Source organism: Strongylocentrotus purpuratus, unplaced genomic scaffold, assembly GCF_000002235.5.
Source record: "Strongylocentrotus purpuratus isolate Spur 01 unplaced genomic scaffold, Spur_5.0 spur5_scaffold_2, whole genome shotgun sequence".
NCBI lineage: Eukaryota > Metazoa > Echinodermata > Echinoidea > Camarodonta > Strongylocentrotidae > Strongylocentrotus > Strongylocentrotus purpuratus.
The window spans coordinates 4,806,624-4,950,802 of record NW_022145605.1 but is presented as its reverse complement, the minus strand read 5'-3'; the positions used below and the strand labels follow the sequence as shown (position 1 = coordinate 4,950,802).

General features: G+C 38.4%; 7 protein-coding genes and 1 long non-coding RNA gene across 10 annotated transcripts in view; 4 read left to right on the top strand and 4 right to left on the bottom strand.

The window, feature by feature from the left end:
* Positions 1-22,229: 22,229 nt before the first annotated feature.
* LOC105446014 lies at positions 22,230-23,102 on the bottom strand. The gene has a single exon (XM_030992531.1). The coding sequence runs from the start codon at positions 23,100-23,102 to the stop codon at positions 22,230-22,232; it is 873 nt and encodes a 290-aa protein (XP_030848391.1).
* Positions 23,103-26,491: 3,389 nt separating this feature from the next.
* Positions 26,492-27,928, top strand: LOC593919 (probable peptide chain release factor C12orf65 homolog, mitochondrial). The gene is made up of 2 exons (XM_011664175.2): positions 26,492-27,133; positions 27,602-27,928. Exons 1-2 carry the CDS (start codon positions 26,579-26,581, stop codon positions 27,857-27,859), a joined length of 813 nt encoding a protein of 270 aa, XP_011662477.1. The 5' UTR covers positions 26,492-26,578; the 3' UTR covers positions 27,860-27,928.
* Positions 27,929-30,641: 2,713 nt separating this feature from the next.
* On the bottom strand, positions 30,642-34,355 carry LOC105438053. The gene is made up of 4 exons (XR_004065162.1): positions 34,149-34,355; positions 32,686-32,955; positions 32,021-32,089; positions 30,642-31,714 (listed from the first exon to the last, which is right to left on the bottom strand). It is a non-coding gene; the product is annotated as an uncharacterized LOC105438053 (long non-coding RNA).
* Positions 34,356-38,813: 4,458 nt separating this feature from the next.
* On the bottom strand, positions 38,814-49,996 carry LOC115918817. 2 transcript variants are annotated; one of them, XM_030991478.1, is made up of 5 exons: positions 49,944-49,996; positions 44,047-44,473; positions 42,772-42,807; positions 40,763-40,924; positions 38,814-39,832 (listed from the first exon to the last, which is right to left on the bottom strand). In XM_030991478.1, exons 1-5 carry the CDS (start codon positions 49,944-49,946, stop codon positions 39,765-39,767), a joined length of 696 nt encoding a protein of 231 aa, XP_030847338.1. In that variant the 5' UTR covers positions 49,947-49,996; the 3' UTR covers positions 38,814-39,764. The 2 variants fall into 2 exon arrangements, with proteins under 2 accessions (XP_030847338.1, XP_030847339.1); XM_030991479.1 differs by lacking the exon at positions 42,772-42,807.
* A 1,961-nt stretch (positions 49,997-51,957) lies between these two features.
* LOC115918137 (nudix hydrolase 8-like) lies at positions 51,958-63,096 on the top strand. Its single transcript, XM_030991477.1, has 7 exons — positions 51,958-52,076; positions 54,123-54,295; positions 54,549-54,640; positions 55,628-55,733; positions 56,292-56,396; positions 57,154-57,356; positions 58,688-63,096. The coding sequence occupies exons 2-7, from the start codon at positions 54,169-54,171 to the stop codon at positions 58,928-58,930; spliced, it is 876 nt and encodes a 291-aa protein (XP_030847337.1). The 5' UTR covers positions 51,958-52,076; positions 54,123-54,168; the 3' UTR covers positions 58,931-63,096.
* A 7,185-nt stretch (positions 63,097-70,281) lies between these two features.
* LOC585597 (xanthine dehydrogenase-like) lies at positions 70,282-105,544 on the top strand. 2 transcript variants are annotated; one of them, XM_030991475.1, is made up of 31 exons: positions 70,282-70,407; positions 77,537-77,594; positions 80,412-80,508; positions 81,352-81,460; positions 81,937-82,125; positions 82,811-82,876; positions 83,137-83,205; positions 83,560-83,701; positions 84,228-84,472; positions 85,026-85,122; positions 86,041-86,150; positions 87,268-87,452; positions 87,805-87,970; positions 88,367-88,462; positions 89,274-89,391; positions 89,847-89,898; positions 90,690-90,807; positions 91,581-91,703; positions 92,697-92,924; positions 94,291-94,421; positions 94,786-94,960; positions 95,853-96,044; positions 96,937-97,085; positions 97,800-97,884; positions 98,863-98,958; positions 99,659-99,787; positions 100,704-100,778; positions 101,167-101,219; positions 102,255-102,435; positions 103,420-103,611; positions 104,590-105,544. In XM_030991475.1, exons 1-31 carry the CDS (start codon positions 70,369-70,371, stop codon positions 104,758-104,760), a joined length of 3,936 nt encoding a protein of 1,311 aa, XP_030847335.1. In that variant the 5' UTR covers positions 70,282-70,368; the 3' UTR covers positions 104,761-105,544. The 2 variants fall into 2 exon arrangements, with proteins under 2 accessions (XP_030847335.1, XP_030847336.1); XM_030991476.1 differs by lacking the exons at positions 70,282-70,407; positions 77,537-77,594; positions 80,412-80,508; positions 81,352-81,460; positions 81,937-82,125 and adding an exon at positions 82,156-82,231.
* Positions 105,545-109,358: 3,814 nt separating this feature from the next.
* LOC100893633 lies at positions 109,359-111,567 on the top strand. Its single transcript, XM_003728110.3, has 2 exons — positions 109,359-109,486; positions 110,453-111,567. The coding sequence occupies exon 2, from the start codon at positions 110,523-110,525 to the stop codon at positions 111,447-111,449; it is 927 nt and encodes a 308-aa protein (XP_003728158.1). The 5' UTR covers positions 109,359-109,486; positions 110,453-110,522; the 3' UTR covers positions 111,450-111,567.
* Positions 111,568-141,010: 29,443 nt separating this feature from the next.
* The window catches only part of LOC115926610, a 3,481-nt gene continuing 312 nt past the window's right edge, over positions 141,011-144,179 (bottom strand). The window contains exons 2-5 of the mRNA XM_030991474.1: positions 143,816-143,937; positions 143,170-143,440; positions 142,019-142,263; positions 141,011-141,582 (exon numbers count right to left, since the gene is read on the bottom strand). Coding sequence (XP_030847334.1) covers positions 143,181-143,440; positions 143,816-143,937 — 382 coding nt within the window. The 3' untranslated portion in view covers positions 141,011-141,582; positions 142,019-142,263; positions 143,170-143,180. The remainder of the gene's footprint in view (positions 141,583-142,018; positions 142,264-143,169; positions 143,441-143,815; positions 143,938-144,179) is intronic.

The window sequence follows — 144,179 nt, the reverse complement described above, 5'->3', positions numbered from 1 at the left end:
TCAATATGCTATCGTTAGTGTGCCCTTTAATTTTCGATCAGATGCCGGGATCATGCTCATATTTCACTTACAAAGTGGGATTTGATAATTCCATTTTCCGTTTACGTGTAATCTCTATGGGAAATATTTTGGTACATCGGTAACGCACTTGACTTCCGACCTCGAGGTCCCTGGTTCGAGTCCGGGCGTCTCCAACAATTTTTTTCTACACTTTTTTTTTCTTTTTGACCTTTCACTGTACCTTTTCCTTTGCTTATTAAAACACGTAGAATCACAAATAATGTTATAAACAACCATGTTTACTTTATTATTCCCCTATTATCACTTGATCCATTACTTTTTGAGTGTAGTCCCTATGGGAGATGACTTTTTCTCAAATCTGGATTCTACATTCCTGTCTTTTGCGAGCAATATCGCCGTTATTTCCGTTTGGTTTTTGTTGATTTTGGAGTATGTTGTAGCTGAGACTATATGCTATCTAAATGTTCCCTCATTTTTTTTCAATCAGATGTCATCATGGTCTGTTGATGATCATCATCAACATCATCATGATCATCATCATCATCATCAACATCGTCATCACCATTACTATCAAGATCATCATCATCATGATCATCATGATGATCATCATTGTTTACATGTCTATATAACTTCTCCCTTTCTCAATATAGTAAGTATTATAATCTATCATAAGACTTGAAGACAGACCACCTTAATCGTCCTCGTGACGATTTAAATTCTAGTTTATTTTTATTTCTTCCGTACACTTTTTTTGTGTATACGTTTACTCGAAATCGACTTGGTCAAATTCCTTCAAATTTCTGATAGTCATTAGGCCCTATAATATCAAGTTCCCGAAACCTTTTTCAAGTTCATGGGGTCATCGTGACGTCATCCAGGCGCCATTTTGTAAAAATCAAGTCATTATCATATCTCGATAACGAGTCTTCAAAAATAAACCATATTTGGTATACATCAACTTCAGGTCAAAGTTCAACTAAAAATGTCAACAAAATTTGCGCGCGCACCTCGACGCGCACGTACGCGCGCATTAAAATTTTAAAATGCTCAAATTCGTTCCAAATTTTTTTTGCACACGTTTCAGGCAATTGTAAGCATTTTCAAGATTTTGCGCGAGAGCACTTTTTTGCGCGCGTTTCCGCGCGTAAGTGCGCGTACTGACATTTTACAACATGGAAACGCCAAATTTTCTCTATCATATCAACCACATTTTTCCAAGCATTTTGATACCTTGTTCACCTTTTTCTGACCAGTGATAACGCAATGAGCGTCCGTCAAAGTTTACAGCACACGCGGATCTGCATTATCCCTATCCACATTACATGTGCAAAAACAAGCCTATACAAAATTCATTTTAACTCTTCAGAATGGATAGATACCCCCAATTTTTTTCATATTTAGATAGATCATGAGTCGGAGATATGATTTCATGTCTCATTTGACCCTCAATTAACTCATGACGTCATCATAATGGCCTCCGAACTTAAAATTTCAATTTGCATATTATGACGTTAGCAGATTTTTGGAAAATTGATTGTATCTCTGTAAATGTTGATCAATTTTCTTTCAAATTTTGATATGTTTTAGCTGAGAATATTTTCTACGAATGTATTTCACACGATATTTCATTTGAACAATGGCATCATGGCGTATTTTTGCGATTAAAGGAGGCATGTCAATTTTTCACATTTTGCGTGTATTCTCTATGGGACATGACTTTTTCTCAAAACTGGTTTCTACATTCTTGTCTTTCGCGAGCAATATCTCCGTCGTTTTATCTTCGTTTACGCTGAGCTTTGAGTATGTTGTAGCTGAGTCAATATGCTATCGTAAGTGTGCCCTTTAATTTTCGATCAGATGCCGGGATCATGCTCATATTTCACTTACAAAGTGGGATTTGATAATTCCATTTTCCGTTTACGTGTAATCTCTATGGGAAATATTTTGGTACATCGGTAACGCACTTGACTTCCGACCTCGAAGTCCCTGGTTCGAGTCCGGGCGTCTCCAACAATTTTTTTCTTCACTTTTTTTTTTTTTTTGACCTTTCACTGTACCTTTTCCTTTGCTTATTAAAACACGTAGAATCACAAATAATGTTATAAACAACCATGTTTACTTTATTATTCCCCTATTATCACTTGATCCATTACTTTTTGAGTGTAGTCCCTATGGGAGATGACTTTTTCTCAAATCTGGATTCTACATTCCTGTCTTTTGCGAGCAATATCGCCGTTATTTCCGTTTGGTTTTTGTTGATTTTGGAGTATGTTGTAGCTGAGACTATATGCTATCTAAATGTTCCCTCATTTTTTTCAATCAGATGTCATCATGGTCTGTTGATGATCATCATCAACATCATCATGATGATCATCATCATCATCAACATCGTCATCACCATTACTATCAGGATCATCATCATCATGATCATCATGATGATCATCATTGTTTACATGTCTATATAACTTCTCCCTTTCTCAATATAGTAAGTATTATAATCTATCATAAGACTTGAAGACAGACCACCTTAATCGTCCTCGTGACGATTTAAATTCTAGTAATTTAATTGGAATTGTACAAAAACTCGATTTTTTTAAATTTCTTCCGTACACTTTTTTGTGTATACATTTACTCGAAATCGACTCGGTCAATTTCCTTTAAATTTCTGTTAGTCATTAGGCCTTATAATATCAAGTTCCCGAAACCTTTTTCAAGTTCATGGGGTCATCGTGACGTCATACAGGCGCCATTTTGTCAAAATCAGGTCATTATCATATCTCGATAACGAATCGTCAAAAATCAACCATATTTGGTATACATCAACTTCAGGTCAAAGGTCAACGAAAAATGTCAACAAATTCTGCGCGCGCACCTCGACGCGCGCGTTCGCGCGCATCAAAATTTTAAAATGCTCAAATTCGTCCCAAATTCTGTTTGCACACGTTTCAGGGCATTTTAAGCATTTCATAAAAATCGCGCAAAACACGCATTTTTGCGCGTTTTCGTTCGTAGCGGCCAAACGAAAAATAATTCCCTGACCCGAATTTTTGACAGGATATTTCTTTCCTTTTTCCGAACAATTTGATACCATGTTTATTTTTTCATGACCATTATTGACGGAATTAGCGTCCGTTTAAAATACACGTCCGTACGCGCGAGATCTTGTAATACATAGCATATATGGGCAAAAACATGCCTATACAAAATCCATTATAGCTCTTTAGGAAGTCCACAGAACCCCCAAATTGTTCTCCTATTTGGATAGAATATGAATCGGAGATATGATTTTATGTCTCATTTGACCCTCAATAAACTCATGACGTCATCATAATGGCCTCCGAACTCAAAATTTCAATTTGCATATTATGACGTCACCAGATTTTTGGAAAATTAATTGTATCTCTGTAAATATTGATCAATTTTCTTTCAGATTTCGATATGTTGTACCTGAGAATATTTTCTACAAATGAAGTGGTCACGATATTTCATTTTGACAATGGCATCATGGCGTATTTTTGCGATTAAAGGAGGCATGTCAATTGTTTACATTTTGCGTGTATTCTCTATGGGACATGACTTTTTCTCAAAACTGGATTCTACATTCTCGTCTTTCGCGAGCAAAATCTCCGTCGTTTTATCTTTGTTTACGCTGAGCTTTGAGTATGTTGTAGCTGAGACAATAAGCTATCACAAGTGTGCCCTTTATTTTTCGATCAGATGCCGGGATCATGCTCATATTTCAATTACAAAGTGGGATTTGAGAATTCCATTTTCCGTTTGCGCGCACGTTTGTGTTTGTAATGGTCGTTCGCAACCTAGAATCTCCCTTTTTTGTCTATCATAGTATTGCCCATTTTATTCCGAACAATTTGATACCATGTTTATCTCTTTATGACCATTAATAGCGAAATGAGCGTCCGTTCAAGGTAAATTCCGTTCGAACACTCAATTAACTCATGACGTATTTATGATGGCCTCCGTTCAAGGTAAATGTCCGTGCGTGCGAACTCTTGTAATACATAGCATATATGGGCAAAAACATGCCTATACAAAATCCATTGTAGCTCTTTAGGATGTAAGATGACCCCAATTTTTTTCTTCATATCTTGATAAAGTATGAGTCGGAAATATGATTTCAAGTCTCATTTGACCCTCAATTAACTCATGACGTCATCATAATGGCCTCCGAATTCAAAATTTCAATTTGCATATTATGACGTCATCATATTTTGGGAAAATTGATTGTATCTCTGTAAATATTGATCGATTTTCATCCAAATTTTGATATGTTTTAGCTAAGACAATTCTCTACAGATGCAGTATCCACGAATTTTCATTTTGATGAAAACATCATGGCTTTTTTTTGCGATTAAAGGAGGCATGTCAATTTTTCACATTTTGCGTGTATTCTCTATGGGACATGACTTTTTCTGAAAACTGGATTCTACATTTCCGTCTTTCACGAGCAATATCTCCGTCGTCTTAGCTTCGTTTTCGCTGAGCATCGAGTATGTTGTAGCTGAGACAATAAGCTATCACAAATGTGACATTTATTTCTCGATTAGATGCCGGGATCATGCTCATATTTCAGACCACCTTAATCGTCCTCGTGACGATTTAAATTCTAGTTTCTATTCATTACGATAAAACAACTGAATGAGGATATGTCTCATTATCTCGTAACGACATTCTTAAGAGTCTTGGTTGAAATAATCTAAATCAAAGTTCATACACAAGCATATTGGCAATATGGCGATAAGCAGTTTTGTTAACATAATATATCACAATAGAGAACATCATTACAAGATCATATTTTGATCAAATACAAACATACATGCATAATGTTAAAATAAAAGTTCGTCTTTATACCAGCAACCTAGCAACAACCTGACAGTATTTTATGATAAAATAAGTTCTCGATTAATAATATATCTCTCCTACATAACACCAGTACTGTGATAGCATACACACGTGCATAATATTATGCTATTAGAAAAAGTAGAGAAGATAATAATATATGTACTTACCAAATACGAAGCGAAAAGGGAACTGAAGACAACGCGCGAATTCGGGGGTCCAGCAGTATCTTGATCGCTCCATTGTCCCTATTCATACAATTAAATCTATTATCATGATTTCAAAGACTTTCACATACTTGGCGTTTAAACATGTTAATCGTTTCTAAGCTGTGAGACTGAACTCGTATATATTCATTCTTGGTCTATATCAATTAACGACACTCTTCTCATAATGTGCATCGTCACCAGTCTCGTCCATAGTTTGGAAGAACTATTCTATGGTTGTTAACCATCGGAGCATGTAGCCATGGTAATACAATTCGCTAACCATGTGACGACGAGAAGAGAAGATGGGTGAATTCCCTGTTCATAACTAAGCCAAAGTCAGAGCATCTATTGATAGACAACCAGCTATTGTGTATTGTGCAAGGTTGAAAAAGTAGAACGGGTGAATGTCGTTCATAATTATGAACATTGCATAATGAATGAATGGAAGCGCTTTAATACGTTCCTTAATAAAAAAAAAACACTTTAAATTCGAGCGAGCGTAGAGAGCGAGTTTTAGATGAAATTTGAGAAAAAATTGCTTTCAGCCGCTTTAAATTGGGGGCTCTGAGGCTCTGAGGAATCCATTGTTTTGGGGATGATGATGAATTATAAAAACATCTTTTCATAGCATTAACGGTTATTGTGTCTCTTAATGTTTTAATGTGAATGAGATTTGGCAATGTTAATGCTGTTGCCGTCGAACACACCTTCATTGGTTACCTTGCCATTCTGTGAAGTTCAAAGGTCATGGGGTTTAAGGTATAATAGGTTCAAATATGCTTCTTTTATAGCAGATGAGTAGATTAGCCTACCCAGGCGCGCCGGAAGCACTTTGGGATTGGGAGGTGGGGGGGGGGGGGGGGCAAACGTTACATTGGGCTCGCCTTTCAGAGGCAGTGGCGTAATGAGCAAAAGAGTTTGGGGGCAGAAAAATCTGTACCACCACTCTTACATATTAAATGCAGGCCCCGTGGCAGTGGAACGTTTTTAAAAGTAACGATCAGGAAGAGCATATATATTCGATGTCAGTGTCGTCAATCCCTGGCTGGGAGACGGTCACCTGTGAATGATGAACCTACCGGGCCCTGCCCCTTAAATTGTAGGTGAACGGAACGCCCAGTCAGATTTCTATTTTTTTTTAAAATTTGTATTGAATTGTAATTTAAATTTGTTTTTATTTGTATTGCTTAGTCGATGTTAGTGTTGTTAATTCCTGGCTGGAAGATGGTGATCAGTGAATGATGAACCTACCGGGCCCTGCCCCTTAAATTGTAGGTGAACGGCACCCCCAGTCAGATTTCTAATGCGTTTTAAATTTGTATTGCTTAGTCGATGTTAGTGTTGTTAATTCCTGGCTATTTTTAGGCTAGGAGATGGTGACCTGTGAATGATTAACCTACCGGGCCCTAGTGAAAGGCACGCCCACTCAGATTTATATTTTTTTAATTATTTGTATAGCTTAGTCGATGATAGTGTTGTTAATCACTGGCTGTAAATAAAGAACTTACCGGGCCCTGCCCCTTGAACTGTAGGTGAACGGCATGCCCAGTCAGATTTTTTTTTAAACAATTATTTGTATTGCTTAGTCGATGTAGCCTTTATGTTGTTAATTCCTGGCTGAGAAAATCTGTATTCCGTTAGATCACAGTGATACCAACGGAATACAGATTTCCTACAATATTTACTTGTACATTTAGGAAGATATTATGCGAGGGAGCGTAGCAACCGAGCAAAAAGTTTTTTCGCATTTGTATTAGTCTAAACGCTGCACTCTTAGGCCCTCCAGAGCCTAAACGTGTGTTAAAGTCTTTAGTCAGTATTTGCTATACATTTTTAGGGCACTTTTCAAATTTTCCGGTGGGGCGACGATCCCCCCTAAATCCCGCCCATACCCCCTAGGGAATAATTTGTTGGACATCAAATCTCTTTCACATACACTCTCTCTCAAGGATAATTTTATGGAACAAAGGGTTGTCTTGGGAATTACTAAATCTATCTTAACGGATGTGGTCTAGGGGCCCGCATTAGGAGCCCTGATGGGTTGCCAGGGCAGAGCTTCCCATTTTTTAAATTTTTTTTTTTTTTTTTTTTTTGGGGGGGGGGGGGTCCAGGGGTGGAACCCCCTCACGTTCTAGAGTTTAAAAAAAAAATGAAAATCAAGATGGCCGTCACGAACGATAGAAATGGTAATTTCTCCTTGAAATTCACACGACCTCTATCATTTCATTTTGTTGAAATAAAATTTATTTCAAATTCATAGTGCAAACTCAGTTGGCGGATCCAGGAATTTCTAACGGGGGGGGGGGGGGCACAAAATCGCATGGGGTGAAATATAATGTAAAACGGCGGAGCGACCAAGCAGGGGTGGGTCTGGGAAAACCACATTAGGCGCATTTTCAGGCACTTCCTGGAGTAATATGACGTTAAATTCCGCGCAAAGCGCAGAAGCTATGACGTTCATTTAATTATAAGAGAAAGAAGACGATTTCTTGTACCGTTCTCTACTCTTAATCCTTGTCTGAATTCAGTTTCCCCCTCCCGTGCGATGCGCAAAAGCTTTGACGTTTCATTAAATTATTGCTCTCAATCCTTGTCTAAAATCAGTTTCTCCCCTCCCGCGCGAAGCAGCTTTTACGTTTCATTAAATTATTAGAGAGAAAAGAGACGATTCGTTGCACCGTTCTCTACTCTTAATCTTCGTCTGAATTTAGTTTTTCCCCTCCCGTGAGGTTTCATTAAATTATTAGAGGAAGAAGACGATTTGTTGTACTGTTTTCGTTTCTTAATCCTTGTCTGTATTCAGTTTACCCCCTCCCGCCCGAAGCGTGGAAGCTTTGACGTTTCATTGTCTGAATTCTCAAAAAGGTTTCTTTGTCCGATAAAAAGTCACAGTTCGTAAGAAAAGAAAATTTGCCGGTGTGACCGCGTAGAATGTTACCCGCACCGATCGTCCGCCTATTAGAGATCGATCGAGAGCGGACGATCGGTGCGGATTTTATCCGCGCAGAATGTCCGTGTCGGACATTCCGTGCGCGCCTCAAATGTCCGACGGACAATCTGTGCGGAAGAGGTCTCGCACCAATAGTCCGCCTGCCGCACCGAATGTCCGTACTCTAGTCCACACGTATACATATTCAATACAAGTATAAATATATGAAACGACTGGATAACCCATATTCAGCTTTGCCAGCTAGCTAGGGATGACACTTCAGGTCTTCCCGGCGCGGATCAGGGGGGGGGGGGGGGAGGGCCTTGACCCCCAACCGCCAACAAAAAATGAAGAGAGAGAGAGGGAAAAGGTAAAGCGGAGAGTAAGGGAAAGGAAGAAGAGGAAGAAGAAAAGAAAAGGGGGGAACAAAGGAGATCGGGGGCGAAAGGCCTTCGCCAACCCCCCCCCCCCCCCCCTCAGCAAAAGAGAGAGAGAGAGAGAGAGAGAGAGAGAAGGAAGGAAAATAAGGGAAAGGGAAAGAAGAGACAAAGGGAAAGGAAGAAGAAGAAGAAAAAGGGGAAAGAAGAAGATCGGGGGGGGGGACGAAAGGGCTTTGCCTCCCAGGCTGTTGCCCCCCCCCCCCCCCAGGAAAAAGAAAGAGAGAAGGAAGAGAAGGGAAAGAAAAAAGGGAAAAGACGAGATAAAGGGAAGAAAAGAAAAGAAGGAAGATATCAGTTGCAGTTTACCCGCCAACAAGTTGGGGATTGGGGGGGGGGGGCAAATGGCCCTTGTCCCCCCCCCCCTTCTACAGCAAACTTAAAAGAGAGAGAAAAGAAGAGAAGGGGAAGGGGGAAAAAAAAGGTACGGAGATCAATTGTGATTTTTTCCCACCAACGCGGTGTGGATCGGGGGCGAAAGGCCTTCGCCTGCCCTCCCCTGGCCCCTCAGCAAACAAAAAGAGAGAGAGAGAGAGAAGGAAGGAAAAGAAGGGAAAGGGAAAGAAGAGAGAAGAGGAAAGGAAGAAGAAAAGAAAAAGGGGTCCGACAGGGCCTTGCCGCCCATGCTGTTGCCTCCCCCCCCCCCCCCCCGCAAAACAAGAGAGAAGGAAGGAAACAAACAAACAAAAGAAGAAAAGAAAAGAAGGGATATCAGTTGCAATTTTCCTGCAAACAAGATGTGGATCGCGGAGAAAGGCCTTTCCCTCTGCCCCCCCCCCCCCCTCCCCGACCACCCCCAACCCCACCCCCTCCCCGCCAAAAAAAAAAGAGAGGAAGAATGGAAAGGGAAAGAGGAGAGCCAAAATGGAACACAAAAGAGGAAGAAGAAAAGAAAAGGGTGAAAAGAGGCAGAGATCAGTTGCGATTAATCCCACTAACATCGTGTGGATCGGGGGGAGGGGGCGAAAGGCCCCTGCCTCCCTCAGCAAACTTAAATGAGAGAGAGAGAGAGAGCGAAGTAAGGGAAGGGAAAGGGGGGAGAGGAAGAAGAAAGGTAGGGGAGATCAGTTGCAATTTGTCCCGATTTGTACCCCTCCCCCCCCCCCCCCCCTCAGCAAAGAGAGAGAGAGAGAGAGAGAGAGAGAGAGAAGGAGAAGGGAGGTGAAAGGGAAAGAGGAGAGAAAGGAACAGAAAACAAAGAGGAAGAAAAGAAAAGGAATTAAGGAAGATCAGTTGCGATTTTCATTGGTTCTTCTATCATCATTGTACAACTATCATTGTACAAATGTATTTATAACATTTATTTATTCCTGTTTGATAACAAAAATATGAATATAAACTCACAACAGCAACAAAATTAAATGTAGAAGGAAACTATCTTGCTGGGAGCAAGAAGCGCAAAAATGATCATGCATTTGCATGTACATGTAAGTGTATCATTAATATCATTCATATTGTTTAATTACATCTTGTGAAATAGTATGCATTCAAGCTTTTGGGATTTTTTGTTGGTGTATTTGTATGAAAGAAAGCATTTTGAGCTTGTAATGCACATGTTGCAATTTCAGGTGCAACTTAGCGTTCAAATATGGGTTACGCACGGCCAGGCATTAGTGTAGGAAATCTTCAAATGTTAATCAGGTATATGACTAAATTACTTGTCTGTTGCCTAACGAAAAAAATTATATCTAGTCAGGCCTGAATTGAGTCGCAAAACAATCATTGTGTTAAAAGGAAAAAAACATATTTGATGACATTCGAAATTCCCAAATAACCAATACGATTGGAGAGCGAGTACTCGTTTTGTTTTTCTTCAAAAATTACTCAACTATAAATAGCTGGCCCGGATACTTGAGCCTCTCACAAAACGCAAGTATAGGCCTGATGTGTCGTCAGGGGCGTCGCTAGACCTTTTTCAGTGGGGGGAGGGGGGGGGTGGTATAGAGGCCAACGATTACCGACAAAACAAGCCACCAATTACCGACAAAATTAAATGTCCCAATATCTACAAATGTAACACTATAAACCCGAGGCCAAAGGCTAAATTGTTATGCGCAAATGGTCATTTTCGTCGACGACATAAATATACAAATTATTTCGTCAACTTAGTAAGCATCATAGCTATATATTTTAATGCAGGCGCGTAGGTAGGATCTTATTTAAGGGAGGGGCGGTATTGGGCAAGCGAATCACTTAAAGAGCACGCGAAACACTCACTAGGTGGGGTAGGGGTGGGTGAAAGGCCTCCCGCGCGAAGCGCGGCAGCTTAGACGTTTCATTAAATTATTATGAAAAGAAGACGATTTGTTGTACCGTTCTCGACTCTTAATCCTTGTCTGAATTCAGTTTCCCCGTCCCACGCGAAGCGCGGAAGCTTAGACGTTTCATTAAATTATTATAGAAAGAAGACGATTTGTTGTATACCGTTCTCTATACTCTTAACCCTAAGTGTCTGAATTCAGTTTTCCCCCTCTCGCGCGAAGCGCAGGAGCTTCGACGTTTCATTAAATTATTAGAAAAAGAAGACGATTCATTGTACCGACTCTAAATCATTGTGTGAATTTTCAAAAATGTTTCTTTGTCCGATAAAAAGTCACAGTTCGAAGGGGAAAAAATTGCTGGCCGACCGACATAAAAAAAATCCCACCGGCTTCAACCTCACACCCCCCCCCCCCCTTTAGCGACGCCCCTGAATGTAGGGTGGCCTGAGCGGGTAGGCGTGGTTCTAAACTTACAGAGACACTTCGATAAAGACACCCTTATTTCATGATTGCGTGTGTTGAACTGCCCTGGGCTTTACAACTTTAAACCTCCAGGGTTTATTTTGCATAAATAGGTATTTACATGTTCATTTATATAATAAAAGGAAATAATGAATATTCAAATATCATAGGTAGAAAATAAAGGATGACTAACAGAGGAATGACAACAAACAGATAGGAGAGGATGATCAAGCATAATGATGTGCACCAATCTATAAATGTGAATTACTAAGTAGCCTGTTCACACTACAGCTCTACAGTAACAAAGCATTTGTAGCCTTAATTTTAAGCAGTTGAAGAAATTAATAAAAGTAGGCCTACTTGAAGAAATCGTTAAATTGTAAGATATTCAGTTTATTTTTATTAAGTAAGACAAAGTACTAGGTGTTAAAATAACACACATTTAACACCTTTGGAAAAAATAATACCCCATGAACGTGAAAAACAAAACTTTTATTGTAATGCCTATAAACGGACATATTTAAAAACTGAAATGTGGCACCACCCAAAAAATATACTTCTTTAATTTGCACCTGTAAATAAATTCTTTGTTCCTCGTCTATGTCATCGCGGCGAAAAATTTCAGACTTTTCTTCTTTTGAGGTGCACATGCAGCCTCAGACAAATGTGCCAAAGAAGTTTTGTCTTCTTGTGTTCCTGGAAACAAAGTTTTGGGCAATATTTTTCAAGTCCAGTTTATCTGTACGAGATTTATATATGAGTAATATTAAGCTTTGGTTGAGCTTTCTTTGGGTCATTGTACTTATCAGATAAGTTTTGATCCCTTTCAAGACAGAGAATGTTCTCTCGCAAGTTGCCGTTGTAACCGGGATGGTAAGGTAAATGAGAAGAAGAATGTGTACCTCTGAGAATGATCTCTTATAGATTGGACTGTTGTTGAAAATCTCACAGATTGTTTTAATGTATTTGATAGGTTTCCTCTCATCGTTGTTGTTGTTGTTGGTAAATGTTTTGTGGCGTTCATTCATATTGAATATATACGCCATAAATATCTTCAAATTTATAAGAAAATCAGTTATAGTCTTTATTAGAAAAATGAGAATAAAGATTTGTAATGAAATAATTAATTAATAAGTAACGCAATTTATTGGGAGTCTCTGGATGGTTTTCAACTTCGTGTTTCTGCTTTGTTAAAGTTTAATCTGGTCAGCCCGGTTTCGATTGCATGGAACCTAGCTTTGCTCGATTTGAAACAGGCTCTCATCGTCATACACGTCTTGGAGGTTTGTTAGCTGCCGAGTTAATGCTACAAAGTCAATATCTCCGGCATACACTTCCCTCAACTCATCAGCATGAACAAAATATTGGGGAGGGGGGGGGGGGGGCTCATGATAACCGAGCCCGGCCGAAATATTGTGGGGGGGGGGGGGGGGCTCAATGATATCTGAGCCCCCCAATATATATTTTTTTGGGGGGGGGGCTGTGCCCCCCAAGCACCCCCGGTTCCTAAGCCTATGTACAGGTCAATGAAGTCTACTTTTTGAAACTTAAAGGGATTGGGTGACTTTGTCTCAGGTTCTGAAACAAAATCCTGGAATGATAGTTAGGGCTAGTTCTGATCGGAAAACGACCCAAATATCGGAGTATGGCTAGCTGCCCCAGGGCCTTGTCCTATATACGGATCAGGGAAAAAATACTTTAAAAATTTCGGGGGCTACTTGTATGACTTTCGGGGACTCTTTTTGGCATTTCGGGAGCTGATTCACCCCGAGCCCCCGTGTATTTTCCCCTGATACGGATAAGTGAGCGCCTTGATCGGTCCACTTCTAACTCGTGTTTTTAGCCCTTCTTTCTTTTCTTTTTCCTTTCCTTTCTTTTTCTTTCCTTTCCTTTTTTTTTTCAAAGAGGGGGGGGGGGGGGCGGGTCCGTCGCCCCCGTATGTCCGCGCCTGAGTGACACTCACATAAACTAACCTTATTTATTACCGAACAAAAATAAAGAAAGAGCCCCTCGACACCATAGGTCTAAGTAATCAGCCAGTTGCTACCCCCCCCCACCAAAATAAACTTTAAAAGTGAATTTTTTGTTCTAATTTGATGCCAGTGATTTACAGATGCTGCTGAAACGGTCTAATTTTCCGGGATTTTCCACACTTTTTAGTAAATTTTACTTTTTATGCGTTTGTGGGAGAATGACAAATTTCAAAATTTACAGTCAGGCAAGAAATGTGCTTATTTACTATTTAGAGGCCTACTACGGCGGGCTTGGGCCCCCCCCCCCCCCCCGCCAACACACACTTTTGAAAAAGCATATTAAAGAGAATTAGATAAAAAGAAATAGAAAAGAAAGTATGCTCATGTGACCGTAATTAAATGCCCATACCCCTGTGCTTCCGGGGGCTTTGCCCCCTGGACCCCACCTTGGGACCTAAGGCTGGCCCCTGGATGCTAATCTGACCTTAATTTTAAGGCCTAAAACCCCTGCGCTTCCGGGGACTCCGCCCCTTGGACCATACGCCAATTAGTGACCTGCCAGTGTTATGAATAAGGTATTAAAATATGCTCATCTGACCGTAATTAAATGCCCCTACCCCCTGAGCATCCGCCAATTTGTGCTACGCTCTACCTTATCTTAAATACTCTAGCCTCCCCCACTCACTTTCAACCCCATTTGTAATCACTTTTATTTCCCATTTAACTCCTTCATTAAACCTCGAAACGCCCCCAATACAAATACTTGGAGCTGGGCCTGTATCACGAGTATATACTAGTAGTGAGTAGGTTGATGTACGAAGCCACGTACAAAAGTATAATCGATTACAACAGTTGTGGGGCCGATATCACGAGTATGCCTTCATAAAATAAAGGTTTTAAAGAAAATATTCACATCTATTTTCAAAAGGACTGGCCCATTTGCTTTAAAAAATTGTAGAGTTATTATCATGTAATTTCTAGAAAAAATGTCAACCACATCATTTACAATGAGTCTAAATACATTGATTTGCCGAGTTGCTTCCTTTTATCAAATATACACGTAAAACAATGGGGGGACAAAATGTGCGGATAGCAAACCGCACGGATCCGTGCGAGTCACGGACGATCCGTGCGAGCAGAAAACCCGCATATTATGTCCGACGGACAAACGAAACTGGTAGGACAAACGGCGCGGTCACACCGGTCATTAAAAATAAAGCTGGTCGCATTACTAGTAAGGACAACTATAGACCTATAGCATTGGCTAGTGTCCTGTCCAAAGTGCTGGAAAAGATATTGCTTGGTAGGTTGGAGATGTATATTCTTACTAAAGATAACCAGTTCGGTTTTAAAGCCAAACATGGCACTGACATGTGTATATTTGCTCTGAAGGAAATTATTGCAAGTTATCGTAGCAGAAATTCTTCCTTGTTTCTTTGTTTTCTTGATGCTTCCAAAGCTTTTGATCGGGTAAATCATGAAAAGCTGTTTACGAAAATGGCTGATATTCCTAAGTACCTGATTAGGATACTCGTGTTTTGGTATACCCATCAAACAATGATGGCTAGATGGGGAAGTAGTGTGTGTGTGTCTGAACCATTCCATGTCAGTAATGGAGTTAGACAGGGAGGTATTCTTTCTCCCTTTCTCTTTAACCTGTACATGGATGGTCTATCCGACAATTTGAATGCTTGTAAAAAAGGCTGTGTAGTTGGCAGTATAGTAGTCAATCATTTTAATGTATGCAGATGACCTCGTTATTATTAGCCCGTCAACTGCTGGGTTGCAGAGTTTGCTCAAGATTTGTTCTGATTATGGATATGATGTCAAATATAATGCAAAAAAGAGTCATGTTATGATAATTAGATGTAAGGAACACCGTAGATTGGTATTCCCGGATTTTTATTTATGTGGAGTAAACTCAATGTATGTACAGAGGTCATGTATCTTGGTCATTTTTTTACTGAGGACCTTTGTGATGATAAAGATATTAGTCGACAGTGTCTTAAATTATATGCTCAAGGTAATATGCTCGTTAGGAAATTTCATATGTATTCTCCGGATGTGAAGGTGGCATTATTTAGGGCATACTGTATACACCTTTGTACACTGCGCATCTGTGGAGTAATTTTAAAAGAGCAGTTTGCACAGGCTTACTGTGGCCTATAATGATGCCATGAGAATGCTTCTTAGGGTACCTAGATACTTTAGTGCTAGTCAAATGTTTGCTGATTTGAATGTTCCAGTCTGTTCGGCTGTATTACGAAATCTCATGTATAAGTTCATCCGGAGAGTAGATGTCTCTGAGAATGGTATTGTAAAGGTATTAGTGAACCCCACGTATAGTTGCCTTAGGTACACATCGGGCCTCTGGAAATTTTGGCTTAATAGCCTGCTTACACCTCGGAATTGATCTTCAGTCTTGCATGATGTTACCAAGGATTATCCAGCCTCTTATGGTTGCAGTATATAGTCCTTAGTCCTTGTTGCTTGTTATAATACACTGTCGCTCATAAAGGTGGAATATTTTAGTTTTACCCCAATTTATGGAATTATTTTAAAAATCATTTAAAAATAATATATACAGATAACAGTATCCATTCTCAGATTTTATTGAATAATAATTTGCCAATGTGTGCTTTGCTGGACTGCTAAAGCATGTGTATGATACTATGCTTATTAACTAAGGGACCTACGCCCTCCGAAGTCATAAATGACAGTAATGAGGATTAATGCCCCACAAAACGGCACTAAAATAGCACATCGACACGGTTTTGATCCTGGGGTCTCACAGATACGAGGCCATTGTTTTGTCACTGAACCATGACTGTACGCAGCGGGGGCTAGGGTAGAGGGCAGTTTCCATAAATAAAATAAAAAACAGAAAATGCAATAAATTTTCAATAATTTTTTGCATGGTCCCCAACATAAACAAATCCTCTGTGGACGGCCATGCATTATGGCTCAAGGCATGGGCAAACAGAAGATTTTTTTATGTTGGGAACCGGGGTAAAATGCAATAAATTATTGAAAATTTATTGCATTTTCTGTTTTTTTTTTATTTATGTAAACTGCCCCCTACCCTAGCCCCCGCTGCGTACAGTCATAGTTTAGTGACAAAGCAATGGCCTCGTAACTGTGAGGCCCCAGGATCAACACCGTGTCGATGTGCTATATTAGTGCCCTTTTGTGGGGCATTATTCCTCATTACTGTCATTTATGACTTAAGGGCATAGGTCCCCTAGTTGATAAGCATAGTAGCATATAGTTGCTTTAGCAGTCACGCAAAACACACATTGGCAAATTATTATTCAATAAAATCTGAGAATGTATACTATTATCTAGATCTATTATTTTTAAATTATTTTTAAAATAATTCCATAAATTGGGATTTAAAAAAATATTTCACCTTTATGAGCGACAGTGTATCTAGTTATCTATTATTAGTATATTAATTGTTCTAGTTAGTGAGCAGAGATTGTTACAATTAAGTTACAACTTCACTTTGTTATACATATATTTATTCTAATATTGCAGTTACAGGTACAGCTTAGAGTTAGATTGCTATATAGGCCTTCTGTTATCAATTTTACAGATACAGGTTACATGTTACAGTTACATTATACGTAGTATAGTTTTAGTTTGTTATATTCTTTAGTATTTGTACAATTTGTTGTTATTATACTCATCATGTATACTCCGCTAAATTATCCATGTAACATATGTTTTATGGACCACTGCCTTGTGCAGCTGAGTCTGAAATAAAGTTCTGAATTGAAATTGAATTACTTGAAATTCGATGGTCTTACCCTAACTTTCGACCAATCACCACTTAGCTAAGCAGGCATTCCCATTTCCAGTGAGCTGAGCTGACTCACTGACACTAGGTATAGATCTCGGGACGGCCGACGGATGTTTAGAAAACTACATGGGGTATGGACTACGTTGCGTGTTAACTAGTAATCCCACATAATTCCTTTTTTAATTAAACTACTAAAAAGCAGTATCCCTCTAGACAATAAAACACTTAATAAATGATCACATCCAGACAAATTGCTTATGGTTAAAAACTGGTTCTATATTCTATAATTTCACATAAGAAACAATGATTACAGAATTATCAGAAACCTCTTCTGTCTATCTCAACAGTGACAGACAATTAAACTATCACTAGGCCCTTGGTAGTTACTATTAATAATCAAACATAGATAACTTCCAACAGCACATTAATGTAAAGGAGACTCAACTTAGGCACTATGGTATTAATGATTACCGCTTAATACAAGTCTCGAAATATCAGGAGTCCTGTTCAGTACAACTTAAGACAGTACTAAAACAAGTCAGTTAAATATCATGCACACTGCATGAATAATAACAGTCAAGAAAATACTACTCAAATCTAAGCTAGACAGCGTTTAGATTTACTTACATAGGCACGAAATATTGTGGTTCAAGAAACCACTAAACAAATCTCTACTTGTGTATGTGTACGGAATGCACAACACGAGAATACAACAATATATCAGTGGATCTAGACTATAGCAGATCTAGATCAGTAGACCAGGTATAGGCCTAGAACTAGTGCATGTAAAATATGTGTTAGTAAGCGTACGCACTCAACAACAGGCACTCAGTCAGTCAAAATAAGGCATCACAATGATAAACAATGCAAGGCATAAATCACAATATAATTAACGTTACGTGAGTCATTGGAGTTGAAATTCAGAGTAGATCTTCTTCAAGTTCTAGATAGATGTAGAAACTAGCTAGTCGAAAACAGTGGTCGATGAGCTGGTTGTCGATCGCGTAGAAAATGCAGACGATGATCGACGCTAGATGAACGATAACAATGATACATGAAGACGATGACTAGTCTACGTCTACGGTGATGAAGACAATGATGGTGCAGATGATGATGAAGACAACGATGATGAAGACAACGATGATGAAGACAACGATGATGAAGACAACGATGATGAAGACAACGATGATGAAGACAACGCTGGTGAAGGCGATGATGTCGATGATGATGATGAGACAGTCAATCGAATACAATAATGATGCAGTCGAGGTCAATAGATCAACTTGCGATGCAGGTCGAAGAATCAAAATGTCAAGACAATATATATCATATGAAGTCGATGATAAAAGGTTGTCAAACAATAATGCAGGTGAGAAAAGCTTTAGATCATATTAAATGTTCTATTCTCACTGCTGGTGAATTAAAGTGTCGTCAATGCTGAACATCGAGAGAGTCAAAATATATCTTGCAAAACGTACAAAATGTAAATAGGTGAGCACGTCCACCGGGAATGGTCCGGGGACGTAGCAGTTCAATCCTCGTTGGATACAATTTTCTAGGTACAAATATCAACACAATAACAGCATGTGTGTATACCAATATTAAAACAGCTCACTGATTCCCGCACAGGAAAATCAGAAGAGCGCCAATCAACTACAGCGCGATTGGTTCAAAACAAGCGCACATGTATGTTAATAAGGCACGTGATCTAAATACTTATGAATAAATACGCGTACATCTATGTTAATTCATCATGTGATGAAAATACTAATGAATAAACATCGTTATATAATAAATCGAGTTAAAACCAGTTCTGAGGACATGGCGTAATACCAAATCCTCGAACTCTCAATGACTTCTAAAGCGGCCATTTTGGATTAAAAACACAATATGTATACCAGTGAATTATAAATGAATGCACTGTAACATTTGTCGCTACATTAACCCCCCTACTAGACCCGAGCTTGCGTAAGCTCCGAGGGGCGAAAATACACACTTAAAAATATAAAGGAAACATATGTACAAAATACATTAATATACATGAAAATAACCACTATTTATGCGACACGTTCAATGTAGTGAACCTGAACGTACCTCTGCGGCCAGTGGACGTGGCGGCCTGAACGTGTGACACGCGCAGCAGGTTGCGATTTCACCAGAGCAGAAGCAGGCGTAGGAGCAGGTGCAGGAGCAGGCGCAGAGGTTGCGCGAAGTGCTGTGCGCAGAGGGGAGGAGACGGTAGGCTCTCCCTCTAGAGGCACGTCAGCCGCGGTAGTCCTAGCCGAAACGCTTTCCAAAAATGCGGGTTTCAGTCGATCAATGCTTACAGAAACATGCTTGCCCTTTTGCTCAATAACGAAAAACTTCGGGTTTCGTTTGAGAACCTTGAACGGACCCAAATACGGAGGCTGTAATGGCTTACGGACAGCATCGATACGCAAGAAAATATGCGTACAAGTATCGAGAGACCTATGTACAAAACTGGTCTGTGGTGACCTACGTGTCGCTGTAGGCGCTAAAACAGACATATGGTCCTTCAAGCGTTGGACGTAGTCCGCGGGGTCAACAGTATCGTGTCGCGTAGGCACTATCAGCTGGCCTGGAAGACGCAACGCCGTCCCGTAGACAAGTTCGGCAGCTGAAGCTCCTATGTCTTCCTTAATAGCTGCGCGGATACCCAACATGACCAGAGGAAGGTATTCTTGCCAACGGTTTGGCTCGGGTTGAGATTTGAGAGAGGCTTTAAGTTGCCGATGGAACCGTTCCACCATACCGTTGGCCTGCGGGTGGTAGGCCGTGGTGGCTATGGTCCGACAACCTAGCAAATTAGCTAATGCAGTGAAAAGCGCAGATTGAAACTGACGACCTCGATCATGCGTAATCGTGGCTGGAGCTCCAAAGCGAGCTACCCAGTTCTCCACTAGAGCTATGGCTACTGTCTCGGCAGTGGCATCCGCTATCGGGATCGCTTCGGGCCAACGGGTGAACCTGTCGATACAAGTCAGCAGATAAATGTGCCCTTTCGAGGGCGGTAGTGGCCCAACAAGATCAATATGAACGTGTGCAAAACGGGCATCGGGGTTGGCAAAAGTGCCAAGCGGTGAGTGCGTATGACGTTGGATCTTTGCGCGCTGACATGGGATGCAAGTACGCGCCCATGTACAAATGTCCTTGTTCATACCCCGCCACACAAAACGGGCTGCTATAAGCTTTTGCGAAGCTTTAATGCCCGGATGCGCGAGATTGTGCAGATTGTCAAACAACGATCGACGGTGCGCTACCGATACATACGGCCGCGGATGCCCTGTGGACATGTCGCACCAAATGTGCGCGTCCCCTTCCGGAAGGAGGACCTTCTCAAATTTGAGCGAGGTTGACGTGTCTGAGCGCAGAGCAGCGAGCTCAACGCCATCGACTTGGTCGGTCGCGACTACACGCAGGTTAATCGAGTTCGGTAATTGCACTGAGTCAATCTCGGTGCGAGAAAGTGCATCAGCTACCTGATTATCAACGCCTCGAATATGGCGTATGTCGGAGGTAAACTGTGACACGTAATCGAGTTGCCGCGCTTCCCTAGGGGAATGTCGATCGGGCGATGTCTTGAGTGCGAAGGTAAGAGGCTTGTGGTCTGTAAAAACAAAAAAATCACGCCCCTCTAAGAAGTATCGGAAATGGCGTATTCCGAGGTAAATGGCTAGCAGCTCTCGACCAAAGGTACTATACCTAGTCTCGGGAGGCTTGAGGCGGCGAGAAAAGAACGCAAGCGGTCGCCACTCCCCTTCATGGAGTTGCTGTAACACACCACCTACGGCGAGATCGGAAGCGTCTACCGCGAGGCTTGTAGGTAGCTCAACAGACGGGTATGTAAGCATCGTGACGTTCGCGAGGTCCTCTTTGACAGCCGCGAAAGCAGAGTCGCACACAGGGGACCAATCTAACGCCTTTCGAGAGCGCTTAGGTTGCTTGCGCAGCAAATCAGTCAAGGCGGCCAGCGAGGATGCGCACTTAGGCATAAATCGGCGGTAAAAATTAACCATGCCTAAGAACCGGCGCAGCTGGCGTAGCGAGGTAGGGCGCGGAAATTTGCGAATTACCGCGACCTTGTCATCCATCGGGGAGACGCCCTGGGCAGTCACATGGTGCCCTAGAAAGTCTAGTGCTTCGACTCCAAACTGGCATTTGTCAGGATGCACTACTACTCCATAATCACGGAGGCTTGTGAAGAGCTGGCGCAAATGAGTCTCGTGCTGTTCGGGATTCTCGCTGGCAACAAGAATATCATCAAGATACACGAATACAAATGGCAGGTCACGGACGACCCTATCAATAAACCTTTGAAAGGTTTGCGCCGCGTTGCGTAGTCCGAATGGCATGCGTCGGAAATGGAATAACCCAAAAGGGGTTGTCAGCGCGGTCTTCTTCACATCATCAGGGTGTACGGGGATCTGATGATATGCGCGCACTAAGTCAACTTTGGAAAATACGCACTTGTCTCGCAACTGTGCGGCAAAGTCGTGAAGGTGCGGAATGGGATAGCGATCCGGGACGGTCACGCGATTAAGAGCGCGGTAATCGCCACATGGTCGCCAACCGCCTGACTTCTTTGGCACCATGTGGAGCGGCGACGCCCATGAACTGTCTGAGGGCTCGACAATGCCCAAATCGAGTAACCGGCCAAACTCGTCTTTAGCGATCTTGTGTTTGTCCGGCGCTAAGCGTCGAGGTCGTGCCGAAACTGGTGGGCCGGTTGTGAGTATTCTATGTGTGACGTCATGTTTCAACGGACAGTTCTTAAACATGGGCCGAGTTACTTCCGTGAACTCGGCAAGTAAGCGTTTGTAGACAGAATCGGAGTCTACTTGCACTATTGTGAGATTCAGCTACGGTAAGTCGGAGGCGATGCCATGTACGGACAGACTAGTGGTGGCATCCCAAAGTCGGTTTGTGCGCAAATCCACCAGTAAGCCGTAATGCCTTAAAAAATCTGCGCCGAGGATAGGCTGCGAAACATCGGCCAATATGAATGACCACTTAAACGAACGCCGCAGCCCAATACACACTGTGAGCTCACGCTGCCCATATGTGCATATGCGCGTCTTGTTTGCAGCCTGCAAAACAAGTGGCATAAGGTGCCTCTTATCAGCGGTGTTGGCAGGAATTACGCTTACCGCGGCACCCGTATCGACCAAAAATCGTGTCCCAGAATCTCTATCTGTGACATAGAACAAGCGACCGTCACGAAGAGGGCCAGTGAGGCTTGTCGCGCCCACCTCCTGGCCTAGTTGTTTTCCGCCGGCTTGCTATATGTGCATGGTGGGCGGCACTGGTGAGCCTTCTCACCCCACTTCTCATGATACCAGCACAATTCTGAAGTGCTCGCTGATTTACTACCGGATGAGTCGCGCTTACGGTTACTGCTCATGCTGCGGCTTCGGCTTCGGCTCCGCATGCGACCGACAGTGGCAGTCAGCTCCTTCACCATTTTCGTGAGCTCAAGGACTTGGTGTTGAAGATCGGGGTTAGAGTTAGATACAGCTGCGACTGTGGCGCTGGGTGCTGAAATTCCAGTGACGGGAATTGACGCTTCTAGAATTTTATCGGCTAAATTGGCCAACTCAGAAAGCGGAAGCGCGTCGCTCGATGATGCCAGAATGAGGCGGACATTCTGTGGCAGGCGCTGCAGAAACAATTCCCGCAAAATCCCCTTCTCTAGCTGCTGCATGCCTAGCAGCTGCTGCATGCGCCTCAGAAGTTGACTAGGTTTTCGGTCGCCTAATTCCTCTTCATTCAATAACATCTGAACTCGGCGCTGTTCAGAGGAGGTCATTCGCGATATGAGCAGGGCACGCAGCTCAGTATAAGGCTTGATCGGGGGTGGACTAATCAATATGTCGCGGATCTCGAGCGCAACATCCGACGGCAATGTCGCTATAATATAGGCGTATTTGGTCTGCTCGCTGGTTATGCCTCTAGTCTCAAACTGAGCAGAGGCTTGGGCAAACCATACCTCCGGGTCTCCCCTCCAAAAAGGGGGGAGCTTAATGCTGACTGCGCCGACGCCTTGGGTGGCCTGTACGCTAGCCCCGGCCGTGGCTCCCGCCTGCTCATGCTCCGGCGGAGGGCCCTCCTCGGCAGTATTTGGTGCGGGCATGACGACGCGCCACGTCCACTGTTCACAAATCTAAATTCAGTGTATCAGTAAGAAATGTGATTACCTAATGGTAAAAAAAAAAATATTAATAAGCAAAGGTAATCTAACTAAATGTTTCTTATCTCAGGGGGATCACGTCGGGGTCACCAATTTTGAAAACTACATGGGGTATGGACTACGTTGCGTGTTAACTAGTAATCCCACATAATTCCTTTTTTAATTAAACTACTAAAAAGCAGTATCCCTCTAGACAATAAAACACTTAATAAATGATCACATCCAGACAAATTGCTTATGGTTAAAAACTGGTTCTATATTCTATAATTTCACATAAGAAACAATGATTACAGAATTATCAGAAACCTCTTCTGTCTATCTCAACAGTGACAGACAATTAAACTATCACTAGGCCCTTGGTAGTTACTATTAATAATCAAACATAGATAACTTCCAACAGCACATTAATGTAAAGGAGACTCAACTTAGGCACTATGGTATTAATGATTACCGCTTAATACAAGTCTCGAAATATCAGGAGTCCTGTTCAGTACAACTTAAGACAGTACTAAAACAAGTCAGTTAAATATCATGCACACTGCATGAATAATAACAGTCAAGAAAATACTACTCAAATCTAAGCTAGACTGTAGACAGCGTTTAGATTTACTTACATAGGCACGAAATATTGTGGTTCAAGAAACCACTAAACAAATCTCTACTTGTGTATGTGTACGGAATGCACAACACGAGAATACAACAATATATCAGTGGATCTAGACTATAGCAGATCTAGATCAGTAGACCAGGTATATATAGGCCTAGAACTAGTGCATGTAAAATATGTGTTAGTAAGCGTACGCACTCAACAACAGGCACTCAGTCAGTCAAAATAAGGCATCACAATGATAAACAATGCAAGGCATAAATCACAATATAATTAACGTTACGTGAGTCATTGGAGTTGAAATTCAGAGTAGATCTTCTTCAAGTTCTAGATAGATGTAGAAACTAGCTAGTCGAAAACAGTGGTCGATGAGCTGGTTGTCGATCGCGTAGAAAATGCAGACGATGATCGACGCTAGATGAACGATAACAATGATACATGAAGACGATGACTAGTCTACGTCTACGGTGATGAAGACAATGATGGTGCAGATGATGATGAAGACAACGATGATGAAGACAACGATGATGAAGACAACGATGATGAAGACAACGATGATGAAGACAACGATGATGAAGACAACGCTGGTGAAGGCGATGATGTCGATGATGATGATGAGACAGTCAATCGAATACAATAATGATGCAGTCGAGGTCAATAGATCAACTTGCGATGCAGGTCGAAGAATCAAAATGTCAAGACAATATATATCATATGAAGTCGATGATAAAAGGTTGTCAAACAATAATGCAGGTGAGAAAAGCTTTAGATCATATTAAATGTTCTATTCTCACTGCTGGTGAATTAAAGTGTCGTCAATGCTGAACATCGAGAGAGTCAAAATATATCTTGCAAAACGTACAAATGTAAATAGGTGAGCACGTCCACCGGGATGGTCCGGGGACGTAGCAGTTCAATCCTCGTTGGATACAATTTTCTAGGTACAAATATCAACACAATAACAGCATGTGTGTATACCAATATTAAAACAGCTCACTGATTCCCGCACAGGAAAATCAGAAGAGCGCCAATCAACTACAGCGCGATTGGTTCAAAACAAGCGCACATGTATGTTAATAAGGCACGTGATCTAAATACTTATGAATAAATACGCGTACATCTATGTTAATTCATCATGTGATGAAAATACTAATGAATAAACATCGTTATATAATAAATCGAGTTAAAACCAGTTCTGAGGACATGGCGTAATACCAAATCCTCGAACTCTCAATGACTTCTAAAGCGGCCATTTTGGATTAAAAACACAATATGTATACCAGTGAATTATAAATGAATGCACTGTAACATTTGTCGCTACAGATGCAATCAAAACGAAAATCTCCTAAACAAAGCTCAATGTGACGCTCACAGATTTACATCAACGGTCCAAAGGTAAGCTAAAATCATCTCTATTGATTATAGGTCCTTAGAGTATCCTTAAGTCGTCTGGTGTTAGTGATTTTCAAATATCTTTTTGTCGGATACGGTGCTTGGTCCCACCTCTTCATATTTGTGTCACCGGTATGGATCTCAAGACTCCACAATTGCACCACCTCGACTCCACACAGACATACCAGCTGCATTACTATCCTGGCTGTGCTATTATTATTAATGATACTTAACATTTCAAACACCACTGTACAAAACTCAACTGATTTCACTAAAAAAAATCAGTACTTTAGTGACATTTGATGACACCTAGAGTCTAGACTAATCTAAATTAGCAGTAAAATTTAAAAAAAAACTTAGAATCTAACGTCTAGATCTAGGTCTAAGTTAGGTCTAGACCGAATTTTCCGTCTCTTTCGTTCGTTAGCCTCTTGGGGTAGGGTCGGCCGCTCTCTCTTTAGAGACGGAAACCGTCTATACACATTCCCTTGATAACGCCACGGCCATTTCAGGTCGTAGCGTTTTGCCCCCAAAATCCCCCAAAATGTCATTTTACCTCGTGCATATCCAAATGTAAATTAGGTCTAGGCCTAGGCTATAATACATCGGTTCCACTTACTAACTTGATTGAAATAATCCGTTTAATGGTCCCTTTTAAGGAAATTATGGGTCAAAATCGACATCCATGTTGAAAATCTTGCAAGCCGTGTTAAACTCTCGCTGCCGGAGTCATCTAAATCAATCTCATCCCTTCTAGTCTACGCCGAAGGCAAAATGATTATGAAGGAAAAACTGTGATAACGCCATTACGAACGTGTAGATGGCGCACAGTTTTTCCTTCATAATCATTTTGCCTTCGGCGTAGACTAGAAGGGATGAGATTGATTTAGATGACTCCGGCAGCGAGAGTTTAACACGGCTTGCAAGATTTTCAACATGGATGTCGATTTTGACCCATAATTTCCTTAAAAGGGACCATTAAACGGATTATTTCAATCAAGTTAGTAAGTAGGCCTAATTTACATTTGGATATGCGCGAGGTAAAATGACATTTTGGGGGATTTTGGGGGCAAAACGCTACGACCTGAAATGGCCGTGGCGTTATCAAGGGAATGTGTATAGACGGTTTTCCGTCTCTAAAGAGAGAGCCGGCCGACCCTACCCCAATAAGAGGCTAACGAACGAAAGAGACGGTAAATTCGGTCTAGTCTAGGTCTAGACCGATGTTAGAAAGAATAATTTAAAAATTCAAATTGTAAGTCTAGATCTACTGTCATGTCATAGACTAGTCTACTTGGCGTATATTCTCATCCTTTCATTACTCATAATTCATGTGGATGTTACAAGCAGAACTTTAGATAAGAAACAGGAGAAGAAACAGAGAAATTTACCTGAGGAGTATTGTAAACCACCAGTTAGTATGTCTCCAAAATGCAAGAGTTTATCTTTCTGTCTATCAGGAGGAATAACCAACTCTGGCAGACCCAAATATGATTTGAGGAACACTTCTTGTGTATTCAGGCCAACAATAAGTCAGACTTATGGAAATCCACTTTTGACTAGCTTTAGGGTATATGTATTTGATAAATATGGAAAAACGTTCAGATCTTTCTTGAATAAAGAAAGAGTATCAAATTACAGTGCATTTCAGGTTAGGAACTTTCACCAACTTCTATCCTTAAGTTGGCAACCTTGTGCTGGTATATCAAGGACAGGAGCATATCCATACATGACTACATGGAGTGGTCATCTCCCATTAGAAAGGGTGTCCAGTGGGCCTGCTGCAGTACGCTGTAAATCTACGACCACGACAAGGGACAAGCTCCGTGCAAGGATCCGGAGCAAGCTCCCTGATCTCAAGGAGGAAGAGCTGGAGGAGCAGTTTGTAAGGGGGTCTGGACCAGGAGGCCAGGCCACCAACAAGACCAGTAACTGTGTGGTCCTGAAACATATCCCAACCGGACTTGTTGTCAAGGTAACAGGGTCCATTTAACTTGACTATATCTCTGTAGTATAAGGACCACAAATTTTTGTTGTAGGCTGGCACTTTTACTACTTCCCTACAAAGAGGATGTTATGTGTATATTAACGAAGAAATTATGTAGGAAGGCCATCTGTCTATAATGACCACTTTTTTTTTTAATTCCCTTGGATAACCTTTATGGACAGACTTACTCTATCTTTCTTTAACATCCAGTGTCATAGACATGGGCAAGGTATGTATTGTGAGGGGGGGGGGGGTGGATTTTGATGATCTGTTAGTCATACTTCACCCCCCTTCCCTCCCCCTTTAACATTTTGATAGTGGTAACAGGATACGCAAACAAAAACAACAGAATATGTTTAGGTTGGGTATCATTTTTATCCATCAGTGCCATAGAATCATCTTATTTTTAAACATTGTGTAATTGTTATCATCTTTTGCATCTGCTTGTTTTTAAAGTGTCATCAGACGAGATCTCAGAGCGAAAACCAGAAAATTGCCCGTCTCTTGATGAAAGAGAGGCTGGATCAGCATCTCCATGCCGACCAGAGCGCCATCTCTCAATACCAACAGACCATGAACAAGAAGCGAGAGGAGAAGAAACGAAAGACGCGACTGAAACTTGAAAAGCTGAAGGCACTACGATCGAGTGTAGATGATGAGGAGGAGGAGTCAAGTGGTAATGGAAATCAAGATGTTACAGACAAAGATATGTGAGACTTCCCTTCAATAGAGTAAAGAAATAAAACCATTGAAGGCTTGATTGCAATAAGAGAGATTTTCATACAAGAGTAGATTTTCAAACTAGCTAAGGCATATTTGGCATAATTCATATAAGGCATAATTTTATTGTTTACTTGTCACCACAAGATAAATAAAATTAAATGAGATAGCCAAAATTTATTCTTTTATGAGAAAGTTATGAATTTGAAAGTTATGATCACAATAGGTATGGACTCTTCAAATTGGCTAAATGGGTAATGTCTCTGTGATGTGGTTAGTAGCAGACAACGTTCCCGTTTGTTCCAACACAAATATATGATTCAGGAAGGTCTTATCGTTTTAGAGGACCTATAATGAATAATATATTTTTATTAGTGCCTCAAGGGAGAAGGCACTGTACACGGCAAACAGGAGAGTTATCCGCGACTATGTCGCAATGCACTGCCCAAACTGCCAGTTTCTTATTATTGGTCTGATTTATTTCAAAACTTTGCCATTTAGTTTATCTTATTTTTCTGCTTTCAAAGAAATGAAATTATTACTAGGGTTGGATTGCCCTTTAATTGTCCTGTTATTGTCCTGTAATAAACATAGGAGGGAGCTGTTGCATTTGTAATATGTAGTTACGTATTAGTTTTTTTCATATGACTCTGTATTTGTTAATGGCTTAGAGAAAAGTATGGACAATGGTATTTTCTCATCTTATGATGACTCTGATAACACTTGTAGCGTTTTGACCCTATTTAAAAATTGCTGGGTATGCTCGTCTTTAAAGGTTCTAGGCAAAACACAATTGACATTGGCTTGCCCGTTATGCTGCATATGAATGAGATTATTTGTATTTTTTACTTTCAAAATGAGCAATATGATTTCATTCAAGTCTAACATTAGACTTTGCTAAAATATTATCAGATTTGTTTCCTTTTTCACAAATAAGAGAGGCTTTTAATTTATTTCAATTGTTTGTATGGAATCCTATGCAGGAAATGGTTTATGAAGAAATATAGATTGATTTGTTTTAAATTGACCAATATGACACTGCTCTGCCTTCTAATCATGACAGTTTCCATTGACTACATATGAAGAGATATGTGCATTATAAATAACAATTGTGCATCATTGATTAACATCGCAGTTTAGCTTCTAGTCCTGAAAGTGCCTTACAGCAGTCTGAACATTGAACAAGTGTGTCAGAGGCAAAGCTTCTGATGATGATGATGATGATGATGTTGGAAAATAAATTGAAAACAAACAAAATAGAGAGAAAATGTCTTTATTTCTGATCCGATTATACATGTATACGTTGTATATACCGCTTATTCTTTTCTGTATGTACATGTAAAATAATAATATTAATAGTGAACATTTATAAGGCGCCATGTCTGTCAAAAATGACACTCCTGGCGTAGTATTAATGACTTTCAACTAAACCAACTCCTGAAGTCTATCTCATCTGGGGGGTGTTTCACTAAAGCCCTAAAATCGATCTAAAATCGATTTGATCGATTTTAAGGGCCTAAAATTGATTTCGATTTTAGCAGCAGTTTCACTAAATAAATAAAATCGATTTTGGCCTTAAAATCGATTTTAAGTTAGAGTGTGATCCATATCAATTTTAAATCAATTTTATCCTTATTCATTGCATTATTGATATGCTATGTTCAGCATTCATTGGTTTTAAAGGCGCAAGTGTCGGCTAGCTTCAATTTGACCATACATCTGAAAATTAGGAATTCTGTTCTTGGGGGAACAAATCTTTGTTCATAACCAATTTTTTTAAAAAATCATCATAGATCTAGTTAGGCATTATCAATACCAAATGCGGCACTCTGGAGGGGGGGGGGAACACAATGGCCCATTTTTTTCTTCAAAATACATGGGCGCCCGTTTTTTCCCTTAACCCTATCTAGCCTGGGGGGGGGGGGGGCTTATCCAGCCGGCGGCACGGGAGGGGGCCCAATTCGTGAGACAATATTTAGCAGCGAAACAGCCGGCCGATAATTCGCTCAGGGGAGGGGGGGGGGGGGTAGTGAACAATCAAAAAAAAAATATTGGGGGGGGGGCCCTCGAAAATTTGAAAAATCGCACCCCCTCCCTTGAGCGCCAAGGGAGGGGGCCCATCTCCAAAAAAGGTACAGTTAACGTGTTCTTTCACGTTTTTTTCTCCAGGGGAGGGGGCCCGGATCCCCCAGGCTATGCAGTTTCAAAATAACCCATGCTAGATAGGGTTTAAGTGCCCCTTTTACATCTGATTAACATCCCTTTTTATTAATTACAAGTGCACTTTTCCTTCATGTAGTTTGTCCCGTTTCACTTTGTTTTAAAGTTCCTCTTGTTATTTCTAATAACTTTTTATTTTTCTTCTTAGAAGTGACCCTTTTCCATTTTGTTATGTGCCCCTTTTTCTATATTTTTTTTACCATATGCGCTTACAATTATGTGTCCTTATTTCGTTCATATTCTCTCTCTCTCTCTCATTAACATAAAACGACACTCCCATCACAACGCTTTGTTTGCCGTAATTTTGTTTCTTCATGAACACCCCCCCCCCCTCCCTCACAAAAAATAAATAAAGAACAAAAATGAATAAATAACACCAACTTATAACAATAACTCACCAGCATACAAACACACCATTCTTGAATCACATCATTGCCCTTTATCATCATGTAATTATTATCACCATGCGCTAGCGTACAATCTCATCTATTCACCCCCCCCCCCCCCTTTATCTTCTTAAAAGACAAAAAATACATACAAAATAAAATTACACAGATTTTAAAGTATAATCAATATGTTTATGCTTTAATGAATGAAATCTACATTTTGTAAATGATGAGCATAGCAAACACATTCAAGGGATACAATTACAATATTTTAAATGACACAAATAAAAGTGCTCCTATGAAAGTATCAGCCAGTTGTTAAAACTACTGCAGCTGATATCTGCCACTCTCTATTCGAGTTACCTTTATGGAGATTAAAAGAGTAATACTAGTCACAAATATTTCTGTTACTCATACGGTTGTTAATCTAAGGATGATATACATTGTCATGTAAGGTCACGCAGTCGGTGAGAATGTGGTTTCTTGATGCAATAGTTTGTCTATATGAAATTAATCATCAATTTTTTTCTATCAGCTTTGACAACAAATTCTAAGGACAACATAAGTCAGAGTTAATATATTTCCTGCAGGAAAAATCTGTTTTCACTCAATCACAATGTTCTGTTGTTTATTTTGTATTTGTTGTTGTGCAATTGCTACAATAGCACTTTAAGCACCAACAGGCAATTATCGATATATAGTCATGCAAGAAGTGCCTCTAGGAAGAGTTCCAAATAGGTCATCAAACTGCTGCTCAGATGAATGGCTTATTAAGAAATTCCAATTTGATATTTTAAGATTTATTGCCATGAACAAAATTATCTATGTAATGTGAGTTTGGTAACAATAACCTCCATGACAGAATAATAGCTTTTTATTTCTTCTCTTTTCTTCCGTAAGATTCTAAAATTCTGTTTAAATTATAGGAAATCTTGGAAGTATCATTAAAACGTTTACTTCCTTTAAAATATTTTATGTTAACATGTTATCAAACCCAAAACCTCAAACTCGCTGGCAAAGTTTTAGTACCTTGACTAGAGCATTTTTAATAGCTTATAGGAATTAATTTGTAAATCTTATTTTACAAGTAGTGTTGGTTGTAAAAAGTGACCAGTCCATGATACCAAGATCTGTATCTCATTGTGGATCCTCTTGCTTAAAGCTGGAAAAGGGAGCTTCTACCTGTAGGCTGGCTGATGTTTCATAAGAAGCATAACGTTGCAGGTAATTCAGGCTCTGCAGTCTAGAATAGGAATTGAAAGTTATGTAATAAATGAATCAATTACTAAATACTAGTACAACTTTTCAATCAATCTTCTTTTTTTGTATTTATGATTATTTCAAATACTTTAATTGCTAAATAAATAAAGTAGGAGAATAAAAATAGTTACAGAAGATAAATGATTAATTGTTTGCTTTGGATTAAAAAAAAATCCTTTCATTACCATTTGTGTATGTTTTATCTAACATAATGGGTAAGATGGGTATTAGACTTCTTACAAGGATTATGAAAAATGATAGATCAATTTTGGTAATTGATACTGCTTACCTTTTCAATTTGAAGAGATTGACAATAAATGTTCATTTGTCATGAACTAGCAGCTCTTTATTTTGCAACCTAGGATTTAAAACAGAGATACATATATTTGTTATGAAGAGAGCACATCTATTTTTCAGAAAAGTAATTGTCACTGTATCAAATGTGTACAAAAGAACATAAGTACATTTTTATCAGTAATTACAACAGTAATTTACATGTATTCGGTCCAAGACATTGTTACCAACCAAATTGTAAGTTTTAGACATTTGGAAGATTGACTATGGAGTCTAATCTTGATCTCGGATACCCTGCTCTTGAACCAAACACTGTTGTACACAGATTCAATGAACATTCCCCTGTCGTGAGTAGAAGGCAAAGAGGTATAAAACAAACAGAGCAGCTTTTATCATACATATATTCTCATTACAGTTTGTTCAATCACCTCTTTATTCATTAATTGCTGCCCTATTATTTGTACAATATTAATCAGGATGGCTGATGAAGCAATTTATCTATGATTGAGACATGTCATAGTTGACTTCCCCCTCACATGGATTTATCAGTTTGCGATTGTACGTAGAAAATTTAATGAAAATCAAGATTTACACACTCAACAACAAATAAGTAATCTATTTATACATATGTCTAGAAGAACCACACCAAAAAAAACTTACCTTTGTTTTATCATTGGTGTGCAAATTCTACTAGTAAGAAGATCACTCCACAAGGCCGCTTAGCACAGTAGGATCTATAGCTGTACACCTAGACATTGAGCTTGAGTACATTCTGCATATCTGAACCCTTTCCTTGAGCCTGAGGCCAAGGAAGAATGAGAAGTCCAAGACTGTAGAGACACGGCAGAAGAGAACTTTTGAGTCTTGGACTAAAGCCAAGGTCTAATTGGTGGATACGACTTGTGGTCCACTCCATCTTTTAGTCCGACTCTGAAATTAAAAAAAAAAAAAAAAAAAAATTCTAGTATAGTCTAGAGCTTGGAGTTGGACTGTGTTAGGGATCCTACCAGGGACGGATCAAGGGGGGGGGCACAGGGGGCATGTGCCCCCCCCCCCCTCCGGCCCCCCCAAATATGTTAAAATCAGCAAAATTTCAAAAAATGTACTGACCAACAGGACGTGCCCCCCCCCCCCCCCTGCCAAATAAAAAAAATAAGTGTTACCTCCCCCCCCCCCCCCCCCCCCCCCCCCCCGCTGAGCGAATTTGCGGCCGGCGTGATTTTCAAATATTCGGGACCTAAAACAAAAAGAATTGCGCTCTTTACCCCCCCCCCCCCCCCCCCCCCCCCACCTCACTTACAGGTCAACATCTATCCTAGATCTACTATCTAGATCTATCAAGTATCATGTAGATCTAGACCTAGACTCCAGACTAAATCTACATCTAGAGTAGATCTAGACCTGGGTCTGACAGTAACACTCTAGGAGATCTAGTAGTAGAGGGTCTAACTTTAGATCTAGAGTCTAGATAGGTCTATCTAATTTTCTTTCATAAAATTTTACCTTCAAAACAATAATCCTATTGATTTTTAATAATTAGGCCCTAGGCCTAGCCCTAGGTCTAATAGATCTAGACCTAGAGTTTAGATCTATAGACTAGACTAGTCTAGATCTAGAGTCTAGAAAATCTAGACCTAGATTAGACTAGTCTCTAACGTAGATCTAGAGCTCTAGACCTAGTCTAGAAGTTAGAACTTCAACAAAAACAAGACAATGCTAAAATAAATAAGGGATATATCTAGGGCCTAGGCCTAGATCTAGGCCTAGATCTTGATTTTAAGCCCAAATCTACAACTAGTAGCATAACTAGTAAAACCACAATGCTACTGCAAGAATAAACTAGACTAATGAGTTTGTACCTGTCTGTCCTAACCGAATAATAAACGTCATAGTACGGTAACTACTATTGAACCTGCATGAATTTATATGAATGGGACTAAAATGGTTGAACCGGTGCAATTCGTCCACTTGGAGAGTGATATAAATTGATTTTATTTAAGATTTCGTTCAGTTACACAAAAATGAAATTGCATAATAATGAGAGTAACATTTTTCTTCTTCCAAAATAACAGATTTGTTATCAACAGAATTAATATTTTCAAAGAAAAACAGATTTTACTTACTTTTCAAGGACTCTCACTGTAGTTAAGCAAGGCCATTTTGTGATCGATTTACCCCAAATTGACTAGCCTTGATTGCAGACACCTAAAAATCTATTTTAGCTTAAAATCGATTTGATGAAACAGCTCACATGTATCGGTTTTAAGCTAAAACTGATTCGGCCTTAAAATTGATTTTTAAAATCGAAATCGATTTTAGTTGATGAAACACCCCCTGATCAATTCTGTTTTACTTACAACTTTTTCCCCTCAATTTTCATTTAGGCATTTACAAAGCATGTTCACATATGCTGTGGTAAATGGCAGCAATTTATGCATACTGTACTTTACATTTTTGTTTCTGCTAACATATAGAAAAGTGGAAAAGGAACTTTGGTGTGTGCAGCACTATTTTAGCCCAGACTTATTTAGAAAACAAAAACAGTTTTGGTAAACTATGAGATATATGTGAACAAGCCTTTAGACCGTTTATCCAATTCTCATTGTTCCCTCCCCCCCTTCCCTCATCTCTTTTTGTCTATTAACTCCACTTCTTCATCTCTCTCTCTCTTTCTTAATACGTGTGTACATTGCTCTTCTTATGCTTTCATCTCTTGCTTCCCGTCCCGTGTTTGTATCTCTATCTGTCTTTATTCCACCCTTTCTCTCATCACATGCTTCTTACTTTATTTTTTTTTCCCCGTTCTCCACTAGTACATGTATTTGATCTCTCTATCTCTCTCTCTCTCATGTCCATCTCCAGTCTCTCTCTCTCTCTCTCTCTCTCTCTCTCTCTCTCTATTTCTTTCTCTTTATCTCCCCCCCCCCCCCTCTCTCTCTCTCTCTCTCTCTTTCTCTCTCACTCATCCGTGGTACCTTTAACTACAGTTAAAAATCAATTATTTCATTGAGACAGTCACATTACAAAGCTGATAGTAACAAAAGAGTATTCTATCAAATATTAATGTTGTTTTAATAGCAACTATACAGAGCTTACACAGTAGCAAAGGACTTATTCATCCAGAAAATACACATGAAACAAGAATGCACATTGATATTTACATATTATACAAAAATATGTTTACAAGGAGATTTAAATTCAAATAAGAGATGTCAAATTGCTGCAACTTATATTCTTTATGGCGAGCTTTCTCGTAACATTGAAAAATGATGACTACCTGATCTTACCAAGATCATCCCCTTAGTACATTTATCCAGGCCTCTACCCAAGCCCGACCACAAAACGTTTAGCATTCCCTTCTCTCTTTCTGCCCTTCTCATCATCTCTCCTTTTTTGTTCCCCTTTTCTATTTTTCCTTCCTTGATTCCTTCTTCTTTCCATCTTTCCCTCCTCTTCCTCTCTCAGTTTGCATTTCGACAAGAGAAAATGTTTTTTTTATAAGAAGACCTCAAAAAGAACATAAGAAATTCCACCCTTAAAGCCCCTTCTTCTTATAAGCCACAAAAGAGAATGAAAAAGTTGAGGGGCATCCTTTTAAAAACAGTCCTCAAACTCGTCTTGCGGGAAGAAAAAAAAAGTGAAGAGTCATGCCACCTCCCCTCTGACATGGCATCTCATGCCGCCTATTGTCTGGATCCACCACAGTTGTCAAAACCCATTGTCGATTTAATTGGTTCGGTGGGAGGAAGCGCCAACTTACCAAGGTTTGTCGTATCTCCCTCGAGGCAGGAAACCCTTAATAGATTACATTTTGTTCAGAAGAGACTTTCTTTTCTCTCCCCCCCCCCCCCCCCAAAAAAAAAAATCTTTATCAAGAGGATTATTCACGTGTGCATGTAATGGCTAGCCAACAAAAAAGTATTTGAGTTGGGTCATTCAAATACTGGATAATTGTGTGATTATTTGAAAGTGAGATAAGAGGCTATTTATGTATTCAATTGCACCCAATTCTTTTCCCTTGAATCCCCGATGATGAATTTAAAACATTCACCTGTTGTGTAAGATTCCTAGGGATGGAATTCATCTTGCATATATTAGTTTGGACTATGTAGGGCCTTTCTTTTGCAAGAGTTATGATATTGAAGGATTTTTTTTTATTATTAAGAATGTATCAAGTTTGGATACATTTAGTAAATTTAAACAAAACCAGTTTCCTGCTTATCACACTCAAGATCACCAAACATCTTCAAAACTATCGAGATTGGTTTCACTTTAAAATAGTCCTCTTTGAAATAACTACCAACTTGAGCTATAACAATTCTCAAATTCATGAAAGGACGATTTCAGACCCGCATGACTTTGATTATCCATTAATGAAAGGAGAGATGGAGAGATGGAGAGAAGGTTGGAACGTGTTGGAACATAAAAGAACAACCCATGACTCAGGTTTAGTACCGTTCTTTCTCAAACAGGTGGATGCCAAAACACATTTACTTCTCAAGCCTCAAGATTTGTACAGATTCACTAGTGACTAATTTGGTTCTCTTTTCTATCCAGTAATCTCGTTAACAGACGATTCAACTGATTTGGCAACACTGGAAATTAAAAGTTCTCGCGCATGTGTCAGGTCTGGGAATTTCTTGTGATGTTAAGTGATTTGGAATAAGTGCAGATGACGAAGCAAATCTCCAGCATTGGGACTACTCCGAAATGCAACATCAATTGATATAATTACATTTGGATTCCATGAAAGACAAAGGTTTGAAGGATTTGATATAATCTTTATCACCTTGGCTTGTTCCTGGATTCTCCCACCTAATACGGGACCGATTCAAATTACCAGCTCACATGAATGCAAAATCTGTGTACATATATTAGAGGTTATGAGCTGTTTCAACTTTCTATGACCAAAATAAAATGTCTTGTGGGAGTGGTGAGATCACAAGGACACTGGCTTGATAGTTACAAGGTCCTATTACTTGTATTTGTGTGTTCTGCAACAAAGGGGCATACATGCAGCTAGAGCATTTTAGATAATGAGGAGGGGGGGGGGGGGTGGGGGACACTAGCAGACAAGTTTTGCATCTTTTGATTTACAAACGAGGGTGAAAAAAGTTATTTGCTAACAATTATGGATTTGTGAAATCACTCTAGGGGTGTTGGAATATTGGATCAGTCATCTATGAAAGTCACCTTCATGCTGTTCATGAGAATGCAACATTCTCTTCTATTCCATAACCAACGAATACATGAAAAATCCTCATAAACACAAACTCCTCTTTCAATAATATCTCAAGGGACATACTGTACAGTATTGCTTGAAATAAAGTAGACACCCTAACACCAAGTCACACAAAATTCTATGGAATAATGCATGCAGTCACATGTGACACGGTGTGAGAGTGGTGTGAGATTATCTACTTTATTTTAAGAAATACTGTACATTTCACAATCTTATAAATATTGATAAAGACACTGACATTTAGTTGTCAAGAAATTACAGCTTTATGTACATAACAAATATTAATTTTAACAAAATAGGAAAGTCCCCCATTTTTACATTTTATGTGCAAGGAAGGAAAATATGAATTGTAGTACTTGTTCTTTTCTGATTCAACCTTTCTTCCCATCAGATACATCCATAAAATTAAACTAATTACCTATGCTAAATCTCTGAATGCTACCCACTATAATCCAATGGTTTGAAGTCATCCAATGAAACAATTCAACCAGAAAAGAAATGCTACATTCTATATAACCTAACGATTATGAAATTACTCCTCCCAAACATGTTTTACTAGAAAATGATTTACTATAAAGCATCACTGTCCTAAGAAATTGTCACTATACGCCACTATACGTCAATAAATACATTACAACATTTAAAAAAAGACAAATTATTCAATTTCAATAAAAAAAAGAAATCCTATGGACTGTAGGGGGGGGGGGGGGGGGACAAACTTACAGGAGCTGGGAAATGAAATTCCAGGCACAAGGCCTAAACAAATTCTCCATGAAATATGAACTTGGCATCATGAAGAATAACAAGAGGATTTGGCCATAACATGCCTACTCTCGACACCTGTTTAAAATAGTACATTTTATGAAAAAGTAAAACGTAAAGAGAAGCTGATGATGGGATTCAAAGGGAAAATGGTATAATAAATGCAGAATATAGAAATGTACTTCGGATTTGTCAAGGAAAGTAGAAACTATATCAAAAAAGGGTGAAAACTGAAAACAATGAAAGGAAGCTGATAAGAAGGTGTCTGATCTATTAACAACAATTATGGTGATCATCAGCACCGTTCTGTAGATTAATTTCTCCCAAAGAACAAGGTGTGCACTCATGCCTGCAATTTTATATACATGAACATGCATCCGAATATGCCACAACCTTTCAAAGGACAGAATCTTTTCAAACAATTCATCTGTTGAGAGCCAGAAGGGAGATATTAATTCATACATTCAAGAAACATGGGTAACGCCTTTCTGGCTCTCAAGAGACTATCTTTTCTTCTTGGAACTGAACCCTCTTTAACTCTGTTCATCCCATTCCTTTAAGTTTAAGATCCACAGACAGAAAAATTCCAATAAATGTGTTAAAGAATATTGATGCATAGCATCCTGCTACTCATTTTCTTCCCAGGAATGGACATTAAATGTTGCAATTAAAGCATTGACTGGCAAGGCTCCATAAACACCTGGGGGGGGGGGGGGGCCTGGGTATGTGGGACTTTGCCAATAGCGTGTCAGTTTTCGGTCCTAACAAGTCAGCCAGCTTTTCGCTAGCATCTTGGCTTGAACTCAAAATGGACAATCGCTCCACATTTCAACATGTCTGTAGCTTCACTGACATACCAATTATCTCCTGTACTTAATGTCTGCAGGCAATTGACTGGCATACCAGAAAGTACAGCTCATTACAAAACAAGTCAAACCACATAAGGAGTTACATGCACAAGCATATTGCTCTTCAATGCAATATTTTTCCTTTCCAGTAAAACTCTTGCGTTGAACATTTTTCCCCAGAAACAATTACATCAAGGTTTATCTACACCATTCTTGCCAAGAAAGTGTAACATTCAGACACATTGTTTGAGCAGGGCTAGAATCCCAAGAGATTTATTCAAAGGTCAATTGGGGTCTAGGTTGCATGATTAACATTTTCATGTATATTTTACAACAGAATTAATCCAAAATGTATCATTACACCTTGAATGATTCATTCATGATTCATTCATGGGGTGGGAGGGGGTATTTTTCAAACTGTTAAACTTTTAAGAAATTGTTACAGGCAATTCAATACCTTAGAAATGTCAGTTCATCTGTTGGAAAATTCCTATACATTGGAAACAAGAAAACTGTCACTCAAAAATGTCAATGCTTTATTACGTCAGAAGAAGGCAACTTTGCAACTTTGCTAAATGAATTGAAATGCTGACTTCCTTAATGTTAAACATAGAAAACAATTTAGCATTTCATTTACAGCAGAACATAAAGTAACAAACCTTGGTATAAAAATACATCCACCTTCAGCATATCAATTGCCTTATTTCATCCAACACTATGTTTGGGTTGGTCCCACATACTTAGCTAAGTGGGGTTTTCTAGACGATATTACATGTTCATACAGCACCAGTTCATATAGCATGCAGGATAAGGTTTAACCTTGGTCAGCTCTGACTCTTGAGTGTGTTTTGAGTCAAGTGGGCATGGAATGTTCTCATGGGGGATAATCATGTTCTTGCACTGCGTTCAGTCTCGGCTAAACACTCTCTGACAAGGGCCTTAGCATGTGTGATACCTGGGTAGGATTGATAAAATGGATATAAAGTGTTCACATTACATTTCAGTTATTATGCTGTCGTCATTATCATCATCAGTTGCTCTGGATTCACAACGAAAAGGTAACAAAGCACAATTAGAAAACAATATCATATCAAATCATGTATGAAGACAAGACAATAAGCTAAACATTCAGTTGTCACAATCATCTTTACTTGCAAAAATACCTCTATGGTTTATCATTTGTCACCAGCACTATCAAAGATTCCTTATGTTATAAAGATTGCAAGGTCAAATTTGTTTGCTCTGAGAAAGGTGTTTGGCAAATAAGCGGCTGTACAAGCATTATTATGAGCTACAAGATCCTGATGGACAGTGAAAATATGAAAACTATCTTGTGACATCAGTTTTCAATGTTAGGTACATTCTCCAAAAAGAACGTCATTGTCTGTATCCCATGGTTAGTAAAACCTGCTTCAGCAAATACCACTTTTTTTGTTGATGTTTCCCTTGAACAGTGTCTCCTGAATAATATTTCACATAAAAACCTCTTAAAACAGTGAAACCTGTATATAAAGGCCGCCTAAGGGAGACAAGAAAAATGGCCTTTATAGGCAGATGCTCTTTATGTATTATAGGTTCCTTTATTACAGGTTTCAATGACAAACCATTTTCTAGGGAAACAAAAATGTGGTGTTTATAGACAGGTGGTCTTCCTATACAGGTGGTTGCTAAAGCAGGTTTGACTTTAACTTGCTCATTCCAGATACTCCAGCCCCCAAGTGCTTTCAGACTTATAGTATTCAAAGGGTTGGGTAACCTTTAAATAAAAACCACCTGCCTACAGGGCTACTTTTCTTTCAGTGGTATTTCTATACAGGTTTGACTGTACAATCTCCAGACATTAATCCAATTCAAGATCTCGCAAATGTTGGTACATCCACATTACCTCGTCTTAACCTCTCCGTGGCTGTTCTGCTGCCGGCATACGTTGGTCTGATATCCCTGCCCATGTCCTCAATGACTGCTAGCAGCTCGGCATACTTGCTCTGCGGTGCTGAAGGCCTCTGCTGTTGAAGCTGCTGGATCACCGCTGCTGCATTGAGGGTTCCTTCAGAAATGGGAATTATACAAAGATTACAATGCATGATTTCAAGGGACCTGTTTCACAAAGCCTTTTTTCAATGACAAATGAAAAATATCAGTGACAAATCTGCTGATAACCAATCAGAAGCAAGGATTTCAGTAGCTTATAACAACAACTGTCATTTGTCACTGATGACAAGTTTTGTGAAACACCCCCAGTTGTACAATACATGCTTCTCCAACAAGTGCTCCACTGTCGATTTCCTATGCTAAACAAATTTTTCCTGGGTAGCACTTGACATATCCAACTCCCCCCTTATTATTTTCCTTATCCCCCTATCCCTTCTTGGGACATGAACTAATATTTAATCTTACATGGATGCTTTATAAGAAGGTGCATACAGGTGGATAATACAGTTTTGTGAAATTGATGATTTTTTCTTTTCAAAGGGCATTGGTCTAGAGCATTTGCAGACCACACTAGCTAACCACTGATTTATTACATATACTTGGAGAAGATCTATCCTAAAAAGTGTTATTTTGAGATCTACACTGTACCCTGTATAAAAAAAATACATGGGGGCTCAGGGAGAAATAGCCCCCGAAAATCAGAAAAGAGCCCCCGAAAATCAGAAAAGAGCCCCCTTAAATTTGCATAGAGTTCAATACAAAACAAATTTTAGGATGTTATTTTCATGCAGGCAAGGTTGAAAAGTAGCCCCCGAAAAATAAATATTATTTTTTTCCCTGATTAACCCAATGGTTAAAGTGACGAGAGAGGTACTTTGATTTGAGCAAACAAAATGTCTGAAGGGCTTTACAATGATTTGTTTTTGTCTGAATCTACTTAAAGCCATATAGAGTAGGCCTAATATGGAGACCCTACAATCTCACTAAGATATGAAAACATCTTTCATTTCCCCTTGAAACGCTAGCGACGTACAGTGTACATAATATCAAAATAGCGAACTGATCATTAACAGATCATAAGAGATACATTTATTTATCTATTACTAAAACAGGAGAGCCACTAAGAGATAAGATACTCAGTAGGTAGACTTATTAAACTAATGAATTTAATTTAAACGATCAAAATAAACTTAACATTATCCCTGAAGTAGAAAGATTATCGGTTCAAATGAATTATTTCATGTACGTTATCCAAATCCTGTAGATTTCCTCCAAATTCAGAGGAAGGGATACACAAAAAATCTTTGCCTTTGCAAAAGAAGGAACATGGTACAAACAGAACCAATGACTTTTCTCTTTCTCTCTCCCTCTCCCTCTCCCTCCCTCTCCTCTCTCTCTCTCTCTCTCTCTCTCTCTCTCTCTCTCTCTCTCAGAATGTACTCCAAGACACAGGAAACAGGATATCTGCAATTTCCAAGAACATCCTGGATTATAACTGGATTCTTTCAACACCTTTCATTTGATCTTGTTTTGCTTTCATTTTCTTTATCTGTGTACGATGAGTGCTTTTTCAGCATGATGGTCATGATACTAGATGGATATTACATTATAGTCATTCTTTGAGAAGCAACATTGATATCACAGACATGATCCTTCACATGTTACCAAACAACAAATTTCTAGTCGAGTTAAAAATATATGACAACAAAAGGTCTCAACCACAGTATACCCCCAACCCCCCCCCCCCCCTGTCCTTCCAATTTGTGCAATCTGTACTTTGTGAAACCCAAATGGTGCAGTTGCACCTAAAGCCGTCAGTCCTCTGGTTGCTTGTACCTCACACACAAGCATTTATGCTTTCTTAGCAGTCAGGTAAAATAACCACCACTAAAACCACTAACCACCACTAAATTCTAATTGATTGAAATTGGACCTCTGAAAGAAAAATATAAAACAACTCACCACTGAAAAAAGGCCTTCTATCTGTTCTTGTACTGCCTATCATGTAATTATCAAAAAGTGAAAACTAGTGCTCTTAGACATGTATAGAAAATAATAATAACAATAATAATAATAAATACTTATAAACCGCACTTATCTAATAACTTACTCAAGGCGCTATACAAAACATAATACACAAATGAGGCTCAAATCCAAATTGTTCATGATTTTAGCTACACACATGTGACTAAAAATGGCTCATGGCATGGACTGTCAAATGAAAAGGTTAGATGTCATTACTTTCATGCTCAGTGACATATTCCTTGGATTATGACGAATCAGTGACATTTATAAACTCCTAAACGACATCTTGGATGCTGCAAAGACTGCCTTTTTCAATTATGGGTAGGAGTTCATGCTACATAAAGGTAGACAATCACATAGCTCACATGCTTGCAAATCTTTTAGGAGGGAGATACAAATAATGGCATAATTTGGGTTTACCTCTTTTCATGAAATGGTTGTGACAACATGATTCATTCTTTATAGCTAAAGTTTATATTTTCTTACAAACATTATTGATCAATAAAAGAGTCATACAGATTGATCAGTGAAGTTCTGAGAAGATATACACTTTATCTATCAAGAATAAACCATATTGTAACAATCATTTCATTAAAAGAAGTACCAAAAAAATCTGACTTTGTGGACAACAATAATATATATGCATGTACATGTACATATTAAGTGAATTCATACATGTACATGAAGATTACAAGACTGGTGTAATGTCATAGAAATGATAGAATCATGCAAATGTAACATACCATGCTCCTCTTGTTAACAAATGAGAATAAAATTATGGCTTTAAAATGTGATGCAGGGAATGAACTAAATAATGAATTGTTCAGCAACATTTTCTGGCCAATGGTAGCGGGATGATTTGAAAAAAACGTTAATCTATAGACTTTCTCCATCAACAGAGTTTAACAAAAACCTTAACTTAAATCCACTTCGTTTAAACAATGTATTTGAATTTTAAAAAAGGAATATATAACATTCTGATGATAATTGATCAAATCAAATATTAAAATTAAAAAAATGGTAGAAATCTTTCACCTGTAGACTAATTAACACTTTCATCATTTCATGAGTTTGTGTGTGTCTAAAAAAAACAATACTAATGAAAGAGAACGATGATGATCAAATAAAAAGTGAATGGTATGAATTGTACAGAATAATGTCAACATAATGGAAGGGAAGCAAATAAAAGGTGAACAAGCAGAACATAAATACCTTTGCTTTTGGACGCATGCACATGAGTCCTACCTCCAGCATATGCTGGTTGAGCCGAAGAAGAATGACCCTGCTTGACCATCAGGTTTGTGGGCATCTCCTGGGCTTGGATCATCTGAGGATTACCCCCTCCTCCTCCGCTGCTGCTGCCCCCTCCTCCCATATGCATGGCCTGCCCCCCGCTCATGATGCGTCCCCCGGCCCCCGCAGAGGACACGTTCATAGGAGTCGCTGCCATCTTGGACGAGTACGTTGACGAGGACGATGACGACGGTCCAGGGATGCTAGGGACCACTAGGATGACCGGCTTCTTGTCGATCTCAGTCATGAAATGTTGTGCCCCGCCCTGCTGCTGCTGTTGATGAAGGTGTTGCTGCTGTTGGAGGTGATGGTGCTGTTGCTGCAAGTCCAGGAGCTCTAGCTGATCCTGTGGCGGATAGAGCGAGAAGGGGTAGTGATGATACATCTTATGCGACAATTGCTACAGGCAGGATTATCTTTATTTAACAAAGTGTTATTTCCGTCACGCCGCGAGAAGATCCCTCTTTTGTGGCCCCCTTTGAGTAAACTTGGCGACTTAATTGTTGACTATAATTAGAACTGCCCTCCTGGTGGTGCTCTCTGCGCTGGAGGCCTACTGCGTCTTGACTAGCTCTTGGAAACTATGAATGTGACTGAGACACATGATGTAGCTAGGGTAGGGGATATCACTTGCACACTCCACGAGTGCTGCTGCTGCTTCTTTTAGTGATGCACACAAATGTGGTTTGGTGAGTCATGACCAGCACTCATCACGTCAATCAAGACCTAGGAATATTTCTATGTCTGGGGAATATTTGAGCCACTTGTTTAAACAAGCTGTACAGTTTGTGTTACCTCCACACAACAGGACATGCATATTAAGTGTGCCCTTGTTTGCCCATCCCCGCCCCCTTCCCGTATAGTTATTTCTCTCATGACTATTTCATTCTCTCTGTTCTTTCATTTCCACTATTAGCACCAGTATGCTCTCCTTTCCTTCCTAATATTCTTCCTCATGCATTCCCTTCTCTTCCTGTATTTTTTTTCTTCTATTCCCATTATTCCCTTTCTCTCTCACACATACTACATGTATTTCCAAATACACCTCTCCCTCTCCCTCTCCCTTTATATCTCTCTTCCTCACTCTCTCCCTTCCTCATTCCCAACCCCTCTCTCCGTCTTTCTTCTCTTTCCTACTTCTCCCTCCTCCTCTCCCTTCCTCTTTCACTCTCTACCCTATCCCTGCTATGCCCCTCTCTCTGCCAACCTCTCTATCTTATATGCATCTTCTTTACACTTGCACACCTGTCTTTACATGCAGAAATCTCTAAATAATCATGTTAAAACTTACGTATACAAATAAATAGCATTTTACATGAATTAGAGAAGAAGAAAAATATTGAGAGACAGAGAATGCTCAAAGGTGTGCTTTCAAAACTTAAGCAGATGGGTTAAAAGAGAAGAGAAGAGGAGAGGAGACAAAAAAGAAGAGGAGACAAAAAAAAGAGGAGACAAGGGAGAAGAGAAAAGAACAAAAGAGAAGAGAAGAGGAGAGGAGAGGAGAGGAGAGAAGAGGAGAGAAGAGAAGAGGAGAGAAGAGAAGAGAAGATGAAAGGAGAAGAGGAAAGGAGAAGAGGAAAGGAGAAGAGGAAAGAAGAGAAGAGAAGAAAAGAGAGAAGAGAAGAAAAGAGAGAAAAGAAAAGAAGAGAAGAGAAGAGAAGAGAAGAGAAGAGAGAAGAGAAAAGAATTGAAAAAGTAGAGAAGAGAAAAGAAGAGAAAAGAGAAATTAAATTTTTTTTTTTTTAAACAGTGTAGTAGAAAGCAGTCACTAGAAAAATAGCTCTAATGAACAATGTCCTATTTGAAATAGTGAGCCAGTAACACATTTCTTCATTTCCCCCTAATTCTACTTCCATCCATCAAACTCATTTTTGGCCTACATATGTTATACATATACATATGCCACTACCCACCAGAAGATGGCAGTCTTCAATATGCTACCCATAAATGATTAATTCTTTATTTCTATACTTTATGAATTGAGTTGTATTTTTATGTCTACAACATGCCTACATTCTAAACATTTAAAATTAAAAGAATTAACACAGTACATGTAACAAATCTTATACTTACAAATGAACTTGAGGATCTGGTTAATATAGAAAACAAATTCTCACATTATCAAATGTAACTTACACTGAATGTTCAAGATTACAAATAAATGACATGTGCCAAACAATTTTGGGTGAAAATGTATACCGGTAGTAGCCGAGTAATGAGCATTGAAAGATAAGGTGCTTAACAAAGGTGCAAATGGGAGTTGTGGTTTTATCGAAGATGATGCCCAGTAAGTATTTGTGCGTTAGTTTTTATTTCACTGGTTCAAACAACCTACTCTACGGCAGGATAAGCAATCCTGAATAAATAACAGCAATTTTCTCTCAAAGTACAATTCTCATACCAGAGTTGAAGGTTAGCTTTAAAGGCATCGTTTAACAATGTTAAATCCGAGATGCATGGTTCTACGTGTTATCAGTGTCTTTGATGTGGTGTAATATTGAAGCCCTAAAAAAATTGCGCTTCAAAATGATCATGAAGTGCCCCTTTGAGTCCCCAATAGACTGTAGGGTTATGAAAACCGTTAGGAAAACGCAAAATTTGATTTCGATTTCCAATCATAAATATCTTAAATGATAATCAGACATGCAATTGGCTTGTAAAAGTCATGGGGTTCCTGACTGACCTAAAGGTTTATAATTATCATTGCAGCTAAATTGCTAAAAATTGTGTGCATGCAGCGGCGGGAGTTAGACTAAGTTGCTGTTCTAATAATGCGACGGAAAAGACAGATAGATATCGTTTCAGTTGACGGTAGGTGTTTTTATCGCTCAAAATTGAGGCTGCAAGAAAGGAATCACACTTTGTGCGTGGTACCGAGTGCGTTCAGAAAAGGAAGTTGAAATATTCAAGTTTCAAGTTTCAAGTTTTATTTATCTTTCTTTCATAACACACTTGACAAATATGACATGAATATAACAAGTTTACAGAATATGGCGTTAAAAAAGAAAGATGAGGTGATCTTGGTTGAAAGCAAGGCTTGTGGATTTAAGGTCCCTCATGAGTAGCTTATGAATATGTCCTAAAAGAACAAACATGACCCACTGAAGACTGTTGAGCAAGTTAAGAAAGTCCCACACACAAGACTAAAATGTTGATCAGACTATTACAATTAAATCATAATACTAATAGGCATTAATTTAATTGTCAAAATATATCCACAACATAATGGTTTACCTTTGATATTTTGATGAATGAAAATAATTTAAAACCCTTAAAATAACATCGAAGTGCCTTCTGTTCATCCCCCAAAATGTGTGTATAACGGCAAGCTGAAGCTGAGCTGATTGTAACATTAAGCATTAAACCAATTAAAAACATCACGTAAGACTTTAAGGGACTCCAATTCAACAAAATTACCGTAAAATAACTATTTGCTTTGACAAATAATACTATAGATATTCATAATGTCTTACAAAAATAATGATATTTCATGAGTTATGTACTCGATATCGAGTTCAGCTAGCCATCATTTATAAACGAGACGTAATTGTCATGCAGCGCAGTAGACAGTAGGTGGCAGTATGCAGAGAGAGAGAAAAGGGCTTTAAATTATTTTGCTTCATCAAAATATCAAGGGTAAACCATTATGTTGTGGATATATTTTGACAATTAAATTAATGTCTATTATTAGTATTACGATTTAATTGTAATAGTCTGATCAACATTTTAGTCTTGTGTGTGGTACTCTTGCTCATTTTTCGGTGGGTCATATTTCAACTTCCTTTTCTGAACGCACTCGGTACCATGAAGTGTGATTCCTTTCTTGCAGCCTCAATTTTAGAGCGATAAAAAAATGTACCGTCAACTGAAATAATATCCATTTATTTCTAAATCAAATTTATTTGATTAAATTGAAATATAAGTTTGTGAATTGCATATTTGTAGTTCTTAAAAAGGGAACCAAAACCTTCATACTAAGTTACTTTTATTGTAAAGTTTGAGATATCTGAAAAATTTCAGTGAAAATTTGAACAAAATCGGGCAAGGAATATGGAAATTAGAGCTTTTTGAAATGACTAGTCACTAGAGGGCAGTATTCAATTGGATGACATCATCTGTGGACAGCTCTCCATGCCTTTTGTACATCAAATTTAATGTTTTTCCTTCTTTCTTGTGATTGAGATAATCTACTCCCCTGAAAGCAAGATATAGATAACCCTAACACTAACCCTATTCTACTTCACATGTTATGAAGTTGGATCAAGAACATAAACAAATACGACGATAACGAAAAAATTGTGAAAAATGGTAAAAATTAAATATCTAACTTGATTCTTAAGGTGGATTAATTCAAATCTCGGAATGACCTCAGCTATAGTACAGTTGCGCTCAAGGATTGCGCCTGTTCTTTTTGGCGCTTATTCAGAAACGTATCCAAAATTTGACCCGTATTACTCCGGTGTAATGTCTCAGATCCTCATTACAGTACATAAATTCACACAGGCGCGCGCCCGCCCGCAACCCAGCATCGGTAGCCATACACTGTATGTACTTGTATTCTGTAGCGGTTTGCCGTGAAACCTGAGAAAAAGTGTATACTATAATATCATTGTTTTTCCGAAAAATACTCCAAAAATAACAAGAAAATTGACACGAAAACAGGTAATAAACATGACAACTTTTAATTCATGATCTTTATTTGGACATTTAATGAATATTTACTTCATTTTGGGTATGTTTTGGTAGGGTATCTCCACGCCAGAGTTACGGGTTAAATTTGGATACGTTTCTGAACAAGCGCCTTCTTTTTAACCACACATAGATCTAGATCTAGATAGATAGATCTAGACTGAAAGCTTCAGTCTCTGATATCGACGGTGGTTCCGCTGAGATTGCATCTGGCTCTTCTCTGACCGCCTCTATATGTCAACAAATGTCAGTTTTATTAAAGAAATGACCCATATCAGACGGTTATTTCTGTCTAATCTAGATCTAGACCTAGCTAGGTCTATAGGCTATAATCTACAGCTACATCTTCCACAACACTGTAGATCTACATAGAGGTCTATAACTACATCTAACATACAACATACAACTTTAGAAGTACAAAGATACACTGACAACGTATTGACCTGTACTTCAATAGAAGAAGAGGATGAAGAAGAAGAAAGAGAAGAAGGAGAAGAAGAACTGAAAATAATCTGAATGAAGAAACATGAAACTAATGAATTTAAACCACCCTATTTTACTTCATTTGTATTGCATAATTTTGTAATGACAAATAGTGAAATACACATTAGACCGAATTTTCTGTCTCTTTCATTCATTGGCCAGAGACGGAAAATTCGGTCTAAATACATATCAACAATTACATGTAGACCTAGTCAAAAGACAAAATCAACAAAAAGCCTTCATTGATATGTGTGTTTTACTTCATACGTGCTTCACCTCATCATTCATGGATTTACATGATGTAGGTCTAACTGAACTGTCAACAATCAGACTACAAAAACTAAAAAGGTTTGGGATTTGAGAGCGCGACGCGATCGCAAGCATCTGTGTCACCGCATCGGTATTTGAGCGTACTCGCCGCCTTGTCTAGTGGGAGCGGAACTGACCCTGGAGGCTGAAGAATGTCGCGTGGAGTACTTGGCTTGCGAGAACGAAATCGTGCAACGAATGTGGACCAAAATGCACAAATAATGTCATGAAGTTACTTCAAATTGAAAACTAGATACATTATAAAGATTTAATAAGAATATCATAAACTATAAGTTTAAGTTATCATCATTTTTGTAGAAATAAAACATTCTCACCATGCACAGTAGTCGAGATCAAGTCAGTCAGCCAGAGAGTACACCTAACCGGTATGGTGCTAAATTAAATTTCAACTTGCAACACAAAGAAATATCCGGTGCTAAAAGTGCAAAGTGCTAATTCTTGTGGCGCCGATTAAACCGCCGATGGGGGGGGGGGGGGGGGGGGGGGGGGGGGGAAATAACGTTTTCTTAGAAGACAAAAAATGTGGCACCGGGACTCCGGGATTTTAAAGGGGGTTCCCCAAGGCAAAAATATGTAGATTCTCACGTTTGGGATGCTTTTATTCTTCATAAAAGAACACAAATATATAAAGCGCTAAATTATACATAACATTATCTTTGTCAAGGATATTGTTTAATTGGCCACCGCCTCCTTTCTACTATTCAGAAAAAAGCAACCCCCCCCCCCCTACATGTAAATTTTTCATTTTTTCTGAATTTTGAAATTTTCTTAGTCAGTGGACTAAAATGATACAAATCATGTGTTGAATAATTATACCTCGGCCAGTTATATTCAGCATGGCGATCATCTTGGGAATAAAAGCAAAATTTTGTTTATTTTGTTTATTTATATGTTTATTAAGAAATCAAATCATAACATATACAAACTTTCCAAAAAAAATACAAATGCATAAAAGCAAAAAATTGAAAAGTAGTCAATAGTAATGCCCTGCCTCCTCTTTTTTGTAAATTGGCCTAATCAAGAGAATGGAACCTATAACGGGAGAGTTTCCTTCGGGGGGGGGGGGGGGGGAGGAGGGGAGGGACTCACATTAGGACATATGGAGGTGTGCCGCTCTAATGGGTAACTTTTTCACAACAAATCCCTAAACATGGCACATGGGTCCCACTTTTGACAAAAATATCATTAAAAATGAGTCTGTTTTTTCAAAATTTTCAGGTCAGTGTAATTTGCTATGCAAAAAAAAAAAAAATGAAAACTGTGAAAATTCAGTCTTTTATTGAGAAAAATGCCCTAATTGACCCCTAATAATGGGTAGGGGTTTCGAGGCTTGAGTGGCACACCCCGTCCAAACTAAATCTGATTACCCCCCATTCCTCCCCCCCCCCCCCCCCCCCCCCCCCCCCCCCCCCCCCCAGGGTTTCATTTTGCTATCCCAGGGCACCGTACGTTCTTGCAGTGACGAATTAAGAGGGCGGGGCAAGAAGTGCACCGGGCGGCACTTTAAGGAGGTGTACACACGAACCCTTAAAACATGCAACAGAGAAAGTGAGAAAAGGAAGGAAGAAGAAAAAAAAATCACGATCCTGAAAGATTATGGCCCCAATAGGACAGGGTTATTTATTTCAAATACAGTTCAAGCTAGGTTTATGCGAAAACTATTAAAACCTCTCTCATTTTCTCCCCTTGTTGTGCCAGGATCTCGTAATTTCGTGTCCCAATATAAAATTTAATTACATTTTATAAAAAGCGTTATATAGGTTTAGTAAAGTTCAGTCGGAAAAATTGTAATTCGCGATGTTTGCTCCCGGTTTGCGCTTCAATATACTGCAGTGTATTAAAGGGGAAAAAAGGAATGGGCTTTCTGTTACCTTGCTAGACTCTTACTAAATCCTCTAGAGATGGTCGACCATTCCAACATCCAACTCCCTGATTAACCCAAAGTGCAATGCTGTCAACGATTACATAATCCTGTGTTGTTGTTGTTTTAGCTTTAATAGGTGTTGTTGTTGTTGTTGTTTTAGTTTTAAGGGCGTGTGTCATTCAATTATGAATATTTAGGTGAAGACATTGAATATTGAGATGAAATAGGTGAGCCCATTTTGTCATAGTCTAATTTTAAGGCGTTTTCATATTACTGCTCATTCGACAACGACTGTATATGCAAAATTTGACAAATATGAACAAATATTTATCATTATACCTACAAAATATAAACATGACATTTAATTGCTCATGAGCTTCAAAATATATTCTGATCTGGTGTTTTTTTATATATTATTTTCTCTATTCATGCTTGAACAAGACTAGTTTTCTGAGTCGGCTTGAGCTATCGACATCTCATGAATCTGTCATCTGTCATCTGTCTTGGAGAAAAGCATCCATGATCCCTTCCTTCAAGATAGTTGCTACGAATGCCTAGGCCGGGGATCCTATAACCTAATTAAGTAAGTCTTCTGTTTATTTGTACTCAAGCGGAGATGAATAAAAATATTATAGACACCCTTCTAGTTCTAGTTTTAGTTTTCTACATATTTTGTTTTCACTCTTCAGTGCAGAGCTGAGCCAGCTGGCGCGGCGCAGCTCGGCCTGCGCTGCTGTAGTGTATGTACCGTATGCAACTTGCAAGGAACGCAATAAAAATGAAATTACATGATTGTGAATGAGTGTCGTGAATGCATGTGAGGGGTTGTCTTACTTTAATTTTCTAATCCTAGGCTAAACCTGAGGAATTTTTCTCTATAGTACAGTGATTCTGTTGGTCTCTGGGAATTTCACTAAACTTGAGTTGGACCAAGCCAGTTTAACGAAAAGAACAAAAGAATGTTTGATCATGTTGATAGTAATACCTTGAATACCAAAGCTTCTGGAAGAAAGCCGTCTCCAGCTGGGAAGTCCCAGTTTCCGGGTGTTGTACCATGGTCTTTTTACATCTGTATCTTGCTTGCTGGGTCATATCGGGAATGTCATAATTGGAGTGTCAACTGGGAGAAGGGTGAATGATATTATTGCTCTAGCTTCTGCCAGTGTTTGTCAAGTCTTGCTTTATACTTTTACCGAGGTTGCAGATACCACCGACTCAGGGAGGGAGTTCCAGTCGTTAAGGACCCTGATGCTAAATGAGTCTTGCCTGATTTTGTGTTGCACCTGGGTTTGGTCAGTTTGAAAGCATGCCCTCTCGTTGTTGAGTTGCTTGCAGGTGTGAAGAATTGGGTAGAGTCCAACCTGTCAATGTTCTGCATCAACTTGAACACCTGAATCATGTCTCCTCGGCGGCGACGGTGGCTAAGTGAGGGAAGTTTCAAACTCTCAAGTCTCTCATGGTAGTGTAAGGTTTTAATTTTACTGTTCCAAGTGGTTACTTGTTTATTTTACATTGTACATTTAGCTTTCCACTCCGATATGCTTCAGCGCACTCCTGACCTACATTCATTCTCTCATGTCTGCTAGCTCTTGGCTTCTATTGTTCTGTCCCTATCCATTCATCCTCATTCACATTACCTGCCATAGCACCATACACACACACACACTCTTCCTATCTATTAGCTATTCAACCCAGCACACTATAGACACATGACACTCTACCTGTACAAGCTTTTCTATTGGTTACTTAATTATTGTCTAATCTTGTGATTGGTTATTATTGTTTGGTGGACTGGATGTCAGCCATCTTGGCAGCCATTTTGTGGTTGTATTAAAATCAGACAGTGCAGCTCAAGTTATCAAACATGTAAGACCACTTTTGTTTTGTGTGGGTCCTTACAGTGGCTTCGGTGTTTTATCTCTGGTACCATTTGTGTTGCTCTTTTTTGTACCTTCTCTATGATTTTTTCATCCTTCACATAGTGAGGGTGCCAGATTACATTGCCATATTCTGATATGGGACGAACAAGACCTTTGTAGAGGAGTAGAATTGTCGAGCTGTCACTCCTGATATGTAATATCTTACAAATATACACTGCATGAAGTCTAAGCGTAAACGGTATGACTATTATGAGCCTCGTACCCTGATTAGTGATGACATTGGGGCTTAAAAAGTATAAGGTCCTAAGTAATTTTCCCGCATAGACCCTGGCTAGACTATATGCAATTCTACAAAACAAATGGGAGAAAATAAAAATAATTGTTAAAATACTTACTTTTGAATATTTTCAAAGTATTTGACTGTTTGTCAAAGTTACATCAAGTTGAATTGATTTTATTTAAATGCTATTTAGGTGTCATCAATTGTCCATAAGTAAAGTACAGATTTTGAGTGAACTCTGGTGAGTTTTGTACAGTGATGTTTTGAAATGTTGAGAATCAATAAATAGAGGTCATAGACTTTTCAACAAGTATACACTAATGCCTCCTTGAGTGCTTTGTCCCAATAGGCAAAAAGCTTATTATTTTTACCTTGCTAATGCTATTTGATCTATTATTTCAATATCAATATTGTCTTATTTATTGTTGTACTCATGGATCTCCGTTTATCTTTTTACATGTCTCTTTAGGTTCTTTATTGTCTGATAATTCTGAGATTGATCTGGTCCTTTAGCGATGGAAGAGCTAGAGGAAAATGGTCCCAAGATCTTTACAGGCTGCACTGATGTGTTTTGTGGAATCACCGTGGCAACAGACAAACAAAATTGGAGCACTTTAGATGAATTCAAAATGATGTTAAGAGGTAATGTAAATCACAGAGTTTCCTGTATTTTATCACCAGAATATGCAGAAAAGTTGCAAAAAACCTCTATGCTCACTTTTGGTTTCAAAATTTTGGAGAAAGAAAAAAAAAATCAGAAAATTGCAGATTTGAATTATTGGTCTTCCTCAGAAGTAATGAATGAACAAAAATTAAATTGCATTTTAGTACAGATTTAGGCTCTAGAGAATGATGAATATCAATGTGACAAACTTTTTATTGTCCTGTTTATTAGATTCACTCGATCACTGGAAGAAGACTGCCATAAGAGGTATCTGGATCAAAGTACCGTTGCACCAAGCTGACCTTGTGGGAATTATTGCTAAGGTATGACCTAGTGCATTTTTTCACGAAACCATATCAACTCTATGTCCTTCGGCATCCCTATAAAGTACACTTGATAAAATTTGAATGGGATGTTCACAGAATTTGACATATGAAGGGTTGGATAAACTGGCCCTGAATTTCTCTTCACTAGTTTATTTCATGTAGCAGCATGTTAATGGACAGATACATTTATTACCTTTCAAGAGCTTGTTATTAAACTACAGTGGCACTCTGACCTTATTAAACACTATTCTTTCATTTTGTTGTTGTATTTGCAAGTTGAAATTAAAGAATTTTTATGAATTAATTCTGAGTGCTTACTATTACATTGACTTTGAGTACTGGTATATGGGTGCTACCTTGCGTTTTTCTTGTCGTAAGTTGATTGAACACTGCTTTAGTATGCCCAAAAGCACTGCCACACTGACTACCGGAGGTTGCTAATCCCATAAAAATTCACTGCAGAAGACATCTCATTCATATTCATAATCAAGTCTGCACATAAGTCTTGCTATGTCGGGCAAGCTACGAGGTTGTCAAGAACAGCTTTTGTTGTAGAAAGAATGCATACAGGCTGAAAAAGTATGTAAACTGGTCTATTGCACATGATATTTTTTTAAGGAGAGATGTGCATACATGTACATTGTTCATGTAGGATCATATGTGTCGGTTTTCAACTTCTCATTGCTATCACGTTTTACATTTATTTGCTTAGTACTGCTATTCAGTTGCTTTAATTTGGATGTTATCGGAAAGGTGTTAATTGCACAATGCACATCACTCGAAGTTTGCGCTTGGATAGGGCAATCAAAAGTAGCTTTAAATACAGAGAAATTACGTTAAAGCTTATTGCTTAATTCCTTGAAAAGATGATTGAGAAAAGCTACTCTTTTAAGTCTCTTTCACCATCATTTGATTATTCTTTTGACCTGCACCGAACAAAGTTCATTGCTTTGCTTGCTTGGCCCTTTGTTCCCTGTACCCTAGCTTGGCTTTGTGTTCCACCATGCTCAACCCAATTATGTGATGATGACAAGATGGCTTCCAGAAGATGAGCCTAACATGCTGCCAGGCTTTGCTACTCATTACATAGGTAAATGCACTGACGTAAAGTCAAACCTGTCTATAGAGGTCACACAGGAGAAAGTCAATTGGGTGGTACACATATCTGTAGAGTTAAACCTGTCTACAAAGGCCACTCATAGAAACTAAAGTGGGTGATAACCTAATGTGTAGTATTGAAATTGTCTGTAAAGGCCATCCAAGAAAGGTTATGAAGCAACTGAAGAATATTGTTTTTTTTCATAGAGGCTGCCAATATAAACTTTAGATGGATTAACTTCAAATATGGAAATCGCAATGGTTGAAAAATAAAATAGTTAAATGCCCCAATTTTGTTTTTAATATTTGCTGGCATTAGAAGAAACAAATGTTGCTGTCAAGGGATATCATTTTAAGGGAATAGCAGGAGTGGTGGTTGTTTATTATGTATATTCCCATCTTGCTTGGAGAGTACCATGACAAATTAAGAATGTTTTGCTAGAATAGATTATTATTGCAATCCTGAATGGAGATATGTTGAGTTTCATATATTATGGCTCAAGATATGGTCCTTTGGCAGTTAAGTCTTTCATTTTAATTTGCTTTGCAGGTGTTGGTGGCTTTGTATTGAATGAGAAGAATGAGCTGCTAGTCATTCAGGAGTTGTATGCAGGAAAAGGGCGATGGAAACTCCCAGGGGGAGCCGTTGACCCAAGTAAGTACACTAAGAAAATAATTGTACTTATTAAAGAGAAGGTTGAGTTCTGGGAAGAGGTGAAAACTAATTTATGAGCGGTATCATTGTATTACGCAAGTGTGGAAGAACATCAGATAAAAAAATGTTCCCTGAAAAGCATATTTCATCAAATGCCTTAATATTTTAAATATGGCATGTAACATCATAAAAATTGGGACAGATTTTTATGCCACAAGTATGTGTAGTCCCATATATACATCTTTCTGTGTACAGTGCTTGTTACTTTACCAAGACTGGGCCAAGTTTCTTATCATTTTGATGATTCCAGAACCTTGCAGTACACACCAATACTTGTATGCTAGATGATCAACCTTTTCTGATCGATTCCATAATGTTTCTTTCACAATGCAATCGCATGACCAGAACTCAAATTTATCTTTAAAACTGAGTGTTGTAGTTCACTTGATAACGGATGACTCGCTGGCTCTGAACTGCCAATATGTTGCACATTGGGCATTGGAGCCATTGTGAAAAAAATGCTGATTTATCTGAAAAGAGGTTAGTGATTGCTCTAGATGTAATATAAAGATTCTTCAGGAGGATACTCCAAGTATTATATTCCATTGAAAAAAAATTAAAAAATATAATTATCAAACACACTGATTTAACCTCTAGAAGTCACAATATTTTCCCGTTGAATGAAATAATTAGGTAATACAAATATTCAAAAGTACATAATCTTGCAGTAACACCTCTCACTTCTATCTTTTCCCAGAGGAAGATCTACCAGATGCTGTTTGTCGTGAGGTTCTGGAAGAGACAGGGATCTCTGCGGAGTTCAAGTCCATTGGCTGTTTCCGTCACTTGCATAAGTTTCGCTTTGGTCGATCTGATATCTACTTTGTATGCCACTTACAACCACTGACCTCAGAAATCAACATGGACCCCAGAGAAATAGCAGCGTGCAGATGGATGCCTGTAAGTTGTTTATTTATTCATTTTCAGTTCGATGATAATTTGGTTTCGGAATGGAATCACTAAGATGTAGTCCATGTACATTGGTTGTAGAATTGATTCAAATCTTGAATTAGGCATTTATTTTCATTCGGGAAATGTCATGATGGAATGCTGTGTTTAAGTAGCAGTACATGTGCCTGTCTATGAAACCTCAAAGCCTGTAGCATTTATGGTGTATCGCTTTGGGGAAACATTATTCATGAGACTGTACTGATAGGTTGTAGTATAGTATTAATGACTGCTTTGAGAGAAATAGTTGTTTTTATACGCTCAAGGGAAGGTTACAATTGTGCTATTGCCCCGAGGCGTGCCGAGGGCAATAGCCCAATTGTAACCTTCCAGAGAGCGTATAAAAACAACTATTTCTCGAATATTAAAGCAGTCATTAATACTTTTATATGCCGAAAACAAAAGAGTCAACTAATGACACCACCTTGGCCTTTCTCTAGTTTATCTGCACGGTTGTTTTTTATGAGTGTATCTTTGAGAGTAGACTAGATCTAGATTCTAGTCTAAGCAAGATATTTTTACAATTTTGGGGGTGGGCCGGCCCTGTGGGGAATAGAGAGAAGAACCTGCGCTTTCATATGACACCTCACTTATTGAGTATCACCTTCAGGATCACAACAGATAAAGGTTTGAATCTCGAATTGAAAAAAAAAACTTTTTTTGCATGGTCGCGCAATGCACGTAGACTGCATAGAGACTGCATTGCGTGTTATCTCTATGGGAAGAATATAGCACACAACATCAGGTGCGCAATCAGACACCCTGACAACTAGATCTATTTTCGTCTACGTCTATCCGACGTCTATGCTGGTACTCCATTTTCAGCAACTAAACGAACATGTTTATGGATAATTTCACGTACCTTTTTTGTTGTTCTTGCTGTCAGCGAGTCTTGCATTTGATAAGTTGAAATCTTGGGACAGTTTCTTTAGCCATTTTTGTCTTGTTTGGAATTGTCTTGTCTTGTATGAAAATACCGACCAATTCTTCGCACACGTACGGTATCCTCGATCGCTCAAACCATTTTTTAACATGTAAACCTATGGGGTAACCATGGAGACTGAACTATTTTCCCGGTAACCATGGTTACTGGGATTTTAGAACTGTTTTAACCATGGTTACTGGGAATTTTACAGAAATAGTTAAAGTTTATGAATGCAATTTCGACCAATCAGATGGCTGGATTTCTTAAGTGAGGTATATAAACCATTTTATCCCATTTGTGCGTACTATGGGATTAAGCTAAACTTAAAAGACCTTTGTCTCCCTTTTCACAACCACAGATCGAGGAGTACTTGGAGCACCCAGACGTCCATGAAGCCAACAGGTACTTTGCCAGGCAATGTCTTGCTGTAATATCTAAAGACTCTAAGGTGAATCTCCGGCCTGAGGAAAGCAACAATAGTCTGGTATACTCTATTCTTCCAAAATCTGTAGCCACGTCACTGGAAACTTCATCATCAGGGGTTACAGACGGAGAAAGCTTGAGTGATGATCTGGAGAAAATGGCGCTGAAGAACAGTTGATGATTGCCAAAAAGATTAAGGTTATATGATCAAGGAATACTATTCAGTATTCATCCAGTGGCAAATGTACTTATTCCTACAGTACATTTAACTTTTATGACCAGTTAGAAATCCTCATTTTATATGTATTTTACAAATATGACAGGTTGTATGACATTTGAGCAATAAGAATTTTCTGATTGCTCACCTGTCGAGGGTAGGATAAATAAAGTGCAATTTGCCATTTGGGGCTAACAGTGAATAGCCATTTTTAATCCAGTGTATAAGGACAGCTCAGGTAAAGTGAAAACAGCAGCCTTAAAAACACAGATGGCCTTTATATAACGGTTTCCTTCAGTATGATGATTCAATGTTCTCTATCCTAACCTGTAGTACACTTCCACTTTTCAATGTTAATGGCCAGTCATACGCAGCCATTTAAAAAAAATACTATCAGAATCAGAAATGCTTAAGTTTGTTGAGTAGCAAATGTATGGCAAGCCAAAGTGGAAAGATTGATATTTAACAATCGCATGTCAAGGGATTCTTGTAAATACAAGTATCCCACAAATATTTGTCTTTAGAACTCCTATGCTCTATAGCACTAACCTGTATTTTCATTCTTGTAATTTCTGCATTGTACCTATAGAGAGCAATACTATTTGATCTGTTGTTGTGTTGAGCAGTCTCTTTATCAGTCGGTCTCCCTTGACATTCTTGGTCTTTCCATTATGAAGTTTTGTCTTTCCTTCTTAGGTCCCTTAATGCCTGGCTTAAATGCTTCTGCACATGCTCAACACAATCTTTCTTGGTAATTAAACTTCATTGCCATATGGCTTTCTGTTAATCACTACTGCGGGCAGGAGGTTTTACAAGGTTATATTATTCACCTTCTCTCTAAACATAACACATTAATGCTCAAAACCAATAAAAATCATAAAAATGCACCAACATTATAATAATAATAATAATAATAATAATACATGAGATTTATACAGCGCCATTATCCATTTTAATTAAATGCTCAAATTATCACACAAAAACAAAACAAAAGGAACCAATACTACAGAAGATGTGTAGTACATGTACCTATGATCTGATCTTTCTAATTTAATGCCATGTTGAATACTGCATTAGTCTTGTCTTGAAGAATACCAGGTATAACATGTTTACATCTTGTCATAGTGTAATAGTGTAATGCTTAAAACTCTGTATTTGCTATAGACCTTTGCATGGTACGTCCTACCAGCAACCACAACCTGATGGTTGTAAAAAACAATGATGACATCACTGTTAAGTGCTGCAAGTTCTTGAGCTGTTTGATTGACCGACCACTTCCTTAGCTTGTAATAGGTTCCATCTGGTGCAACAACACCTAGTGCATCTGGCTTTAGCTTGCTCTTTGATGCAGTGTAAATAAAATGTCCTCCTGAAAGGAATGTTGCTGAAAACGCTCCTGGTGTTAATTGTAAGCGGAGAAATCACAGAACAGGTGATTTTACTTAAAGTGAGTGGAAGTACACCACATGATGAAAGTTTACGGAAAACGTAGCTAGTTAAATTTAAGTTATTCAAATGTTTTGAAATGACATTTTATAATCACAAAGTGAGTAAACTCACCAGAGTTTATGCTTGAGAATCCTTGTTATTTGAGAAGAGAAGTAGCATGCAAAGATGTGAAATTGACGAGTTTTCTAGGAAGGATTCAGGAGGATTCGTTCACGATCCTTGATTCACGTACGGAAGCACTTCCTTTCTATGAAGTTGGAGTAACCCATGCCACTTCATTTCAGTAGTAGCCCTGTCTGACATCGTATTGCGAATGTTCCCCAATATACGTCTTCCTGTCGGGCTGACCTCGTTTGCTATTTCATCTATATCCGACAGTACTTCCTTGAAGGTTGCCAATGTATTTGTTCCACCGTTTAAATCATAGCCAAACAAAATGAAGAGTATGGGACGCCGTGGTGAAGTTCAAAGATGTTTATTCATTTTTTATTAAATAAAAAACGGAAACCCCTGGATTGTACAGAAGATGAAACAAAAGCATCATAAGTACAATAATCACACTATAAAATCATGCAAGTCATCAATATTGATTGTGATTAGATTTCTGTAGAAATAAATACATAGTATTCAATATTATCTGTAAATACATGTATAGATATTAAACAGTCATGACTCCGATCAATATTATTGAATACATAACACAAATATTCCTACGCAACTCACCCTAGACTAAGTGTCACACGGGTAAGGAAAATACTACGTCATCGTCTGTTGAAGCCTAGCTTTGTAGCGTGGTGTGTATAAAGACACCTTACACCTTAGCGGCTAAAGTAGGAAAAAAACATGAAAAATCAATTATATACTATAGACAATATTTGTTGTAAAATCCACATGATATATAAACCGAGTCTGATACTTACAGACTACTCATCAATACCGTAAAAAATTCAACAGAAGAATACATTTAACATGCCTCGGTACATTTCCACCGTACAGTGAATAAAACATCTCATTACATAATATACAATAATTGAATCGACTCGTATATTACGACATCATAAACACTGGTAGCAAAGTAAAACTCAATAGCATCAAATATATTCAATGGTGCAACACAAACAGGCTACATTGACGGCTTTATACTTAAGCGTGTCGGATGATGTAAAGTAAAACAACCAGCTTCGCTTAAAGCAAGTGAAGGAATGTCTGTTAACTTAAATGCCCATCAGGGCCTTGCCTGACATAGCGCATGTCTGGAAGGACTACTTTTCGAGCATGAATGCACATCCTTCTGAACTAAGTATAATAATCAATTTTAGGAAAAGAACAATAAAACATACATGAGAAAATATCATAATTTCCCCGCTGCATAGGGATGTAGTGGTAGGTAAAAGGGCTACAGCTTGCACGTGGGAGAAAACAAGCCACGAAACATGGTCATGAATGCATGGCTTGCAAGTTCATCGGTGTCCCCTTTTGGTGCTTCTCAAATGCTCGCAACTCATTATTTATGCTGCCTACATCTACAAAATCAATGAGTTCCCCAGTCGAAGAAGAAGAGTACACTATGCCTGACTTAGTCTTCCTTTCATCACAGATGAGTGATAAATTGCTTTGGAACTCTTGCTTCAAATTCATCTCTTTGATAGTTTGTTGTATCGAACGTGAAGGACTCCTGTTTTCGCTTGTGTGTAATGTGTATATTTTGTAAGTGTTCCTATTGCAGGAAATATAAGAAACTTACTGTCTTTGAGAAGTTTGTATGCTGCGGGGGACTTGCTGTGCACAGCAATTGCCCATCAAATAACCAATGGATGTCATCGCATCTGTCTCCTGTTGGAGAACTTCAATGCCTTTGTCTGCTCCTCCCACAACAGCTTCTGTGCTGACTTATCAACAAGATTCTCTTCAATTACCCCCGCTGCATCTTTCACAATCTTTTCAGTCTCTTTCGTGTCTCCAACCGGCACACTCTCCTCTCTGAATATTTTCCTTATTTTGTCCTGAAGTCTCCTCTGGCTACTTTTTACCTTCACTGTGTCCTTTTGTGTGTTCCTTGCTCTGGAGATTAGTTGCTTTTTGGACAGAGATTGCAATTTTGCCTTTGAAGAAACATGTGCTTTCATAGGTGAAGACAACCTATTCCGATTCTTCATGGATATAAAGTCACTCCTCTGGATGGAACACACGCTGCATTTATCGTTGTCCTATGGGAGGGCATTAAAACTGTAAATTGAAATGAAAAGAGAGAGAACAATGATACATTATAACTGGGGGTGTGATGTATTCACACTTGAGGGGTTAAGATAATGCACTGAAAATGTGTAGTAGATACAGTAGATACCAACATTTGTAAGGGTGTCCTATTTTGGAGGGTCCTCACACTACTTTATATACATCATACCACAAATCTGCTATCATCAACATCACGATAGGGCAAGAGATTGGGATTTCTCTTCCGGTGACTTTCTGATGCAGTGGACACGTTTAGACAATCGAAGAACTTGTTGAACATTTCAACAAACTGCCTAGTTCCATCGGTAGAGGTATCCCCGGTGTTGTCACTCTTGAGTTTCAGTGCGTTTGCAACCGATTTGCTCAACACCTGGAGAATAATTAAACAAGAATGTACAAACATAAACAATTACAGTGAAAAAACATGTGACAATGAAGTTGATAAACATGGGACGCAGGTCCAGCTTGTATTTCTCAATTTTCATGTACACTAACATTTCCATAGGTATTTTTTCTTAATTTGAAGAAAAAGATTAAATAAGACACTGCTCATTCATACACTTACCGTACTTGCAAGTTCCTGCTTTTGCGGTTGAAGCCGGAATTCTCCAGGTTGTTGGGTGCTGTTTTCAACAGATGTGGAACATCGCAGAAGAAGTAGATCTTTCTGTCCTCATCAGCAGGGTTTATGGTGTAATAACCATGAACATCATTAGTGCATAAAGTGCTGTTTTCAACAGATGTGGAACATCGCAGAAGAAGTAGATCTTTCTGTCGTCATCAGCCGGGTTGATGGTGTAATAACCATGAACATCATTAGTGCATAAAGTGCTGTTTTCAACAGATGTGGAACATCGCAGAAGAAGTAGATCTTTTTGTCCTCATCAGCAGGGTTTATGGTGTAATAGCCATGAACATCATCAGTGCATAAAGTGCTGTTTTCAACAGATGTGGAACATCGCAGAAGAAGTAGATCTTTCTGTCCTCATCAGCTGGGTTTATGGTGTAATAACCATGAACATCATCAGTGCATAAAGTGCTGTTTTCAACAGATGTGGAACATCGCAGAAGAAGTAGATCTTTTTGTCCTCATCAGCTGGGTTTATGGTGTAATAGCCATGAACATCATCAGTGCATAAAGTGCTGTTTTCAACAGATGTGGAACATCGCAGAAGAAGTAGATCTTTCTGTCCTCATCAGCTGGGTTTATGGTGTAATAACCATGAACATCATCAGTGCATAAAGTGCTGTTTTCAACAGATGTGGAACATCGCAGAAGAAGTAGATCTTTTTGTCCTCATCAGCTGGGTTTATGGTGTAATAGCCATGAACATCATCAGTGCATAAAGTGCTGTTTTCAACAGATGTGGAACATCGCAGAAGAAGTAGATCTTTCTGTCCTCATCAGCTGGGTTTATGGTGTAATAGCCATGAACATCATTAGTGCATAAAGTGCTGTTTTCAACAGATGTGGAACATCGCAGAAGAAGTAGATCTTTCTGTCGTCATCAGCTGGGTTTATGGTGTAATAGCCATGAACATCATTAGTGCATAAAGTGCTGTTTTCAACAGATGTGGAACATCGCAGAAGAAGTAGATCTTTCTGTCCTCATCAGCTGGGTTTATGGTGTAATAGCCATGAACATCATCAGTGCATAAAGTGCTGTTTTCAACAGATGTGGAACATCGCAGAAGAAGTAGATCTTTCTGTCTTCATCAGCTGGGTTTATGGTGTAATAACCATGAACATCATCAGTGCATAAAGTGCTGTTTTCAACAGATGTGGAACATCGCAGAAGAAGTAGATCTTTCTGTCCTCATCAGCTGGGTTTATGGTGTAATAGCCATGAACATCATCAGTGCATAAAGTGCTGTTTTCAACAGATGTGGAACATCGCAGAAGAAGTAGATCTTTCTGTCCTCATCAGCTGGGTTTATGGTGTAATAACCATGAACATCATCAGTGCATAAAGTGCTGTTTTCAACAGATGTGGAACATCGCAGAAGAAGTAGATCTTTCTGTCCTCATCAGCTGGGTTTATGGTGTAATAGCCATGAACATCATTAGTGCATGTCCTAAAAAAATTCCTGTTACACGAAGCCCCGTCTGCCATCACAACTCGTACCTTTAGCCCCGCTGTCTCGATGGCCAAGACCGTTTTCATAACACAGTCATAGATTTCCCCGCTGCGTAGGGATGGAGTGGGTTAAAGGGCTACAGCTTGCACGTGGGAGAAAACAAGCCACGAAACATGATCATGAATGCATGGCTTGCAAGTTCATCGGTGTCCCCTTTTGGTGCTTCTCAAATGCCCGCAACTCATTATTTATGTTGCCTACATCTACAAAACCAAAGAGTTCCCCAGTCGAAGAAGAAGAGTTCACTATGCCTGACTTAGTCTTCCTTTCATCACAGATGAGTGATAAATTGTTTTGGAACTCTTGCTTCAAATTCATCTCTTTGATAGTTTGTTGTATCGAACATGAAGGACTCCTGTTTTCGCTTGTGTGTAATGTGTATATTTTGTAAGTGTTCCTATTGCAGGTAATATAAGAAACTTACTGTCTTTGATAAGTTTGTATGCTGCGGGGGACTTGCTGTGCACAGCAATTGCCCATCAAATAACCAATGGATGTCATCGCATCTGTCTCCTGTTGGAGGACTTCAATGCCTTTGTCTGCTCCTCCAACAACAGCTTCTGTGCTGACTTATCAACAAGATTCTCTTCAATCACCCCCGCTGCATCTTTCACAATCTTTTCAATCTCTTTTGTGTCTCCAACTAGCACACTCTCCTCTCTGAATATTGTCCTTATTTTGTCCTGAAGTCTCCTCTGGCTACTTACCTTTATTGTGTCCTTCTGTATGTTCCTTGCTCTGGAGATTAGTTGCCTTTTGGACAGAGATTGCAATTTTGCCTTTGAAGAAACATGTGCTTTCATAGGTGAAGACAACCTATTCCGATTCTTCATGGATAACAAGTCACTCCTCTGGATGGAACACACGCTGCATTTACCGTTGTCCTCAGCCACAAGTTTACAATTAATGCTGCGGACTGTTTCCTCTGAGTGGGTATCAACTACATGTATGTACCCTCTGATGTTTTTGTTTTTCAGAAAGTCAACAAAGTCCTTGTTCCCAACACATACCTTGGACCCAGCTACAGATTCTTCATCCAGAACAATGGGGATACTACGCAGAATATTTGTTGAAGGTGCAACTTTCTTGCCCACAAACACAACTTTCCATGTCCGGTCCTCGAATATGGTGAGGCTTTTGGGAACGTAGACATTGTGCTCCTTCACAATGACTGAGAAGATCAAGATCCAATCGTGTCGCTTGCTCAACGACAGCCCATACTCCTCTGCTGCTTCTATTCCTGCTTTCACAACATTTGGGGTCGGAGCAATCCCATCCTCCTCCTCACATGTGTCATCGTGCTGCTTGAAATCTCTCAAAGGAATGTTAACCGTAAACACCTACTTCTTCCGTTTCAAAAGTTAGAAACATGCCAGCTTCCTTTCACATGTACGGCAAATTAAGTATCGATATGAAGTGCCTCGTGGATAGTCCTTTCAAACGCTTCCTTGTATGAATTCCTGTTATCAGCTATTGCAGTCTTTGTTCCGCAGAGCCGGCAATACTGTTCCAGGAGCTCTCCGTGCTTAGATGCCATCGTCAATCTGTTTTTAGCACACACACCAAAAGGGAAATGGTTAATATAATTCCATCTTGATTGTATTATTAGAAATGGTACAGAAGAAGTTAAACAAATATTTCTTGGACACAAAACCTACAATAGATATAAATTATTATTGTTTAAATAAGATGACACCAATCATTGCCAAGTAAAATATAAATATTATTTATTAAATTAACCAAATTTGATTTCACTTGTGCAAAGCAGAAATACATGTAGATGTTCACATTCATATTCAGGTGTTATGAATTATAATACAAGACATGAGTCAATCACAATATCTAACTTCATACTGACATTTGCTTCATGAAGGTCTCCAATACTGCTGCTGTAGTTCTGTCCTTAAATTCAAGGTTTAAAACCACAAGCTCAACTTTTCTTTTTTTTCCAGCCTTCATGTGAACCTATGAAATATGCATGATATTTGATTAATTGATGTGCTCTCCTTTGGCTAGCCATACATTTTCTTCCTCTTGCAAAATCTGATCCTCATGCACTTTGAAAGCTAATAGAAGTTAAAAGGTCAAAGGTCATAGTATTAAGAAGTATATAGCATAGAAATGATAAATACATGTACTGTATACAAGTTCAGGCTCACATCTTTCATCAGGAAGTTTTCTGTATTTTGATGAATTTTTGATAGTCAGCAAGTGCTTAGTTAAGATTATACACAGGTTTTGCAGGGTGCTGTACAGATTTATCCAGTATATCTAATTAATATCAGGTAGGATACCAAAGATATTTAGTTAACTAGATTTTATGAAAAGATGTGGATTCTGAAAAATATTTTTTAAAAATACAAGCATGGTTTAACTGTCAGTATTTTTTGTTGGTGTAATGTAAAAATATAAAAGATAATATTACAATGTTAGTATTTACAGAAGAATGCTTCCTTAATATTTGTGTAGTGTGTGCTTTACAGTGCTAAATGTAAGTAGAGTTGGGAAATATTTCAAATGCATCCCTGTTTATCAATATCAACAAGCATATTGAATTATTAACCATACAATTATCATTCCTTCAGGTTTTTATATATTCTATAATGGTGTACAATGTGTGAACACTGGATTTCTAAGACATATTCATCACTGTAAAGAATACAATAATTGATGTAAATTATTTGAAATTTTGAATTTACTTAATATATTTCATATATTAATTTTGATTCTCTTGCCAAGAGAAATAGAGAGAGAGAGAGAGAGAGAGAGAGAGAGAGAGAGAGAGAGAGAGAGAGAGAGGGGAGAGAGAGGGAGAGAGAGAGAGGGAGAGAGAGAGAGAGGGAGAGAGTTTTTTTTTGGGGGGGGGGTTGAAGGAGGGATAGAGAAGACAAGACATGAGTTATATTAGATGAAAGACAGAAATAAACAAAAATACATGTATATAAATAGTCCATTGTGCTATACAGTACTGGTATTCTTTTTGTTGTTATATTGTTCATTTATATTGTTAGCTATACCTGTTAGGAAGAGTTTCTTATTTCAGTCCCATTTTGTGTACCGGTATATCATAATTAAAGGGATCGTTTAACAATGTTAAATCTGAGATACACGGCCCTACGTGTTATCAGTGTCTGTGATATGGTGTAATATTGAAGCCCTAAAAAAATTGTGCTTCAAAATGATCAAGAAGTGCCTCAAAAAAGTAAAAATCTTTGAGTGACCGGTTTTACCATACTCGTTTTCCCCAATAGACTGTAGTGTTATGAAAACCGTTAGGCGAACGGTTTTCAAAATTTGTAATTCCAATCATAAATATCTTGATAATCAGACTGGCGATCGGCTTGTAAAAGTCATGGGGCTACTGACTGACCTAAAGGTTTATAATTTTCATTGCATCATGAGCTAAATCCAGAATTTTATTTCAGAATCTGAGACAAAGTTACCGGATCCCTTTAAATTTATTGAATTCAGTAGTTAAAACAAACTCCATTTATGCAGATAATTATGTTATGAGACCAACACACTCCTTGGTTCTATAAGACATACTTTTACTTACCGGTACATCTAATATGCAGTCAACACCTTCATTATTCATACTCCTTTTGAATTTGAGTTTTGTGTGTGTTTTCTTAACTCAAGAACTAAAGGTTGACTTGTTAAATGGGCCATTGATGAATACTTTAAAGATGTAAGCTTTTTCAAGAAACATAAATTGAGACAAATAAGTTTTACACATACTTTAAAAAAAAAAAATTTGTTACGGTTTGAATAATTTTGCTGGTAACTGTAGTATGTGTTTGTTCATTCATGTATATGATATTTTATCTGATTGGGGGATATTCCTTCATTATATATCTGTGCCATTTCTAGCATGTATGCATGTGATATATCAATAAATGAATGTTGTTTATACCAAGTCACTATACAATGTGTTGTTTTTCATCTTTAGCAAATGTCCAGACTGTGACATTATGGTATTGTTGTTGTTGTTTTGTTGCTTTTTTTGGGGGGTGGGGGGGGGGGGGTTGACAGAAAAAAATATATGGAATGTTTGTTTCAATTTAGCTGCCGGATTTTGGCTCTATCTGAGAAGCATCCCTTTAATTTTATATTTGTTTATGTGCGGCAGTTAGCTGCTAGCTCTTTTTTTCTTCACACTTACTTACTTGTGTGATTTTGAAAAGTCAATTAACACATGCATGCAGCTTGCTCGTATCACTGAAGTATCCTGCAATATTTGAGAACAGAGCTAGCTAGAGAGATCCAGAGTAAAAGAAAGAGCTATATGGGGCTCACGTATCATATGAACGAAAATAATCAAACTGTTGAAATAATTGTAACTTTGTGGAACAGTGATTGTGGTGGATGCATAGAGGAGAGATATGGGCAGTGAAGGAAGAATACATGAAGCTGCAGGGACAAGTGCCTGTGAGCTGTGAGAGTATATATAGTAACTAGACGAGATAGTGGGATGGAAGATCTTAAGAAGCAGGGATCAAAAAGAAAATTAGAGAAAGCAATTACTTTGACCATTCAGACATGAGAATGCTGCAGATGTAATATGGAACAAGTGAGAAAGAGAGAATGTTCAAAGTAAGATAATTATCAATGAAGATGAAAGTGGAGTTAGATAAAGAATGGTATTGAGAAGACCACCTCCCACCACCATGATTGCCTCCCTTAAAACATTCCCAGTAGGTGTCAGCTAGGATGTATCCCCATGCCTACACGTATATAGGATTTGATTATTTTGCCTTCACCATGAACAGCCCCACCCCCTTGGATTAATCATAGAGCTAGAGATTAGAGAGATAAAGAGAGAGGGGAGGATAACATGGAATATGTACACATATACAAATGTTGCCTCCCAGCTCCCCCCCCCCCCTCGAAAAAAAGTGGGGGGGGGGGTCGAGAGAAATAAATATCTTGTATATATATATATATATATATATATATATTACAGTTGTATGATGCACGAGTCAGCAAAGGTGAGGTATTCATAATGTCATTTTCAAACAGTTTCCAAATATGCAAACCCTAACCCTGACATACTTCTTTCATAATTAGTTTGAAACGGACAGGCTCTTTTCCTGGGGAGGGGAGGGGAGGGGGGGGGGGGCCGGGCAGTGCTCTCGAGGGTAACATATGCTAGTATACATTCAGCTATCAATTTTCATTTTAAAACCTTATTTCATGTTTTCTTTAATTTTACTGTAAATAATTATGACAATATTAGTATCCAGAATTATGCCATTTTCTTATCAAAACAATAGAACATGAATTGAATTGAATTGGTGCGAGTCTGTCGACACGGTAACGGTATTCTAGGCTCCCAGGCACGTCTGATCCACAAAATAAGTACCGCTAGCTGATCTCCAGCTGATCGAACCAGCCCTGGCCCCGCACCCTGCCCGGCGGCGCCGCAACGCGCCGTACGTCATGTAAACAGTGCTCTTTGTACATGCACACATATATGCACGTACACGGGTTGATACTGACAGACTAGTGACTTCTGCCGAAGCAAGAAGAGCTAATTCATACCTTCAGGACAGGCCAGCGAGATTTCTTTCCCGAAAATGCCTGACAAGTTAATCTTCTTCTGCAATGGTAAAAAGGTAAATGTTTCACTTGATATGCATTCTATTAATTAGTAGTTCTAGCATGGCATTCACCACTGCTTTTAACACGCATTTCAATGGGATGTCTGTGAACTTGAAACGCTGCAGCTGCTCAGGCCCAGGCGCTAGCCCATGCAGCTCGATCAGCCAGGCCAGCCAGGGGACCAGCCGGCAGCCAAGGCAAGCAAGGCCAGGTCAAGACGTGTTCTAATTTGGAAGGCATGTTAGCACGCTATGTATGCACATTCTTGCGAAAAAAATTAAGAATAACATAGGGGTGGATATGGAAGCCACAATAAATTTTGTTAAAAACTTAAAATATGATTATTATTATTTATTTATTTTTTTTTTTTTTGGGGGGGGGGGGGGTGGGGGCTAGAAATGGCAAAACCAAAGGCAAGAGTGTAAGCATTTATGATTTTGTATTTTGTTGACAAAATATGTATCATCTCATTCAGACCTTTCATTTCAATTGATATAATTTTCATTATGAGTTAGTCTATAGATATAAAATTGTTTATACAAATTTATATTGCATATCATAACATGTCTGGCTCAATGAAACTAGTGTGATTTACTCTGGATATAAATTCTAGGGGTTATTAACTTATCTTTCAAAGTTTTTGTAAAAACCTTGAATCTGTGAATTGAAACACTTTTTCTTGATTAAACATATATCAGGCCCGTAACTAGGGGAGGGGGACGCACAACCCAATATAGCGGCAAGAATTCTTAAAAGAAAAACAATGAAGAAGAAAAAGAGAACAAAACGTTTTGGTGTTCGAAATTGTAAATTAAACTTGATTTTCAGACGGAAAAATGCAGCTGGGAGAGGGGATCGACACCCCCTCCCCCCCTCCCCATGTCTGCACAAACTCCTCCACTGAAATCCTATAGTTACTGATGAGTTCGAGGGTCTTAGATTTGGTAGATACTCATGATAATAGACGAGTCGGCAGTCAGGTTTGTGATGATGGTGACCATGTTTATTGAACTACGACGGATACCGGATATATCGGATATCGTATATCGTAACATCCCCCTTCCTCTGGAAAGATTGGGAATCAGTAAACATCACTGATCGATGATTAATGACATATTGCTTTGATAACAATACTTTTGGTAGTATGCAAGTTTTGGTTATTTGCTTCCTAATAAACTTTTTCCAATCAGGTTATATAACATAAAATCTTGATTTGTTTTCAATACGTTTCTTTTGTATTGTATTAACGAATGAGTATTTAACTGTCTATATAATTATATCGTTCCACTTTCAACTTCACAGTTGATCTGCAAGATTGAACATAGTTTTGATATAACTTGATTCCTTTATAAAATGAATTTCCAAACGAAACATGTTTGGGCTAGCATCTGTTTAGACTTATAAACATTATGCTTGTCATACCAAAAATACTGTACAATGATTATACATGCATATGAACAATAAACTTCTCAGACTACATTAAACTAAGCGTCTTCTGTGTTCTTCTTTATCTTCTCTCTTCTTTGAAGAAGTTTAAGAGTTCAGTTTCAATCTTCACACATGTATCTCGCTGGTGTACGGATGTTGCGTCCATATCTTGTTGTGGTTTGCGAGTTTGATGTTGGTCCTTTAGATTGAATGTTCTGAGTTTCTGGTGTTGGCTGATGGTCGTTGCCATTCTGTTGTGGTGTTTCTGCTTGAGTAGATGAAGTGTAGTCTTCGTCGAACCTAACACGCTTTGGAGTAGGGTTGGTTGACGATGGAATCTCCCTCAGGTGAGATCGGTTTCGTCTCAGGATTCCTCCGTTAGGTGTTGATACTTCATACGACCTAGGCTCGTCGCAGACTTTGGATACTTTGGCTGGTATCCAAGTATGATCTTTGGGATGTAGGACTCTGACTGGTTGTCCTACGTGGAGTGGTGGAAGATCTGGACCCGCATGTCGATCGTGCGTTTCTTTCATCTTACTCTGTCGATTCAAGAGATGATCAGTGGTGGTAGATTCTCTTGAAAGATGATGACTTGGCAGTGTTGTTCTGATGGGTCTTCCAAACAACATCTCTGCAGGTGATCTCATGTGACTGTCAACGGGTGTTGCTCTTAGGTGTGACATAGCCAGTTGACTGTCTTGGCCAGTCTGTGAACACTTTTTCAACAGATTCTTGACGGTACGAACCATTCTCTCAGCTAGTCCGTTGGATCTTGGATAGTGAGGTGAAGAGGTTGTATGGGTGATCGACCACTTCCGGCACATGTCCTTGAAGTGCTTCCCGACAAATTGTGGACCGTTGTCGGATACGATCTCCTCTGGTGGACCAAATAGACTGAAGATTCCACTCATCACGTTGGCTACTGCAGCACTTGATGTGTCAGTCAGCTTGTAGACTATCGGATACTTGGAGTAATAGTCGGTGACGAGTAAATAGTCTTGTCTGTTGAGCATGAACAAATCTGTTCCTAGTCTAGTCCAAGGTGCTGAAGGTACATCATGGGGAAGCAACGGCTCTTTCTGTTGCCTTGCCTGGTGTTCCTGGCATGCAGCACATTGCTTTACGATCTGTTCAATGTCCTTGTTGATGTGTGGCCAGAACACTGTCTCACGAGCTAGTCTTCTCGTGCTCTCGATTCCCATGTGTCCAAGATGAAGTTGTCTGAGGATATCTTCTCGAAGTGTCTTTGGTATGATGACTCGACTTCCTTTGAAGAGTACTCCTTGAGATACTCCAATCTCATCTCTGTAAGACCAGAATTCCCTGAGGGATGTCGGCAGCTCCTGAAGAGTTTCAGGCCAACCCTGAGTGACTGTCTGCCACAATGACCTAAGAACAGGGTCATTGGATGTTTCCCTCTGGAGTTCTGTTCTCTTGTGTTGTCCGAAGAAGATCAAGTCGATTTGATGAGTGTCTTCTACTTCGGAGCAGATTGATTCCACTCTGATGTCTAGTGGAACATCGCGTGCTTCCTTGGGGTTAGGAAGACGGCTCAAGGTATCTGAAAGAATCATTTCTTTCCCAGGTCGGTACTTGACTTGGCATCTGTATCCTTGTACCTTGATCAATAGTCTCTGTAGACGAGGTGGTGCGCTTCTTAGAGGTTTCTTCCAAATTGTCTCCAAAGGCCTGTGATCTGTTATCACAGTGAATTCCTTCCCGAATAGGTATGTATGGAATCGGACGATACCAAACACTAGGGCTAAGGTTTCCCTCTCTATGTTCGAGTAGTTGGACTGTGCATTGGAGAGACTTTTGGATGCAAAAGCTACGGGTTTGCCATCTTGGAGCAGGCATGCTCCCAGCCCTTTCATTGATGCATCTACCTCAACGGTTGTCTCTTTCTTTGGGTCAAAGAACTGCAAGCATGCACCCGATGAGACTGCGCTTTTCAGGCTGTTTAAGGCATGTTCGTGATCCTCGTCCCAGACGAATGGAATTTCCTTGTGAAGGAGTTCACGAAGTGGTGCTGACTTCTCTGATAGATTAGGAATGTATGGTGCTAGGTATGTGAATAATCCTAGGCATCTCTGAACATCTTCCTTGTCCTTGGGTGAAGGCATTGTGTTGATAGCTTCAACCTTGCTTGGATCTGGGAAGATTCCAGATCTTGTGTACATGGATCCAAAGTAGCTGATAGCTTCCTTCTTGATAGTACACTTGGAGCTGTTAAACACGAGTCCTTCCTGTTTCGCTGTCTCCATGAGTAAGTGGAGATTCTTGTCGTGTTCCTCCTCTGTTTTCCCGACAATGGCAATGTCGTCTGCGATACATACGCAGCCAGGCACATTCTGGACGATCCTATCCATGTGTTGCTGGAAGATGTCTTGGCTTGTGCATAAGCCGAAGGGTAATCTTTGGAAACAATATCTTCCAAATGGTGTTCTGAAGGTGGTCAGGTCTTGGCATTCCTCTGCTAGGTGTACTGACCAGTATCCAGCCTTTGCGTCTAGCTTGGAGAATAATTGAGCTCCTGCGAAGATTGGTTGGATTTCTTCCAAGGTTGGAATTTTGTGTGGACACCTTTTCAAGGCATCGTTCAACCTTCTGGGGTCAAGACATATCCGTATGGATCCATCTTTCTTCACAACGGTGGTCATCGAGCTACACCAATCTGTGTGGTGTTCTATCTTTCTGATGACTCCTTGCTTCTCCATGTTATCTAGTTCGGCTTTGATCTTGTCCTTCAGATGGACACTGCACTTTCTAGGTGCATCTATGGTGGGCTCTGCATCATCTTTCAGATGCAGCATTGCTTTCCCGCTAAAGCTTCCTATGGCATCAAACTGATCTGGGTATGTTTGTTTGAGGTCACTAACACTTGTGATAGGTGTATGTGTAGGTGTGTCCTTGTGCATTGTATGGATTGTGATAATCCCGAGATCTGTGCAACCTAACAACCCTAAGATAGCTGGTCCATTCACGTCTGCTACGTAGAATGTATGTGTATACCATTCTGGACTCTTGTATCTACACTTTATGTCTAGTGTACCAACGCATGGTATTGATATTTCGCCATATGCTACTAGCTTTACTGGTGTACGTTTCACTACTTGCCTCCACTTGTCACCATATATTTGTTTGGCTGTGCGTACTGTGATAGTATTAGCGCTTGCCCCAGAGTCTATCTTCAGATATAGGTAATGCTGACCTGATTTCTGTGGGCATATGATGTCAATGTTTGCAAAAGCTACTGTACCCTTTGAGTTGATCACTGTGTGTGTTCCGATCGTGTGTATGGTGTCAAAATGTTCGAAGTTTGATGGACCTGCTGATTGTTGATGTTCATGATCTGTGCTAGTATCATGTTCAGTGTCCATTTCACTTATCGGTTTATACTTTCGACCCTTTGATTTTGATCGTGATTGGTTACCGTGTTTCGGTTGACGGTCATCAGATTTATGGTCATCTGATCTACGATCTGGTTTTCGACTTCGATCGTTCTTAGCCTTTCTACAGAACTTGGCCCAATGGCCCTTTGTGTCACAGGCACGACACACATCGTGGTACGCAGGGCACTGACGAGGTTTGTGGATACGTCCACAGTTTCCACACGTCTTTCGTCCCTGGTTCCGCTTGAGTGAATCTATGCTTTCTTTAGCCGGCTCGAGCGTTTCTAGGCATTTTCTGCTCGCCGCAACTGCCTCGTATTTTCGACCCTCTACAAGAATTGCTTCGATTAGATATCCTTTAGGCTGGTCCAATAGGAATTTCTGGAATTCTAGACTTGGTGTTGAGGTGATGACTACCTCCATTATCCGCTCGGCAAGCTCGGATTCCTCAAAATCGCATGTTTTGGCTTTGTCTCTACATCGAGTAACGAATGCGTCAATGCTCTCATCTTGTCTCTGCCGATATCGCATCAGCTCGAGACGATGGACCCGAAAATTAATGTTTACCTTTATTTGTTTCTCAAATAATTTCCACAGCTCTTGTGGTTTTTCTTGGTCGGCCTCCGATAGCCCAGACGCATTGATTCTGCGCAAACCTTCGTTGCCTACAGCGATTTTGATTTTATAGCCTTTTTTTTGTTTTCAGTTATTTCTTGATCTGCCAACACAAGCTCCATTCTCTGCTTGAATAGCTTGAATTCTTCGGGTAGGTCTGATACCTCCCATTTCATCTCTGGATACTTAGTACTCATTGTATATGTCACGTGTGCGTATTGGTTACGACAGATTATATGAATGAGTGTAAATCTTTGTGTTGTTTATCTTAGTGTGAACAGGTCCTAACCGGCTGGTGTTGATAAGGTTCGTACACGTAAACCTGTGTACGCTCTCACACCTGTGTGAATGTCATTAGGTGTCTCATGCAATGAAAATGTTGATCACTCTCACTCAATATGTCCGACAGTGACAATTCCTCACACCAGATATTATTGTTAATATTATCTGAAAACAGGTTTAATGTTCACACCTCTGATTTAGTTTAATTTTAGATTTAAACTTTACTAGTTAAGTTATTATGCAGACCCCTGTGTCAGTGATTGAGCACAGTTATAACTTGATTAGGCTATTCTGAGCAGGCTTTATGAACCTTTATATGCTCATACACACATCACCATTCACGTACGAGTTCATCGGGATTATGCAGTAGCATCAGTGTCTCGGTACACTGTGCGGTATGTACGATGCACGTACTATGCATACGAAAAAGTGCGACGTGACAAATCGCTAATCGACGATAATTTTGCTAATTATACTTCCCAACTGTCGTGAACTGGATCAATTGTGTCTTCAAAAATCAAACTTGATTTCGAAGATCCCACTAGCTGCCACCATGATGAGTTCGAGGGTCTTAGATTTGGTAGATACTCATGATAATAGACGAGTCGGCAGTCAGGTTTGTGATGATGGTGACCATGTTTATTGAACTACGACGGATACCGGATATATCGGATATCGTATATCGTAACAGTTACGGGCTTGATTGCGTTGTTGATCACGTCACTCAAAGAAAATAAATGATCAGATAATTTAATAATGATGAATACATACAGTAAGTCTTTTTTTTTATGTCTTAATTTTTATAAGTTGAGCAGTTTGAGTGGAAAACACATTGTATTTGTACATGGGTAATTCCATGGGGTTGGGGCAATTTTTGTGACACGTGTGACTACCTCTCCAATCAACCATGTTTGCTCAAATTAATTTAGTCGTGCATGGATCATGCAGTTAATGTAAGAATTAGGGGTCTAGACATTCAATGTCTAAAACGTTTGTGTATCTTCCTGTTTAGCTGTCTTGCAAAGTGGTGTAAACTAAAATCATTGTCAACAAGACTACCGGTACGGATGATGTTTTATTTCTGAATTTATTGACCCAAAACAATTTGAACTTTAGTTTGTACTTTGTACTTTGTAGTCACACCCAGGTTTACATGTTTGCCCAAATCTCTGAACAGGGATCTAGAATGAAGAAAAAATAAAATTCTGCTTCGTAATCATTACTGCAACAAGCCTCAGTCAAGGGTCTATATTTCCTTAGATAAAAACTAGAATGATATTTCTTTTTCATAACAAAGATATTTCTGCATTTGAAGAAAAAAACCAGTTCAACTTTACATCATAACATAGGCTAAGTGTTCATTTTGTATTTTCTGATAGAATCACATAGTTAATGTCGATCATGCTATCTTTTTTTCTTCCAGATCATCGAAAAAGATGCAGACCCAGATACTACTCTAGATGTCTATCTTCGAACAAAGTGTATCCTTTAATATGTACATACCTGTAGGCTGTATTACCTAAATCGATCTATTTAGTTCACACATTTAAAACAAAACTTGTAGAAGTTATCAAAGCATACAGCTATTTGAGGATATCTTAAATTTGGGATATTTGCATGCTAAATTACTTTCAGAACCATATGAAAATGCTATCACCTTTTTAAGTTGACCATATGCTTTCATTGACTTGTAAAGAATAAAAGAATGTGGAACTAATAGGTTAGCAACAGGTTTTATATTTCACAAAGGCCAGGTTTTAGGTTAATTTCAAAGTATTAAGTATACACCCATTTCATGATGTCTTTAATTTGATTTGATTTGAGGGGGGGGGGGGAGGTAAAAGTCTTTTCCAGTGGAAAGTAGTATTTCTGGAATTTTCTTTGAGGATATATGTATTGGGGGGGGGGGGATGCGAGGGACGAGGGAGCATAGTGAACGAGAGTGGCAAAGATGACGGAAGTGACTACCCCCTCACTGGTTTTTGAGGTTATGTTGTATCGAAAAAATACATTCCGTAGCAGAAAAACAAGCAATATACTGTTTTCACATTTCACTTTTACTTTGCGGTTAGTTAGTGTGCAGTCCGAAGGGTTGTAAATAGTTAGTAGGGAGCTTGGGCATGGATGGGAATTCTATTTCCCACTTTAAGCCTGAAGTCTTTCATCTACGGCTGATTGTCAACGAAACGGAGTTAAGTCTTTTGATAATTCCATTTGTTGCTACGGCAGGCAGCCAGTGAAAACGAATTTGTTTAATAAAATTATGGAAATGCAAGCACTACTTTACTCAAACAGAACTTTGTTATTCCTAGCTCATTCTTCCTGATTGAGGTGTCATATGAAAGGGCAGAAACTCAACTTCCTAGAAATGTGATTTTCTCTTTGTAATTCAGATACCTTCCACCAAATGACTTTTTGGTTTCCTCTCTTCAAATTGATTTTAATTGCATTATGAGTTGCATCAATGAAAGAGGAGGATCTAAGCTTGCAAATATATGTCATTTATCAATTATAAATGTAATTAAGTTATGATTAAACATTAATAATTCTTGGTTTCGTTTTTTCTGGGACGCACTGTAGTGATTTTTCTACTTTTTTTGCATTTTCCAACATCTCTGACACTGTTTGCTTTTCTGCCTGAAGAACTCTGTTCAGTTCATGAAGGGGACGTGTGATTTATTGCTACAGAGAGCGCTAGATAGCTCACCCCAGATTTACATGTAAGACCATCATCTAGATCCCTCGCTTTGCCGTCGCCAGTCTCCTGGCCAAACTCTAACAAGCTCTTCAAAATTGCTCCGTAGTTGGAAGGCACAGTCTGTATAACCATCTTGTTGGACACAGCGGTTTTGTGGTGGTAGAAGCAGCAGGGACAGAATCTCCACATACATGCTAGAAAATAGCTTGTTGTATTTCCCACTTCTCTTGTAGAAGTTTGCCAGATCTTGTTCTAGTTGAAATGCATCAGTGAGAGATGCATGTATGCTTGGCATGCATGTTGAGATACCAAGTTCACACAATGTGCTGCACAGTGACGGTGGAGACAAAGTGGATATTCCGCCCGCAGAATTGTTTGACATCCATTGAATTTCCCGGCCATGTTGGCGGCTCCATTATAGGCTTGTCCCCTCAAACATGTAAGGTCAACTCCAAGTCGTAGTAAGGCTTCCTTTACTGTACTTGCCAAAGCACCTCCTGTTGTCTCCTGCTGCTCATAGAATCCTACAAAGTCCTCATGCACTTCAAGATTTTGTTCAACATGTCGAATACATACTGATTCTTGTTTTTTCATTTTGATATCCCGGGTTCTATCAAGAATTACTGTGTATTGTTGAGAGTCCTTGATTTCCGCGATGATAGCTTGGAGGATTGTATGGGAGAATATATTCTGGATCTCCTCAATGCATTCCATTTCCTGTGATGTGAACATTGTTGACCATCGAAGCCACTGCCTCAGTTCAGGGTCTAATTCTGTTTGCATCAGTAGTAACTGTTGCAGATTTCCTTCTGTATCTGCATGCCCACGGAAAGGCATTCCTTGTCGCAACAAGTACCTCACTGCCTGAACAAAATACAAGAAAACTTTTCCTGTTCAGTTCTTGTTGTTTACAATTTTGCTTGCTGAGTTGTAGTGCCACGTTCACTCCTTCATCTTGCTGAGAAATCTTGAATACTGCTTGCCTAAGAAATATTGAGGCTTGATGATTCAACGCTCTGTTCCAGTTCCTGAATCCAGTTGTAGTAAATGTTAACTCACATCTCTCAGTCTTCATCAGACCTTGCTTGATAGCACTTGAGCATTGAAAGCAAATGACTCCTTGTAATTGTGAAGAAAAATGTAACCATGGAAACTAATTATACCAGTACTTTGGGAAATACAACTTTTTTGTTAACAAAATAAAAAAATATGTAGAGATAAGGTTAACGGTTTAGATTTTATTCATAAAGTAGTAATGTTATTGCTAATTTGGACGATGTACGGACTGTGCGGCAAAATAATGGTCAGAAGTTTGGATATTTGTGTTCCGTTATAAATATCCAATCCTGCCCTTCTGCTGGGCCATTCAATCATTTTAGAGTTGTCAATATGGTAGTGATACCTAGCACAGAAAGGCCTATATTTATTATGGCTTTTTCATGACAGAGTAATTCATAATAAACATTGAAAAGGTGGAACCTTACATTAGTTCTGCAAGCTCTGATTATCTGATGTGTTTTATTGTGTTTTGTTCCAGTAAAAGTAAGAGTATAAATAAGAGTGAAAATATGAAGCAGTTTCCTTAACGATGTGAGTCCAGTAAAGCTACATGGAACGAAGCAAGCGTGTGGTGTAGGGGCATGCGGGGCATGTACTGTCATGCTTTCATATGTCCATCCTCAGACGAAAGCTATACGGTAAGGACTGACAACATTGCTGATGGACATTGATGATTGTCCACATCAAAAATTACTCTCTCGCAATCACCTCCTATCTCTCTGTCCCCACCCCTCCCACCCCATCTCTCTCTCTACCTCTACCTCTCATTCCCCCCCCCCCCTCTCTCTCTCTCTCTCTCTCTCACACACACACACACGCTCTCTCTCTGCTCTCTCTCACACACACGCTCTCTCTCTCTCTCTTTATGTATACATGTATAGGGGTTCATAGCTATCCTGTTATCAGGGAAATCCTGAAAAATGTGTTTCCCTTTTTTTCCAGTCACTGAAAAATCAGGGAATTTAGATAAAGAAAACACTAAAATGCATGGAAATGGTATATTGATCAAACATTACAATGTGCTTAGCTCAAAATAACATTCATTTCCTTATGATATATATATTCTTTTTGCACTTTAACTATATCTCATCAATTCTATCAAATTCAACTCAAGTTTTGTATGAAAACATATGTTTGCTGCTATTTGGCTGAAATTGCGATACTTCACAAAATCTCTCTGAAATTCAACTCAAGTTTATGAAGACATGTTTGCTGCCATTTGCCTGAAATTGCGATACTTTACAAATAACATAAAACAAGCATACCGGTAGGTTACAAGGTACACCTTTGCAATTCCAATGAATATAGATTGGCATACTTTATAGAGTCAAGAAGCCAATTAACATAATTATAATGTTACATGACATTTATTATTCAAAGCCTTGTTTACAGTACCGCATGATGTAAAGAAAATGGGTTAAAAATTGCACAAAGTCTGCTCATAATCAAGTTCTTTCTTCTCTTTCATTTGATTGATGCAGCCATGAAGCAGTTGTCTCCTGCCTGACGCCCATCTGTCTCCTTCACGGCAAAGCAATCACTACTGTAGAGGGTATTGGAAGCACTAGAGATAGGCTTCATGTAGTTCAGGTACTTATGGAAGAGCATAAGCCCAAAGGGTACCCAATCACAAACAAATATTGTAATATGTATTAGTATGTTCAGGGTTCCATGTTGCTGTACTTATTTCAAATAAGAACTTCAAATATTACTGCTATAAAGAAGATATACATGCATATATATAAAAATCCAATTACTACTTTTGCGTACAAATCCGTAAACTTGAGTGTGAATGTCAAGTTTTATGTATTATAAAGTTCTGTTTACTTGTAATTTTTACGATCAACTTTATTTAAACAATCATGTACCTTGTATTGAATAATGTCTTTAAACTTGTCTGTCGAGGCAATCCAAAGGAAACAGTGGTCACTAGATACAGATGACCTCTCTAGACAGATTCTACATCATATCTATCTTTCTTCTTTCTATCTTTTTGTCTGGAGAGAGAGAAAGAGAGAAAAGATATGAAAGAGAATTTCTGGTCATTATGTTGCCTCCTTCTGTAGGAGCGTCTTGCCAAGAGCCATGGTTCTCAGTGTGGTTTCTGCAGTCCTGGGATGGTCATGTCCATGTACACCCTGCTACGAAACAACCCCAAGCCACAGGTCAAGGATATCCTCAGGCACCTGGAAGGCAACCTGTGTCGCTGCACCGGATATAGACCTATCCTTGATGGATTTAAGTCCTTCTGCGGGGTAAGCTAACCAAGGGATGTACAGGAGGGGGTTGTAGTTTGTATTCATGCTGTGTCGCTGCACCGGATATAGACCTATCCTTGAGGGATTTAAGTCCTTCTGCGGGGTTAGCTGACCAAGGGATGTACAGGAGGGGGTTGTAGTTGGTATTCATTCTGTTTATGATGAATTATTGATGTTTCATTCATTGATTTGTATCCTTCTGCGGATAAGCTGAAAGAGTTGGATATTGGTGGTTTAAAATAATTATAATGTGATGCTTTATTGCTTGTTAAATTCATGGATCTAAGTCCTTCTGCTTTATTAATTGATAAAGGGATGTACAGGAGAGGGTGGTAGTTGGGGTGAGTACTGTACTATCAATTACTCAAAGTAACTTTCCAATTCTACAATGTTCTTGCAAAAGGATAGATTTTTAGTAAATGGTAAATAAGTTACTTTTAGCCTTCAGTGACAAAAGATTATGACATTCATTCTATTTACAGTGTATTCTTGTGTTTGAATGTAAGCATTGGAGGTCAGGAAATTTTTACTTTGGGGATTGAAATTAAGTTAATTAAAATATACAACTATATCAGATTTGTTATCTTTGTCTTTTTTTTTCATCTCGCAAAATCTTTCAATGTATTATTGGGTGATTGAATGATACCAAACTACAACTTGATGAATTTGTGTTATATTTCAGAAGGAGGATTGCTGCCAGCGAACAGGTAGCTCATGTCAGTCAGAGCCGGATTATCAGCCTATGAGTGTGAGTACACAGATATCATTTCTGATAACATTAAGTCAAAAAGGCTAACTCATCCATTATTTCATGATTAATGATAATGTATTTTGATTACTGACATTAGTATGGAAATTAGCCATGAATATTCAATATTTGCCTGAGAATGTATGTTACGAGGCACACAAAAATATTATCTGTATAATATCAATGGAATTATATAATTCTCATTCATTGCATGTTCCTTTCACAAACTATGCAACCAAACTCTATATTTCTTTTTACAGATGGTGAATGATGAAGATTGGAAACCTTATGATCCTTCTCAAGAACCGATATTTCCTCCTGAACTTCTAGTAAGATTCAAAGTGTATGCTATTTATGTTCTGTGAAGAAATATAAAGATGATGCTGTTTATTTTCTATGTCTTTGCATTATTTTTCAGTGTCTTGATGTTTGGTCTGTTTCAAGCTTCTACATAGCAAAAGTACTGAAATCTTAAAAGTAGTTGGTAACATATTTGACAATAGAGCTTGGACTTGCCATGTGCTGCTTAGAAAACTGTAATCATGTACGAAATGAAAATAGAAATGAAAATGAAAATTGAATTGGAGATTTCGAAATTGAATTCAGAATTGATGCTTGCATGAAATCAGGGCAGAATACAATATCTCTTTAAGATTTATCTTTCTCTCTCCTACCTCACACAGACCAATGCTGAAGAATACAATCAGACAGTGATCTTTCGGAGGGGTCAATCCACATGGGTCGTGACGTCAACATTGGAAGAACTGCTTCAACTCTTAGCGGACAACTCACAGGCGCAGCTCACCATGGGGAGCACCATTATGAGTAGGTCATTTATCTTGGTTATAATGTGTTCCAAATGAAGAATGGGACCGTCTAATATGACAACGTAGCCGGAAATCTCTAATAAATCTAAGAACAAAACCATTTCCACTCTTCAACAATTGTGCAAACTCCAGCTCAGTTGTCTACACAATGCATGCATCTGTCTTGATGAAATGTAGTTTAAATCATAAAGTGATCTGAAATAATATGTAAACTTTGGTGACTTCTGACTTTTATTCAGTAAATTAAGCTCTTTTGGCTCTTTAACGCTTGAATTTAATTCATCTTAATCAGTCATTAATTTTCTTGTACTCAACCAATATTATGTGATCTGATGGCTCAACCCACGGGCAAGCCAACAACAGATTAGATTAGATTTTATTGAACGATTTTAGTTGAGTTAGTTGAGTTAGTATTGGTTTTAAAAAAAGAAGTTTTGAGCCAATGAATCACACATGTCATTGAAAGGATGGGAGGACTGCATCAATGTCAAAGCAATGACAGTTTCTATCTCATTCCCCACCAGGTACGCTCAAGTACGAAGGAGATCACTTCCCTCTTCTTGTCTCACCTGGAAGAGGAGTCACAGAACTGACCCAGGTCACAACCTCTGACACAGGGGTCACCTTTGGGTCAGGGGTCAGCGTGTCTCATTTTGAAGAGCATCTCAGGGGGATGGTAGAGAGGTTGCCGGAGCACCAGACTCGGTCTGCCAGAGCTATAACTGACATGCTTGGTCAGTGGGCAGGGCAACAGATTCGCAACATGGCTGTGAGTTCACCTTTGACCTTTTAACCCAGCCCTTTTGTTATAGATCCTTCATTAAGTTCATATCAATGGAATGTGGTGGATGGCTAATACCTGTTCATATATCCATAAAAAGATAAAGTACGTATTTTTCCTCCTTTGAAACGTATTGGACACAACTTAATTTTTGTTTCCCATATGCATTTAAATACCAACTGATCTAATATCCTGTTATGTTAGGGTTTTGCATATATCTAACAGCTTAACATATCAAGATGTGGGCACATATTGCAAACATTGTACAACCATACTTGCCAATATAACATCATATGACATCTTTATTTCCTATTAATCAGGGTGAATCGGAACAATTTTTGTTGTTTTACCGGTACTTAATATTTTTTGTCAGTGATGAAGCACACTCTTTTTAATATTTGATGTATCATGAATAGAGCTAACAAAAAAAGACCTAGGTCGTTCTTAGAGATAAAAAGATTTGGAAAACTGTTTGCTCCTATAAACCACTATACTCCTATTCACACTGTGTTATTGTTTGTACATACTTCTTTCCACTCAGAGTATTGGTGGGAGTATAGCAGGAGCAAGTGGGATGTTGGATCTCTGTATCATCCTCATGGCAACCAAGACAACCATTACTCTTGTGAAAGCGGGAGGTATGGTCAGGATATACTATTTCTAGCATTTTGCTTCTGTATCTTTTATAGTGTAGCCGGTGATCCGACAGTATGCTACGGCTACAATGCCTCAATGCTTTTTTGGGGGTCAAAATTGTAGGATTAGGGTTGCAATTGGGTTTTAGGTTAAGTTTAGGGTAAGGGTTAAGAATAGTTTTATGTCCAGGGTGGAAGTTCGGAATTAGGTTGGTGTGGGAAATTACTGTGGAATGATTGTCGCAGGTGAAAGTGTTGTACAACCAGTGTAACCTGCTTTAGTGGCCCCCTGTATAGAAAGGGTTGTATAACACAATCTCTGGCAACACTTACTCTGGGCCATCATTGTACCCCTAACCCTAGACTTAACCTAATATCCAAATTGCAACCCTTTCCCTATCCCTTTATCTTTGATGATACAGAGCCCCAGGCCTTTGTCACAAGTGCAAATGCCAAAATAGTGGCCACCTGTATCACCTGCCTATACAGACCATATTTTTTTTCCCCTTGTGTGGTCTTCTTCCTCTTCATAGTCTTTCCTCATCAGCAGATGATAATTGTTGAATGTTAGTATCAATTACTGGTACAGCACATATTTTATTTATCTCATGACTATTATTTATAGGCTTACCACAACTAAGATCAGGCAAAACATCACAAAAATAATACCTAGGTTGCTACTTTATGTTCTTTTTTCCATTACACATAATATACTGGTATGTTTATATTTAAAAACGTTAATAAAATGAATAAATACCTTGGACTTGTTTGACCACTGTAAGGTCCTACCTTGCTAACATTACTCTGGGCCATTATCGTACACTAACCAAAATCGTAATATTAATATTAACTGTGCCTGAGTGCCGTACAACCATTGTAACCTTGAATGTAACATTTAGGCTCTTTAACTCTGCCTTACAGGAGCCAGGAGAACCCTTCCTCTGGACAAGGATTTCTACCCAGAACCCAACAAGTCAGTCCTGGCTAGAGATGAGATTATTGAATCATTGCATATACCTTTCACAGGACAGGCAAGTGTTATGTTAAAATATTCCAATTTGTTATGAACTATTTATGATTTATAGGACAAGTTTTCATAAAACTGCTTTTATATATTTAAACTTTGATTCTGTTTTTTGTTATATCTCCTTGCTAGCAGTGCTGTAAATCACATTTTCATTTTCTTTTCTCTCATTTGTCTTGTAGTCAATTTAAACAAATCATGATAATGTGTATTAAATTTATGAGACCTAATGATGAGACCTAATATAAACTAAATGATATTTACAGTGCAACTTTACATTCATTTTCAATTGTACTTGGTCACATATGCCACACAAAATACACAATAGAGGCAAGTATAGCCAACAGTCAAAATGATCAAATATGTGTGTGTAAAACTTGGGATTTTACTGATGTATATCAATCAGATATGAATATTTATATTTGGGAACCGACCTTAAACATCACCAATCGAAAAACATGACCCGTTCCTAACCATCATCTGTCAGAGTCAATTTTGGGGCGGAGATAGATAGGTGACCAAGTGAATGTATGGCTAGACCAACTTGTATCTCATCTGTGTTTGAGTGTGTAATTGGGTTTTAACATGTGTATCAATCATGTTCAATAAGGTACATCTTGGGACCGATCGAACCGATCTTAAATGTCACAAATGAAAGAGTGACTCTGTTTTGAACCAGGGTCTTTCAGAGTCGTAGTGAAGACAAAGAAAGAGGCTGTACAGCTAGACCAGTTCACATCACCCTGAATTTTAAGCTCCAAATGTGCATCAAATATGAACTTTGTTTGCTTTTATTGTGTCCCTTTCACTGTAAGTACAAAAGGAGCTATTGATTCAACAAAAAAAAAAAAAAAAAAACCTTTATCCTGAATATGTGATGCAATAGTCAATAGCAAATTATTACATGAACTTTTTAGAATATTAGTAGTATTATAGTACATAGTATATGTGATATTGTATCTTCACCAGCACAAGAGCACATGTATTAAGAGCAGCATGTACCAGTTCATTCCTTGTCTTAATAGACAGACATAAGAAAGTAGCGTTCATCTTTATGTTATAATGTCCATGTATGTACTATTACACACTTTCTCTTCATGCTGTATCGTTATTTTTGTCAACAGAATGATTACTTCTTTTCTCATAAAGTGGCCGAGCGTCGTGACAACTCTCGTGCATCAATCAGCTGTGGGTTCAGGGTGACCTTTGAACCCGAAGGTCAAAAGGTCAAGGATCTTTGTCTGGTGTTTGGTGCTATTGATGACAATCCATTTGTAGCTCAAAAGACATGCAATAGTCTGATCGGACAGTAAGTATCTTTACTTTTTTGAACATTGTTATTCAATTGTATTACAAAACGTAATACTTACTTATCAATATTTAATATTTGAAGAGTGCATTTTCCATTTTCCTATCATTTATCGAAACTGTCAAAATTCTTGGTAGTTGGACATCTCAAAAGCTTAGTACATGTATCTCTTTTGATATGTTTTCAAGTTTCTGTGTATCATTTATCTGTATTTAGATTTGTAAGGACATTAAAAATAATTCCCTTCAAACATGCATTATGTACAAATAAACCAGTTCTGCATCCACTTTCAAGTGATTCAACCTTTTAATTAGGAATCATCTGCTTTTCTATCCCTCACCATCCTTTCCAGACCGTGGAACCAAAGTTTTCTGCAGGATGCGATCCAGTCGGTTACCATGGAGATTACACCAATACCTCATCCTCATGAGATTTCAGCAGAGTACAGGAAGAGTGGTATGGTGACATGTCTTCTCAGGTTCTATGTTCAAGTCTCCCAACGCATCGACAACAAGCAGGTATGCAATTTGAAATTTGGTAATTTGGCCTTTTATTTGGTAAAACTAGAGAGAGAGGGAGAGATTGATGTAAAATGATAATGTAATTGTTAAACTTTGACAGATCATGCGAAGTTAAAGGTGATTTGACTTAGTCAGTGAAGTACGAATTACTCATCAATATGTATTTAGATTCTGAGAACAATACATCCCTGTCAATTAACAAGAACAACAACAAAAATCAAGATTTAGTATGCCGCAAGAAGATATGATATTAACAAGAATTCCATTTACACTGCAGTACAAGTAAAAGTACTTCAAATTAATTCTTGCTTCCTGCAGTCTTTAAAAGGCTACATAGACACTTAATTTAAGCGAAAATTAATGGTACTATTGTTTTCCTTCACTTGTATCCAGGCCTTGACTGGTCCTTTCACCCATGGTCAGTTATCAGATCCTAGCATACCTGCATCCTACAATGGGGAAGGCCCAGTCAGTACACAGATCTATCAGGTAACACTTCTGTTGGTTTTGTTTTGTACTGGATAGATTCTGTGCCTTTTTGTATAGATTCTGTGCTGTAATAGCAAAAAGGGTATCGTTAATCATTTGTATATACAATTAAACCTGTCATAAAAACAGCTCTAGGGAAACAAGGAAAGTGGCCTTTATAGGCAGGTGATCTTTATGTGCAGGTTCCTTTAGTGCAGGTTCAATGAGAAACCATATTCAAGGGAAAGAGAAAAAAAAAGTCTTTTTATACAGGTTTGACTGTAATATATTTTAGATTTTAATTTGGAGTAATTTTTAATCACTTAACAAGATGAATAACTATCATAGAAATTTGTTAAGCACACATAGAGGACAGGGTTCTGTAGTTGAATGCATGCTAGAGTGTTTCGTTATGGTAGAAGTTGTTCATTTTGATAATCGATTACCTTCCCTCAGGGCACAAGTGGAGGTTCTAATCAGGTTTAAAATCCACAATGTCTTTGTTACAAAACTTGGTTACACAGCTGCTGTTCTGAGCTTGAATGGGGAGTGCAGAAGGAGAGAGATATACAAGATATAGATAGTAGAAGTTTTCAGTGTACATAAAGGCACAAGTGCGCTAACTTCTTTGAATCCCGGAATCCATTGTAACATAACCACTGTCCCAGGGTTATGCTTTTTCTCTTAATATGATAAAAAAGGAATGGTGGAGCAGAGATTTACAGTAGGATTACATTAGTGTATCTCTTGTTTTTATGGATGTAGCATATTTTGCAATTAAGCTCTTTAAGATACATTGACAGTCATCATATGTTTCTTACTTTCCCACCAGCCCCCGCCCGTAGACCAGCCGGATGCTGATCCCCTAGGTAGACCCATTGTCCATCGGGCAGCTCTTCAGCAGTGTTCTGGGGAGGCGGTCTTCTGTGATGATATACCCGTACAAGAAGGTAGGAATCTGGAGTTGTTTTCTGTAATTATCTTATGCTTATTTCAGGGACGAATAATTTGATTGTAATGGCTCAACTAAATTTAAGATGCATCATTGGGTAATGTCTGCACATTCATGGCTGCTTGCGCTGAAGACATAGCATTTAACACTAATGAAAATTTGCTTTTTTTAATTTGTCAAGACAAGTAGAATTATTATTGTAATATTTTAGTTTTAGTTTTATGTGTATTTATTTCCAGGAATACAACAATTAAACATCAATCATAAAAAAATTAGAGAACAGTGTTGTACATAAATAGATACCAAGAACAAATACATGTACCTGAGGAATGTCTAAAGTAATTTTTGGAATTTACGTTTTAGAGCTCATTTCCTTATTGCTTGTTGTTTAAAAAAGAAAAAAGAAGAAAAGAAGAAAACAGACACTAGAGAAGAGTTATCTTTTATCCACAGGTGAGCTGTACATGGCTTTGGTTGTCAGTTCAAGAGCCCATGCAAAGATTGTGTAAGTCTATGTCTTTTACAACATAGTGAATGAAGTGTGGTATATCGTACCTGTACATTTATATCAAATATCATAATCAATTAAAGACAATTTCAGTAGCCTTGCCTCAACTATTGAGCTGTGCAAACATTACAATGACGTGTTACATAATTCAAATAGGGTTTCTATTGGATGTATATTTACAGTAGGGTATTAAAATTGCCCTTAAAGGTAATACACAGTCTTGGTATGGGGTCATGAATTTGGTTCAAATGAATATATTGAAAGCAAATGCGATCCTACAATATTTAGTGATCGTTGTCGCGATTAATCGAGTCTAAAGTTATGAAATGGTAAATAATACACTCTTTATGTTGTATAGCTCCCTCTCAAAGTCAAGATATTAATTAAGTTACAAAACAATGTTTCTTGACTAAATCGACCAAATATGCTATTCCCGTTTGGAAATTATATATCACAACTACATATTCTGAGATTTTCATGGTCACAGCTACCATTGTACGGCCATAGGCGCTATTTGAAATTCATCAAAATTTACCGGGAGCACCGGTAAATTTTTATATTCAATTTCTCTCGAAAGCAGAAGTGTTTAAGGGCTCAATTTTCTAGTGCTTATAATATATCCAAGGGGCATCCAAATATATCAATCTTTGCAGTCATGTTATACTAACATCTACCGGTATATTTCATATCATGCGGTAATTGACAAACTATATTTTGTGCTACTATACTGCCTCAGGAGCGTGTGTCGCGTATTCACCTGTCATTCATTTGCATTCTATTCCATTCAGCTGTGTGGATGCAAGCAAGGCCCTTGCTCTAGAAGGGGTAGAAGCGTACGTGAGCCACAAAGATATTCCAGGAGATAAGTGTATCGTTGAAGGGTATGAAGTCTTCGCAACAGAGGAGGTGAGATTGAATTGGTTTGATTCAATTAGCTGCTGTGCATTTCATGCTAATAGGAGATAAAATGTATTGGAATGGAGTTATTTGTAAACCAGAGACTTTATACATATTAAAATTTGTATCACAACTGACTTAATTGCGATTTGCGAAAGTTTCTTCTTGTAAAACTGCTGTTATTTACAAAATTGCGAAAGTTTCTGATTTTACAGCAATGACTTGAAGAGATCTAAATCAAATAAAGAGTGAATTATATGGAAGTAATTGGAATAGGATTTTAGGATGACTACATCTTGACTACCACCCTCTGTACAATTACTACCTTCTCACAGGAAAGTTAACCCCAATCACCTCCAAACAATTAGATATTGAGTGTTGGTTGGTTACTTTGTTTGTTTTACCTGATTGTTAAGTAAGCGTGTGTGTACTCGTAAGTAAGCAACCAGCGGACCGACAGCTTTAAGTCCTCACTGAGGGACTTGGTAATGAGGATCAATGCCTTACTAAAGGGCACTGGCACATCAACTTGGTTTCGAACCCGGAACCTCCAGGTTACAAGACCACTGCTCTACCACTGAGCCATCATGCCTCTGTTTTATTGTGAATTTCTCGATAAATTATAATTATACTTTTGAAAGTGCATGGAAACAAAAATTATTCATGAAGCATTTTCATTACTTTGAGAGTATTTTGTCTACATTGCAGACTATGGCACGAGATCTGTAGATATTTTGGGTCACATGAACCATATGCTAACTACAAAATGTTTCTTTTGATAGGTCCACTGTGTTGGTCAGTGCATCGGTGCCATTGTAGCTACCTCACACCGTCTCGCCAACAAGGCTGCCAAGCTGGTTGAAGTCCAGTATGAAGACCTACAGCCGGTCATCTTGACCATTCAGGTAAGATGAGGTCAACACCTTAGGTCACTTTGATCCAAATATAGTGCTGGAGGAAATGCTCTGACATTTGCTCCGGCAACAGTTACTCTGACTTTTTTACATCAAAGATATAGGGTTAGGGTAAGGGCTGCAATGAGATATTAAGTTATGTTTAAGGATACCATCATAGGGTAAGGGTTAGGGTATAATGTTTGGTACAGATATGAAGTCAAAAATTTGAATAGTGTAGGATATTGAACTTAAGCAATTTTTGCTAGAGCATGTATCATACAACTGCTGGAGTCACAAAACCCCAATATATTTGGTGTGGAAAGTAAATGTATATATTTATATCATTCTTAATTTTCCTATCTTATGTCAGACATTCACTGAAAAAGTGATAATAATAAGCACTATCTGAAGAGCTGTACCATGCTTGATCAATGTTTATTATCTCCCATCAAGTCAACTTCTTATCCTAGTTTTAGTGAGGCTTCGGACAATACCTTAACCTGCTTCAGGATGCAATGAACCAGCAGTATAGTAGTGTGTAGGACTAATTGGTGTACTCCTCTCTACGCTGGTAATACCTCAGTCACACTTCCAAGCAACTCCAAACTGAGTGAATCTTAGCTGTATGAGGTACTGCTAGTTCTCATGCAGTCTGTTGTCAGTCTTGTGTTGGTCTCGTCGGTGTGACTTGGATGTAACTCTAATGAATCTCTACCATTGCAGAGGTTTTTAGTCTAGGCAAGGCTTTAAACCATTCCTTTTTTTCCAATTCAATTTAATTCAATTTATTTCTGTTTCTAACAAAACATTGCAAATCAATTATAATCATTTACAATAATTTAGGAATACATATTGGAAACAGAGGGGTCCTTAACTCGTTCCAGGATGTAGTGAAGTGATGATGCATAGGACTAATTGCATATAGGACTAATTGGCCATTCTTATTCCATCTTTGAGGTATAGTATAATGCTAATACTTAAACCATACCTTACCCAACTCAGGATGCGATCAAAGAGGATGCCATCTTCCGCGGACCCGACATCGACTCTGAATTCCACCATGGTGACCTGGAGGGGAGCTTCCAGCAGTCTGAGGGGATCCTGGAAGGCACCTTTGATGTGGGAGGCCAGGAGCACTTCTACATGGAGACTCAGATGTGTGTTGTGAGACCCGGTGAAGACGATGAAATGACCATCCATGCCTCTGCCCAAGCTATTACAAACGTGCAGGTAATGATTACTTGTATGCCTCCGACCTCCAAAGGCTGTACCGGAAGTATTAGTTTTAATGTTTGTTACCCTCACATGCTTGTAAGAAACTATGAAACTATAGTAGTATATTATTATGTAATGTATGTCTTAACCCATTTCCAGTGGGAACGGGGTGGATTCTGTATTAAGCCTATGGGAATTAAAGAATTCAGTGGTTAACGTGTTATTTTATGGTGACCCTATCACAGACCTCATGGTTTTAGGGTATCTCACCTTCTTCCTCATTTCATTCAAAAGCGAATATTGATGTTATCATAATTTCATACCAGACAGAAATGAATGTGTTTTTAATTTGAATTTGAATTTAATATCCCCACTCCCCTTCTTCAGTAGATGAATGAAGGAGATATAGGAGAATTGAGGAGGAGAAATAAGAATGGTGATCAGCAGAAAATGTTATAAGGAGAACAAGCAGCTGCGATGAGAAAAATTTTCAAGGGAAAGAGCATTGAGTAGATGTTTGTTCTACATTGCCTGTTCATCTATCACATGTATTCATGAATACACAGCTTGTAGGCTAGGTGTGATTGTATTAATTCTTTGCCTTGGAAAGAAAATACATGACTAGACCTGGACTGGAAAACTAAAATTGGCTTATTATTTCCAGTAGTCGGACCAGACTGTAAGCAGCATCCTAGAACTGGACCGGAAACCTTTTAACAGACAGTTTGTGGTTTCCCGTCTTGTGTGACCCTCCCCTTCACTTTATGAGATATGCAAAAGGTTGTATGACACATGGTCCGAAAACGTTTGCTCGGCTATTATTTTCCTATACTAACAAAGTTCTTAATAACTTCGAACCTGGACCAAACGCTATAACTAAATCTAACCCAAAACCTACACCTAACCTACATCTAATTTGCAACCGTATCCTCAACCTTCCATCTTTCTCAAAATAATGCCTGGAGCACCTTTGAACCCTTTGCCTACAGGAACCACATAGTCCATGTATATGAACCTGTGAGAATGAGAGTAATCAGTATTCAAAGGGTTGAAATATTATCATTTTGAAATGAGTCACTGCTTGTGTAGAGGTGTTGTGGTCTAGTGGATACGTCGCCGTACTGTCGACCACAAGGTCCGCAGTTCGAGTCCCGCCGTCGCACTAATGTCCTTTGGCAAGACATTGATCTACATTTGCCACACTCCACCGAGGTGAAGTAAATGGGTACCTGGTAGGAATTTATTCCTTGAAATGCTAGAGTGCCGTATGGAAGCTGTGCTAAAGCCAGGGTAATAATGGGGAGTGTCAGGAGGGTCAAATCTGACTGACATGAGCACTAAACAAGAACCCACTATTATTATTATTATTATTATTAACCAGAATGCTGTTGCGAGAGTTCTTGGTGTCCCTCGTAATCGCATCGCTGTTCAGGCCAAGAGGATCGGGGGAGCCTTTGGAGGAAAAGAAGAGTTCCTCACACACAATGCTGCATGTGCTGTAGCTGCCAAAATGTGAGTACTACACTGTGTATGTTTTCTGTTCAGAGTCCAAAGGCTTTTTTGTTCGAAAGTCAATACTTGCGTGGGTACTGTGTTCTGGCAACAATAGCTCTGTTGTTAGTTTCTTACACAGGAGGTATTTCTAACTTTAACCCCGAAGTCACCATGATACATTACGTAACCCTAACCCTAACCCTCACCCAATCCTAAATTTTATGTTACTCGCCGATCGCAAGACCAACCTGCTCACAAACCTGTGCACTGCTCATTTTAAGAAAAAAGTTAAAATACTCCTGATCACTATTTTCTCCAACTTTGTTTGTTTCTCCATCTTCATCAAAACCATAGAAACATACATATTTGTTCCTGTTTACAGGTTGGGCCGATCCGTGCGCATCCGATTAGACCGCTCTACAGACATGCTGATGTCAGGTGGACGCCATCCATTCCACGCAAAGTATCGCGTCGGTTACCGTAGCGATGGCCGTATCCTGGCTCTGGATGCAGATCTCTATGCTAATGCAGGCTATCGTAATGAGTCTACTACTTGGGTAATATACTTTTGACTTAAAGGGTACCATCACCAAACAATTTTTTTTGCTCTGTATGTTTAAGGTTTCGTGTATCCAAGTACATTAATCAAAATATGAGTTTTACACATTACTGCTGTTGAAAGTTTAGAGATGTTAGGGGTTTCATGTCGCTATATAATAATCAAAGTATAAAATATAACTTTTCTATAAAGAGTTATTGTAAGTTTAGTAGGAGGTTTCTCGGCAAAATGTGTATCACCACGCATTAGTTAAAAACATGTACTTTGACATGATTGGTAAGACTGAGCTTCGTTTGAGAGGGGGGCATTTCCAAAACTGGTCTTTACCTTAAACGGTGGAGTACTATTATGGTATGTTAGTATTTGAGTATTAGTATTTCAATGGATATTTTGTGATAAGAATTTTTAAAATCCAGTTCCGCTCATGGAAATACCTGCACTAGAAGATTTTTCAAATTTGATTCTTGAATGAATCTTTTTACTTTCTGTGCAACATATTTCTATGTTAAACAGCGCCTAGTACAAAATGCTTAACCAGTATTCCCTGCTATACAAATTCAGAAGAATCTTTGTCAAGTTGAAGAACACAGTATGTTAAAAACATGAGTTATTCACTTATACTGGCAACTCTTGATATTGGTGCCTTCCACACTATGAACATGACAGACAAAGAAAGCAGACAAAATATACAGTTCCTCAGGTAGACAAAGGAACATCCCTTCACTGCTATTATGTAAAAAGGTGAATATGCATGTGACACCTGTTTTATACCTTTTTACCAAATAGCAGTGAAGGGATGTTCCTTTGTCTGCCCGAGGAACTGTATACTTTGTCCGCTTTCTTTGTCTGTCATGTCCATAGTGCCATCTCCATATTTCTCATACTTTCAGGTTGTGCGCCAAAGTATGCTTGTATTTGAGGGTTTTTACAGCTTCCCTGGTTTCCGAGTGAAAGGCCACTGCTGTCGAACAAACATGCCGTCTAACACAGCTATGAGGGGCTTTGGTGCCCCACAGTCATTGGCTATCATGGAGCAGATCTTGTCAGAAGTAGCGATTGCGACAGGTGTCTCGTCGAGGAAGGTAAGCCCATGTAGCCTTGAGTGTTTTTTTTTTAACCCATCAAGGAGATGAGTTTTCCAACAGGGTACAGTCAAACCTGCTTTAGTGACCACCTGTCTATAAAGACCACATTTGTTGTTTCCCTTGAAAATGGTTTCTCATTGAAAAATGTAATAAAGGAACCTGTCTACAAAGACCACTTTTGTGTTTCCCGTGAGCGGTCGCTATAGACAGGTTTGACTGTACCAGTAAATTATCTGCTTTGCTTCTCCAAATTGACAACAACAACAAATTGTTCTGTCGCTTATTCAAAAACATTGTGTATTTATAGTGAGCCTTTATTATCAAATGCAGCAAAATGTTGCCAATTTACACATTTTACCATATGTATGTGTTGCTAAGAAAAGATTGAAATGCTCATTTTCCCTAGACATTAACATTAATAAGCATCAATTCTATTACAACAGAAAGGAGCTTGATTTAAGCAGAATAGAGAGGTAACCTCTAACCGATCCTAAGCTTGATTTCAAAGCAGTTTTAAGGGACTTTGACTACCCTCAAGGAATAGCTATCATCATTTCCACCAATGAATGTGGTAGAATCTATGAAATTGCTGAATGATTAGCCATGACTCCTGATTGATAATGACTAGAGTATCGGGTAATACGTTCTGTTGGAGACGTACAATGCTATTCAAAATATCTATACAAAATATTTAAAACCACAAATGAATGACATTATATTGGCCCTAAGAAATCCATTATGAATTAAAGTATCTTTGTGTACTACAGTTGTATTCTGATCAAGGATTCAAATCCTCTCTTCTTCAATACAGTCTCCTTTTAATTTGTCATAAACCATTCTTGTCATGAGAAAAACAATTTTCTCACAATTTTTTCATCTCGCTCTCAAGGTGCAAGAGCTCAACTTCAAACCTGATGGAGCGTTGATGATAGAGGGCGCTAATCCCATGGAAATGGACATCTTTAAGGAATGCTGGGATAGGTGTCTCCAACTGAGTGACTATGAGAAAAGACTGAATGCAGTGGAGCAGTTCAATAGGTGACTGTGCTCTCCATAATTCACTCAGATGCTCTCGCACTGAATAAACTTGAGTATTTCAAATACTTTGGGTTTCAAACCTGACCACAAAACAGGCTCATGTAGTTTTTTTTTTACTTTTTCAGCTTTTTTGCTTATTAAAAGAACACAAAGTATGCTTCTATTTACTGTATGTAGTATGAATACTCAATCTTCAAACACAGAACTCAATTGATTAGGAATAATTAAGTAATTAACAGTAGACGAGTAGTGGAGAAAATTATCATCGAGGAGAGGTTTTTTGTACAGCTTGCTTTCAGTTTCTTACTTTGACTTTGTCAGTGCTGCAGCTCTGTGTCAAGGATTGCAAACATCTGAAGTTTTTCATGACTGATTAAGGCCTTGTTCAGATAGGATGCGGCAAAACCAAGGAATGTCTTAACCCTTCACTTACAGGAACCTGGTGGTCCCTGTGTTAAGCCTATGGGAATTAGATAATTCAGTAGCCAACGGGTTAAAAATGACTTGAAGTGTTGTACTTGTCACATTTCCATATATCTTTAAAGAGCTTGGTGAATATGCGAAGGACCTTTGTTGTGGGCAGTTGGCATTCATATACCCATAACAAAATCTGTGGGATTTTTTTTTTAATGAGGCAGTTTACCGCGCTATATCTCAACAAGCCTGAATTCTTCCATCACTCCATCCATGTATCACTTTTTCAATTCATTTCAGGGTGAATACTTGGAAGAAGCGCGGTCTTTCCATCGTCCCCACTAAACATGGAATCGGAATATTTGGTCTTATGAGCCTCAATCAGGTGGGTTGTTGATTTTTTTGTATACCGTATTTGCCGGCGATAAGACCGCACCGCCACATAGGGCCGCACCCCCGATTTTGGCGTTTAAAAAAAAAAAAAAAAAACACTTTTTGTCGAAGGTGGGATTCGATCTCTTGCGGACACATGTGGATTGGGACTCGTAACCAGGGCCTTAGACCGCTCGGCTATCCCGACTCTAATGCCATCAATGCAGTTTTCTCTGATGTATACATTGAAATGGTTTTGAAATGGCGACTTCGCGTGCTGGATGCTTCGCGGCAGCTCCGTTAAACGGGCCCTTCTTTTACTTTTGCAAAGCATTGGCACGAACTTAGATCAAGATCTATCGGAAGATGCTGTTTTTGGAAGATTATTTTCGTCTTCATGTCAACAATGCAAGATAAAATTGTCGGTAAGATGTGTGGAAATGTCCTGTACCATAGTGGTATAGTTATTGTACCGTTCGTAGTCCCATATGTGCAAATTCGTGCTGGTTTTGACTTACTTTTTTTTGTTTTTTACTCTTTCGCCGTAAACGCCGCACCCCGACTTTTTGATATTTTCTCTTCCAAAAATACTGCAGCATTTACGCCGGCAAATACGGTACCCATGCTAGCAATTTTGGCATCAGACAGTGATGGTAACAAAGGGTGGGGAAATAGTCAATTTCATCATTATATTAAAACAATGGCTGGTCTACCATTACTACAGTGTTAATTTCATGCTAACAATTCACAACAATTTCTTTAAAAAGGTTTTAACAAAATGAAACTTCCCTTTGAAACACCAGGTGAGTTTGCAGTTCCATGGTGACTTTATAAGTCTCATTCATAAAGTTAAGCATACACACAAAGCATCTACAGAGGGCTACATTACATAATCGTGACACCTACAGTAAGTCGTACTATCACCCAATGTTGCTGAGTACTCATAATTGGTATACGGTAATTGGCAATACATTTGATTCATTTTACACAGGGAGCAGCCCTGGTTCACATTTACACCGACGGATCGGTCTTGGTCAACCATGCCGGCATTGAGATGGGGCAGGGCCTCTACACTAAACTTATCCAGGTATGTAGTCAGGTGTTTTTTTTTTGGGGGGGGGGGGGGCTGATACTTCTGTTGTACTTCCGTCAGCCTCATAGGGGACCCACACGTTTGATATGCTGGCTCCTGCCTCTCTTTACCTTGTTTTTTTCTTTCTATTTAATATCTGGTTTTCTTTGCACTCTCGTATGATATTACCTACATTCCAGAATCAAGGTGACTGTCATAGATGTTAATCAAATTCTCTTGTTCTCTCGGTGCATTCAAGACCAAATTCATCATGAATTTTCTTCAAGTCACCTTCATTCCAAGAAATGTCTAAGAAACTATTATAGAAGAGTGCGAAACTTGCTAGGTTGTACTACACATACTCAGGCAGCATTTGCTCTGCAGCAAATACCCTACAGTAAACTACTTCCAAACTTCAGTCCTGAACCGAACACTACACCCAACCCTAACCCTAAACCTAACCTGAAACCCATCCCTAAACCTAACCTGAAACCCAGTTGCTACAATAATCACAATCCTATATTTTTAATGAAATATAGCCCAGAGAATTGTAGCCGGGCAAATGTAGCAGCACCACTTTTCGGGCAGATCCATTGTGAATTGTTACACAACAATTGACACAACAAATTAACAGGCAGTTTTTCTCAGGATCATAATACCAAGCCATCATGGACAAAACACTAATTGATCGGTTATTTTGATGTTTGACCTTGAGGTTGCAAGCAGAGCGCTAGATGTACCTGTGAGTAAGATTCATACCAGTCCTACAGCTGTGGATAAGGTGCCTAATACAACAGTAACAGGTGGAAGCACTGGCACCGATTTACATGGTACTGCTGTTAAGGTAAATATGTAAACTTTACTAGTCCTCCTTCCTCTTATCATTCTTTAGCATTTCTTTATTCATCGTTTCTCACATTTGTCATTCTCTATCTCTCTCACCCTCTTTCCCATCCTTTCTCTCACATTTTTCTCTCTCCTCACATTAGCCCCTTTTTTCCATCCTTCTTCCTATTTTCTCTCTCTCTCTCTCTCTCCTTTTCTCTGTATCATCTCTTTTTACCTTCTGTCCTGTCTTGAAATCAACATTTTAAACTTTTTTTTTGCAGTGCCCTCCAACCATTAATACTGGGATTAAAGATTATTTTGTATTAATTGTTATGTATTAAAATTTGTTATGATGCAAATGCTTCTTTGGGCTTTACAGTTGTTATTATCATTATGCCAGTTTACTGTATTTCAAACCTACACACCTGTACAAGTGTTTGAAGAAGATTTTTTTTCTTCTAAAGGATGTTTATTTGTGCATTGAAGATGATCAAAATGCTTCTAAGAAATCGTCTACTTGTCCTGTTTACCCTACACACAGGCTTATTGAAGGGCAATCACATCATTCATTTGTCTGAAAGCAGAGAAATAAGAGAAATCGAAGGGTGAAAGTTTGAAACAAATCTGACCAATAATAAGAAAGTTATGAGGGTCAGAAATTGTGGGATTACTGAATGTATGCAAATAGCAATTTGGTGATTTGATTGTGAAATATTCACAGACTGCTCTCCTACTTTGTGACAGTGACGCCAACAATTCAGCCAAGTTGAAGTTCCTATACATATAGTGATTACAAATTTGAAAAATCCATAACTTTCTCATTTTGGGTCAAATATTGTTCAAAATTTGATTGATCTGCTACTCTGATTATTTTAGATTAGTTTACTACAAAGGTTTGATTTCCCTTTTAATTCTTTTATTCCTTATTTTAGATAGCCTGCGATATCTTAAAGGAGCGCCTTGAGCCATACCAAACAGCCAACCCTAAAGGTACATGGGAAGATTGGGTAAGGAACTTTTTCTCTTATACTTATGATTATTAGAATTCAAGTGAGACTCTGCAATCCCCCATAAGATCAGAAAAGAAATGAACTTACACCCCCCCCCCCATATATATATATATATATATAAGTCGTTCAACTGGATTAAAGAAAGTGGAGCATACAGAGTGATGTTTTTAGTATAGTACACCACTTTGGAACTCAAATCATGCTAGTGCAGATTAAAATAGTTTTTGATGATTGGACCCCTGTATTGATTTAATTGTAAATGTAGGTTATTTTACATTGTTTACAAGTTTGATTTATATAAATTATCATTGATCTTAATTGTGAGGGATCAAGTTTCCAGTAAATCACAAGTAAAGTTTTATTGATTTTGTTTTCCTCTTTACAGGTCAGTGCAGCCTATAATGATCGAGTTAGCCTGTCCACTACAGGCTTTTACAAGTAAGTCCATTCTTCTTCTTCTCCTTCTGGCAATCTTCAAAGGGCTAGATGCAACATATCACAAAGATGCCCTAAAGATTCCAAGCGGTGCAGGGTAGATAAAATAATTTTTAGCGTACACTACATTTGCTGGAAGGCTAGTTGGAGATTAATAGAAGAACTCATATGCTGAAACCCCATCAAACTATAACCTTCTCTCCTTGACAAGATTAGTACATGTAAGCCTAGATTTAATGTTACAGCAGTCAATGTTGAATCAAAGCTTTAAAGAGAAGGTTGAGTTCTTGAAAAAGGTGAAAAATAATTTTTGAGCGTTATCATTGTATTATGCAAGTGCGGAAGAACATCAGGTAAAAAATGTTCCCTGAAAAGTATGGCTCTTCAAATGCCTCAATATTCTAAATATGGCCTAGCTGTAACATCATAAAAGTCAGGACAGAGTTTAATGCACATGTTCGTGTAGTCCCATATACCAGTACATCTTTCTGTGTACAGTGCTTGTAACTGTACCAAAACTGGGCCAAATTTCTCATCATTTTGATGATTCCAGAATCTTGCAGTACACACCAATACCTATATGCCAGATGTTCAACCATTTCTGATCGATTCCACAACCTTTCTTTCATAATGCAATCGCATGACCAGAACTCAACTTTATCTTTAACCTGAATTCCAACTTGAAGACATGGCTGTTTCAATTGTAAACAAGCCTTTGTGCATTCTTCCATTTGTCTCCCAAGTATGTACTTTACAAGGTGAAAATTTACCTTTGAATAAAAAAATTAATGCTTGACAGAGGAAAATGGCACTTTGTGAGCTCTTGATTCACCTGTATTTATCCTTGTGGAACTCAGAATAACATTTCTAGATAGACTGTTCCATACAGATGTTGGTTGTTGTAGTTGTTGTTGATGGATGTGGTTTTGTTGGTTTTGTAATTCTTGATGGTGGTGGTTATGTAGTTGATGTTAATGGTGTTGGTTTTGTTGTCATTGTTTTTGTAGATCTACTCTTTTCACTCTTCCCATTGTCTAGGAGGCCTTTCTCACCCTTTGACTGGAATACCCTGACCGGTAACCCATACTTCTACTTCACCATGGGGGCCGGTGTGTCGGAGGTGGAAATTGACTGCCTCACAGGAGAGCATCAGTTACTACGAACCGATATCGTCATGGACGTTGGCAAGAGCATCAACCCAGCCATAGACATAGGCCAGGTAGGGATGCACTTGTAATTGTGAATTTTAGTTAAAAGTCCTGCAACAGAAATGAGTTCAGATTAATCACAAGTAATGATAGTGGAACATAAGATTTGTATGCAAGTATATTTGTATATTTTTATTTGTAATAAATGAGTTTCTCCAGTTTTACCTGGAAGCCCAATACCACCTTTAAGCCTCGTTTAGAACTTCAGATATGAAGCGGCAAAACCGCGGCTTATTAATGATGACACAATTTGTAATTACGCTTCACATTTCTCTATCTTATAATACAGAGATTAGTGAACATGCACGAGTCCTTTGTTGAGAGCATTTGCCATTCATTTAACATGTGAAGGAGAAAAAGTGATTTTTTCTGCAGTTTACTGTGCCTTATTTTTATGAGCCTTTAAGATGCATATCAGACAATAGAGCAGATGGGGGTTAAGGAATGGGTTCTCCCAGATTAATCTACAAGTATTATTTACGACGAAGCATGGAATCACAAAATACACAAAAGAAACGATTAATTCTGGGGAGTTCTGGATTTTGCTTATAGCTTTTAGCTCTAGGTTTAAATACAAATACAGATATCCGCTTTTTAAAATGAATATCTGCCGCATTGAAAGTCATATGTATATTATTTTTTTTGTTTTTACCGGTAAATATTTGATTAAATGCAATACACTAACTTCAACTCTTCACGTAATGTAAATATGTATCGGTATGTTATGTTGAATTCAAAACACACGGACAAGCACAAGAATGGACTTTCTTATACTTCTGCCAATTCGTCCCTATTTTCACGAAGTGACGGTAGTGAATAAAAATCGCATTCACTTTGTGTTACGATTTTCCTCACTACCGTCACTTCGTGAAAATAGGGACGAATTGTTATTGGTTTATATTGAGTAAAGTCCAGACTATTAGTCAAGCTAGACTGTGCCCTATAATTTGATGACATCTATGTGATCTCTTTCTTCATCTCTCTCTCTATAAAAGATTGAAGGAGGCTTCCTCCAGGGCTATGGCTACTTCACCATGGAGGAGAAAAGATTCAACCAAGAGGGCGCCCTAACCACCGACAGCCCTGACTCCTACAAGATCCCATCAGCTAAGGACATTCCAAAGGAGTTCAACGTGACCCTCCTGAGAAACATGCGCACCCCTGAAGATCATCTCTACTCCTCTAAGGTAAAACAAACAAAAAACTTGGCAGCAGGATGCAAAAGCAAGTTTGGGTCAACTTTTGAAACTGTTTAGTTTTGATTGCTGGAATAATAATATAACTGTTAAAGGTTAAGACCAGTTTTGGAAATGCCCCCCTCTCAAAAAATGAAATGGAAGCTCTTATTATCAATCATGTGAAAGAATATGTTTTGAATAATACGTGATAATACAAATTTATCCGAGAAGCCGCCTACTAATTGATATATTTGGTAAATTATTATATCTATTTGGACCTGATAGATATTGCGCATGTGTCGTGGAATCCTATATATATCTTTCTGTGTACATTGCTTGTAACTTTACCAAGACTGGGCCAAATTTCTTATCATTTTGATGATTCCAGAACCTTGCAGTACACACCAATACTTATATGCTAGATGATCAACCTTTTCTGATCGATTCCACAACGTTTCTTTCATAATGCAATAGTAACATGACCAGAACTGAGCTTTATCTTCAACAACATGAATAATATGCATACTGATATTTTTTGTGTAGATGTATTCAAAGAGTTGATAGGATGTGCCTTTCTTGAAATGCACATCCATCTTCCTAGCATCCATGTTCTCTATTCTGCTTGGCACGTGATGATTTACTGAGTCCATTTTAAAGTCGGGTCAGGAAAGGGATGAAATTTCATTTCAATCTCGTCACTGGAACAGACACTTTGTCCATGAGATGACTGCCAGACTCATCTAGGCTTAGGAAATATTCTGTGTACTTAGATGAATATTGAAATTGATAGTAATGGAGATTTTAAAGTAGGCAGAGAAATGTTTCCCCAAAACCTCTTGCTGGTTTCTGCAATACTGAATTTCAGTGATGAGCTTTCTTTAAACTCTTAATCATTTCCAACTACAAGTTGCCTTGTTTTAATCCCTTGGGAATGACAGGTATCTGAAGACAATGGATTAATAAGTAAATTCTACTTTCTATTTACAGGGTATCGGAGAACCGCCCTTCTTCATTGGGGCTTCTGTATTTTTTGCCATCAAGCACGCCCTCACGAGTTCTCGCTCTGACAATGGCTTGGGTGGTGTCTTCAAGTTCAACGCACCAGCCACTGTCCAGAATGTACGCATGACATGCGGTGATCTGAAGACGGAAGAATAATTTGTGGTGGAGGGAGGATATGTGAAATTACTTTTGTAATGCAAGTTTAAGTAGAGCTTGTGATACATGTTGGCAGAAATACCTTGGACAGGTTTGAATGTGGAATAAAAGGTTGTGTGTGATTGATGTATAGGGAACCTACTACCATTATTATAGTCATTACTTTCCTTATTATAAAGGCAAGGTAAACTTCAAAGTCATTTTATTTTCCTTATTCCATGTAGAAAATATAGAATGTGACAATCATGTAAAATGTACTGTTCTTGAAATGATGTTACATTTCAATTCAAGTAATGACATGGATTGCTTTCTATTTCCACAATCTTGGTGTTTGCATAATTTTGCTTGCATATTCTGTCTAAAATGTCTTCCCTATTCAAAGTCAGCTTATGTCAATATACTCAGTACTTATTCATATGCAGTATATATGTATTAAAGTTCAGAATATTATTTCTAAAAATATTAATGGGGTAAATGCAATCATGAAGTGATTACTGGTGCTTTTTTCTTTCGTCAAACTTTTAGGTTTGGGCATCAGCTGCTTCTTCTGCAGCTTGATTGTAAAGAAACAAGATGAAGTTTATGTAATCACAGGCTACCAATAATATGGAAATATAATTTTTTTTTGAAGAACTTTTAAAGAAGAATTGCTCATTCAATGACAATTGGTGTGGGGCTTCGCATCTTATTTTACATATTTTTTTCTTTCTTGTTGATGAAAAGTAATTTATGTTGTATTACTGCTGTTTTTCTTTGTTTGGGGGAGAGGGGGGGGGGGGGTGTTGTTTTGTGTTTTTTTTTTTAATTTCTTTTTTTGAGGTGACATGATTTCACAAAATTTATCCTAATTATGTTATAAAATTATAACTTATAATTAAGTAATTTATCTTCTTATTTTTCTTTTTTAAAGTTTACTGGATTTTAGAATATATAGATTCATGACCACTTCACAGAGTGAACCTTGACAAACTGTTTTGAATAAATCGCTGAATTAATGAAAAAGACTAAGCAAATCTGTTTGCAACCGTCCTTGCAGTGTGTAATGTACAACTTACATTATGTTGGTGAATATACAAACTACATGCTGCATGTATATTGACTATACCTAACTGATCATTTCTGCATATCTTCAGTGGATTTCTATGTGTGAAACACATTGGACATTGTAGATGTTCTTGAAATGTAAACAGAATAGGAAATGAGAGCATTGTGTAAAAGTAAGAATGCAGAACTGTATTGAAATATAACTGGTATATATAATATAGTGATAAAATGTGCTATTATTAGTAATATTATTATCATTTTTATTTTTAATATAATTGATATTAGTGCTAACTGGCACTGCCTGTAAGAAAATAATTTCTGCTATTTGTACTTAATCTTTGTCATTATGATCTCATTGCTTTAATTATTACATAGTATTACCTATTTTGTTTCCTGTAATTTTGAAGTTTGCTTTTACTATTGTACAAATCCTGTAATTCGGCTTTCGAGCCCCGATTGATTTTTATTTCACTAAACCATTACTACTACATCACTATTATTAATATCAGTATTATTATTATCGTTATTATTGTTATCATTGTTATTATCCAAATTCCAAGTCATACAAGATATAGTTTTACTTTTTCAACCATATTTGCAGTAATTTGATAGTATATTTTGGTAATTGCCAAGTGCCAAATTCTTTCAAGAGACTCAGATATAGGACCTATTTTTAAGAATGTTGCCAAGTTTTCAAGGTCCAATATCAGAGGCAAAATTGTCAGTGACAAATTATTTTTCTTCTAATATTGTAACCTCTGTTATTCTTACTATTACAAATATGTACAGTACCTATGGAAAATTAAAAAAAATTGCTGCTGCTTTGAAATATAAAATGTAATGCATGAATTAAGACAAGTTGAATGGATTTATGGTAATGTATCTTAATTTGCAGAGAATATATCACATGCAAAATACTAAGACATATTGTATAGATTTATCTTAATGTATTTTAATTTGCAGAGACTATATCAAAATTAGATTTTGCTGTGACATATATATGTGTTTCATTATTAAGATGCTGATAATGATGATGTAAACGTTATCTGGAAGTAACATCAATAAAGGGTATACTGATACATTTTGAATATATTAAGGATCTTCTTTGTCATTATTTTTTTTCTACAGCCTACTTAATTAAAAAAAAATTAGTTGAATTGAATGAAATAATCAGTTAAGTATGTTGACATTGGACAAATGTAACCAGATTTTGAAGGAAAATGTGTTTTGATTTGATGTGTTTTAATTTGACATTTTTATAATTTAAAATTACAACTCATATTGAACTGACAATTGTATAATATAAAGTGAATGCCAAGCCTGGTCCCTCAACTTGGGCTGTACAGTATATAACTGCGACATTCAGTTGAAAGTCAGAGCCGGCGGAGCGACTTCCAAAGTGGGGGGGGGGGGGGGCACTCACAAAAAAGGGCACTTTCTGGGGGAAAGGGCACCTTCCAAGGGAAATCTCAAAGGCGAAACTATACAATACTTATCGAAAGAGTTAAGACACTTATTAGAAAAGAAAAGAAGCATGTGTCAAAGTACAAAGGCTAATTATCAAGGTGAAAATGGGGCACTGTTTACACCTAAAAAAAAAGAGGCACGCACCAGGGATGAAAAAGGATTTTATGGGGTAGGGGGAAGGGGGGGGGGGGGGGTAAGCGGAGACTTTTTTTTTTTTTTGGTCTCGAAATTTGAAAATTTGACATTTTTTCGTTGGGGGGGGGGGTAAGGTCACTTTACGTTAGCCGTGGGCATAATTTTTTTTTTTTTTTTTTTTTTTATTTAAAAAAAAAAAAAAAAAAAAAAAAAAAAAAGGGGGGGGGTTTAGTTTTTTTTTAGGGGGGTTTACATACATAAAAAATACCAAAGGGGGGTTTGAACTCCCAACCCCCCCCCCCTGCGTACGCCCCTGATCGGAGGGGAAAGGGGGCTTTTGTGAGAAGAGGTGAGTGACTCTTATTACAAAGAAAAGAGGCACGTGTTGAAATAAACGGGGCACTCGTCAAAGATGAAAAGGTAAAATTATAAGAAGGGGAAGGGGCACTTAAAAGAAGGAAAATATTCATTTATTAGGAAGGAAAAGGGGGACGTGTCAAAATAAAAGGGGCACTTTTGGGGTACTTGAAAAAGTGAGGGCACTGTGCCACCCTCCTGCCCCCCGGGAGCGCCGCCTCTGCGACAGGCGCAGCTCGCTGACGACTAATATAGTATTTATTTGGATGCTGAAAAAAATAAGCACCCGGAAAGGGACCTACACTGTACATTGGAGTGCCACATGCATGCCTAAATAGATTTGTTCTAAATTCCAAAATACTCGCACATAAAATTGGTAAAGTCCTGAAAATTACACATACCCTTTTAGAGAGCCCCTTGTTAACTTAGACCTAACGAGATAGTACACAATGGGAAAGTTTGTTTGTACTTTGATTGTACCTGTTCAATGCAATCCTAGAATACTGACATTACGGGTCAAGGAGAAAAAAGAATTGACTTTGTTCTAAATTGTATTATGATCGCACATAAAATGGCAAAGTCCTGAAAATCACACACCCTCTTTTGGAGAGCTCGTTGATAACCGGGAAATAACGAGATAGTAAACAATATGAAGGATTGTTTGTACTTTGATTGAACCTGTTCAATGCAATTCTAGAATACTGACAATATGGGTCAGGGACAGGGGCGTAGACAACGGGGGGGGGGGGGGATGAGGGGGATGCATCCCCCCACCTCACAAGGTGGGGGGGATGGCATGTACAATCATCCCCCCCCCCAGGTTTTGGGGAATGATATTTGCTTACTTAACAAGTCATAATGATGATAATAATAGTAATAATAATAATGATAACAATTACAATATTAATAATAATAATAATTTTGATGATGATAATAATAATCCTCATCATTATTGTGTTTATTGTTATTAGCCGCATTCACACGGTGAAAGCCAATTCAGACGGTAAAAAAAGAAAATCTTACAAGTATTTTGTGGTTATCTTGTGGTTTGGAAACCACAAGATAACCACAAGATTAAACTGGCGCGGATCTACGGGGGGGGGGGGGGTTAGGGGGTTTAACCCCCCCCCCCCCTTTGGGCGGCCCAAAAAACAAACAAAAAAAAAGGGGGGAAGAAAAAAAAAGAGGAAAAAAAGAAGAAAAAAGAACGCACGCTGGAGAGAAACCCTTTCAAGTGCAAATATTGTGAGAAGATATTCAACTCATCTGGTAACTTAACCAAACACATGATAACTCTGGATATAACTATGTATTTAACTGTTACTTGATTTAAAAAGACGTTATCATGCACTGCTTTTTATGGTCTCCATTGTGTTAATAGATGCCAGGAAAACATCACTTACGGGGTTCAAATAAACACCCCCCAAAAAATCGGCCCGCCGCTTCGCGGCTCGTGGACGATGCTCCGCATCGTTATTATTTTGGTCAACCCCCCCCCCCTTAGCAAAAAGCTAGATCCGCCCCTGAGTCATCCCCCAGGTGTACGAACCTGTCTACGCCACTGGTCAGGGAAGTAAAAATGGACTTTGTTCTCCTTCTTTTATATTTTGCAGTCATATGAATTACATGTGCAGCTCTGCATCAGAACAGGGAGGTGAGACGTATACATGAGATTGATAAGAACAATTTTAATCTGGAGTGGAAACAAAAGTTATCAATTAAGGTAAGCCATATCAATTTGCTTTGAACTCGGAAACAATGATTGTCGGGATTTTGATGTATTTCATAAGGAATAGGCCCTACCGGTAGGTTGGTTAGATTCAAGACTACAATATCGCAGTGATGAATGGATGGATCGTTACCTTTTAAGCCATTGCTTATGACACTGTAAAATACACTTCGGTTTTGTCGAGACGACAAAACTACTGCATCAATGTAATTATATTTAAGGTTGTGATCTGTATAATGTTAACAAGCTAACCGAAGAAAATACATATAATTAAATGTTTGCATATACTGAATAGAAAAACTAGGGCCGGCTCATGAATGCGTCGTTGATGATTATGATGATTATGTAATGCGCAGCTAGCATGGCTAAGGGTCTGTCAAAGCTTTTACAGGTTGTGTCGAAACAGAGTCTACTTTGTCACTTTAACAAAGTAATTTCCGTGTCTTGAGTGAAGCCTAAGCGAGCTCCACAATGTCTGTGTCTAAATATAGGGTGTATATTCTTTTTATGGCACATGCAAATGAACTCTAAGTTCAGACCATATTATTATGCACTATACGTCACAAACAATCAATTGCAAATCCCGCAAATCAAGCGTAAGTCCTGCGAATAATTGCAAATTTGCAATTGTTCGCAACTCAACTTTCTTGCAACGCCCCATTAGTAAAAGAAAGAGAGAGGCAAAGAGAGAGAGAGAGAGAGAGAGAGAGAGAGAGAGGGCATACAAGCCAGATGTAGTTAATTAAATTGTTAAAACTTTAATCTTAACAAAATCCTAGGAAATAAGGAGACTAATGGGGAGTTGCAACAAATGCAAGCGATTGCAAATATCAGTTGCAAATTTTGCAACTTGCAATCAATGATATCCCAACCCTTCTTGCAACGCCCCATAGAGTTTGTGCATGCAAACTAGAGCCAATTAATAGAAGTTTTCTGATCTTGTATTACACCTATTTTCAGATTTGCCCAGCTGTTCCACCAACCTCAACTAATCTGAGCCTCCTAATTGCTGGCTCATTTAATCTCCAAGATGTCAGACGAAGTTTCCATGACAACCGATGAGGCGCTCATCTTCTTGCGAGATGTTCTTGGTATGGAGACTACGAAAGACCAAATTCACAATAATCGGATAGCTTTCTTGGACGAACTGACAATGGCATGGATCCATCACATTCCCTTCCAGTCCATCAGGGCAATCTCTGTGCCCCACCCCGAACGTCATCTCCCATCTTTCGCCGAGATCAAGAAGGATCTGTTCTCTAAGATTGGCGGTCTCTGCTATGATCACTCTCTGAGTACCTTGGCCGTCCTCCGCGCCCTGGGTTTCGACGTCTCATTGGTGACGTGCGATGTCAGCTTCCAAGACAGCCACGCCCTGGTTCTCGTCCACAACGCTTCCTCTCAAGGCAGCATCCATATGGTGGATGTTGGAACTGGATACCCAACGTTCAAGGCCATACCGTTCGATTTTGAGCTCGTGTCCCCCGAGTACCATCATTCCTATCTCCGCTACCGGTTCATCCGCGAAGGCGACCTCATCATCCGTCAACACCATGCCGATACCGATCCCAGAGCTTCCCTGTGGCCAGACAGAGTCAAGGATGGCTGGTATTCCTTCATCTACATCCATTACGACAAGCCGCAGAAGATCTCCTACTTCGATAGGGTCATGACAACACTCTACACAGAGAAATTATCCACCCCACCGTATCTTACAAGCCCTCGGTGCATGACCTGGCCAAAAGGTCGATTCATCTGCATTAAAGACACGACTTTATTGGTTGAAAAAGAAGAGGGACGGGTTGAAAAATCTTATCTTAAGTCACTAGATGATATCGTTGCTGCGTATAAGAATTACTTCCCGCAATTCCCTGAAGATATTGTGAAAGCGGCTATGAATGACGCATGGGTTGATCTTGACTTCTCAAAGATACTACCAGCTACTGGACATGCCTAGTCCATTTGATTTATACTTAGTTTTGTTACCTTCATTCTCAACTGAAATATTCCTCTTCATGAGAATATTGTGAGCAGATCCTTTTTTTTTCAATCGATCAGTTATTAAATTTGGGGGATTTTTTTTCTTCTTCTCTCTTTGCCTATTAGAAGTGTTTATTCAAATAATAACATAATTTTGCTTACAATTTACCAAAACAATGGAACATCAATAATATACAAATTATTTGTTCAAACACAACTAATTAAATTCGCAGGAAATTTCATATTTTGTACTTGTAATGTTCGTTTATTTTTATTATGTTAGTCATTTCTCTCTTACATAAATATATCGAATTCAAATCTCTATTTTCATACCCATACTTATTACGAAAAATAATCGTTTTATAAATAGACCAAAAAGCAATCGTCATTATCAAATCGATTTGCGAATTCATTTTGAGTAATAAACCGATATCTATCTCTATTTTAAGATTGAAAGCATGTAAAACCAAATCCTTTATATATTCAAAGAAGGTTTCGTTTGCCTTCATTTGGGGGATGTTAATTGTAGGGTTCCATCGATCCTTTGAATAAGTATTATCCTGTTTTTCACGATGGTTCAAGGATTATATTTCTAAATGTCGTCGATTAAAGTCATTATTGCTGCAAACATTTCAAAGTCAATCACCATGTGATGAGACAAAACATTTCCGACTAAAATCATACTACGTGTCCTATCTCCAATGATCACGGGTGAAAGATGTGGTGATAGGACAAGGCACACACAGAGAGAGAGAGAGATAGATAGAGGAAGAGGAAGAGAGAGAGAGAGAGAGAGAGAGAGAAGAGAGAAAGAGAGAGAGAGAGAGAGAGAGAGAGAGAGAGAGAGAGAGAGAGAGGGTGGTTGAAGGCAAAGTGAAAAGTGGATACGACATCCCATTATATTCTTAGTATATTTTTTTTCATTTGGCATATCATTTCATAAGTACTATTAGTGCCCTCCCCATCCGTTCCTCATGGCATAAGTGCCTGCCCCTAAATACACGCTACGCCAATGATCTTCATTACCATAGATTTGTTTTTATATAAAGGGGGGAATCAACAAAAAAAGACGGGCAAACAAAAATGTTTAACAAACGTTGGTAACTACAATTTAAACATTTTACTTTTTTTATTACGGTAGGGAGGGGGTGTTGAGTGGGGAAAAAAAATATTATATTTTTTTATGAAAGGTGACTACTTTCGTGAGCATAAATTATCTGTCTCATCGTGGGTTTTACAAATTCGTACAAATAGATCTTAGATCTGTTGTTAGGGATGATTTACTGACGCGGGAGGGGGCAGGCGGTGGGGCACAGTGCCCCCCAACATTTTTAAGTACCCCCAAAGTACCCATTTTTACATAGGAAAAGAGCCCTTATTACTTTGCAAAAGTGCCCCTTCCCCCTTTCATCTCTGATAACTGCCCCTTTTATTTTGACACTTGCCCCTTTTCCTTCGACAAATTCCTATTTTTCCGTTCCAATAAGTATCCATTTGAATCTCATAAGTGCCCTGTTTAATCTCTAGTTAGTGCCCCTTTTCATGTACGAGAAGTGCCCCTTATAATTTTTGATAAGTGCTCTTTTCATTTCTGAAGAGTGCCCCTTTTCTCTTCTGATAACTGCCCCTTTTATTTTGACACGTGCCCCTTTTCCTTTCTAATAAAAGCTATTTTTCTTTCTTATAAGTGCCCCTTTCATTTTAGCATGTGCCTCTTTTTCTTTTTGATAAGAGCCTCTTCCCCCTTCTCGTAAAAACCCCCTTTCACCTCTGATAGTATCCTTTATCATAAGCGCCCCTTTTTCATTCTCATAAGTGCCCCTTTTCACCTCTGATAATTTTCCTTTTAACAATGACGTGTACCCTTTCCCCTTTCTAATAGGGGACCTATCCTCTTTTCATAAATGCCCCTTTCACCTCTTATAAATGCCTCTATCAGTATCTGGTGGGTTCCTCTTTTCTGTTGACAAACACCCATTTCCCATTCTCATAAGTGCCCTTTTCATCTCTGTAAGTGCCTCCTTTCAGTTGTAAAAAGTGACCCATTTTCATCTGTGATAATTTTCTTTTGTACTTTGACACGTGTTCCTTATGAGATAATTATATGTTACTTATCAAAGGTATTTTCAGTCTTCCGTTATGAGAATGTGCTTATAACCCCATCAGGATTGGGTTTTGTCTCTTTATTAGATGTACTTTTTCGAACTGCGACTTCACAAATTCAAACAAACACACCCAGCTGCAATGAATGATGCTTAAGTAATATCTTGTATAATGTGAAAAGAGAATCAAATATTGAAATCATCCCTGATAATGTAATCACAATGAAGGACATATACTAAAGTTTAAAAGAATGTATATTTTCGCTTTGAGATTTCCCTTTGTAGGTGCCCTTTTTTCTGAAAGTTCACTTCTTTGTTGCTGCCCTTTCACTTTGAAAGTCGCTCCGCCACCCCTGGGCCGGTATTCAATTCAATACTTAGAATAAGTACGAAATTTACTAAGTAAATTACTAAGCTAAGAACTGTATTTATCTCTATACATAGAGAAAGGAAAGTAAACACAAAAAGAGGGAGAAAGGAAAAGCAAGAGACAGAGGATAATGGATAGGGAAGAGGAAAAATAATGAGAAAATAAACTCCTAGAGGTAGAGAGGAGTTAGAAGGAGGATGAAATGAGGAGAGGTAAGGTGGAAGGAGGAGAGGTAAGAGGAAAGGAGGAGAGGTAGGGTGAATGGAGGAGAGATAGGTATGTGGGGGTAGGTTGGATGGGGGGGGGTGGTAGAGGTAAGGTGGATGGAGGAGAGGTAGGGTGGATGGAGGGTTGGTAGAGGTAGGGTGGATGGAGGAGAGATGGGTACGTGGGGGTAGGTTGGATGGAGGGGTGGTAGAGGTAGGGTGGATGGAGGGGTGGTAGAGGTAGGGTGGATGGAGGAGAGAGGTGAAAGAGGGAGGTAGGTTGGATGGAGGGGTGGAAGAGGTAGGGTGGAAGGAGGAGAGGTAGTGTGGGTGGAGGGATGGTAGAGGTAGGGCGGATGGAGGAGAAATGGGTACGTGGGATGTAGGTTGGATGGAGGGGTGGTAGAGGTAGGGTAGAAGGAGGAGAGAGGTAGGGTGGATGGAGGAGAGATGGGAACGTGGGGTAGGTTGGATAGAGGGTTGGTAGAGGCAGGGTGGAAGGAGGAGAGGTAGGGTGGATGGAGGGGTGGTAGAGGTAGGGTAGATGGAGGAGAGATGGGTACGTGGGGGGTAGGTTGGTTGGAGGGGTGGTAGAGGTAGGGTGGAAGGAGGAAAGGTAGGGTGGATGGAGAGGTGGTAGAGGTAGGGTGGATGGAGGAAAGATGGGTACGTGGGGGTAGGTTGGATGGAGGTGTGGTAGAGGTTGGGGTGGAGGGAGGAGAGATGGGTACGTGGGGGTACGTGGGGTAGGTTGGATGGATGGGTGGTAGAGGTAGGGTGGAAGGAGGAAAGGTAGGGTGGATGGAGAGGTGGTAGAGGTAGGGTGGATGGAGGAAAGATGGGTACGTGGGGGTAGGTTGGATGGAGGTGTGGTAGAGGTTGGGGTGGAGGGAGGAGAGATGGGTACGTGGGGGTACGTGGGGTAGGTTGGATGGAAGGGTGGTAGAGGTAGGGTGGAGGGAGGAGAGATGGGTACGTGGGGGTAGGTTGGATAGAGGGGTGGTAGAGGTAGGGTTGAAGGAGGAGAGGTAGGGTGGATGGAGGGTGGTAGAGGTAGGGTGGATTGACGAGAGATGGGTGAGTGGGGTAGGTTGGATAGAGGGGTGGTAGAGGTTCGGGTGGATGGAGGAGAGATGGGTACGTGGGGGGGGGGGTAGGTTGGATGGAGGGGTGGTAGAGGTAGGGTGGATGGAGGAAAGATGGGTACGTGGGGGTAGGTTGGATGGAGGGGTGGTAGAGGTAGGGTGGATGGATGAGAGGTAGAGTGGAGGGGAGGTAGAGGTTGGGGTTGATGGAGGTGGTAGAGGTAGGGTGGATGGAGGAAAGATGGATTCATGGGAGGTAGGATGGGTGGTGGAGGAGAGGTAGTGTAGATGGAGGAGAGATGGGTACGTGGGGGGGGGGGTAGGTTGGATGGAGGGGTGGTAGAGGTAAGGTGGATGGAGGAGAGGTAGGATGGATGGAGGAGAGGTAGGATGGATGGAGGGTGGTGGTAGAGGTAGGGTGGAGGGAGGAGAGATGGGTACGTGGGGGGTAGGTTGGATAGAGGGTTGGTAGAGGCAGGGTGGAAGAAGGAGAGGTAGGGTGGATGGAGGAGAGATGGGTACGTGGGGGGTAGGTTGGATAGAGGGTTGGTAGAGGCAGGGTGGAAGAAGGAGAGGTAGGGTGGATGGAGGAGAGATGGGTACGTGGGGGTAGGTTGGATGGAGGGGTGGTAGAGGTAGGGTGGATGGATGAGAGGTAGAGTGGAGGGGAGGTAGAGGTTGGGTGGATGGAGGAAAGATGGATTCATGGGAGGTAGGGTGGGTGGAGGAGAGGTAGTGTAGATGGAGGAGAGATGGGTACGTGGGGGGGGGGGGTAGGTGGATGGAGGGGTGGTAGAGGTAAGGTGGATGGAGGAGAGGTAGGATGGATGGAGGAGAGGTAGGATGGATGGAGGGGTGGTAGAGATAGGGTGGATGGAGGGGTGGTAGAGGTAGGGAAGATGGAGGAGAGATGGGTACGTGGGTAGGTTGGATGAAGGGGGGGGGGCGGGTGGTAGAGGTAGGGTAGATGGAGAGATGGGTACGTGGGGTAGGTTGGATAGAGGGTTGGTAGAGGCAGGGTGGAAGAAGGAGAGGTAGGGTGGATGGAGGGGTGGTAGAGGTAGGGTGGATGGAGGAAAGATGGGTTCATGGGAGGTAGGGTGGGTGGAGGAGAGGTAAGGTGGATGGAGGAGATGTAAGGTGTAAGGAGGAGAGGTAAGGTAGAAGAAGGAGAGGTAGGGTAGATAGAGGAGAGATGGGTACGTGGGGGGGTAGGTTGGATGGAGGGGTGGTAGAGGTCGGGTGGATGGAGGGGTCGTAGAAGTAGGAAGGATGGAGGAGAGATGGGTACGTAGGAGGTAGGGTGGATGGATGAGAGGTAGATTGGAGGAGATGGGTACGTGGGGGGGTAGGTTGGATGGAGGGGTGGTAGAGGTAGGGTGGATGGAGGGTTGGTAGAGGTAGGGTGGATGGAGGAGAGATGGGTACGTGGGAGGTAGGTTGGATGGAGGGGAGGTAGAGGTTGGGGTGGATGGAGGGATAATAGAGGTAGGTGGATGGAGGGGTTGATGGAGGAGAGGTAGGGTGGAGGGGAGGTACAGGTAATGTGGAAGGAGGAGAGGTAGGGTGGATGGAGGAGAGGTAGAGTGGAGGGAGGAGAGTTAGGGTGGAGGGGACGTAGATGCAAGGTGGAGAGTTAGGGTGGATAGAGGGGAGGTAGAGGTAAGGTGGATGGAGGGGATGAAGAGATATGGTGGATGGAGGAGAGGTAGGGTGGATGGAGGAGGGGTAGGGCGGATGGAGGATAGGGTGGATTGAGGGTTGGTAGGAGTAGGATGAATGGAGAAGGGGTAGGGTGGATGGAGGGGACGTAGAAGAAGGTAGCAGATGAAAGATTTTCACCGTATACACAAACACACACATGCTCTCATTATAAATTTAAAACGTTTGAGAAGCTTATTTCATTGGAAATAAAAACAGAGACAGTAGTAAACATTTTAAAATTTCAATTTATCTTTGAGCATTAAATTTTGTATTACATCACAAAGAGTAATAATGACAAATCATTTTCTTATTTTTGAATTACATTGACATTCTTTCTCACAAAATTGGTAATTCGATCATAGAGTTATACATATCGTTACATTATTGCAATATGTCATGGGAAAATATCAAAATATTACACTATTGACGCATATATTACATTTGCATTTTCGAGAGTTTTAATGGCATTGACATTGTTTACAAACAAATAGTCTCAGTAAATAGTGTAGAATTCATCACTTAATTCACAGTTATGAGTATTGTATTGAGACACAAATAATGATATTACACAGGGGCGTCAATCCGAAGGTTAGCAACTAATTTCAGAAGTGTCTGTATACAGAACATAATAATGCAATGTTTGCCCGAACGATGGATTGACGCCCCTACCCACATCGATGTGATTTGAGATGTCATGAAGACATTTGATAATGTCTCCTCTCGCCATCATACCTGTCATGTGGGTCGTACAAAGCACATAACGTACAGTTACCATGGTTACAGGTGGCAAGTAGATTTACCTTGATAGATAACTACACTATCATGCAATAGTACAGATGTTGGATGACTGTTGGACAGAATGACCATCATTAAGCCCAATCAAATAAACATCATCCTAGTACCAATTGGAAATAATCCTTAAGATTGTGGAACTCAAAATCGAATTCTTGTACCATCAACCGACTTTGATGAGGATTTATCTATTGATTGAATTAGAAGGGGGTATATGATGGGGAAGGTGATGATACTCCTCATGTGAGTATTTGCCCCTCCCACATGAGTCGAAGGTGGCATATTTGGGAATAGGTACTTTGTTGCCCCTCCCCCATAGTGTAATAATTGGAGGAGCCCATATTGTAGGAGCACTGCTTATATATGCCACTAGCTAGGCTCCTCCCTGTCACTGTATATATGCATGGGTATGCAGGGGAGGGACCCATTCGAAGATGATGTTCTGCGTTTCCCCTCCCCTTCTAGCTTTCAACAGATAATGAGAGGAGCAATTGATTGAAGCTCTTCCCTATCTGTATGTATGCATGGGTATGCAGGGGAGGGACCCATTTGAAGATGATGTTCTGCGTTTCCCCTCCCCTTCTAGCTTTCAACAGATAATGAGAGGAGCAATTGATTGAAGCTCCTCCCTATCTGTTGTGTTTAAGAATGGTTATACAGGGGAGGGGTAAATTCTGACACATTTTGCCTTTTTTATCATCCATTGACTCAGGATGGGGGTATTCCCTATCACTGTCCTCTAATTCCTTTTGTTTAGCTCAACTAGAAGGGGCTCCGTTCTCCCATCCTCACCCCCTTCAATTAAATTTTGTTTTAAAATGTTGTTATGACCAAACGCCCCAGCCCTCTAAGGGCAAAGGCACTATAATTCCAAAAGAGAATCCCAGTATACCTTGCTTGCCACCTGTAGTAAACAATTTTAAAAAAAAAAGATTGAAAAAAGGTGCAGGTATTTCAATGCTAAACCATCCACTGTATGCAAACAATAAGGATATTTCTATCCTAAAACCACCAAAACCCAGTTGGGGAAAAGGTGCAGAAGAACAGGCTACAAACTTTGCCTGGCTGCACCAAGCTGGTATGTGCTACAAGATTAATGTATCTTCATTCATCGTTATGTAAAAAACATCAGTTTCGTTGTCGTAAAGTGAGAGAGGGGGACTGACTTGATAAAAACATATAAACCAATTTGAGGAAACACTATACATTTCTCCTATTCCCCTCTCCCACATATTCTGCTAACATCTTTAAATCACATCTTGAACATAAAATATGTTGTAATAGTAGAATATTCATTACCAATACGACAAACATTGTTGTATGGTAAGAAACTGTCTACCAAAAAAACCTATACTCTCTCCTATAAATATACAGTGGATGGCACTATACCAGTCATACATTCTTTTAACCATGGAGACCAACAACTATTATTCATGAAAGCTTTTAGCCATTATATAACCACGTTCCTCATACATCATATTTCTGTAAAGTGTTTACAAGCATCGCAGATGTGTAGACACTATGGTATTATACCATCTGATGATCACCATTATAGTGCAAAAATCTGTTTTGAGATGAACAAAACAAGGAGCACTACAAAATTGCCAGTTATATGGACAGGCACCTTGCCTGTTATATCTCCCGGTATAAACCGCAAGATGAAGCAGATGAGACTGCTTAGTGGGAACGTGAAATTGTATGGCATGGTTAAAAGAACGAATGCAATTTGCGATATAGCTACGCTTGTGACAGTTCCTAACTCACCAGTGGTACACACGTATGCATCCATGAATATGGTACATACACCAAGCCAAGCTAACAAGCAGGCTTAGGCCAGGCTTCAAGAGCCTCCATCCTCATCGAAATGAGGGCTCCTGGATCTGTTAACAGGAGAATGTGGGGACCTATAATCACATTATATTACAGCATGGTTTTTACTAACAATTATAGAATGATATGGGATAGAAGAGTTCCCAACATACTACATTAGAAGTGTCGTTAATACAATATCAGGTATGGCAATCATCCCTTTAAAGATATAAATACATGTATATATAAACAGGAAACTTTTGTTGCCTTTTAATCATTTCATATTCACAATTAACAATGACAAAGCTCTTTCACAACAAGGGATTCAGCTTTTTAAATATCAATCTACATTATGGTAACAAGTATAGCATAATAACTAGTATGACAACCAGTGGAGAACAGAAAGTAACAACTTAAAGATGATAACAACTTTAATAGTGCTGCAACTTGGTTCATAATATTAATTATAAACCGTATCAGATATCTGAGCAGTTTTTGTACAAGAGCAAATACTGGAATATATGATATACAAATTGATGATACAAAATGTATTATTTCTATATTTACGAGTTGTAACAGATATACTAAATTTCCCACTTGCAAGGTACAATAAAGCTTTTCATGCCAGGAATATATTGTGTTGCAGGTTTTACTTCTAGTTCTCTCACAATACTAGGAATTAAAGCATGGCTCAATGATGCACAATTTTATAATTTTTTGTAATGGTTTTATTACCCAACTTAATTAACACTTCCACGTCTGGAAATGAAAAATAAGTTGCTGATGCAAAAGAGTTTACTCACCCACGTCTGGGTTCATACACCTTATTGCATATTCAGGATTAAATTACCTGCTGAAACAAAGAAAGTTTTTGAAATGTTTTTTGTTTGCAATTCAACAAACAGTTCTTCCATGTATAATTCCATATTGTTGTGCTGAGACTCATAAGCAACAAGTGACTAAGAATAAATTCTATCTTCGTTCCCGAGATGGAATTTCTCAGATTAGTGATTTTTCATTTTCCTCAAATTCCTCTATCTGGAATTCTCTGCTTAAACATTGCAAGTAGGATGCTTAATAATAATTTAAAAAATCAACTGATTAAGCTTTAGATGCAAGACAAAGAAGACATTTCGTACAATAAGAAAATTCGTACATTCATAAAGAACATTTTACATTTCAATGTACTTTGCATAGCCTTAGCAAAAAAACTTAACAAATGCATACATATGAATATCAATTTCTAGAATTTTGCATTACTGCTACAATAGTAAGAAAAAATTGTTCAGTTATATAATGGCACTGATACTAGTTACCTACATTTACAAATATTACACTATAGAATGAAGAATACATGGAAAATATAAGCCATAATTATCGAGGTGATCATGAAATAAACATCACATATTAAAAACAATCTCATCAATCTGATTTAATAATTTCATGCCTTGTTTACACTTTTTTGATTATTTCAAAACGGTTTATTAAACAATAAATGTCACAGCCATGTGACCGAATAGACCAGTTCATGGTTAATACAATAAGTCTGAAATGACCCCGAATATCCATAGATCTTCAAAACATGAAGAGGTCCCACTTTGTACATGTTGAAATATTCAATCCTACAGCGATGGAGGTGCTACATATTTGTTTCGCCTTTTCAAAGAATACTTTCACCTGTGTATCATGGAGTGCACTGCTTGTGCATGAATGAATAATGACTACATAACTTTCATGAGCAACTATCCAGTATTTCGTCTCGTGTATTTCACAATTTGTTCTGCAATGACCTTTATCTGCTCATGCTCAGACTGCAACTGTGAACTGGCTCAATGCACAATTATGTCAGAGCTAGAGATTATTTTACGATATGGTGATTGTGGCAGGAACTGTTCCCTTTTTTCATTAATAATGCAACGTGTACTGTGAACAAAATGGTACTCTTTTCAATAGGAATATGCAGGTTGCTCTAGCATAAATCTGTATTTGATTACTGATTTTTAAAGTATTTTCTTCTTTATTTGTTTTGTCTGTTCATCATTAACTACTTGAATCGCTTTAGGCAATAATGTACTGGTAAGATACATTTGTATGTATGTATGGAACTGAAAAGGCTATGCTTTAAACAAATTCCAGATATATTGGATTGAGTATCGACGAGCAATATACACGTCCCAAATATAAAGAAAATATGTAGTAACTAAATAAAAAAAAAATAGAAAAATTCGAGACATTTGAGTTATAATTACAAAGAAATAAAAGGAAAATAGAGAGGGTTGGTGCTGTGAATATAATATAAAATATTCAACAGGAAATCGATGTTAATGAGTCAAAAATAGTCCATGCATTGGGGTACTAGCAATCTTGCCATAATTGTGATGGAATCTACATGTATAGGACATTTTTAAACTATAATATCTAGATTTAAAAGTCCTAGATTACAAAGAGTAAGAGGAAAACAGGGGGAGGGGGCTATTACTTAATCTGAAACCTAAATAACAGTTTAAAGTATATAATAGAGAGATGGCCGTTCCTTTCAATATGTTGTACAGTGTTCGAAAACAGTAGGTAAATGAGCCCAAAATTGTACAAATCAAAGACAATGAGAAAAGAGCTTGCTGTTAATCTGCTGGATTGTACTATTAAGGTAAAGACCAGTAATGGTCATGCGATTGCATTGTGAAAGAAACGTTGTGGAATCGATCAGAAAAGGTTGATCATCTAGCATCTAGCATCTGCAAGGTTCTGGAATCATCAAAATGATAAGAAATTTGGCCCATTCTTCGTAAAGTTACAAGCACTATACACAGAAAGATGTATATGGGACTACCCTATCTCTCTCACACGACCATGAGAGAAATAAATTTACCAAATATATGAATCAGTAGGCGGTTTCCCGGCAAATTTTTTTATCATCATGTATTAGTCAAAACATATTCTTTCACATGATTGGTAATGAGAGCTTCCATTTCATTTTTTGAAATTGGGGCGTTACCAATACTGGTCTTTACCTTTAAAGAAATATTCAAACGATTAAATCGAAATTCAAATCATTAAAACTAATGTATACAATTTTTTTTGTCTTATGTCTACTTATCAATGTCTTAAATGGATAAGAGGAATAATTTTAAATAAACCGGACATGGAACATCCACAAAAGTAAATCAATTTTACAAGTAAGAACTACACAAGTTAATAGTGGGAGACAATGGGAATACACTACTTCCTGTAATGAATCTAATAAACAATATTTTAAACAGGTATTCATCCAACAAATAATAGAGTGCCAAACTGGAAACAAGGATAATTTGTCTTTCTAATTTACAGTATTCAAAGAAGCAAATCAGAAATTTGAGAAATGATCATTAACATAAAGAGAGAAAGAGGGAGAAAAAGAGAGAAGATAGGGGGGGTAACTAACCACTGTATTGGAGTATTCAAACAAGCAAATCAATGTTATAATTATGAAATATAAGAGAAGGGGGAAGCCATGTGTCTTGTTATTCGAATCTGATATATAAAGCAGAAGAAGAAGGAGGGAGATAGTTCTTGCTTTGAACATCCCGAGCCCCTAGATAGTATATAACGTAGAATAACATCGATTTGTTGTTGTACGAATGTAATTTTTGGTATAGGGCTTTTTAGGACCTTCTGAACAATGTTAGGGTTGGAGCCCCCTTCAAAACATTTATATATGTTTTGACTTCCAAGACTCATTCATTTTTTTCATCTGATTTTTTCCAAAATATTCTGAAGGGCTCCTAGGCTATGATTAGTTGAAAGTAACGCTTAGCCACCTGACATGAGCGTTTTCTGTTGTGAAGACTAATTACTGCAATTCACAACATTATACCCCCAGAGAGTGCAAAGTATTAAGATAAAACATCAACGCGGGGATCCGGAAAACGCCCCGAGCCCCTTCACACTTATGCGATTGTTTTGCCGGGGCTCCTTGCTTATGTCGGTCAGAAGGTCCTAAGAGAGCCTGTACCAAAACAGGCTGTCATATAACCACAAACCAATCTGATCTTACACAATATCTAACACGGGCTCTGGTACGACGCCCCCGCCCCCAAATCACACCTATGTAAATGTTGGGGCTCAAACCCTAACATCGTGTAGTAGGTCCAAAAAAGGCCCGTACCAGAAATTGTATTCGTACAAGAAAAAATATCCATGTTATTTTACCTTCAATATTATTTGGGGATCCGGGACGACGCCCCGACGCCCACACCCTCATATGATTTTATTGCCAGGGGTTATACCCTACTATCTTTCAATAGGTCCTAAGGAAGCCCTGTACAAAAACAGGCTGTTGTTTTACCACAAACCAATGTGACCATACACGATATACAATATTTAATTGATACATTTGACGCTAAGACACCTGACTAATAGAAATCTTGTTCAGATTATGTGATACAACTATGTCATTGCAATGTTCATGCATTCCAAAGGTGACGTACATTTGAAATTGCCTCAGGTTCTTTTTTTCCATTATAGTTCCGATTGTGTTGGAAGTGGAAATATTGCATCACTTTTATATTATGAAGCCTTCAATGAGCAAATGTATATCATAAAATAAAAAGACTACGGCCAATGCGACTGATGGAGCAAGAGACAGACAGCCTATGGAACCAAAGGGGAGGTGAGACTGCAACCCTACTCTCACCCCTACTATAAATGCAACAATAACATAAATAGCCCGTTTGCATGTACTTTTCGGTTCCCAGCCTTTTGAAAAAGCACTGCAGTTCCTGCCATGGGCTTTTAATCCATGTCCTGAGCTACACAAAATAATTGTTTAGAAGGGAATCTGATGTTCACTTTTAAAATAAGCTCATCAGTATATACATAGCAGCATTTTAAAATAAAAATAGGAAGGGAATTAAATTCTTATGAATCTGATACAGACCTAACATAAAGCTAGGTAAATAGGAACAAATACGGGATATTCTAATAGAAAATTTACAGGAATAATAAAGACCCCATCAATTCAAATAAAATAATATTGAATACAAGAAATACAAAGATGTGCATTATTCCTGATTAAATATTAATAGTGATGCCACAGTTATGATACATTATTCAGACAAAAAATAAATCTAAATGAAGTCATAATTTAAAAATAAAATTAGAGCGAGTAAGAGTGAATAATTCTTGTTTTCAATCTGATATACAGTATTCAAACGAGAAAATAATTAAGAGTAAAACTTACAACTATGACGATAAAGAGATAATGATTTCTTGTGAAACTGACAAAATACTATAGCTGAACATGCTAAAACACTCACTTTTAGTAAATGAAAACAAATTCTGAAATCAATTTTTTGAGAAGAACGAAGATCCCAACACTTATGCAGACCCTTTTCAGTTTTGTTAAGATGAAGATGGGGTATGGAACGGGTCTCTAACATTCCTGGGTGAAAGTCAAGTGAAAATCTTTCAAATTTGGTTCTCATTCACACAGATTTCTATTGGCTTCATTTTACAGCACTGTATTAAATTATATATCAAACATAACATAATAAAAATTGATTTGAATCTGGCATTAATAATAATAATAATAATAATAATAATAATAATAATAGTAATGACAATATGGGTTTTTGTATAGCGCTCATGTCAGTCAGACCCTAGAAGTAATTTGTATAAACTTACAAACAAGAATCAAAAGGGAAATCATAATTCATTTACAGGTCACCATTTCAAGGCCAGTAATGACTAACACCATGGAAATCCAAAAACAGTTACAATTTAACGAAAAGAAAACTAGCAACTGACAAGGCGTGCCGTTAGCCTACAATTTAAGGGAAAGTGCCCAGTAGGCTCATAATTCACAGGTCACCATCTCCCAGCTAGTAATTACCTAACCTAGCACCATGAATTCCTCCCCCCCCCCCCAAAAAAAAGTATTTTCTTAAAATGAAAGAAAACTAGCGCATGGACTAGTTATTTTAGAAGAGTACGAATTTAGAAAATAGTAACAAACAAAAAGAATAAAACGCCGATAATACAAAAAAAAAAAAAAAAAAACATGACTGGGCGTGCCGTTCGCCCACAATTTAAGGGCAGTGCCCAGTAGGCTCATAATTCACAGGTCACCATCTCCAGCCAATGAAGACCTAACAGAGCACCATGATTACCCCCCCCCCCCAAAAAAAAAAAAAAAAAAAAAAAGTAATATCTTAAAATGAAAGAAAACTAGCACATGGACCAGTGGATCTGAGATTATATTATTAAAAAAAAAACAATGATTTAGAAGAGTACGAATTTACAAATACTAAAAAAAAAAAAAAAAAAAAAAAAATGAAGGACGTAAATATCCTAAAAAAGAATGAAACGCCGATAGTACCAAAAAAAAAAAACCACAACATGACTGCCCAGTAGGCTCATCATTCACAGGTCACCATCTCCCAGCCAGTGAAAACCTAACCTAGCACCATGATTACCCCCCCCCCCAAAAAAAAAAAAAAAAAAAAACAAAAAACATGTATTATCTTTAAAATGAAAGGACCAGTGGATCTGAGATTATATTATTAAAAAAAAAACAATGATTAAGAAGAGTACGAATTTACAAATAGAAAAAAAAATGAAAGGCGTTAATATTCTAAAAAAGAATGAAACGCCGATAAAACAAACAACAACATCATGACTGCCCAGTAGGCTCATCATTCACAGGTCACCATCTCCCAGCCAATATATATCTTACATTGAAAGAAAACTAGCACATGGACCAGTGGATCTGAGATTATATTATCAAAAAAAAAAAAATGATTTAGAAGAGAACGAATTTACAAAAGTAAAAAAAATGAAAGGCGTAAATATTCTAAAAGAGAATGAAACGCCGATAATACCAAACAACAACAACAACATAACTGCCCAGTAGGATCATAATTCACAGGTCAACATCTCCCAGCAAGGTATAACCTAACCTAGCACCATAAATTCCTCACCCCCCCCCCCCCCAAAAAAAAAAAAGTAATATCTTAAAATGAAGAAAACTAGCACATGGACCAGTGGATCTGGGATTATATTGCAAAAAAAAACAATGATTTAGAAGAGACGAATTTACAAATAGTAAAAAAAAGAAGAAAAAAAGGCGTAAATATTCTTTAAAAATATTAAACGCCGATAATACCAAACAACAACATAACTGCCCAGTAGGATCATAATTCACAGGTCAACATCTCCCAGCTAGGTATAACCTAACCTAGCACCATAAATTCCTCCCCCCCCCCCCCAAAAAAAAAAAAAAAAAAAAAACATGTATTATCTTTAAAATGAAAGGACCAGTGGATCTGAGATTGTATTATTAAAAAAAAAACAATGATTAAGAAGAGTACGAATTTACAAATAGAAAAAAAAATGAAAGGCGTTAATATTCTAAAAAAGAATGAAACGCCGATAAAACAAAACAACAACATCATGACTGCCCAGTAGGCTCATCATTCACAGGTCACCATCTCCCAGCCAATATATATCTTACATTGAAAGAAAACTAGCACATGGACCAGTGGATCTGAGATTATATTATCAAAAAAAAAAATGATTTAGAAGAGAACGAATTTACAAAAGTAAAAAAAATGAAAGGCGTAAATATTCTAAAAGAGAATGAAACGCCGATAATACCAAACAACAACCAACAACATAACTGCCCAGTAGGATCATAATTCACAGGTCAACATCTCCCAGCAAGGTATAACCTAACCTAGCACCATAAATTCCTCACCCCCCCCCCAAAAAAAAAAAAAGTAATATCTTAAAATGAAAGAAAACTAGCACATGGACCAGTGGATCTGGGATTTTATTGCAAAAAAAAACAATGATTTAGAAGAGAACGAATTTACAAATAGTAAAAAAAAAGAAAAAAAAGGCGTAAATATTCTTTAAAAAATATTAAACGCCGATAATACCAAACAACAACATAACTGCCCAGTAGGATCATAATTCACAGGTCAACATCTCCCAGCTAGGTATAACCTAACCTAGCACCATAAATTCCTCCCCCCCCCCAAAAAAAAAAAAAAAAAAAAAAAAAAAAGTAATATCTTAAAATGAAAGAAAACTAGCACATGACTGGGCGTGCCGTTCGCCCACAATTTAAGGGGTAGTGCCCAGTAGGCTCATCATTCACAGGTCACCATCTCCCAGTCGTGAAAACCTAACCTAGCACCATTACTACCCCCCCCCAAAAAAAAAAGAGAAAAAAGTAGTAATATTTTAAAATGAAAAAAAACTAGCACATGACTGGGCGTGCCGTTCGCCCACAATTTAAGGGGCAGTGCCCAGTAGGCTCATCATTCACAGGTCACCATCTCCCAGCCAGTGAAAACCTAACCTAGCACCATGATTACCCCCCCCCCCCAAAAAAAAAAAAAAAAATTAAAAAATTTAAAAAAAATGTAATATCTTTAAAATGAAAGGACCAGTGGATCTGAGATTATATTATCAAAAAAAATCAATGATTTAGAAGAATACGAATTAACAAATAGTAAAAAAAAAAATAAAAAAATAAAATAAAAAAAAAGTTATATCCTAAAATGAAATAAAACTTGCACATGACTGGGCGTGCCGTTCGCCCACAATTTAAGGGGCAGTGCCCAGTAGGCTCATCATTCACAGGTCACCATCTCCCAGGCAGTGAAAACCTAACCTAATACCATTAATACCCGCCCTAAAAAAATGTAATATCTTAAAATGAAAGAAAACTAGCACATGAACCAGTGGAGCTGAGATTATATTATCAACAACAAAAAATGATTTTAGAACAGTACGAATTTACAAATAATAAAAAAAAAATTAAAAAAAATGAAAGGCGTAATATTCTTTAAAAAAATGAAACGCCGATACCACAAAACAACAACTACAACAACGACATGACTGGTCGTGCCGTTCGCCAACAATTTCAGGGGCAGTGCCCAGTAGGCTCATAATTCACAGGTCACCATCTCCTTGCCAGTGAAAACCTAACCTAGCACAATGATTACCCCCCCCCCCCAAAAAAAAAAAAAAAAAAGAGAAAGAAGTTATATCCTAATATGAAAGAAACTAGCACATGACTGGGCGTGCCGTTCGCCCACAATTTAAGGGGCAGTGCCCAGTAGGCTCATCATTCACAGGTCACCATCTCCCAGTCAGTGAAAACCTAACCTAGTACCATTACTACCCCCCCCCCCCCCCAAAAAAAAAAAAAAAAAAAAAAAGTAGTAATATTTTAAAATGAAAAAAACTAGCACATGACTGGGCGTGCCGTTCGCCCACAATTTAAGGGGCAGTGCCCAGTAGGCTCATCATTCACAGGTCACCATCTCCCAGTCATTGAAAACCTAGCCTAACACCATTAATACCCCCCCCCTCCCCCCCCCCCAAAAAAAAGAAGAAAGAAGTTATATCTTAAAATGAAAGAAAACTAGCACATGGACCAGTGGATCTGGGATTATATTTAAAAAAAAAACAATGATTTAGAAGAGAACGAATTTACAAATAGTAAAAAAAAAAAGGAAAAAAAAGGCGTAAATATTCTTTAAAAAATATTAAACGCCGATAATACCAAACAACAACATGACTGCCCAGTAGGCTCATAATTCACAGGTCACCATCTCCCAGCCAGTGAAGAGCTAACCTAGCACCATGATTATCCCCCCCCCCCCAAAAAAAAAGGAAGTAATATTTTAAAATGAAAGAAAATTAGCACATGACTGGGCGTGCCGTTCGCCCACAATTTAAGGGGTAGTGCCCAGTAGGCTCATCATTCACAGGTCACCATCTCCCAGTCAGTGAAAACCTAACCTAATGCCATTAATACCCCCCCCCCAAAAAAAAAAAAAGAAGAAAGAAGTTTTATCTTAAAATGAAAGAAAACTAGCACATGGACCAGTGGATCTGAGATTATATTATAAAAAAAACAATGATTTAGAAGAGTACGAATTTACAAATAGTAAAAAAAAAAAAAAAAAAAAAAAAGTAATATCTTAAAATGAAAGAAAACTAGCACATGACTGGGCGTGCCGTTCGCCCACATTTAAGGGGTAGTGCCCAGTAGGCTCATCATTCACAGGTCACCATCTCCCAGTCAGTGAAAACCTAACCTAGCACCATTACTACCCCCCCCCCCCAAAAAAAAAGAAAAAAAATAGTATATTTTTAAATGAAAAAAAACTAGCACATGACTGGGCGTGCCGTTCGCCCACAATTTAAGGGGCAGTGCCCAGTAGGCTCATCATTCACAGGTCACCATCTCCCAGCCAGTGAAAACCTAACCTAGCACCATGATTACCCCCCCCCCCCCAAAAAAAAAAAAAAAAAAAAAAAAAAAATTTAAAAAAAAATGTAATATCTTTAAAATGAAAGGACCAGTGGATCTGAGATTATATTATCAAAAAAAATCAATGATTTAGAAGAGTACGAATTAACAAATAGTAAAAAAAAATAAAAAAAAATAAATAAAAAAAAAAGTTATATCCTAAAATGAAATAAAACTTGCACATGACTGGGCGTGCCGTTCGCCCACAATTTAAGGGGCAGTGCCCAGTAGGCTCATCATTCACAGGTCACCATCTCCCAGGCAGTGAAAACCTAACCTAATACCATTAATACCCGCCCTAAAAAAAATGTAATATCTTAAAATGAAAGAAAACTAGCACATGAACCAGTGGAGCTGAGATTATATTATCAACAACAAAAAATGATTTTAGAACAGTACGAATTTACAAATAATAAAAAAAAAATTAAAAAAATGAAAGGCGTAAATATTCTTTAAAAAAATGAAACGCCGATAACACAAAACAACAACTACAACAACGACATGACTGGTCGTGCCGTTCGCCAACAATTTCAGGGGCAGTGCCCATTAGGCTCATAATTCACAGGTCACCATCTCCTTGCCAGTGAAAACCTAACCTAGCACAATGATTACCCCCCCCCCCCCAAAAAAAAAAAAAAAAAGAGAAAGAAGTTATATCCTAATATGAAGAAAACTAGCACATGACTGGGCGTGCCGTTCGCCCACAATTTAAGGGGCAGTGCCCAGTAGGCTCATCATTCACAGGTCACCATCTCCCAGTCAGTGAAAACCTAACCTAGTACCATTACTACCCCCCCCCCCCAAAAAAAAAAAGAAAAAAAAAGTAGTAATATTTTAAAATGAAAAAAAACTAGCACATGACTGGGCGTGCCGTTCGCCCACAATTTAAGGGGCAGTGCCCAGTAGGCTCATCATTCACAGGTCACCATCTCCCAGTCATTGAAAACCTAGCCTAACACCATTAATACCCCCCCTCCCCCCCCAAAAAAAAAAGAAAAAGAAGTTATATCTTAAAATGAAAGAAAACTAGCACATGGACCAGTGGATCTGGATTATATTATAAAAAAAACAATGATTTAGAAGAGAACGAATTTACAAATAGTAAAAAAAAAGGAAAAAAAAGGCGTAAATATTCTTTAAAAAATATTAAACGCCGATAATACCAAACAACAACATGACTGCCCAGTAGGCTCATAATTCACAGGTCACCATCTCCCAGCCAGTGAAGACCTAACCTAGCACCATGATTATCCCCCCCCCCCCAAAAAAAAAGGAAGTAATATTTTAAAATGAAAGAAAACTAGCACATGACTGGGCGTGCCGTTCGCCCACAATTTAAGGGGTAGTGCCCAGTAGGCTCATCATTCACAGGTCACCATCTCCCAGTCAGTGAAACCTAACCTAATGCCATTAATACCCCCCCCCCCCAAAAAAAAAAGAAGAAAGAAGTTTTATCTTAAAATGAAAGAAAACTAGCACATGGACCAGTGGATCTGAGATTATATTATAAAAAAACAATGATTTAGAAGAGTACGAATTTACAAATAGTAAAAAAAAAAAAAAAAAAAAAAAAAGTTATATCCTAAAATGAAATAAAAATTGCACATGACTGGGCGTGCCGTTCGCCCACAATTTAAGGGGCAGTGCCCAGTAGGCTCATCATTCACAGTCACCATCTCCCAGGCAGTGAAAACCTAACCTAATACCATTAATACCCGCCCTAAAAAAAATGTAATATCTTAAAATGAAAGAAAACTAGCACATGAACCAGTGGAGCTGCGATTATATTATCAACAACAAAAAATGATTTTAGAACAGTACGAATTTACAAATAATAAAAAAAAAATTAAAAAAAATGAAAGGCGTAAATATTCTTTAAAAAAATGAAACGCCGATAACACAAAACAACAACTACAACAACGACATGACTGGTCGTGCCGTTCGCCAACAATTTCAGGGGCAGTGCCCAGTAGGCTCATAATTCACAGGTCACCATCTCCTTGCCAGTGAAAACCTAACCTAGCACAATGATTACCCCCCCCCCCCCCCAAAAAAAAAAAAAAAAAAAAAGAGAAAGAAGTTATATCCTAATATGAAAGAAAACTAGCACATGACTGGGCGTGCCGTTCGCCCACAATTTAAGGGGCAGTGCCCAGTAGGCTCATCATTCACAGGTCACCATCTCCCAGTCAGTGAAAACCTAACCTAGTACCATTACTACCCCCCCCCCCCCAAAAAAAAAAAAAAAAAAAAAAAGTAGTAATATTTTAAAATGAAAAAAAACTAGCACATGACTGGGCGTGCCGTTCGCCCACAATTTAAGGGGCAGTGCCCAGTAGGCTCATCATTCACAGGTCACCATCTCCCAGACATTGAAAACCTAGCCTAACACCATTAATACCCCCCTCCCCCTCCCCCCCCCCCAAAAAAAAAGAAGAAAGAAGTTATATCTTAAAATGAAAGAAAACTAGCACACGGACCAGTGGATCTGGGATTATATTATAAAAAAAAACAATGATTTAGAAGAGAACGAATTTACAAATAGTAAAAAAAAAGGAAAAAAAGGCGTAAATATTCTTTAAAAAATATTAAACGCCGATAATACCAAACAACAACATGACTGCCCAGTAGGCTCATAATTCACAGGTCACCATCTCCCAGCCAGTGAAGACCTAACCTAGCACCATGATTATCCCCCCCCCCAAAAAAAGGAAGTAATATTTTAAAATGAAAGAAAACTAGCACATGACTGGGCGTGCCGTTCGCCCACAATTTAAGGGGTAGTGCCCAGTAGGCTCATCATTCACAGGTCACCATCTCCCAGTCAGTGAAAACCTAACCTAATGCCATTAATACCCCCCCCAAAAAAAAAAAAAGAAAGAAGTTTCATCTTAAAATGAAAGAAAACTAGCACATGGACCAGTGGATCTGAGATTATATTTAAAAAAAAAACAATGATTTAGAAGAGTACGAATTTACAAATAGTAAAAAAAAAAAAAAAAAAAAAAAAAAAAAAAGTTATATCCTAAAATGAAATAAAAATTGCACATGACTGGGCGTGCCGTTCGCCCACAATTTAAGGGGCAGTGCCCAGTAGGCTCATCATTCACAGGTCACCATCTCCCAGTCAGTGAAAACCTAACCTAGTACCATTACTACCCCCCCCCCCCCCCCAAAAAAAAAAAAAAAAAAAAAAAAGTAGTAATATTTTAAAATGAAAAAAAACTAGCACATGGACCAGTGGATCTGAGATTATATTATAAAAAAACAATGATTTAGAAGAGTACGAATTTACAAATAGTAAAAAAAAAAAAAAAAAAAAAAAAAAAATTAAGACGTAAATATCCTAAAAAAAGAATGAAACGCCGATAATACCAAAAAAACAAAAAACAACATGACTGCCCAGTAGGTTCATCATTCACAGGTCACCATCTCCCAGCCAGTGAAAACCTAACCTAGCACCATGATTACCCCCCCCCCCCCCCAAAAAAAAATAAATAAATAAATAAATAAATAAATAAATTAAAAAAAAAAAAAAATGTAATATCTTTAAAATGAAAGGACCAGTGGATCTGAGATTATATTATCAAAAAAAATCAATGATTTAGAAGAGTACGAATTAACAAATAGTAAAAAAAAAATTAAAAAAAAAAAGTTATATCCTAAAATGAAATAAAACTTGCACATGACTGGGCGTGCCGTTCGCCCACAATTTAAGGGGCAGTGCCCAGTAGGCTCATCATTCACAGGTCACCATCTCCCAGGCAGTGAAAACCTAACCTAATACCATTAATACCCGCCCTAAAAAAAATGTAATATCTTAAAATGAAAGAAAACTAGCACATGAACCAGTGGAGCTGAGATTATATTATCAACAACAAAAAATGATTTTAGAACAGTACGAATTTACAAATAATAAAAAAAAAATTAAAAAAAATGAAAGGCGTAATATTCTTTAAAAAAATGAAACGCCGATAACACAAAACAACAACTACAACAACGACATGACTGGTCGTGCCGTTCGCCAACAATTTCAGGGGCAGTGCCCAGTAGGCTCATAATTCACAGGTCACCATCTCCTTGCCAGTGAAACCTAACCTAGCACAATGATTACCCCCCCCCCCCCCGAAAAAAAAAAAAAAAAAAAAAGGGAAAGAAGTTATATCCTAATATGAAAGAAAACTAGCACATGACTGGGCGTGCCGTTCGCCCACAATTTAAGGGGCAGTGCCCAGTAGGCTCATCATTCACAGGTCACCATCTCCCAGTCAGTGAAAACCTAACCTAGTACCATTACTACCCCCCCCCCCCCCAAAAAAAAAAGAAGAAAAAAGTAGTAATATTTTAAAATGAAAAAAAACTAGCACATGGACCAGTGGATCTGAGATTATATTATAAAAAAACAATGATTTAGAAGAGTACGAATTTACAAATAGTAAAAAAAAAAAAAAAAAAAAAAAAAAAATTAAGGACGTAAATATCCTAAAAAAAGAATGAAACGCCGATAATACCAAAAAAACAAAAACAACATGACTGCCCAGTAGGTTCATCATTCACAGGTCACCATCTCCTTGCCAGTGAAAACCTAACCTAGCACCATGATTACCCCCCCCCCCCCCCAAAAAAAAAAAAAAAAAAAAGAGAAAGAAGTTATATCCTAATATGAAAGAAAACTAGCACATGACTGGGCGTGCCGTTCGCCCACAATTTAAGGGGCAGTGCCCAGTAGGCTCATCATTCACAGGTCACCATCTCCCAGTCAGTGAAAACCTAACCTCTAACCTAGTACCATTACTACCCCCCCCCCCAAAAAAAAAGAAGAAAAAAGTAGTAATATATTAAAATGAAAAAAAAACTAGCACATGGACCAGTGGATCTGAGATTATATTATAAAAAAACAATGATTTAGAAGAGTACGAATTTACAAATAGTAAAAAAAAAAAAAAAAAAAAAAAAAAAAAAATTAAGGACGTAAATATCCTAAAAAAAGAATGAAACGCCGATAATACCAAAAAACAAAAACAACATGACTGCCCAGTAGGTTCATCATTCACAGGTCACCATCTCCTTGCCAGTGAAAACCTAACCTAGCACCATGATTACCCCCCCCCCCAAAAAAAAAAAAAAAAAAAAGAGAAAGAAGTTATATCCTAATATGAAAGAAAACTAGCACATGACTGGGCGTGCCGTTCGCCCACAATTTAAGGGGCAGTGCCCAGTAGGCTCATCATTCACAGGTCACCATCTCCCAGTCAGTGAAAACCTAACCTAGTACCATTACTACCCCCCCCCCCCCAAAAAAAAAAAAAAGAAGAAAAAGTAGTAATATTTTAAAATGAAAAAAAACTAGCACATGACTGGGCGTGCCGTTCGCCCACAATTTAAGGGGCAGTGCCCAGTAGGCTCATCATTCACAGGTCACCATCTCCCAGTCATTGAAAACCTAGCCTAACACCATTAATACCCCCCCCCCCCCTCCCCCCCCCCCAAAAAAAAAAGAAGAAAGAAGTTATATCTTAAAATGAAAGAAAACTAGCACGTGGACCAGTGGATCTGGGATTATATTATAAAAAAAAACAATGATTTAGAAGAGAACGAATTTACAAATAGTAAAAAAAAAGGAAAAAAAAGGCGTAAATATTCTTTAAAAAATATTAAACGCCGATAATACCAAACAACAACATGACTGCCCAGTAGGCTCATAATTCACAGGTCACCATCTCCCAGCCAGTGAAGACCTAACCTAGCACCATGATTATCCCCCCCCCCCCCCAAAAAAAAGGAAGTATATTTTTAAAATGAAAGAAAACTAGCACATGACTGGGCGTGCCGTTCGCCCACAATTTAAGGGGCAGTGCCCAGTAGGCTCATCATTCACAGGTCACCATCTCCCAGCCAGTGAAAACCTAACCTAATACCATTAATACCCCCCCCCCCCTAAACAAAAAGAAGTTATATCTTAAAATGAAAGAAAACTAGCACATGGACCAGTGGATCTGAGATTATATTATCAAAACAAAACAATGATTTAGAAGAGTACGAATTTACAAAAAGTAAAAAAAATAAAATAAATAAAATAAAAATGAAGGGCGTAAATATCCTAAAAAAGAATGAAACGCCGATAATACCAAACAAAAAAACAACAACATGACTGCCCAGTAGGCTAATCATTCACAGGTCACCATCTCCCAGTCAGTGAAAACCTAACCTAATACCATTAATACCCCCACCCCCTAAACAAAAAAAGTAATATCTTAAAATAAAAGAAAACTAGCACATGGACCAGTGGATCTAAGATGATATTATAAAAAAAAAAACAATGATTTAGAAGAGAAAGAATTTACAATAGTAAAAAAAAAAAAAAAAAAAAAATGAAGGACGTAAATATCCTAAAAAAGAATGAAACGCCGATAATACCAAACAAAAAAAACTACAACATGACTGCCCAGTAGGCTCATCATTCACAGGTCACCATCTCCCAGCCAGTGAAAACCTAACCTAGCACCATGATTAACCCCCCCCCCCCCTAAAAAAGAAATAAAAAAAAAAAAAGAAGAAAGAAGTTATATCCTAAATTGAAAGAAAACTAGCACATGACTGGGCGTGCCGTTCGCCCACAATTTAAGGGGCAGTGCCCAGTAGGCTCATCATTCACAGGTCACCATCTCCCAGTCAGTGAAAACCTAACCTAATACCATTAATACCCCCACCCCCTAAACAAAAAAAGTAATATCTTAAAATAAAAGAAAACTAGCACATGGACCAGTGGATCTAAGATGATATTATAAAAAAAAAAACAATGATTTAGAAGAGAAAGAATTTACAAATAGTAAAAAAAAAAAAAAAAAAAATGAAGGACGTAAATATCCTAAAAAAGAATGAAACGCCGATAATACCAAACAAAAAAAACTACAACATGACTGCCCAGTAGGCTCATCATTCACAGGTCACCATCTCCCAGCCAGTGAAAACCTAACCTAGCACCATGATTACCATCCCCCCCCCCCCCAAAAAAAAAAAAAAAAAAAAAAAAAAAAAATGTAATATCTTAAAAATGAAAAAAAACTAGCACACAGACCAGTGGATCTGAGATTATATTATAAAAAAAAACAATGATTTTAGAACAGTACGAATTAACATATAGAAAAAAAAGAAAAAAAAAATGAAAGGCGTAAATATTCTAAAAAATAATAAAACGCCGATAACACAAAACAACAACAACAACAACAACGACATGACTGGGCGTGCCGTTCGCCCACAATTTCAGGGGCAGTGCCCAATACGCTCATAATTTATAGGTCACCATCTCCCAGACAGTGAAGACCTAACCTAGCACCATGATTACCCCCCCCCCCAAAAAAAAAAGAAGTTATATACTAAAATGAAAGAAAACTAGCACATGACTGGGCGTGCCGTTCGCCCACAATTTAAGGGGCAGTGCCCAGTAGGCTCATAATTCACAGGTCACCGTCTCCCAGCCAGTGAAGACCTAACCTAGCACCATGATTACACCCCCCCCCCCAAAAAAAGCAATATCTTAAAATGAAAGAAAACTAGCACATGGACCAGTGGATCTTAGATTATATTATAAAAAAACAATGATTTAGAAGAGTACGAAATTACAAATAGTAAAAAAAAAAAAAAAAAGTGTAAATATTCTAAAAAAAAAATTAAACGCCGATAATACCAAACAACAACATGACTGCCAAGTAGGCTCATAATTAACAGGTCACCATCTCCCAGCCAGTGAAGACCTAACCTTATACCATTAATACCCCCCCCCCTCCCCCCCCAAAAAAAAAAAAAAAAATTTAAATTTAAAAAAAAGTAATATCTTAAAAATGAAAGAAAACTAGCACATAGACCAGTGGATCTGAGATTATATTATCAAAAAAAAAAAATGATTTTAGAACAATACGAATTTACAAATAGTAAAAAAAATTTTAAAAAAAAATGAAAGGCGTAAATATTCTAAAAAAGAATGAAACGCCGATAACACAAGACAACAACAACAACGACATGACTGGGCGTGCCGTTCGCCCACAATTTCAGGGGCAGTGCCCAGTAGGCTCATAATTCACAGGTCACCATCTCCCAGCCAGTAAAGTCCTAACCTATTACCATAATGTACCCTCCCCCCCCCCAAAAAAAAAGAAGTAAAATCTTAAAATGAAAGGAAACTAGCAGATGAATGGGCGTGCCGTTTGCCCACAATTTAAGGGACAGTGCCCCCATAGGCTTATCATCCACATGTCACCATCATCTAGCCAGTGAAAACCTAACCTTACACTATGAATACCCCAAAAAGATAAAATTTAATGTCTTAAAATGAAAGAAAACTATAGGACCTGACTAGGCGTGCTGTTCACATACATAAGTGTTCTCATCCCTTCTGTTTCATGGTACAGTATTCGAATAACTAAATCTAGATTTAAAAATAAATGAATGTAAAGAAAAATAAGGGAGGAATCACAATTCCTGCTTTAATGCGATATGCAATAGTATTCCACTAGCTATTCAATATTTAAATCAGATGTGCAGTATTCCATGAACAAATAATGTGAAATCATAAATATATATATAGAGAGAGAGAGAGAGAGAGAGGGGGGGAGAGGGAGATACCGATAGAGGAGAGGGGGGGTAGGGGAGAAGGCCATTAAAATTCTTGCTTCGAATTTTATGTATCCTATTCAAACAAGCAAATGTAGATTTGATAAGTCATAATCATAAATAGTAAGCGGGAAAGTGGGAGAAATTGTGAGAGATAGGAAGGGAGGGAGAGAGAGGGGAACAGAGGATGGGTCTTGATTTAGAGCTGATATACAGAAAGAAGAAAAATAAAGACCAAGACATAAACAAATAAAAATAAATAGAAAGATACAATGATAGAGAAAGAGGAAAGAATGATATAAAAATAACATGAACTGTCTGTATTCGAACAGGTCTTTTCAGAACTACACTCTTCAATCTTTACTCTTCATTCTTTAACCTTCGTGATCTCACAACCTTCTCAATCTCGATTTTGTTTTTGCCTCAATTTTACGGAATGACCCTTAACACTAAAAAGGCTGGGCTATTTGAGGTCTTAGTACGGCCGGGGGGGGGGCAATATGAAAATTTGCACGCATGTCAAGTGAAGTGTATAGAATAATATGATAATTTAAATTTTTTGAAAAATTCACTTATTTGCATATTTATGGTAATTTATGCAAATAAGGTCATAAAATCACATTTTTACCCATAAATCATATATTATTCATATTTAAGCATTTTTTTCACTACATATATTCATCAGACCATTTGGAATAAAAATACGACAATTTTTTTCGGAAGAGCCAGCTTATTCCTAATATCTCTTGTTTTGACAATTTCTTATGCATTTCATTGTATTTTTAACTTATGTATTTTATTGTTTTTGTTGTTTTATTTCATTTCTTACTATAATTCAACTATTTTGACTCCCAAAACAACCACCTAAACTTTAAACAAGACCCAATAACCAATGTCTAATTATTTTTAGGAAAAATGACATTTCCATATGTTTTTACACAAATCACACAAATGAGCGATTTTCGGGCTGACATGCAAAGACAAAAGGTCACGTGACCTTGTAACTGTACGTCTTTTTTAAAGATGCGCAAGACTCGAAAGAAAAAAGTCAGGGAGCGGCGGGGCGCCATCCATATGCGTTCCCGAGCAATCGGAAAAATCTTGGAGGGGGGGGGGCATAATGTCCCCCCGGCCTTATTAGGGTTAAAGATTCAATATTGTTAGAGGATGTAAGGAGCTATTAGAAAATTCTACAATTTCGAGAAACATACCTGCAGCAATGGAGAGAAGGGTTAATCAAAGAGAGCATTGGACAAGATAAGCAGCTGTTAAAAAATACTGAGAATTGTTGGATAGTAACAAAAGACTGAAAGAGGGAATCACAACTTTCGTAGATGTTTAATATATACAGTGCGATACTAATTTGTCTATTGTTATTTTTTTTTAAAGAGTTATAGAGGAAGGGGGATGTATCAATAGGAGATGGGAAGGAGTTAGAATATTCATGCAAGTGAGAATTTGATAAGTCATTTTGAAAAGGATAGGGTGTGTTTGAAGGTATTTTTGTTACAAATCTGAAGTAGGGCTTACTGTATTAAATAATTTAACTTATTTAGTAGAGAATTGAGAAGAAAATCAGAAAAAAGTTTATAATATATTTAATGACATGTAAAAGGAGTCATATCCTACTAGACGAACAACAAAAACAACCCACAATAAAAGTAATACTATTGTATAAGATTGAAGAGACAAACTGTAAAGATTAGCGGAGAAGGAAAAAGGATAAAAATATTACATTTCACAGAGAGTATAACCAATCCTATTAAAGAACACACATGGGATTTACAGGGGCTGTATACCTGAAAGTAGTGAACACTATATATTTTGTGTCCGATATGTCATGCTACTACGTCTTATGTTAACTTTGAATAATATACCAAAATCAACAAATTAAAATACTGTCTCATACTCAACTATAAATGGACAACTATTTTACCCCAGCCACACATAAAGGTGTAAGGTGACTTAGATTAAGTGATTCCTTTTTTTCTTCAAATTGTAAGATGTCGGGAATATGCACCCCTTTAAAAGATAGGATTGAGAACAATCCGCGACAAAAAGAGAAACAGAATGGGATTTGTTATAAGTGAGTAGAACCTATATATGCATAAATTGGATATAATGTATAAGAAATTTGAATCAAGTAATTGCAATTAGAAGCTGAGATTTTACGTATTTGTTTCAATGGACTGGAAAATTTTTATGATCAATAATGCTTAATAATTAAAGTGGTTTTACTGTTTGAAACTTCGCATTTCTAACCATTTTTTATAAAAAGAATGTATTCTATTCAATTGAATCATTTTTTTCATTTTATATTTTTATTCTTAATGTTACTTATCTTTTTTAATTTTATTTTTTTTAAATAGTATTTCATTTTATTAGTTTGAAACCATTTTCGTATAAGATCATTAGTTGATGGAATCTTCTTTTCTAATTCTTTTCTAATTTTTTGATATTCCACATGAAAGTACATTCTTTCCACAAGTACCGGTACACATACTATAACAAGCCAGTTTGTAATTGCAGTCTAAATTTGTTTTTGGTATTTAAAAAATGTGCAAAATGAGGCACTACTGCATACATGCTCATGTTTAAATATTCATTTTATTTCATGCACCGTTATGATATTTCATGATACACAGGTAAAGTTGCATATCTCTAAATTGACATACAGGGCATTCATGTAACTCCTCCACTTTAAGGATCATGTTGGGTCTCTCCATGTTTAGATATTCAGTGGATATTTCGTGCTAATTACAAACTGGGTAATTGGAAAACTCCTGCCACGTCTAACTCTTACAACAAGATACAATTTGAAATATCAGTATAACTGCTTTTATGAGAGGGATGATTGCGAAACCCAATAACTAAGACTTACAAAAGAAGACACCTTCTGAATCCTTTGTTATAACAATATAATGTATATTTCAAAAAGATTTTCGACCAAATATTCACAAGTTCTCAACTTAGTAACCAACGTGTCAAACTCATAGATATACATGCCTCCAATTAGGAGGTATGGGGGTAATAAGATCTGGTGAATAGGAACATATTGTCACAAGGTAGACATTGAAATACCTGCATACCTACGACGTGTGTGCGCGTCCCACGGCGAGGCCTGATCTGTGGAATAAAGAGGTAAACAGAATGCTGTATTAGGCATCTCAAAGGAAATATGATGGGGCAGATACAATCTTAAAACTAAAAGACAAATTATTACATTTTGTTAGGTATAGTATATAGCAAGTTTATACATTCATTTCAAAATAGATTTATTTCCAAGTATCTTGAACAAATATTCAAATACTTTTCACCTTTCGGTCCTACATTTACTAATTATAAAATAGAGGAAACATAGCAGTTGCATACTTTCAAAAATGATGAGGACATGAGCAAACAGAAGCAAACATGAAGACTCACCATGGACTGCTATAATGCTATAAATAACTGATTACTATTTCAAACATAGTGGCCCGAATTCATAAAGGAGATTTGTCGACAAACCTCCTTTGTGAATTCGGGCCACTGTTTGAAGCCTAATAATGAACAGTACACATACCTTCTTGGAAATAATTTACAGGCGGTCAAAGAAAGAGAATGGCCTCCGGCGTCTACCACGACTGACCACACCCAGTCTTTCTTGACCACGATAGTGCAGCGGGCCTGGTTTGAGTGACCATGCACTACCCGTCTCGGCTTCCTCCCTACTACTCCTATAGCAAGGCGTTTACGTCCCGAGAACCTCAGCAGTGTTCGACCCAGTATCCCCCCTCGGTCTCCCCCCTGCTGCTTCTGCGAATCAGTCTGTAGGAAAGAAGAACAAAGTGAGTTTTAAAAAAAATCATTCATACTAAAAGTGGAAGTCCACCCTGATATCAAGTTGGTTGTAATAAAACCATAAAAATGAGAAACAAAGTAGTGCAATATCAAATTAAAAATATGAAAGTTATGAATGTGTTAAGCTGTCATCATGTATAGCTCCTCTCCTACTTGCTCTGTACAGATTTTTTTTTTTTTTTTTTTAAATTCTCTTAGCTATTGATGACGGAATAGAAACGTTTCATACAGGGGTTGTATAAAACCAAACATAGCAATGATTATACTTAGGGTTGATATATGATTGAAACATTTCTTAAGTGAAAATATACGTTTTTAGGATTTTGGGGGAAAGGACACCGGGAGGCGAGCTCACGTCACGTGATACGTCAGAATCACCAATTATGTTTGATTGCGTGCTCCCATAATAACTTTCTTATTTTCAATCGGTTTATGCTCAAAATTTCACTGGCCTGTTTCTCTCATTTATCTGCTTCTATTAAAATCAACTTAATATCAGGGAGTACATCCCCTTTAATTTCATTGTGAGCCATATGTTTGGTTTCATACTTCTTTTTAACGTACTTGACAACAGAATATGCATTCAGATTTATTCATTTTCAGAACCCCCTATACATAAGTGGTAAATAACATGTTACTGTTAAGGCCCTTTAGGGATCGATGATAAAAGAAACATTGAAACCACCTCGGCTCACTTTGTTTCAACTAAAGTTGCTGCTATGTTGGTAAAGTTTGGGCAGATACACAAGTCTTCAAATTACATAATTATATTTTGAGTACATTGTATGCTCATCTATTTTTGTTCGGAGGGGGGGGGGGTATTGTTATGATTATAAAAATAGGCGAGTGTAGATATAAAGTAATTTTACTTACCCAGGCTATTATCACACATTGCCTCGCCTCGCGGCAATCCGGGCCGACCTCCGCAGGTTCTGGTTTGCCCGATTGGCGGCACGACGTTGCTCTCTTGCTGCGGCGAGCTGAACAGCGGCGGCAGCTGCGATCTCTCGCTCTACCAGACGCGGTGACCTTCGTCTCGGGTGGAGTTGCTCACGCTCCTCCGCCCTCCTACGCTGTTCATCCTGCTGTTGGCGATTAGCAGAAACGACCTCCGCACGACCGTTCTCGCGATGCAACTTGTTGACTGTATGAACCAAGCAAAATATAAATGGTTAGGATGTGCTTCATAGCATTTCACCGATTACATTAAAATACACGATTCTCCATTGATATTTGTTATATAGATCTACCTCCCCCCCCCCCCCCAAAAAAAGGCAAAATGGTGGCCCAACTCATTAAAATGTCACAGTACAAAGCGTACACTTTGAATGATCCAACATCTTACATACAGCTATAGGGGCAGTGTAATTAGTCTCAAAATATTTTCGTCATGAATCATTATTCACGATTCTATACATACTATTTTTAACCAGTAAAGGTCTATGGTCCACATGACTGCCTTTTAAACAAATGAGAAGTAACAGTAATTTTGAGAGGTTTACTTTGAATAAATACATACCGTGTTGCGTGCAGTAGAGTTCAACGGCGTTTTCGTCTAGCGAGTGACGTCCACGCCGGCTGCAACGTCTGCCATTCCCATGAAGCCCCGTATGTGCAGAGCACTGGACTTCGGCTGGCTGTCTGTAATACAGGAAACATAAAACAAGAACATATTACTACCAGATTGCCAATAATAATATATTTCAAATAATTATAAAGTGCACATGTTACAATTTTTTAAACACTTTTGATTAGGTAATTCGACAAAGGATGACTCTAAAGAAACCTATTTCAACTCACTTAGGGGTCATTATACTTCTTGAATGTATAATCAACTATGGTTGGTAAATTTGGTTTTAATTTAGGAAATTGTTGTGTACTTA

Bases quoted from the DNA above. Each gene is read 5' to 3' on its own strand.
- LOC105446014 (XM_030992531.1), bottom strand. From the start codon at position 23,102: ATGCCCGCACCAAATACTGCCGAGGAGGGCCCTCCGCCGGAGCATGAG.
- LOC593919 (XM_011664175.2), top strand. From the start codon at position 26,579: ATGTCTCCAAAATGCAAGAGTTTATCTTTCTGTCTATCAGGAGGAATA. The intron at 27,134-27,601 runs GTAACAGGGTCC...TTGTTTTTAAAG, and splicing joins CAACCGGACTTGTTGTCAAG to TGTCATCAGACGAGATCTCA.
- LOC115918817 (XM_030991478.1), bottom strand. The intron at 42,808-44,046 runs GTATTTATGTTC...ATTACATGATAG, and splicing joins GCATGCGTCCAAAAGCAAAG to GCAGTACAAGAACAGATAGA. The intron at 40,925-42,771 runs GTGAGTTGTTTT...CCATTTCTGAAG, and splicing joins TAGAAGGCCTTTTTTCAGTG to GAACCCTCAATGCAGCAGCG.
- LOC115918137 (XM_030991477.1), top strand. From the start codon at position 54,169: ATGGAAGAGCTAGAGGAAAATGGTCCCAAGATCTTTACAGGCTGCACT. The intron at 54,296-54,548 runs GTAATGTAAATC...CCTGTTTATTAG, and splicing joins ATTCAAAATGATGTTAAGAG to ATTCACTCGATCACTGGAAG. The intron at 54,641-55,627 runs GTATGACCTAGT...CCTGTACCCTAG, and splicing joins TTGTGGGAATTATTGCTAAG to CTTGGCTTTGTGTTCCACCA.
- LOC585597 (XM_030991475.1), top strand. From the start codon at position 70,369: ATGCCTGACAAGTTAATCTTCTTCTGCAATGGTAAAAAG. The intron at 88,463-89,273 runs GTAACACTTCTG...CTTTCCCACCAG, and splicing joins TCAGTACACAGATCTATCAG to CCCCCGCCCGTAGACCAGCC. The intron at 98,959-99,658 runs GTATGTAGTCAG...TTTGACCTTGAG, and splicing joins TCTACACTAAACTTATCCAG to GTTGCAAGCAGAGCGCTAGA.
- LOC100893633 (XM_003728110.3), top strand. From the start codon at position 110,523: ATGTCAGACGAAGTTTCCATGACAACCGATGAGGCGCTCATCTTCTTG.